We start from the raw sequence: 123,183 nt of genomic DNA, 5'->3' as shown, positions 1-123,183 counted from the left end.
GGTTCACTACAAAGGTATTAATGTATTACATTCCTTTTACTTTATTATTGTTTTATTTTCAACACAAGGATACTGCTGGAAGTGTGAATTTCCCTACGGGGATGAATAAAGTATCTATCTACAACCCCTTTTTATCCTCCAAAAACGTGCAATTAGAACCATACACTGGGTAGGATATCGAGATCATACTAATATTTTATTCCTGCAGTCCAAATTATTAAAATTGGATGATTAAGTACATTTTCTCTTCACAACTGCTATTTAAGGTCAACAAAAACATAATGCCAGAAAACATCCAAAAATTATTCATTTGGAAAGAGAGGGAAATTATAACTTAAGGGGCTGTCGTAAATTCAAAATCCCAAAGGCGAGAACCACCAGGAAAAGTATGTGTGCGTCTGTGTGTGGAGTCAAACTTTGGAACAATTTACAAGACGAGATCAAACAATGTCCAACTATTCACTTGTTCAAATTTAAATACAAAAAACATTGCTGGCAGAATACAGAGATGAAGAAAATGGCGTATGATTGATACTAGAGATTGGAAATACTGCGTTTGCAACTATAGTTAACCTTGTTGTTATTGTTACTGTTATTATATCGTAACTGTTAGTATTGCTATTGTTGTTATCATCATTGGTGTCATGATATTTAGTGACTAGTAGCATTATAATGTTACTACGATGATTAGTGTATTGAATATGTGACTATTGTTATTGTTATAATTGTTGATATCCAACCTATATAATATGTATATCCGTGAGACTGTTAAATTAGACACAAGAGGAGCTATCTGTAAAATGTATTTAATAGGGAAGATGAAGGGGTAGGGAAAATAAGCGTCTGCTACTTACTACCCCTTTTCGAACATGATATGTTAACATTATTTTTGTTCTTAAGTCATTGTTATTGTCCTGTTTTTATTATATAATGTTCGAAATAAAGTTTTCATTCATTTATGAATTCAGGTATAGAAAAAGCGAAGAGACTGTTTAGACCAGGGGTGTAAAACTCATTTTAACTCGGGGGCCACACGATAGAAAAAACATTCTGTCGGGGGCCGGACTAGTAGATTAAAGAGAGATAGATATAAATAAAGAAATAAGAGAAAGAAAGAGGGAAAAGGAGAGAGGGCGGGACAAAGAAAAAGTGAGAGAGCGAGAGAAACAAAAGAGATAAAAAGAGAAGTCGTGAGAGAGGGGGGGAAGAAAGGGGGAGGAAGAAAGAAATCCAAAGAGAAATAGAAAGACAGAAGGAGAGAAAAGAGAAAATAAAGCGCGAAGGGCAGGAAGAGAGAAAGAGAAAGAAGGAAAATGAAAAAATGAAGTTAGAGAAAAATACATTAAAAAGACACAGAGAGAGAAAGAGACAAAGAGTAACAAAGGAAGAGAAAAAGAGAGACACAGAGAGTGAAAGAGACAGACAGAGAGGGAGAAAAGGTGTGGAAGAGAGAGAGAGAGAGAGTTAAAGAGATAGAGAGTGAGAGAAAAGGGAGGAAAAGAGAAAGAGAGGGAGAAAGTAAGAGAGAAAGTAGGAGAGAGAGAGAGGGAGAAACTAAGAGAGAAAGTAATAGAGAGAAAGAGAGAGCGTGTTAAAGAGATACAGAGAGAAAAGGGAGGAAAAGAGAGAGAGGGAGAAAGTAAGAGAGAGAGAGAGAAAGAGATAGAGTGAGAGAACCAGGAGGAAAAGAGAGAAAGAGGGAGAAAGTAAGAGAGAAAGTAGGAGAGAGAGAGAGAAATAAATACAAGTACAGTGTCTTTGTTCAAGGCACCTGGCTTTGGCAACATCAAGTTGACCTGCAGCTTGTTTTTCTCTTGCGCTTCTCTGAGTGTTGTCTCACGGGCCGGATTCAAACCCTTAGCTGGCCTGATCTGGCCCGCGGGCCGCCTGTTTGACACCTGTGGTTAAGACGGTCAGATTCCAGAACACATGGGCGATGCAAATCGCTGAAGTAGCAAGACAGTGAATTCTCGTGCCGGCGTGATGAGGGGGCCCTATCGTGGCTACGGAGGCGGAGCTAAGGTGAAGGCTAAGCGGCGAGCGGCGTTATAAGCCTTCGGTACCGTCCGTAATCATGGGAAATGTGAACTCTCTACCAAATAAGACCGTCGAACTGGCTGTGCTGGTGAAAAACATCAAAGCGTACAGGGAGTGCAGTTTGTTGTGTTTTACAGAAACCTGGCTCACGTCTAGCATCCCGGAAGCTAACGTGGAGCTACCCGGCTTCAGCGCTGTTAGGGCAGACAGAGACACAAAAGCCTGCGGGAAGCGGAGAGGAGGTGGACTCGCTATCTACATGAACATGAGGTGGTGTATCCCTGGGCACAAAGATTTCCATCTGCTGCAGGGACGTCGAACTTTTGGACTAGCGTGTGTGACATCATCCACTCCGCTGTTGCTAAACTACAACACAGCACCCCAAGGCCATCCTGTTAATAAACAACAAAAGGATACTGCTGGAAGTGTGAATTTCCCTACGGGGATGAATAAAGTATCCATCTAGATTCTGATAAATACAAATGTGTTGGTGTTACACTTGCAAAAAGTTTGTGTTTGTTTATACAGACAAAAATAATTTGGCGATGTAAAGGCGCATGGTGGACTCATGGATTAAATGACTGAGTTAATGACAGTCTTCAGGATGATCCCGGTGGTTGGCAGTCGTTCACCGACTTCTTGTTAAATGAGAAAAAACACATAAAGATGCAGAATTCAAATTAGGATTACCAGGGCCATCGCAGAAATGCACCGGAAACGCCCAAGCTCAAATTTAAAAGCAGAAAAATCAATACACAAAGAATTAGAGGTAATTTTATTTTTTTTTCAATTTGTGGTTGAGGTCAGTCTACGGCAGATGTTTGGCTCAGCTGTTGTCACAAGGCCTGGGGATTCAATTAATCTGTTTACGTTTTTCGGATTTCGTCAAGTCTTCGTCAACATCAAGTACAGGCCGTTTTGAAGCGAATGGGTGCCATTGATAAATGAGTTCCAAAAACTTCTAAGCTGGCAATGGTATGTTTCTGGCACATATATCTTGGATGCTTCTAATGAAAACCACATGATCATGATGAGATGCGAGGGCTTTCATCTAAACAGGACGCAGAAAGAAGGAGTAGAGGGAGAGCGAGCAAAACAGCCAATGTCCGATGCAATCCCAGCCCAAAACAAATATGCAATGCTTTCCCACGTTTTTGCATCCATGCAAATGCACCACAAAAACCAGATGGCTGTGCTCTACAGTTTCTTTTCCACTAAACCTGACTGTCCGAGGAGTAAAAGTCACAGGTCAGGGGGTTTCAAACTCAGTTAAACTCAAGGGGTGCGTGGAAGGGAAAAGAGACTCACGATGGCTGGACTAATAGTTGAGAATGAAAGAGAGAGAGATGTAGAGAAATATATAGAATGAAAGAGAGAGGAAAGGGAAAGAGTAAAAATAGGAAAGAAAACAAAATGTGAGGGAGAAAGAAAGAGATAAAGAATGAAAGAGAAAAAGATAAAGAGAGATAGAAATAAATGAGAGAGAGCAAGAAAAAGGAAAAAAGAAAGAGAAAGGGAGAAAGAAATACAGCTACAGTTGCTTTGCGAGTGGTGCCTGCCTTTGGCGCCATCCAATGCAGATATCTAAAACTGCATCCCACTTTTGTCTTGCGCTTCTCTCTACATCTTCTTGAGGGCCTGATCCAGCCCGTTGGACGTTTGTTTGACACCCCTGAGCAAGAGGCACTGTGACCATGGGAGGGGGAAAGCATAAACCAAATAACTCAAAGAGAGGGAGGGGAGTAAGCAGTGAGGAAACAAGTGAGGGACGGAGAGGAAGAGAGGGAGTGGACAGCTGAGAGAGGCGAAAGGCAGAGAAGAAAAGACACCATTTGGGACTTGACAAAAGAGGGCAGGTACCAAGGGCAGGTAAGAAACTTTTTCTTTTTTTAAGTCAATGTCAGTTAGACAGACACCTGTACAGCCAATGCCAAAGTTTGTTTCCGTGGCGACCAACAAAATGAACTGCCCATTCGCTCCAAAACAGTCTACACATGATGTAATACAAAATCACTGCTATTCGAATAATTTGGATCGGCTATGGATCCAATTGTATAATTGATTGTGCATGATGAGTTCAGTCCGGCCACACCCAGGTGAGAACAGTTACATGCCTAAACTAATGTGGTTGGGTGAGGTGGGGTTCAAAATTGGGGGTGCAACTTCCCATTTTATCACAAAATGTTAAAATTTTCAACATCAACACCGTCAAATGTCAATTACTGTTCGTGGTTTTGATTCATGTTTGTAGTTATGTCATTATTTCAGTAAGTTAGGTTCTTTACTCTTGCTGTAACTTGTTGGTGTTCATCATAAATCTATTTAGTTTTAGGATCAAAATTAGTTTTGAATTTTTATTGTTCTAGAAAGCCCAAAAATGTATTACAGTAATCCCTCGGTTATCGCGGTTAATGGGGACCAAAACCACCCGCAAAAAATGAAAATGCGCGAAGTAGCGACGCCCCTTAAAAAAATGATTTAAAAAAATATATATTTTAAAAAATTATTTTATTTTATTATTATTGTTCTTTAGACCTGCGAAGCTCTGAACCTACGAACGTGGAACCACAAAGTAGCGACGCCCCTTCAAAAATGCTTAAAAAATAAATAAATATTTACCGTATTTTCCGCACTATAAGGCGCCCCTAAAAGCCTTTATTTTTTTTCAAAAGCTGACCATGCGCCTTATAATACAGTGTGCCTTATATATGGATCAATATTAAGTCGCAAAGTCTTGCAACTAAAGCAAGTAGCCGCCGACTAGATTTTCCCCCGAAGGCGAATTCGTCCGCGGTGTATGCGGGGATTTATATACCGGCGTTTCATTTCCTAACCAATGTGTCAATCATCATTTGAATCAGTCACTATTGGCTAAAGTTATTCGGAGGTAAAGGGGGCGGATCCTTTTTATCATTTACAGGCTCACGTAGGCTAAAGGGGCGAAACAAAGCCTGCAATTGGCCGAAAAAGATGAATGTGAATCACAGGTTGGGTTGCACTACGGCATAGAGAAAACATGTTTTACTATTCTGTATTTGTAAATATTTTACTCTGCTGGATTTACGTCATTCACGGTTGTAAGAAGACCATTTTCCCCCGAAGGCGAAGTAGTCCGCGGTGTATGCTGGGATTTATATACCGGCGTTTCATTTCCTAAACCAATTGGCCGAAAAAGATGAACGTGAATCACAGTTGGGTTGCACTACGGCATAGAGAAAACAATTTTTACATTTAAACTAAATTCAATTCAAAGTGTTTATTGTCATATGCACAGTAAAGAACCCCATTTCCCTGCACAATAAAATTCTTACTTTGCTGTCCACACAGTTGCCAGCAAAAAATAAAATGGAAACTAAGAAATGTTTGTTTGGTGACAACGTATGGACACCGCATCCGCACGTGTCTACGACACGTATTTGCTTCTTTGCAAGCTTTCGGAATGTTAAGGGGGTAATAAGTTTGACTGAACTATCTGACTGTTTTGTCGACGTTCCCATTGTAGCGCCTTATAATCCGGTGCGCCTTATGTATGGAAAATATAGGACCAAAAACGATTTTTTGGGGGGTGCGCCCTATAACTCGGTGCGCCTTATAGGCGGTACCGTATATAAGCCGCATGCGCCCACATGTAACACAATCACAAAATTAACCCAAACCCGACTTTGAGTCCTGCGATTGTAACTGAATATAAAGTACACAGTCCAAAAACCACATCCGGCAAAATGAACGGAAAATGATACCATAGTTAACGTTTGATGCAGACCTGCAGAGTCCGGGCACCCGTTGAAACTAATCCAAGGAAAAAAAGTCTATATTTCCAAAGGTAAGGGTGGGAAAAACATATATCCACTATTGTCCGCCGCGACAACAGGTCTCACTCACCTTCACCCCACTTCCCGTCAGCCCGCGTTTGCTCCGCCCCTCTTTTTTAATTCGCAAAACATATCAGAATAAGTGTCTCAAATAAATACATTACAAAAATAAACAGGTGCAAATACATATTATACATGGTTACACATATTTACAAAGAAAGACGGTACACCGAGAGTTTTCAAAGCTTTAATAATAATATTATAACTTTCATCCCAAACCGTGCCTGTGAAGGGTAGCAAAACGCTACTAGCAACACACTCGCAACACAGTAAGCGGTTTTGTTAAAAAAAACATACCGTGCTTGTTGAAATCGCGTCCTCATCTTCCTCCTTATAACTGACGTCATCAAAGTCGTCTTCCCCAGTATGGGAACTAGACTTTGTCATATAGATGTTGTCCCACGCTCCCTTATTCAAAAACACGCTAACAACATGCTCGTAAAGTAAAGTTTACATGCAATAGCTGTTTCCTTCTTTATCGGACTGCTCGATTGTTTTTAGCTTGAAAGCTGCGTCATGTGCCTTTCTTGAGGATATGTCTACGCTAATTTAATCCGTGCACAAGCTAAGAAATTGCAGTCTTCCTCTGAGCATATATTCCACTGGTCTAAATCTTACCTTTTGTACTCGAGCGACGCTGGCGGCTGTTAGAAAAATTACATAAATTGGCCACATCACTGGATAAGCCGCAGGGTTGAACGTTTGGGAAAAAAGTAGCGGCTTATAGCCCGGAATTTACGGTATTTTATTTTATTATTATTATTTTTTAGACCCGCGAAGCTCTGAACCCGCGAACGTGGAACCGCAAAATAGCGAGGTCCCACTATATCTAAGTTGTAGGAAGTTCTTCCCAATTAAATTCACCACTGGGAAACACTACCTTAATTTCTTTACACAGCCCATAAATTCTACATAAACCTTGCACTAATATGCATTTTTAGTAACTTGTTTAAGTGTACGGTAGCATGCACCTGTCCTCTGAGGAGTGACTTGCAAGGGAGATGAGACGTCAAAGAACAAATGCCATCAAAATTCATGCCCGCTGTCATTAATCAAGAGGGAAGACATGCAATGGCAAAGGGAAGCCACCAGACAGCGGTGTCAGAGTCATTTTTAAGCAGATTGGTTGTGAAACATGGCAACAATTTCAAACATTCACAAGCACTTCACCAAAAATTGAAGCAGATTTTAAACTATTCCTTCGGGATCAAAAATACCTACCGAGGTCAGAAAAAAAATGTACAAGAGGATTTCACAGAAAAGTGAATATGCAATAGGTAAAATTAAATTTAAACAATTAGGAGTTGGACAATATCTCCGTCTGTGAGTACAAAATTGGCATGAAATTCTGTTCCAATATTGTTATGCCTCCATTGGCCACTTTTTTAGGTTTACTGCCATTGAAGGGGTCACAGCTGCAGTTCTCATGATGTATAATATACACTTTTTGACCACCAGATGTCACTGTATGGTTTGGTGCCACCAAAAACCAGTCCTACAAAGCACAAGGAAGAATACAAACTACAGAGAGTAAAAGTGACCAAATCGCAGTATTTTTACCTTTTGGTTTTTGAGACGGTGGACAATCATGTCAGCTCTCTCAAGGCGAACCTTATGTAATGCAAAATAAACATACATTTTTCAACCTTCAACAGTTTTTTTTTATTATTTAAATACCACTCGGAGGCACTTAACAATACACAGTGTCTCTTTTAAGTTCAAAATGAACTTCAATTGTACTTAAAATATATGACCATCAATGCTTAGGCAGACTCGTTTAGAATTTTCCTTTGCAAATAAGAGTGAATGCGTATCTACAATACTAACACTATAACGATAATTGTAGCATGATATTCATTTAGGAGGGCTATCTCAAAGTTAGAAGGTCTGTTTCCCACACGCCGGCATAGGATTTTGCCGGGCACGCCCTCAATCTTCAAAACATGCAATTTCAATTAAGCAAAGACTCTAAATCAGGACCGTCCATATGTTCTCATCCAAGAGCTGTATCGAAAAGAAAATGGAAGGGCTGGGATATATAAATGGATGTGTCTGTTCCCAAATGAAGGTCTGGATGACTGAGAGGGAAAAGGAGAGCGAGTGTCAGGAAAGGTTCATATTTAGTTTTCCTGGCAAAATAAAATCTGATGCCAAGTTTCTTTCAAAATTCTTGCAAAATGATTCATGTGATATACATATTTTTCATGACTGTCCAAAAAATGAAATGAAAATAGCCTACTGTTTTGGTTGACAGGTGCCTGGCTGATATTTTTCCCCAATTTGCAAAGTGCATGTCTTTCACTAGGTTATGTAAGCATGCACATATTACCACTTTCTGCAAGCTTATTGGTGAAAGTCTTAGTACAAACCACAGACCCTCCTCAAGTTTTCCCAGGAGAGGCCCTGACAATAGGGTCTTTATCCTTTCTCTGGATTTTCAAACACATCGTCCTTTTTCCCTAAACTATTCCTTTCCTGCCTTACTAGCATGAAAACAAGCACGAGAAAAGATAATTGTGATGTGCCTCATTGAAAGCAAACCTTTTGATAATTCCTGGATAAAAAATACCCAAACTTTATTTATAGGCCTCGAATTGGGTACCCATTCACAATTTATAGAGAGTTGCAATAGAGTTTTGATTTCTGTACAGTTGCTGTAACACAGTTTACATACTAGTTTGTGGATATTTGACTACTGGCACCAGACATAGTGATGCATTTTTCGGTATTATTATCTTGGCTGAGAGTCACTCATGCGCACAAGCTCTGTCGTGAGTGGTAACATAAAGAAATGATGGTGTTAATATCAAGTAGGCTTACCAAAACTTCTTAAGTTTAAGGAGTATTTTAGCCTGGATACAGAGAATGAATAGATAACATCCAAACTGTGCAAGCAGACCTTGCATTTCATGGCAGTACGTTAGTGACGCACGAACATTTAAATAGAAAGCACGACGGACAGAGTCTGACTCTTAAGATTCAAGTAACATTTAAGGAAATACAATTTTAATGACATGTATTGTACAGTTTATAAACGTATATTTCGATCTAGAAGCGAGCCTGAATGTTATGCATTCGGATTGGCTGCACTCACCCCTCTTCTGCCTGTGCGACAATGATGTTGCGGTCTGAATTGTACATGTACGTAATACAGACTGACCGATGTGGGTTTTTTAGGGCCGATACCGATTATTAGTATCAAGATGAGGCCAATAAGTGATAATTGGAACAGATATTCATTTGCTGTAAAAGCAAGAACCTTTGTTATAAATTCAAATAAAACTTTATTAGCTGTCTGAAACCTTTAAAAGTAAATCAATTCGAATTTCAACATAACTAACATGACTAATCTTTCACTTCGAGAGAAAAACAAACAGAACAGGAAATAAAATTAACCTTAGCAGGAACTCATATAAAAAGGGGGGGGGGGGGTTTGGGTTTTTTTAAGGGTTATTGATCTATCTTCGTTATTCATTATCCATTATCCGTTATCGGTCAGTTCATAATACGCTACAAAGCCTAGGAGCCGGGACACTTACTCTCAGCCAAAAGGCCAAGCTAAGGTCCTAGCCTAAAGCTTTGCTGCGATCATTGCGAATGCACCGTTCCCGGAGGTACTGCAATACCAGGCCGATGCGTGGAGTGGACAGAACAAGCTCTTATTCCATCTCCGGAATGCAAAAATCAAAGGCCAAGCTAAGGACCTAGCATCAAAGCAAAAGGCCAAGGCTCAATTATGATGAACTATACGGCCAAGCTAAGGACCTAGCATCAAAGCTGAAAAATAGCTCCCTGAAACTTTTTACAGTAAATTAGAATTTCAACACAACTGTCATGACTAATCTTTCACTAGCACCATACAGTCACGGTGAAGGAAATAAAATTAGGAGTAGCAGCAACTCATATAAAAGGTACATGAAAATATTAAATAGCTCCCTGAAACATTTTACAATTAATACATAAATATGTCAGAACAACCAACATAACTTAAATTAAAACAAAAAGTGCATCGAAATATCAACAAAGCTGGCGAATTGAAACGTTTAGGCAATCCTATTTTAGAACTAGATTGGCGAACGAATGTTGACAGCTAATCACTCAGCCTTCCACTATAGCGTGCTTTTGTATGCTCACTCTAAATCAAAAACACAAAAGCTTCATTGACCAACTAATGTTAATATAATCATTTCCACCGGAACGTGCTTCCAGTCTGCAGCGTGTGGTGTCCGGAAAGCTTTTCTTTCAGTGGCTCCGCCCCCCGGTCGCTCCTCCAATGAGAATGCCCGGGGTTTTTTAATATATTCAATCGACCGATAGAATTAATAAAAAAGCTGATACAGATATACGTCAAATCCCCATATATCGGTGCCGCTAATCTGCCCTGCCGATAATCGGTTGACCTTTACTACGTAAAACAGCTTGAAGAACCTACATTACGTATGCGCGAGTCTTTTTTATTTTGAGTTTCTCTGAAAGCCATCATGTCAACAAAACGCTCTGGACCAACAAAAGCACCATCAGCACTGGCCAAAACGCAAAGAAAGATGCTTTATATTGCCAACAAAGTTGGACTTCTTAAACTACTAAACTTAGTTAACTTCAAGCAGCCGCTTTGTTTTTCATAACAACCACATGATGGTAACAAAATATGATCCGAAGTAAAAATGTAGTGTTCATTTTTAAAATAGTAATTTTACAGTACAAAAGTTCTTTGTAAAAACAAAATATGATGTACACAGGACTTGTATTTGTTTAACAAATGCTCGAGCATGTAAATTGGGTTTGTTGTTTAGTTTCAATGTTTAGAGGAGAATTACATAAATAAATAAATGAATAAATAGGTGTTTGTACTTCGTGAGTTTTGAATTTTGCAGGACCTTTTTGGAAGGCAATCCCTGCGAATAATGAGGGATTACTGTATTTTAAATACAAAAGTTGCCCTTTTTCATATCAATACTGCTCCTTACACATCCCAACAGGATGTCCATTTAATTTAAAAAATTGAGGAAACATCTACAAATTTGAAGTTTGATGAAAATTGAGACAGACAACAATTAATGAACAAAGAATTGTATTTAAACAACATTTCTATGAAGAGTGGTATTGGAGTGTGTTCAGCTATTGGAATTTGGAAGAACACCAACAAGCCCACAAACCCAAAACACATGTAAAGAAAAAAAACATGATGTGAAAATCCCCAACATTAAACAATTGTTGATGTTTCTGCACTTCAGGAGCATGAAGGCCCCGACTGGACTCTGCTCTGCCTTGGCGCTGCTTCTTCTGATAGGAGTGGCGCTGGGCCAAAGGCCTCGGCCCAGGAAGCCCACTAAACGCCCTAACACGCCCAGACAGCCATCCGTCCTCCAACCCGAACCAAAAGAGCCCACGGACTTCCCCCCAGTTATCCTGGGCCCGCCGTCCCCCTACCCCGACTGCCCCAAGGAGTGCTTGTGCTCTCCGAGCTATCCCAACTCTCTCAACTGCGAGAACCGGAACATCCGGGTGATTCCTGTCATACCAGCCAGAACCCACTACCTTTACCTTCAAAACAACTACATCTCAGAGGTGACGACGGAAGCTTTCGTCAATGCCACGGATGTCCGTTGGATCAACCTGGCAAACAATCGAATCCATCGGATAGACAAACAGGTAGGACGGCTTCCTTTGGCTGGTTGCGAAACACCCTTAGGGTTGCTGCTGTTCGATTTATGTCTCTTGTGTAGGTGTTCCAGAAGCTCCCTGCGCTGCTGTACCTCTACGTTCAACGCAACCAGCTGAAGGAAATCCCCTTGGGGCTCCCGACAAGTCTGGAACAGCTACGCCTCAGTAAGAATCGTATTTCCAAAGTACCTGCAGGTTCCTTGAGTAATATGGGAAACCTGACCTTACTTGACCTCCACCACAACCAGGTACAATCCTCTTTTCTAGTGCAGCAGTGTTTGTGTCTTCTGTGCACCTCGTGTTAAGATGTATTGGTCTTCCTTGTCAGTTGAGCGACAGTGATTTCAGCAAAAACACCTTCAAGGATTTATCCAACCTGATGCAGCTGAATTTAGCCCACAACGTGCTCCAAAAGATGCCGGCTGGAGTACCTAGCAGCGTCATACAACTGTTCCTTGACAAAAACCGCATTGAAGACATCCCAAAGCAAGTATTAAGTCTGAGAGGTTAAACAGAGGTTATCATTAGGGCTTCAACGATTCGTCGTCAAACACAATTTTGACGACATGCATTGTACAGTTTATAAATGAAGTTTTCGCCATAAAAGAGCTTGAACGTTATGCCAGGCAGACAAACGTATTTCAAATAAAATACATGTAAGCCAAAGAACAAATTTCAGTTGATTTCAAACCGTTAAGAATGGTTAAATACCTTTGTTACAGGCTTTGCAGCTGACCACTGTACGTACTTCGCATAACGTAAATAATATTATATACTGTTCCATTTCTGTTAATGAGACAGTTCTTGGTTTACAGGGATGATAAATGTTTACAGAATTTTAATTTATCATTTATTTGCCTGTCACTAAAAAATGGACGGAGGTTTATGTAGTCATGGATTTATGTCTCAACTGACACAGCACTGTACCTAACCGGTCTTAGATAGGGCATTTTTATTTATTTTTTGTATGATTCCGCAGTAGGACATTGTCAGCTCTCGCTACGTCAGCAGAGCTGACAAAATCCTGAAAGACTTATTACACTCTGACGACCAACTTTTTGAACTGTTCGACGGTTGAGAATCAGATCCCACAAGGTCCGAACAAACAGACTGAGGGATAGCTTCTTCCCCAAAGCTATAAATACACTTAACCGAAGTCGTGAAACACAGTTTTAAAGTGCAATGTCCCTGTTCTAAGTGCAATACCCCAGTATTTGAATGATAAATCCTGGTTAAATGCAACATTCCAGGAATGTGCAGTTTTTTAGATGCTTTGGACTTGTTTCAAAAACAGTTGTGCAGAAGAAGTATTTTATTTGCAGGAAAAGTACGTTGTTTTATTTTTGTATTGTTAAATGTTTTTACATTGCACTGTTTACTTTGTTTACACATAACTTGTGCAATGGAAAATTTCTCAGGTGTCGCGTTGACTTGTTACAGTTTTGAGTGCAAAATCCCCGTTGGGTATAGGTTTTATTTCAGATGTTAAACACTTCATATTAGAGGTGAACACTTTATATTTTTCTATTTTTTCTATTTGTGTCTTTAGATTAGATACTGTAATCTTGTTGTAGCAATACAATAATAATGGTCAGAATATGTCAAATATAACGACATAAACCATGTTTTAATATATAATGAAGCTTACAATGTTGTATATGAAAGTGTGTCAACATTGTTCTCCTATTCAGAGACTACTTTCAAGGGTTCTCCCACCTGGCTTTTGTGAGGCTTAATTACAACCAGCTGAGTGACAAAGGCATCCCCAAGAACGTCTTTAACATCTCCAGCCTGCTGGACTTGCAGCTTGCCCACAACCAGTTGGCCTCCATTCCGCTTTTTAGCTCCCGCCTAGAACATCTGCACCTCAATCACAACACCATCGACCGTGAGTCCCTTTTTTTTCTCACTGGAGGTCACAAAATGAAAACATTAAATCTCAAATTGTACAAGTTGAGTGAAAGTAGACACATAAAATATATACTTTGGAATGAACAAAACTAAACATCTTGACTTATCAACTCAAGCGGGATACGGTTATAAAAAGGAATGCTACCAAAACTGAAAAAACATTTCAAAATGCCTGATAACATGAACACTAATTGGCTTAAAATAACAACTTGAAGAAAGTTAAATATATCAGCTCATTATATTCTAAATTAAAAAGTGAACGTTTTGAAAATTAAATATTTTGTCACTGTCATGTGATAAACACTTATCTCCAAAGTTCGTTTTTTTTTTTTCAGAAGCATTGGTAAATGGTGTGCATTTATATAGCGCTTTTCAAGTCAATGAAGACGTCCCAAAGCGCTTTCCAATGTGCTTCACACTTACCCATTATCACACACACACCAATAGGGAGTCAGCCATGCAACCCTACCTGCTTATTGGGGGCATTAGGGATTCAGTGTCTTGCCCAAGGACACTTCGACATATAATGCGGAGGAGCCGGGAATCGAACCTGCGGATTAAAAAAACAAAACCTTATTATTATTCAATTTTTGGGAGTTTTTTTACAATAAAGAAACAATAAGTTGGACATCAACAGATTTAGATAACAACTACTCTTTAAAAGACTACAATAACATATTGAGGGACGATTCCAAAAGCGATCCGAGTCACCTCGTGCTCGTCCCCGCATTTTTCTTTCAGGTTATTTGTTAGTGTAAAAAGAAAATGGTGAAAGTAAGAAAAGTGTACTATAACTGTAGACAGTCGTTATTGACGCCGACCAGAAACGCAAAACAATGTACTCCACGGAAATAGAACCTAGGTTGCGGCGGTAAGAGCGTCGAAACCTGACCAGTAGTGATAGTGATGACGTGGAAAAAGGCATTGGATTTGAACCCATTATCACACTTCCGTGTTATACGTCGAAGTGTCCTTGGGCAAGACACTGAATCCCTAATGCCCCCAATAAGCAGGTAGGCACCTTGGATGGCTGACTCCCTATTAGTGTGTGTAAATGGGTAAGTGTGAAGCACATTGTAAAGCGCTTTGGGAGGTCTTCGTTAAGTTGAAAAGCGCTATATAAAGAGCATTTACCATTTACATACTTACAAACGTAACATAAGGAGCTTGATGAAAGCTGCAACGATGACACAAGCCAGGAGATGGCGGTTGGGAATATATAAATTTCCAAATTCTGTACAGCTACTTTAATATGTGTGAAGAAGAAATCAAACTTCCTCCGTCTAGAAATAAAAATGTTCGTGTTTGGCTTGTTTTCGATGTACAAAAGCACTTTGCTAGCGTCTTTGAAAATTTGCTATGCGCAACTCTAATCGAAACACCAGTTGAACCTCCAGTAATCACACAGTATGGTTGTGTAAAATGAAAACATGTTATTAAGGTTGCTAGACCAAATAGTTTAGACTTCATCTGTGTAAACTAAAACCGCTGGGGTTGGCTACATTAAACAGCCTTTAGCTATGACCAGACATGGGGACTTGAGACTTAGTGACTTGGACTCGAGTCGACTCGAGTCGCTGTTTTTATGACTTGTGACTTGACTTGGACTTGGCAATCTAAGACTCGGGACTTGACTTGTGACTTGACTTGCCCAAGAAAAAAATACTTGGGACTTACTTGGGACTTGAAGGTGAAGACTTGAGACTTACTTGAGACTTGCACATGTGTGACTTGGTCCCATGTCTGGCTATGACGCTAATGTAACAAACATTTCGCCATGTCAACATTGGGCCACACCTTTTTTCCCTTATGCATGTTTATATCTTCCACGCAAGTACAATTGGAAATTACTTTAGAATCAACTTGTAGTGTGAAGAAACCCTTGATGGGTATCAAAAGCTTGTACTTCTCACCCACAGAAATCAACGGCACGCTGATTTGCCCTAGCAGCTTGCAGGCCGATTATAGCGATCCAAACAAGGAACCGCGGCTCAGGTGAGTTGAAAACACAAAGTGGAGAAAACTTCCGGACAGAACGCGGCATGCCGAATCACGCCGAGCGTCTGTTTGCTGCAGGTACCTGCGCTTGGATGGAAATAAGCTCAGTCCCCCCATCCCCCTGGATGTGATCATGTGCTTCAGACACCTCCACTCCATCGTTGTCTGAGAAAAGTCTTCCCCAGGGCAGGAGTTTCTAACGCTCCCACGCCTTCGCTTCACTCGATCACTGTCGCCCAGAGCGATCGGCGGTCTCGTGCCGAAACCGCCGTCAATCTAGGGAGGTTTCGCTCGTTTCACAGGTAGCGCAATGAAAAGAATTAGGTTATACCTTATTGCTTGTCCAAATGTATCAGTGCGTAATGGATTTTGTGCATATTCCTTTTGTTGTTGTATAAAGCTTTGTACAAATAAGTGAATAAACAGTGTCTTACATAAATCTTCCTTATATTTTTCACAACATAGAAGCTACCATATTTTCTGGACTATAAGGCGCACCAAAAAGACAAATCTGTCAGAACCAGAACAGATACAGGACCCAATCGCGTGACGTTCTCACACAAGCCTTTATTTTACGGGAAATGGGGAGTCGTGCACGTTGGGCAGCCGGGCTGGCGTGGAAAGACGGGAAGCCAGAGACCGATGAGATCGATAACAAATCAGGATAACGAAAATAAACAGGAGAAACTAGACGGGATACAAAAACTGAAGTAACTAACAAACAGGACAAAAACAGACGGAAAAAAAAATGAAACCCGAAATTAAACAGTACAAACATAAACGGGAACAATACTGGACAGGAGATATCACAGGAAAACAGGACTGAGTCAGAACCCACGTCTTGTGGGGCAGAAGTTCATTTGACGGGCTGACAAAAAAGCAAGAGAGCGCTGAGCTTAATATAAAAAGAAAGCCAATCTCGCGACGAGCCGCAGCTGGCACCACATGGGCGGGGCCAATTGGGCACCATGGCAACCGTGACACACTCGGGCGGGGCCAATTGGGCACCATGGCAACCGTGACACACACGGGCTGGGCCAATCGGGCACCATGGCCACCGTAACACACATGGGCGCGGCCAATTGGCCACCATGGCAACCATGACAAAATCAGCCCAAAAGTTGCTGCACCAAATAGAAAAAAAAATATGTATGACCATACTACCCTGAGAATGCCCAATCACTTTGGAAAAAAAAAACTGATTTTTCTGACCAGTATTTTAAAAGAAAAGTGAATTTTCTGTGCTAGTTTTGTATTTAGGGAGAACTTAAACACAGTGACATGCAAACTTACCTCGAGATGATGCTATTGAGTCATACCTAAGACTTATAACATGGGTAAAAATGGCGGCGCCCTCTGTTGGCTGCGGCTGCATTGGCTCGCTACAACGGGTCAGGTGTATCGACATTTCGTTCTGTGTACAATGTTACAAAGAATGACAATACAAAGGAAATTATTATTATTATTACTGACAGAGTATACAACTCTAACAAAATAACAAGTATATAAAAACAGAATTGCATTCGAATGAATGGTCATTATACAAAGGTACGGCGAAAATAGAGGGCTTCTCCTTTCAGGGTAAGAAAGCGATTTAAAGAGCGGGTCGCTAGCTGCAAGCTAGCATCTAGTATCCTGAAGTTAAGCCAGGTCTTTGGGACGATTAAAATACAACCGTCCCGAATGTAGCGGTTCTCACGAGTGGTAGCTTCAGGTCATCCGTTTCATGGGTAATGGATCTTGCGTTGGTGAGTAGCCAGGCTCAGCAGCGGTGGCTTGTGAGGGTTGCTACCATAGCCGTAGCAGTGAGCCGGACCTGCAGCCTTGCTATTGCCTTCTCTCCTGATGCCACTTCACCTGATTCACGGATGCGATAACGTTCCATAGATGGGGAACACCATTTCTTTACGCTCTTATGACTTTCCTCAGAGACCGATTTAATTGATGAATTTTTTTTCAATTGCGTTAAGGCTACCAATTGTCACATTGAGTGTCGTGTGTTTTGGTGGTCAGTTGTTTTCCCGCCCACACACAGTTCAGTTCAGTATCACAGTTGCGCAAACGCCTCGTGCAAACTTTGCCTTGCCTTTATTGCCAAGTGCCGTTAAAACCAGGGCCAAGAAAACCCGAACGGTGACAATTGTGGTTGGCCAAAGACTCTATCACTCAAATGACAGAGGGAACAAAACATGGAACTATAAATCTGTAAAAAACAAAAACAAAAAAAAAACGCAGTGTCTCGCGATTAAACAATTTCACAACATCACATAGATTTCTGTTAATCGTGCAGCCCTAATATATACCAGGGCTGCAACCACTAATCGATAAATCGTTTATTAAAAGTGTTTGCAACTGATTAGATCAGTGATTTATGTGCCATAAGTCAATGGAAATAAGAGTGCACACAATTCCGTTGTGACAGAGTTGTAGTACCACTTTGGCCTGGCAGAGGGCGCCAACCCGTCTATATATAAAAAGTTACCTTACATTTTAAAAAAAATATATTTTTTAATTGAACATTGCATCATTACAAACAAAATTGCCATAAAAATGTCAACTTTGTAGAGTTCAACTGTTTCACAATGAAACAAAGTTAACATTTTCAAGGGAACAGAAAGTAATGCATGAATAAAAAGAAAAAATCTGATGAGTAAATAATAAAGTAAAAAGAAAAATAATAAACAAATGTTAATTTCTACATAAGGGTTGTATTATTAAACATCTATATATATATGGCATATGTTAAATGAGCTCCATTTGTATAGCGCTTTTCAAGTCACTGAAGACCTCCTAAAGGGGCTTTACAACGTGCTTCACACTTACCCATTCACACATGCACTAACACAACGAAAGCAGCAACAGCCATGAACCTGGACCCTTCGACATTTTACTACGAGTAGCCGGGAATCGAACTTGTGACCTCTCAGTCCCAAAATATAATAATAATAATAATAATAATTTCCTTGTATTGTCATTCTGTGTAACAATGTACACAGAACGAAATGTCGATTGCACCTGACCCGTTGTAGCGAGCCGATGCAGCCGCAGCCAACAGAGGGCGCCGCCGACCACTTTTTAAGTCTTAGGAATGACTCGGCCGGGGCGCGAACCACCGACCTCCCAGTCTCAAAGCGGGCGCCTTACCATCGCGTTTTGTGATTTTTAAGAGATTGGGTTATATATTTTTTTAATTTGCACAATCATAAACTGTGTAACTACTACAAAAATAAGCCAAATGAAAGTTAACATGTTTATTTTCAAGGAGAAGTCACGAACAATGCAGTTTTGCCAATGCCCTCCTTTCACTGCCATTGACGTCCATAGAAGTCAGTGACAATGAATGCATCAATAATCATCCATAATGTCCTGAACCGTCAATGGCAGTGTGGTAAATGTTACAAAAACAGGGATGTGTTGTTTTTCAACACCATAACTTTAAAATTTGCATTGAGCCTATAATTTTCATATTGGGAGTGTTAATCATGACAATGAAATGTATTGTGCTTTCTTTTTTCCGTTTAAGTCCAAATATAATATGATCTGTGCAAAGGTGGTAGGAAGAGTAGCTTACATATTTTTCAGGTGTATAGCATACATTTGTATGTATTTTTGTTTATTGTCAAGTTGATTGACAAGCAGGGCAGCATGGCGGCGCAGTGGTTAGCGCGTGTGCGGCACAGTTCTGAGGTCATGGGTTCAAATCCAGCTACGGGACTTCCTGTGGGGAGTTTGTATGTTCTCCTCGTGCTTTCGTGGGTTTTCTCCGGGCACTCTGGTTTCCTCCCACATTCCAAAAACATGCATTTCAGGTGAATTGACCGGTCCAAATTGTCCCTAGGTGTGAATAAACGAGCGAGTTGTCTGTCCCTGTGTGCCCTGCGATTGGCTGGCAACCAGTCCAGGGTGTCCCCTGCCCACTGCCCGAGGATAGCTGGGATGGGCTCCAGCACCCCCGCGACCCTACCGAGGATAAGCGGTGCAGATAATGGATGGATGGATGGATAATTGACAAGCACTTGGATTTTTTATTGTTTTTATAATACAAATTATTTTGTTTTTTTGCCCAATATTTTTCTATATGTCCAACAGTTCAAGACTGGAATAAAGAGAAGGAAATTAAAAAAATTATTGATTGATTAAAAAAATAAAATGATAGAAATTAACCGATTATCGATTATGAAAACATTGTTAACAACGGGAATCAAACCTGGGTGCCAGCTGTGACAGTGTCGGCTCTTAACCACTAGACCACCAGTTATAGTGATGATGTCATGAACCAGAACAGGATCAGGACCCAAACGCATGACGTATCTCACACAAGCCTTTTATTTTACGGAAAATGGGGAGTCATGCACGTTAGAAAGCGGTTTGGCAAGAAATGATCGGAAGCCAGAGGCCAACGAGATCGATTCCAATTGCCCAAGTTGATATCGGACAGATGGGGTCGATACCACACTGGACGGGACAGACAGGATAGATAAAAATAAACAGGACAAACTAGAAGTGAACAAAAACTGGAGAGAATAATAAACGAGAAAAAAATTGACGAGAACGAAAAGTCTAACCCTAACCCTCGTCTTGCGGGGCAGAGGTTCGTTGACGGACTGACAAGGGAAGCATGACAGCGCTGAGCTTAAAGTAGACAGAAAGCCAGTCTGTTAACGAGCAGCAGCTGGCGCCACACGGGCGGGGCTAATTTGGCGCCATGGCAACCGTGACAGAAGACATATAAAAAAAAAAATCATAGATTGTATCGCACTATTTTTACTCACAGTGCCAGAAACAAATGTTCAAAAAACAGAAGGTCGTCCTTAAAGATACATGTTTACCCAGTCATGCTTTTTTGGCTCGTATTCATATTTTTCAGGATTTGTGTTTTTCTCAATTCATTTTTGACACTGTAAAAATAGTGTGATAATGAGTTCAAATCCAACGCCTTTTCCCACGTCATCTGTATCACTAGTGGTCAGGTTTCGACACTCTCACCGCCGCAACCCAGGTTCAATTTCCGTTGAGTACAGTGTTTCTGGTCAGCGTCAATAACGACTGTCTACGGAAGTCTCCGGTTACAGCTCTTAGTTTTTTTTCCATGCGCCTTAAAGTCTAGTGTGCCTTATATATTGAAAATATACGACAAAAGACTGTTTTTGGGAGGTGCACCTTATAATCCGGTGCGCCTTATAGCGCGAATCATACACTATTGTTTTTAAGGCGGTAAAGACTCAAAGGTGCTGAAACAATTAACACGAGGACAACCTTCCTTTTTTTTGTGCGCCAGCGAAAGTGAGGCTTTGCAAAACAGGTATGTGCAGCGTTGGGAATTGACGACGCTACGCCCGGCACAGCAAAAGCACAATTACGGCTAGCAGCTAACAACAATAGCAATAAGTGTGAGAAAAAAATGAAATGATTGTTAAGTGACAGGTGTTAATAGAGACTCAGTGTTGGACTGAAATTCCACTTAAATCCGAAAAGATTAAAGATGTTATTGTTGAAAACCATTTTTTCTTGTCTTACTTTGTTTATGGGACACTGACACTGTTGATAGTATAAAGAATAAAAAATAAATCATGAATCGACATTATATTTATTGCTGATTTATGTGTGAAGCACATTGTAAAGCGCTTTGGGAGTTCTTCAGTGACTTGAAAAGCGCTAAAGAAATGCAGACCATTTACGTTTAATAAAGACCGTGTCTACAGTCAATTTAAAAAAGTAATAATTGGAGTTATTAATAGGTATAAATATATGTTTTTCTGGTACTAAAAGTATCTCAAAGGTTTTTCTCGACTATATTTTTGAGCATGTTTTATTTTCGGCTTTCAGATATTAATGTTTATGAATACTGAATAGATACGATAAAATGCAGCACACCAGTAACTCATTCACAGCCAGCCTAAAGAAAATCGATTTTAGACATATACTTAATAGGTCTGAGGCAGCCTTGCTATAATGCATTTCAAATTCTATAACCGTACATCAGGGGTCGGCAACCTATGACACGCGTGGCAGCAGTGGGACGCGAAGGGTTAACCAGTGGGACGCAAGCGCACGGCAAAATAATGATTGTTTTTTAAAAAATGCACATTTTTACCTGAAATATAGCAATTTTCAGTTGCTTGCCGTGTTGTTTAGAGGCTTTACGGTAGCGCCCCTCCTCTTCTGCTTTGTGTGCGAGTGTGTCGGTACAGCGACTCGCAGAAGAGGAGAAATCTGTGTTTTGACCCATCCACAAAAACACCAGTTCACGATAAATGACTGAATAATGACAGCTCTTTCAGCGAAAATATCTCGTTCTTTGACTGAAGACTGGGGGCTTGTGCAAAAAATGACTGTGCTGTTTGCGCATTATCGAGAGCGTTGTACCTCGCACATCAAGTGTTTAACATCATGATGAGACGAAACATGAATTCAAGGCGTAGACATTAAAACACGCCGTGTCCAGGGACAGCAAACAAACACAGACCCTAAAACCTTTGTCACTGCTAAAAACACCACCACTGAAGAAAGTTATCACACTGCTCACTGCAAAGCAAAGCACGGAAAACCATTTATTCATGTGACAAAATCAGCTGTTATTTCTGATGCACTTATATTCAAGTAGCCTTCTGCCTTGTTGCTGTTATTTCAAGTTTTGAAATTTTCTGCAATAAGATTTCATTAATGAATGGTATGGTAGCTGTCCATATCACTTGTTTTTGATTGTAGTTCATTGTTGATGAAGAATGGTTGATTCTTGTGGTAAAAAGTTGAAGTCATGGATGTCTACAGGCCTCACCACATGTTGCTCACATTCATTTTTTAATTTATTGATGAACAAGAATAGTAAAAGATAAATTGGTCAGTTATACTATTTTAATGTATATAAATGTTGTATATTCGGACTGGTGTAAAATTATAGCTCTTTTGGATGTAAAATGTTGTGCGAGTCATTGATCTTGGTGTGGCACACTGATTTTACAGGGAAATTTGAAAGTGGCACTCCACACCGAAAAGGTGGCTTACCCCTGCCGTATATGGTAGCCTCGCTGAAATGGATCTTTGGTGTCTAAAGCCATCAATGACAAAGAATGAGTTTAAAATAATAACTTTACCTTTACAAACTTTTCAAAAAGGGCCACAATGTATACAGTACATAACAAACTACAGTTATTTGGTTAAAGTGAATGTAATGAGCAGTTGAAGCAGACTCTGAAATGCTGGCACAATTAACTGACAAACGTTTAATTATGCCATCTTTTGTTGTATATTTATAGTAAGGGTAAAACTTTTCCTTTTTACTTTTCGTAACCAGTGCATGCTACGTCACTGTGGGTAAGCTTTCCATCAAGTCAAAGAGAATACATAAACATCAAGTTATTATAAGTAACATGAAAACGATAACAATAAACTCATAATAACCGAAGGGTGGTGATACTTAATTACCCTCTGAATTTGTTGAACACGTGCCATTTTCTTTTCTTAGGTGGAAGTAATTGCACTTGGCAGTGAGAAGAAACTATTAACCAATTGATATAGTTATGTAACAACCCAAATGTAATTTGTTGCACGAGCACTCAGACAAGAATGCTCTCTTATTGCCTCAGTCTGTTGCTCAAGAATTTGCCGTGAAACTCGCACACCTTGTCAAGGGAAGACCTTTTTTTACCGAAACAACTCCTACACGCTTTTGCAAAATCTGAACGTGACCAGTACTTTTCCCGGTGATGATAAAGGATGCGGAAAAACGGGTCCAATCTTACATCCACAACTACTTAGAGTAAGTCTCCGGCCCGTCCGCAATGCTGCTGCACGTGTTCTGACAGGAATAGGGTGTTGATATTTACGACAAGGAAGAAAAGAGAATTTGAGGAGGACCTACGGTAGAATGGGATGGCATGTCTCCCAATTTGAGAGTTTTGGAATCAGCTCCGCCAATGGTGGTTAGTATCCTTGGGCAAGACACTGAACCCCAATTTTCACAGGCAGTCTTACCTGCCAAGTAGCGATTGCTTTATTTTTGGACAACGATTTAGTTTTCCCTTCCTGTCTAGTGCACTGGTGGCATTGTAGGAGATAGGAATTTGGTTCGAAGCTAATTTTAAGAGTAAGATCGAGACGAGCTAAACAAAATTGCATCGTAAAATGGTGACACAATTCTACGTCAGAATGAGAGCACCCTAGCCTAATTTAGCTCAGCCGTCCCCAGTAGCCTCCTTCCTGTACGAGTGATTTTTAGAAAAATTCAGCCCCTGCATTTAGCAGTTCGGCAGGTCGACTGGGTGTTTCCAATACTAACTTGTCTGACTGCAGTAAAGTCCCACGACAAATAAAACCATTTTATCGACAACATATATCAAAAGTTTGAGACAATGTTATTGGGGCTACTAATTTGAGATATACCTGATCCAAAAAGGATTGCGTCCAAAAACAAAAAATGTTGGCCTTTGGTCAAAACCAAGACAGTTATCTAATATACTGGATGTGCAATGTGGCCGAACCAGAACTCGAGCTATTAGCGCCGACAAATGATGTCACTTTATGACTGAGTCATTAAATAATTGTGTATACCGTGATATTACCCTGAGGGAGGAGGAAAACTTTCATTCATTTCAATTACCTGTTTCAACACTTCCTCCTACCGATTTTTGGAATGCGTGGAAACTACTATTGTTTATAAAATCCCCTGGAGAGCACTATAAGAGGAGACAGCATGGAGGAGGACAGACACAACCAACTTTGGATTCTCTTCAAGAATACAGCTGAACGCACAGGTGAGTGCTGCTGGCGCCTGCTGAGCAATACTCACATTACGATGACAAATTACAAGACTATTATGTTGACAAGGCTTCGACTTATCAACTGATAAGTCATCGAATTTCTTTATAAATACACTAGTTTACTAATTACTACTTGATAACAACTGATCGTAATTTTGGAGATATTTAAAATCATCCTATGTCTTCTTTCCAGACCAGCCAAAGGATGGCAAGCTTACTCTTCTCCATCATTTTCCTGGTGGTCCAAACCTCGCTCTCCATGCCGCTGCTCAACAAATGCAATTTCAACCTTCACTTGCAGGAGCTTCGTATTAAAAACTCCGAACTTCGGCCAAACGCGGTAGGTTTATCGCCAACGGTGGCTTTGGAATTGGATTACTCAATCTCATCTGGTCTGCGTGTTTAGATGATCGAAGACACTGAAATTGGAGTGAGGATTCTGAGCAATGAGGCAATAAGCCATGTACAGGTGAGATGGATTCTAGGTCTGACCATTGATCAAGAGAGTAGAACGCAACGTCGTAAACAAGTTTGTTTTTTTTCTAGGATGGTGAGGCGTGCTACTTCCTGTGTGTAATGGTACGATTTTATGGCGAAACGGTGTTCCCCAACGTTGCCTCCAAAACACTGCAAGACCAAAGCAGTTTCAGCAGCTTGGCCAATGCTTTTTTCCAGGAGAACAACAATCTGAAGGATGTAAGTATGCACTTGAACAAAAATGGAGAATATGTTCACCTGTGTGTTGAATTGACCTAAGATTATCTTTTAAGAGTGAGGCAAAACTGGACACTAATGATACAACTAGATATAAGCTCATAGCATAAAAGTCACTAAGGGTACAAGTACAAATCATTTTTTAATTGATGCAATCGTAACTTTGAGTTGTCCATTTCACATCCATGTGAAAATATTAATATCTGTCACTTTTCCTGGTACTTCCAAGACGGATACAACACTGTGACATATTTAATATTAACTTCACGTTCAAACAAATATCGTTTTGTTTGTATAATCAATGAGTTACGCACAGAATCAGCAGAAGGCTAGATTGTGCTTTTTGTTATCGGCACAAACAGTCATAGACTCGATGTTTCTTTTCTAAGAGCTACTTGGCCCTGACGCTAGTAGTCACATGAACCCACAAACATTCAGATTATACATCTGAGATCATGTAAAAGCAAAGAGGATGAAATCATACATATTATTTTCAGGTCAAAATGTAAACAACATAGCATGGAATTCCTTGATTCTCATACGAACACAAGTTTAAAAAAGAAGCAGGTTCTTAAACCAAAACACAATATTGACCACAAACTGAAAAAAACCTTACAATTTCAATGTATTTGTTGCAGAACTGCTTACATCAAGTTATATTGAACTTCTTTTACATGGTAATCCATGTCATAATCATTGTCTTAGAAGCCAATTGACAAATAAAATTTAAAAACGATATTGCGTAGTGGGATTAAAGACTGTTTAGCACGTAATCTGAATGTAGATGAATTGAAGTGCCATAAAAATAAAATAACCCTTGATTTTTTCCCTTCAGCTCTGTCCTGCCAGTGACAACACAAACAAAGCACTTCAGATGATAGGAACGGAATTTGAAAAGGTACGTGTCTTTTCCTTTGTTTTCAGAGAGATGATTGTTGATTTTCATGGTGGAGTCTGAAAATGGTCTTAAATTAATTCCCAACTGTTGTTTTGTTTCCAGCTATCCATTGATAAAGCGGCGACGAAGGCTGTGGCCGAGTTGGACACATTACTGGACTGGCTGTCCCTATGATAAACAACTCCTGAGACGGAAGCGACTTATTTAAATGTGACATTTGACATTTCCGCACTTGATACTTGAATTAACTTATGATTTTTATTTTTATACACTATTTAATACGTGAATGGTTTACATTTACTGCATGCATATTTAACTCCATCGGGAGGACATTTTGTTTTGTTTGTCTGTTTGTTTACCTGCTTAAATTATGCAATGCAACTAGTTATCCACTACTCAATAGTTGCATTTGTTTTCATCACCTTAAAATGTATCAATTTAAAAACATGTTTTTCAACATTTTCATCACGGTGGTTATATCTTTACAATAATGATGACAAACATTCTTATTTATGCACCTTAGAATATAAGGGGGCTGGAATAATATTGAATGTAGCCATAAATTATTGTATTTTTTGTGTTCTCATCAAGTTTCAACGACATTGAATAAACTATTTTCATAGCTATGGGTGTCTTTTTCATCACAAGATGCATCAAAGTCACAACTCGTGACAAAATGTACACACTAGAGGGTGCTAAAGTGCAAAATCCCATGTGTATGAACCGTTTGTTAGCGTGGTTTAAAACTAACTGAGTCTACCCCCCCCCACCCCCCCACCCCCCAAAAAAATATAACTCATTGACCACAAAAACGAGAAAAAATAATTTTGTGGATGAATCTTAAGAATTACAACCAATATTGGCACAAAATAAGCCTATAAATGAGCTTATCTAATGCAGAAAACAACCAACCAATCATAGCTAAGCACAAGAAATGAGCCAAAGCTGAGCAAGAGAGATGTCATGTCAGTCGACAACCGGTGGCAAAATGTCAGCCCCCTCGGAGACAGTTATACAGAGCAATAATGAAGATAAACTGATATGATATCAACACAATATTTATCGCAAAGATATATTGAAAACGATACAATATTGCATCATATAAAAGTTATGATTGAATATTTAATTTGTCGTAAAGCAACTTAGAAGTCTTTCATAATTGCAACCACTTCTCCTGCCACATTAGCATAGCAAACACGAGTGCTAATTGTTGTATTGTGAAGCAAACTATTTAAAGGTGACGTTTTCTAAAACCATTCCAAGTCATTGCCCTTGCACGTGCTGCCACACAGGTCTGATCTGCAACTACAGGAACTGTTTAATTGAGTTTACTGTTGCCAGACAAACCAGTTTAAGAATCCCTAAGTTCCTATTCGTACTTTTTCCTTCCTGCACTCTCATTTTCAGTAAGGTAAAATAAATATATAGATTTGTGACTGATTAGCATGTCACACAATTTTGCCTTGCAGGTTTTTTTTAAATACACAATTTCGGAAAATGGATCTACCATACTTTGTGGCCTATTTGGCACTCTTGAAAATCCAAAATTTGCAAGAGCGCCATACAATCTAATGCACCTCATAGACCAGGAAATGAAAATGGAAATACATACTTACAATGAAATACAGTAACCATTTATGAATGAATTGACTTATTTTAGTGGGCAAACCAGATTTCAGAATTCTTATTTAGTTTGCAATACCTTTGTTTTATTCTGACATTGTTCTTTGTTAAACACTAGCTGTTCTGGTAGTTTTAATTACATGCGCCTCATAGTCCGGTGCGCCTTATATATGAAAATATTCCATGAGTGGCTATTTTTGAAAGTGCGCCTTATAATCTCATGCATTTTTTACTCTGGAAAATACAGTACTAAACAGGGTGTAATTTAAAAATTATGATTTTGATTTTCCTGCAAAATGTGCAAAATGAATTATTAGGGCATCAATGCAAAGACATTAGCGGATAGTGGGTACAATGTTAGCACGAGTAGTTAAGTCTGTGACAATAGCATTTGCTGTTAATCAGTTAAGTCATGTTAATTTGTCTAGCCCTAAGTCACAAGACGAAGGGCTGTGCAGACTATAGACTATTATTACACCATCCCCAATCTAAAACCTACATGAGGGCAAGAAAAAAATTCAAAACCTCAGCATGAGAAAATTAAGAAACTTTGAGAAGGGGCCGCACATGAGGCAATCCCCCTTGCTGCAAGGGCATCAACAAGCAATACACAGACATCATCAAAAGGGACATAAGCCACTTATAAGTTATAGACAATAGGTGTTTTTTAAGCCTAGATTTAAACAGTTGCACTGAGGTTGCAGAGGTTATCTCAGAGGGCTAAGCATTCCACAGCAAGGGGGCCCGAATGGAGAACGCTCTCGAACCTGCATATTTCTTCTTGGTTCTTGGGATCACTAGTAGAGCAGCAATTTCCGAGCGATGGTTCCGACAAGAAACATAGATATGAGGGGGCAAGTTTGTGCATACTTGTGAATAAGGTGCCTAATTCTATTTGTCATTGAATGCTATTCTTGTTTAGTCCATGGGGTGGCGCACATTAACTTGAATAAAGGTAGAAATGGTTGTGAGGTCAGACAGGTATCTGACCCTGGAAAGTCTAATGGTTTTGACCGCTACGTTACCCTATGCTAAGCTTTGACGCTACGCTAGGCTGGTTTGTTAATGTCTGATGGATTGTGGGAACAGGATTTAGACAATCTAAGAATCGTTCAATTTTTAAAGATTACATTCTTATTTGTGTCTGTCACCACAGCTTGTTTGTTTCTTGCCATAATATTTTATTTTATGATAATTCAACTAGAAAAATGAGATTAGTGATTATGTGAATAACTTTTAATGGGGAAAAAGCACCTCACTATTCATTCACAGTAGTTTGCGCCCTTTCTCTTGGCCTTTTTTCCTATTATTCATTGAAAGTAAAACCACTAACACAATCGTATGGGCGTGATTTACTTTCCATGGTCATGCAGGTGTAACCCTCGCTACGCCTGTTTAAGAATTTGGCACTCCATTTTGTGCTTTTCCGAGTTGAACGAAGGCGTATCCTTTGACATCCTCAAAAAAAAAAAAAAAAAAAAAAAAAAATCTGTCGGCAGTTGAATAAAGATTGCTCAGAAAATCTCATGGTTCCTCAGATAACGTCTAGACCGGGGGTGTCAGACCGGCAGCCTGTGCGCCGGGTCAGGCTCGCGAGACATCACTGAGAGAAGCGCAAGAGAAATGAAATGAAATGAAATGATCTGCATTTATATAGCGCTTTTCAAGTCAATGACTTCCCAAAGCGCTTTACATTGTGCTTCACATTTCCCAATAGCGGCCGTGATGTGTGCAGCCATGTAAGGCGCTAACCTGCTTATTGGGGGTAATTGAGGGTTCAATGTCTTACCCAAGGACACTTCGACATGTAACACGGACAAGCCGGGATTCGAACTGGGATCCCTTAATCCTAAAACGATCGCTCTACCTCCTGAGCTACTGCCGCCCCAAGAGAAAAATGAGCTGCAGTTTGTAATAAATCTACTTGATGTCGCCCGAGCTAGGCACCACAGGCAAAGCAATGAACTCTCTTTCACCCTGTTGACCTCTCTCTCTCTTGCTCTCTTTCTTTTTCTCTCTTTTGCCGTCCCTCTCGCACTCTTCCTTTTCTAACACTCCCTCTTTTGCTCATTCCTTTTTTCCTCACTTTTAATCTCTTTCGCACTCCCTCTTGTTCTTTTTTTTCTTTCTCTCCCGTTCTATCTCTATTGTGCTTTCTCTTCTCTTTCTCTCCCTTTCTCTCGCTGTTGTCTTCTCGCTCTTTCTATTGTGCTCTCTGCATATCTCTCACTCATTCTCTTTTATCTCTATTTTTTTTACTCCCTCTCTCTTTTTCTCCCTCTCTTTTTCATTTTCTCCTTCTCTTAAACCTAATTGTCTGGCCATGTGAGGTATTTTTTCTTGCAAGTGGCCTCCAGCTAAAAAGAGTTTGACACCCCTGCTCTAGACTATTTGAACGTATCGTTTCGCATGACCCCGGAAATGTAAAAATACAAGCAAAACAGACTTTCGAGGAGGGTTTTCGGTAGTTTCCTGACTTGCATGTACTCGCATGACTTGTACTCCAAGATACATATGCCGAGTATTCTATGAAATCGCATTACTGACAATGATAGATAGCGTGGTCATCCTTTGAAGTCGAAAGTACTATTTCCGTCACGTCCCTGAAACCTCTCTGCGACCGCACACAGTAAACGGTCACGTTTCCGAAAGCTGCAGTTTTTGCAACACTGATGGATTAACACGTCAGATGAATAGAATACCCAAGAGAGGTAGACATCGTTACTGATGCTGACTCATTTCCTTTCTTTTTTGCACAGAAATTCAAAGAAGGATTGATAACTTGGGTGGTCACATAACAATACTTTTATCATAAGGCCATATTTCAGAGGTGCCTTAGAGATGTGATTTACTTTCTGTAAAGTAAAAGTAATAAGGGTAAAATAGGTGCAGACTAAACCTGTGTCCTTCAGATAAAAATCGGGAGAGAAAAAAAACTGCCTCCCAGCAAAATACTCGCTCACTCGCAAATCATAACTGCAATTTGCTTGCTCAATTCTGAAAAAGAAAAAAAAATTAAATTAAAAAAAGGACAAAAAAGAAAAATGAAAAAAAAATATCAATAATTTCATACAAAGACCTTTCAATGCTTTGTTGTGTACATTAACATGCAGGCTATAACGCGATTGTGAATTGTATATTGCCAGTATTCCGATGAGGTCTCCAACCTTTTTGAGCCCGAGAGGCACGGAGAAACACAAAGGACACCTTGATAACGCACTTCTACAAGAAAAATTTTAACCTAATGAATGAATTACATTTGCTAACATTTCACGTGAGAACCGATTTGGAATGAATAATAAATATTCAGAATGATTCATCAAGGGGGCACCACGGCAGCGCAGTGGTTAGCGCGTATGCTGCACAGAGTTGAGGACGTGAGATCGAACCTTCCTGTGTGGAGTTTGCATGTTCTCCCCGTGCTTGCGTGGGTTTCCTCCAGGCACTCCGGTTTCCTCCCACATTCTGAAAACATGCATGTCAGGTTAATTGGCCAGTCCTGTCCCTAGGTGTTAATGAGAGAGTAGATGATACGTTTCTGTGAGCCCTGCTACTGGCTGGCAGTTCGTTACCTGATACTGCGAGTATCAGATCTCTAAGACCACGCCTGTAGAGGCATGATTTGGTCAAGCGAGTATCAAATATCTAAGACCAAGCCCATAAAGGCATGATGTGGTCAAGCGTCCCTCGTCCCTATATACAAAGAGGAACTGATTGATAGTTCGCTCTATTTTTCTACCGACTACTACTACCCCGTATGGCAGGTGCTGGATGTGGCCGTGCAGGCCTGCACTGCGGCCTTGAGGTCAGCATGTGGGCCATACGTTGCGACCAACTGGAGCACAAGACCTAATCTCTACGCAACAAGTAAGAGGACGATTTCAAACTTAACACCTTGTTTGCTGGTTCTTGGGAATTAGCATTTTTTTCTGTACAAGATAATCTCCCCAAATCGACGAGCATTATAGCGGGAAACTTTCTTTTTGTGCTAGTAACCTTTTGCAGCCGAAAACTCCCATAATTCTCTGCCCCCCCCCCTTTTTTTTTGCTATCGTTAATTCTTTGTGTTAATAAATTGTGTGTGTTATTTCCATCGGCCTGATTTATTGATTCAATTTTCTTGGAATTTGAATTCATATCAGAACTCAAAAGAACTCAAGTAATAACAATTTAATTTTTATCAGTGTAGGAAATTCTAGTATCTTTCGAAGAAAATAAAATTCATGGTGGAGCACAAGCAACACAGAGGCAAATTCGTTTACTGATTACAGCAAAGAATAATTAGTTTCAATCCTAACAATTTTGAAAATTACAGCTAAAAAAAAACTACAATTATTATTTTATAGATTTGATCACATTACCTAACGTCACACAGTGAAATAAAATTCACTGAAGAACTAGCTTTTGACTGTAGAGCGGTTTGACTTTTTTATTGTATTTTGTCTTAAAATGTATGGTGTGGCTGTCTTAATTTTTTTTGTATTATTTTGTCAGGCTGTCCTGTCAGTTTGCCTTTTCTCAAAATCCCTAGGTCCATTTGCAGATTTAGCAATGATTGATTTGTGAACTCAAACAGAACAATAAAAGGTACCATTGAGAAGTCTTTCGAATGTCGTTGAACTAATTTATTCTGCGTGTGACTCGGGTGTCAGCAGGTTATTTCATGAGCCCCATGATTTGAACAAGTGTGACATGACTTCTACAACATTTTCAAAATTCCAAAATTACACAAGAAGGAAAGGGACATGGGACAAAAGTACAGGACATCCCGAGAGAATGAAAATGATAGAAAAACAAATGCCATTCAGCAATTTACACTGTTCAAGTGACAAACTGATGTCAATTTAATCTTCCTTTGTAGTTTTGACCTTTACAGACCAGTTTACCGTTTATTTTTGGTGTACTTTAAGTGTGGGATATATCTGTTGATAGTGAGGATTAATAAATATGACAAGGTTCTATAACTCAACTACCTGTACATGTTGACTATTTATTGATATTTACTATGTTTGTTTATAGTTACCCAACGCTAAATCTACTCCACCCTGGTCATCCTGGAAGGGGGATTACCACTTGCAAGGCCCTTTCTCAAGGTTTCTTATCCTCCTTATGTTGAAGTTTTGAGTTCTTCCTTGCCCACATGTTGGTTTAAGATCAGGGGATGGTGTCATGGTAACCCTGTGCAGTCCTTTGAGACATTTTTGTGATTAAGGGCTATACAAATAAATGTGACTTGACTTAGACTACCTGTCTGTTCTTCTCTGTCCAACTGACTCAAATACCGCTCAGAAAATTTCAAATTCTTGAACATATAACTTATTTTTAGTGTAACGGAACTAGTTACTTTACCTGGTAACTAGTTGATTTTGCTATATAGTTATTCAGTTACTAACTCAGTTACATTATGTAAGAAGTAGTGAGTAACTAGGAGTACAGACGCTCCCCTACTTACAACCATTTGACTTATGATAAACGGTAGATACGAACATTTTTTTCGGGATATTGCTACAAGTTAGATTTTGTCTTGTGTGCACCTTTTTCCGAGTACTGGACATTACTGTAGTGCTTCTTTCCGCCGCTACCGGTGTGCGGCGCTGTGAAAGGTCACCCACCATCCACCCGGAAGAAAAAAAATTGGCTTCCTCTTCCTAGTTCGTGTGTAAACATTCAATACTGTCAATAATATGTCCATACTATCTTTTAACTTTGAAATATTTACTATTTAATATGTCCTGCATCCATTCAATATGGTTGGTGTTAAGTGTAGAGAAGAGGTGAGCCGTTTATTTTGAAACAAAAGTGGAATAAGGAAGCTTTATGCGGTTGAGAAAATGGTTGGAACGCTTTTTTTCAGCCTCTGGAAGCTCATCTTCTAAAAGTCTGTTTCATTTAATTTTATAGAGCATAACAGTTTATGAAATGATTATTTTTTGGTATAAACAATACAGGTTACTTATACAATCCTTAAACATACTTATACAAACCATAAACATACAAAATATAACACCGAAGCAACATACGAACAATTTCGATCTACGAACGGTCGTCGGGGACCTATCTTGTTCGTAGGCGGGGCATCGTCTGTAATTACGTTACAACAGTTACCACGTGCCTTGACCAATGACGTAACATGGAACCACCCTTGTTTAAAATTTGTCACAATTTTGATAAACAAACCACCAAAGCGATATTATATATCTCAACCAAGTGTGCACACAACACAACAGTGCAATTTAATTGACAGCGATGTAAGTGTTGGTGACAACGCGGCTAATGCTAGCGGCTAATTCTCGGAGCTAGCGTTAGCATTTGACCGCAGTTTTTTTACTTACTTTATTATAACTCGTCTTCTCTTCTCACATACTTCTTTAAACGTTCCTTAGTCGAAACTGCTCCTTTCTTTGAGTATAGTGATAAAAAAAATCTTTAGAAAAAAGCAAAACAAGCGCTCCTTTAATAAGTTGCAGGATTAATGTGAAGTTGGACGCGTAGCTAAATCGTAATGGCGAACTGGGGACCACTTTAATGGCATTATGTAAATTTGTGGGTTTTTTTGGGGGGGGGGTCATCTTTTTTGTGTGTATTATATATGGTTTGCATTTATATAGCGCTTTTCAAGTCAATGAAGGCCTCCCAAAGCGCTTTACAATATATTTATACCCTTGTACGGCGCAGTGGTTAGCGCTTGTGCGGCACAGTTCATGTCATGGGAACCTGTCGTGGGTTCAAATCCAGCTCCAGACATCCTGTGCGGAGTTTGTATGTTCTCCCCGTGCTTGCGTGGGTTTCCTCCGGGCACTCCAGTTTCCTCCCACGTTCCAAAAACATGCATTTCAGGTGAATTGGCCGGTCCAAATTGTCCCTAGGTGTGAATGAGCGAATGAGTTGTCTGTCCCTGTGTGCCCTGCGATTGGCTGGCAACCAGTTCAGGGTGTCCCCTGCCCACTGCCCGGAGATGGCTGGGATGGGCTCCAGCCCCCCCGCGACCCTAATGAGGATAAGCGGTACGGCTGATGAGATGAGATGAGATAAATTAATAAATGTTGCCATCTGATTTATCATATATCTCATCTCATTAGCTGCACCGCTTATCCTCAGTAGGGTCGCGGGGGTATGAATCTTAAATCGTGTATACATTTCCTGTAAATCAATCCCACGTGAAGGACCTTATGTCAGGTACGTATATTGAACATTTTCAAACTATGATGTTACACCCTACGGAAGGCGAAAAGTGCCAAAAATAGTTAAATACACTTTTAAATATTTATACAGATATTTCATGGATTGTTTCATCTATTATATATGGAATTAACACCTCCAGTAAACAAATTAATAATTAATTTATTAGATGTTTCATTTGATTATATGTAACTGCGGTATACCCGTCCCACCAAAGCTCCACATTCAGGCTACATTTCGTTACATATATATGGAATAAACATTTCAGACAATAAATGTGTATTGTATGTATAGTACTGTAGTATTAAATTATTTTATTTTTAAAAATCTACATTTAATTATTTGTGTTATTAATTTTCTATGAAATTAAAATTTGCTTAATTAAAAAAAGGAAAACATATATCATGAACAAAAAAAACTGCATTCACTATCCTTTAACCACTAGTGTCATAGGGGCATCTCTTCCTGCGGTGTGTCTTGGGCAAGTCCAGCCTGATGGCTCTCCAGGCCAACAAATGTTTCCCCCTGGTATCGAACCGGGACCTTTCCCGTGTTAGGCGACTGTACTGAATGATTAAACGAACGCACAACACTGAAAGAGTAAATGCATAAGCATGTTCTATTTAATACTAGACCATAATACAATTTATAGGATGAAGAATCCACAATTCTTGCGTTTAGCACTTTTAAGACATTACATCGAAACTCAAAGTGCTGAATAAAACTGTTAACATCCAAAAATAAAATAAAATCCCCCAAATACACAGGCACACACTCACACACAATAGTTTAAACAAATAATAACAAATACTGCGTGGCCCGGGGCTAAAATGAGTTTGTCTTCCCTGATTTAGTAGATAAACGGGGCCATCATTCAAACTGAGTCTAGGATTTAGTGTACGGTCTTTAAGAAGATTGTCTTTTCTCTCTTCCTTTCGTCTTGTCTTTTTTCTTTCTTCCTTCAGTTGTCTTTCTTTAATCCTCTTTTGCTCTTTTTCTCTCTTTCTTCCTTGCGTCCCGAAGCCCTTTGAGACACCTTGTGATTAAGGGCTATACAAATAAACACGACATGACTTTTAAAATGATTGTCATCGAATTATCTAACGAACAATACACAGGACGTTAAAATAAATGACAATACAGAGAATTACATTCACGTTTATTTAATAAATGAAAAGTATAATTCTTATATGGCTCGTTTGTTGAATCCCATTTTTATTGAACGCATTCAACATTGAATACAATGTCTTTTCTTTAATGGTTGATTTAGTTTGTTATTTTGAAATCTAGGGCCACCCCAGATTTTCCCCTAATGTGTTTTTTTTAACGAAAATAAAATCGATGTCATGGGAGGAGTACCCCAATGTGTAATGTGTGAGTCTGGGGGGGGATTTTTCCCACATGCAAAGAACATGTTTAAGCAAATTTTCACACTTCCTACTCAGCCCAATTGTGCATATATAAAAAGGCAAAGATTTCCTCCAGAAATGAGGAGCGAGTCAAGCGCCGAAATGAAGCCGGGAAAGAATTCAGTATCATCGGTCATTTTATTGTCCCTGAGTGCGCACATTTTCTGCAGTCTTGCTTGCAACAACCAATGCTGTCGCTTCGTGGAGAATTTTCCGAGCAGGCTCCGTAAATTACGGGAGGACTTCGTGAAAATTAGAGATTTTTACGTAAGTATTATTCTTCAACAAAACGCACACACGCAAACATATAAATATTCCGCTGCAATGTTGCGATTTCGTTATAAACAAACTGAACAATCCAAATCGCAATAAACATGCCAGGGACTAAACATAGAAGTTACATAAAGATACCCAATAAAGTTGTGTTTATTTAAAGGGCTGTACAGGTTACCATGACACCATCCCCTGATCTGAAACCAACATGAGGGCAAGGAAAAATGCTAAACCTCAGCATGAGGAAAATGAAGAAATTACGAAAGGCAATGGCAAACGTGAAGCCACCCAAGAGAAATGTCTCCGTAATTTTTAAGCAGACTTGTGAAACATGGCAACAATTTCAAGCATTTGAAGCACTTCTGCGAGCACTTATCAATCCTTGAGAATATGTTAAAATTCAAGCATTTTCAAAGATTTCAAGCACCCGTATGAACCCTGACAGTACTAAGATGCTAAACGTTTGGTTGAAAAAAGTCAACATAGTTGCCAACGTTACCAATACCAAAATGTCTAAAAATATTATTAATTGTATTAGCTTTATAGCATATGAATGACCTTTATTTTATGTTGACAATATCTGTGTATTATTTGCCCTCATGTATTTTTTTAGATCAGGGGATGGTGTCAGTCTAGTCCCCCTGGCCATTAGATTGTTCAATGGTCAATCTAACATATAGTTAACCTAAATCTAAACGGCTGCTAATCTGACCTTTTGCACAACTGGCAGTTCTTTATAGCTTGCCACTCCTTGCACATTTGCTCGCTGCACTATTGTACTTACAGCGTTATTGTTACAGTGTTAATGTTACTGTTTACCTGACTTGTTAACCTGACTGCCCATTTTGCACATCTGGTTAGCTACTCCTCTTGCACTATCGGCATTATGGTAAAATACTATACGTAGCCATAATACAATACAACTTTTACTTATATCTGTACATTCGAGGAAACTGTGCGGGTCAGATGTATCGACATTTCGTTCTGTATACACGTGTACTAGAATGACAATAAAGTAGATCTGAATCTGAATCTGAATCTGAATAATAGTCTGTAGTTTGCAATATTCTGTGGTCTGTGCAGCCCTTTGAGACTCTTTGTGATTAAGGGCGTCACAAATAAACATGACTTGACTTGAGGTTTTTGAGTTTTTCCTTGCCCTCATGTAGGTTTTAGATCAGGGGATGGTGTCATAATAGTCTGTGGTTTACAATAATCTGCGGTCCGCACAGCCTTTGTGATTAATAGTGTCACAAATAAACATGACTTGAGGTTTTTGAGTTTTTTCTTGCCCTCATGTAGGTTTTAGATCAGGGGATGGGGTCATAATAGTCTGTAGTTTGCAATAATTTGTGGTCTGGGCAGCCCTTAGAGACTCTGTGATTAAGGGCGTCACAAATAAACATGACTTGAGGTTTTTGAGTTTTTCCTTGCCCTCATGTAGGTTTTAGATCAGGGGATGGCGTCATAATAGCATGTAGTTTGCAATAATCTGTGGTCTGTGCAGCCCTTTGAGACTCTTTGTGATTAAGGGCGTCACAAATAAACATGACTTGACTTGAGGCTTTTGAGTTTTTCCTTGCCCTCATGTAGGTTTTAGATCAGGGGATGGTGTCATAATAGTTTGTAGTTTGCAAAAATCTGTGGTCTGTGCAGCCCTTAGAGACTCTGTGATTAAGGGTGTCACAAATAAACATGACTTGAGGTTTTTGAGTTTTTTCTTGCCCTCATGTAGGTTTTAGATAAGGGGATGGAGTCATAATAGTATGTAGTTTGCAAAAATCTGTGGTCTGTGCAGCCCTTAGAGACTCTGTGATTAAGGGCGTCACAAATAAACATGACTTGACTTAAGGTTTTTGAGTTTTTCCTTGCCCTCGTGTAGGTTTTATATCAGGGGATGGCGTCATAATAGTATGTAGTTTGCAATAATCTGTGGTCTGTGCAGCCCTTTCAGACTCTTTGTGATTAAGGGCGTCACAAATAAAAATGACTTGAATTGAGGTTTTTGAGTTTTTCCTTGCCCTCATGTGGGTTATAGATCAGGGGATGGTGTCATAATAGTCTGTGGTTTACAATAATCTGCGGTCCGCACAGCCTTTGTGATTAATAGTGTCACAAATAAACATGACTTGAGGTTTTTGAGTTTTTCCTTGCCCTCGTGTAGGTTTTAGATCAGGGGATGGTGTCATAATAGTCAAGAAAAGACTAGAATGGCCTGCTGTTTGCATTTCTACAATTGGGCTATTTCCTGCACTACACTCTTTATAATATACTGGGATAGAGGGCGCTCACCCCCGCACTCTTTTGACTTTATTTTCTGCACAGGAAGCAAACGATGACCTGGACACAGTGCTGCTTGACCAGACAATCGAAGATTCCTTCAAAGTAAGCCGCAGCTAGCATGCGTTCTAAAGATGAAAGATTCACTATTGTTTTTTTTTGGAGCAGACGCCGTTTGCCTGCCACGCCATGAACAGCATCCTGGACTTTTACCTGGCCACGGTTTTACCTGCAGCCATCGCCGGAGTGTCGGGGGACAGCAATGAGCTCGTACCACACGTCGAGTCCATCCAGCTGATTTTTGACGGGCTTAAGAGGGATGTGACCAAATGTGTATGTACACTCATGCACACTTGACAGGTCTTAGTACAGATATGGTGGAAGTATTGACACTTGTCCAATCCTTATAACACCCTGAAAGATCCATCCATCCATTATCTGCACCTCTTATCCTCAGTAGGGTCCCGGGGGTGCTGGAGCCCATCCCAGCTATCTTCGGGCAGTGGGCAGGGGACACCCTGAACTGGTTGCCAGCCAGTCGCACAACACAGTGGGACAGACAATTCGCTCGCTCATTCACACCCTAGGGACAATTTAGACAAGCTAATTAACCTGACATGCATGTTTTTGGAATGTGGGAGGAAACGGAAGTGCCCGCAAGAAACCCACACAAGCACGGGGAGAACATGCAAACTCCGCACAGGAGGTTTGATCTCATGACCTCAGAACTGTGCCGCACATGCGCCAACCGCTGCACTGACGTGCTGCGCCCTGTAAGACCCAGCGTTGTAAAATTACAATTTTGTTTTTTGTCAAAAGTGATAGAAATGTTTTTGCTGTTGACTTTCTTCACATTAACAGTCATTAGGCGCTGTAGAGCATTTTCCCTGTTTATAAATAAAATCAATTTGCAAAGCACTTCCCAGGCAATCAATAGCCACTCAATGTGCTGTATAAAAACATTCAGCACACAGTAAGACAATGTAATCTGTCAGGACCAGAACGGAAACAGTACCCACTTGCGTAACGTTTCCCACAAGTTCTATTGAAGGAACAAGGAAGGGCTGCGCCCACGATCCGGTGTTCGTACTCGTATACGGCTTGTGATCCAAACACGGAAGTGGATCTTCTGTGGCGAGCGATGGCGGTATCGGGGACGGAAAAAAAACGGTTCGGTAGCCGGGACAGGAGAGCAAAAACGTGATTGGAAGCGAGTCGTAACCCAGAATGGGATTGCAGATGTAGTTGGGATCAAAAACGGGTCGTAAGTCGGGACGGGAGAGCAGATGTGGTCAGGATCAAAAACGGGTCGAAGCCAGGGGACATGCGGGAGCAAAAAACAGGTGGGAGTCAGGGTCAAAAAAGGCTTGCCTTGTATCACAGAGATTCGCAGACGGACTGACATGAGGGGACAGATAGGAGTGGGTTTAAATAGGGACAAGGAGCCAATCAGAGTCCGAGGCAGTTGCCGCCAAAGGAGCGGGCACAGGTAATTTATCTTGGTAGACATGACTGTAATCTCCTCCTTTATCCCCACCCAATAAACAGACACAAACAATGGTTAAAAAACACAAGAAAAAGTAATAGAAATAAAATGAGATCATGGCAAGGCTATCAGACTAACCATGTGAGGAAAGGGACCTGACTGAGGCTTATGCACACATATAGGGATGGCAGCAGATGGCCTCAGGATTTCAACCACTGCACCACACCCTACCAGTGTGGGGTCCCCAGGTGAGGAAACACTGATATATGAACAGATACATTTCCAGTAAGCTATGACCTAAATAAAAATGATCAATAAAAAGCAATATCATCATTTAGCTAAGCTACCCGGCTTATACAAACAATCGTAGATAGTAACATCTCAAATAGGCAGCAAGATAGCGACTTTATTTTCATAAACCTTTTGAACAGCGCTACACAATGATTGTGCAAGCTACCTCTATTGTTATCATAATTATTACCATGATGAAAGTTTTATTAGCTAGCAACAGTCGTACCCAACTTACAATCTATAGTAGGAAACACCCACAAATCACCAACTTATTCTACTTACAGTAACTAAGGCATTCGGCATTCAACTAAATCTAATCACCAAGATAACAGATATAAAACGGACACCGCAAACGCAGATATTACTTATGTCCTTGGTCCAATCAGTTATTTTAATGGTTTGCAGCAAGATACAGTGCTTTTGAAAAGACCCGTTTCCTTCTGGGAAAAATGGGGTTCCTTAAAACTGCAGTTTGTGCACCCGTACACTCATAAGCTCGAAATATTGTTTTGGTAAATTGCGACGAAAAATCTTCTCTCGCTCTATTCAAACTCGTACTGCTATTCCTGCTGTACGAGGGCGACAATGCGCACGCGTTGATCTGGTGATGATGTAGACTGGAAGGTTCAACTGAATGAGATGAAATAAAAGTAGGTTTTAAGCACCAAAACCTTCCATCATTTCAGCAGTGTCTGAAATAAGGTCTGCCCGGATGCCCGGGGCGTGCATCTTTTAGGTCGGGCGTACAACTTATAAAACGTCTCTGCCCGGGTGGCCGAAAACTTTTTCAAGGAAAAAATAAAATAAATACAAATAAAATAAAATGTTTGCTTTTTTCTGATTTCGATATCTTCTTTCGGTTTGGAAATTACGGAATTTCGGTTCGTTTGGCAATTTGCATACTCTGCAGCCAATCGAATAATAAAATAAAATAAAATCTCCCAAATACACAGGCCATCGAATAACTTCGTGCTTCCGGACTTTCCCGAGCATTATAAGGTCGTGCATTTGCATATCGTTTTCCAAAGTAGACGCACAAAGAACACAAGAAAAACTGATAAGTGGTTAGGAATCAGGCCCAGAAGATTCAAAAGAAGCCAACAAAATTTATGACGCTACAAAACGTAAATGTACATTAAAAGCATGGTGGGAAGAGGAGTTCACGTGGCTTGGAGCAGACGAGGCAATGCAAACATTGCATGAATGAAAATGAGTCAGTACAGGTACATACTGATTGCAGAATGAAAACAGCGAAGTCGTATACATGCAATGAATGTTATAAAGAAATTAATAATAAACTTAATTTTAAAGTGTTGTTCTGTTATATATTCTGATTATCAATCCTTAATACTGCGATTAGTTGTCTTATTGTGTTTCAAGTTGAGAAAAATGAGGCAGGCAACTTTATGGCTTGGCAGGCAACTTTTAGGAGTTGTCTGCCCCTGTGTCCGCTAACTTTTTTTGCACGAGTTTCACACACTGCTTTTAGCCTGCGCTCAAGTATTGAGCAATTTTCAGTCTTCAATGGCGAACATTAGAAAACACGATTTCAGATAACTATACTAAGCAAGAAAACTCCCGTCCTAATTGTGAGACGACATTCCGTTAGATGAGTCATGACCCCCCCAAAAAGGAAGAGGTCACTCTTGCATCTCTCTGGAAGGACCGTGACGCATTCACAAAATCGCATCATACCGACCTTACAAAAAGGGGAAGTCGATTCTTAAATGAGTCTGCAGACTCGAATAACCGACTATCCGTTCTTCATGCAGAGGAAGTATTTCGCTTGCCAGAAGCAGTTTGACATCGTCGAGCTGAATTCGACGTACAGCCAGGTGAGTTTACACGCCGTGCTCACGTCAATTTCCGTTTTCCAAAACTCGTCTTTGCCTGCAGATGGAAAACAAAGGCGTGTACAAGGCCATGGGCGAGCTGGACGTGCTCTTCAACTACATCGAAACGTACCTGGCTTCCAAACGTCAAAGAAACTCGCCCTTGTAAAAGACGGAAAAAAATACACCACCATGAACCTCATGAATGAGAACATGACATTTTTATGTGAATTGGACAACAATTTAGTCATATTGACTTCAACTTGTTTGTTTGAAACGCACTATATTTATTTTCGTACTGTATCGAATAAACAGCATTTCCAGCTTCTCTTCATATTCTGTGTAAGGCGGAGGAGTCAACGTGTCAACCCTTTGTAAACCCAAAATGCTGATGCACGAAACTCAAATGTGACCTATATCTTTCGTTTACCAGCAATGGAACCAAAGTGAAACTAAAAAACTGCAAATGCAAAGACAGTCACACTAGGTGGTGCGGGTGGGGTGGGGGGGGGGGGGTGGTTGGGGTTAATTTGACCTCTGAAACTACGCCTCCTTGCAGTTATTTTTAGTTTTCTAGTCAGTGCACACCAAGCGATATTTTTGAAGGAACCTCTAATAAAAACTAATATATAAACAGCTGATAGTGTGATCCTTAATCCCACTTTGCCGCATTGCGAGAAAAAAAAAATATTATACCAGTGTCTGAAAGTTAGGACAAAAATTTACCGGACACCAGGACAGACAACTGTGAAAAGTTTCCTGCCCAGCCATAGAGTTGCCTGCCCCATTTTTCATAACTTGAAACTGTCAAGAACCAGATAAGGATCAGGACCCAAACGTGTGACGTTCTCACACAAGCTTTTTATGTTACGGGAAATAGGGAGTCATGCACGTTGGCGTCTGGCGTGAAATGATAGGAAGCCAGAGGCCGAGGAGATCGATACCAATTGCCCGAGTTGATATCGGACATATAGGGTCGATAAGACAAGACGGGACAGACAGGAAGATAATGAATCAGGATATCAAAAATCAACAGGACAAACTAGACAAGAACGAAAACTGGAGAAAATAATAAACAGGACAAAATAAACGGGAACAATACCGGACAGGAAATACCAACAGGGACAGGGCCGAGTCGAAAACCTAGTCTTGCGGGGCAGAAGTTTGTTGACGGGCAGACAAAGGAAGTGTGAGAGCGCTGTGCTTAAATTAGACATATGCTGAGAAATGGGTATTTAGTTTCAATAACATCAGGCTCACCTAGAGGAAGCTGATATGGGTTTCCGCCATAAAAAAAAAACCTAATGGAAGGCTGGGCAAAAAGAAAGGAAAAATGTTAAAATTTTTTGTGGCAACAATTTTATAAAATGTTTGTCACATCTTGTGTCTGAGTGTAGCATGTCACAGATAAAATTGAAAATCCCAAGAGAGAAAATTGCTGACAGTGTTTACTGAGTCACATTTTGAAAGGTTCCATATATACAAAATTTGGACTCAAGAATTTCCTTTAAAATAAAAAATGTTCTTTACACTTAATCATGTAACTACAGATGACTCAATGTTTGGTTGGCAATTGACAGAATTGGGTTTTTATTTGTGACAATTGACACCATCATAACTTTTAGTCATGAGGGGAGGATACACATTATATATACACAGTATTTAAACATTATCAAACCTGTCATGTGAAAAATAACGTATCTAAAATGTGTTTTTGTGTTCATGATCTACAGTATGTCACAAAAGTGAGTACACCCCTCATATTTCTGAAGAAATTTCGTTTTACCGTTTAATGGAACATCACTTTGAAACATCACTTTGAAACAATGAAAATGGGTATGTCAACAAAGGTCATCGATTACTGGAAAGATATCCTGTGGTCTGATGAGACCAAGATACATTTATTTGGCTCAGATGGTGAGAAGAATGGGTGGCGGCAACCAAGTGAGGAGTACGAACATGTTGGGAATGTCATGGTCTGGGGCTGCATGAATGCAACTGGAGTTGTATTTTATCAAAGTAAACACAAACTCAAGGATGCACTGTAGAAAAATGGAGCAGAGAATAATCCCTTCCCGCCAGAAACAGTCGCAAGTCTATGTTCCAGCCTGTCAATGACCCCAAATACACCTCTAAGATGACCAAAGCTTTTCTAAAGGGGCTAAGGTTAAAGGGGATGGACTGGCCAAGCATGTCTCCCGATCCAAACCCAATAGAGCATCCTTAAGCGGAAGGTGGAGAAGCACAAGATCTAGAATATCCCCCAGCTCAGTCATGTTGTCTTAGAGGAGTGGGAGAGCATTCCAGTGGCAATCTGTACGAGTATGAAGGTGGATCTGCATCATTATGGTGGCCACACAAAATATTGAACTTCAGGAACTTTTACTTAAGGTTGTACTCACTTTTGTTACCAGGCTTATCACTGTTAATGGCTATCTTTTGAGTTTTTGAGGAGAAAAATTAATTAACACTGCCATATAAGCTTTACACGGGCTACCTTTTATTGTGTCCAAGCAATGTTTCTTCATTGTTCTTTAAATAAACATTAAGATGAAACCTCTGCAGAAATGTGAGGGGTGGTCTCACTTTTGTGACCTACTGCATATTGTCCCTCAATTGTTTGTAAATGTTATTTAAAGAGTAATCGCATAATTCATCTCCAAAATGTAGGGAGGGATATTATTATTTTAGAATATAATAACCAGATTTTGTTGAAAATGTAAGACACTCCAAAATACACGAGTGCTCAAGTTGATAGGATTAAAATCTGGTGGCTACTTAGAAAATGCAATATAATAAAGAAACATTACACAACGGCATCCCACAAACCTAGATGTCTGTCTTCACAATTTGCATGCTGACATATTGCATTGGCGAGCTTTTTTACCTGGTTTGTGGGTAACTTACCGACTTTGTAGACAAAACTGGAACGCTGCCAAAAAACAAGCGCTATCCAGGCCAATAGTCATGTTTAATCACAATTACAGCAGTGGTAGGTAGGGGAAAGGGTAGCTTTGTAACATGCCTGCTACATCCCAAAAGTACTGGTAGGTGCTGTTTCTAAAGCCAGAAAAACAACTTTTCAATGTTTCCCACACAATAGGAGTTTCTTGCTCCTTGATCAACAATGGCAGTGTGCATTGTTTAACCTTGTCAGGCACGGGATTCCTGGATGGACACATTTGAACGGCACAAAACCCGGAGCACTTCTCCAATTCCAATCAAAGGGCTGTAGAAAATGAGTATTCCAGTAACATATTTCTGAGACAAAGGGAACACATTTTGTCAGCAGAGGTCACCAGGTTTTGCAAAAAACAAGAGACTAAATTGATTCTGAAAAAATAAAATGGGTCAAATTTACTTTTGAGTAGTTGATCATTTTCAAATCCTTCATCAAGTATCAAGAGTTGGGACAAGAATCCGTAAGAAGGTAAGCAGCATATGCTCCCTTGCAAGGTCATCTGAGATGACCCTTGGAGTTGGCAACATTTGAGTCCCGTTTTTATCCATACGTGAAACAACCGCAAAGAAGGCATCTGTTGGGTACTTGTGAAGACTTGGTTAGGAAAAAAGCCCAATATTAATTTCATGAAATTATTGCAATTAGGAAGCATTACCTAATTAAATTCTTGAGAAGTCCTTATTTAGCAAATTCACCAGCCTGTATTCTATGTTTTTTTTTTAATTTTGGAGACAGCTGCATCTTCCTTATCGTCCAGGTTGTCACCGGGGCTTAACCCTAGTAAAACATGCCCGGAACACTTCACCGGGAGGAGTCGGTGACCCATAGTGATCAGTCACTTACAGTAACACATCGCCTATAACAGCTTCTCACCTGATATTTAATGCCTTTTTTTCCACAATACTGGTTTCAATGACAAAAACCAGATTAGTGGGAAAAAGGCTTCAGAGAGCAAGACATCATGGGATGGAAACTCTTTTTGGAGGCTTAGCGACATTATAGTAAGTTCATTTTTTTTCATAATGCGGACTGATTCATTGTGCAGAAGTGCAAACGCTGAAAAAAAAAAACAGTCCCTTTCAATCTAAATTATTTCCTTCTAACCAAAGAGTAGCTTGTGTAGGAACACGTCTTTGCATTAGAACAAAATACTCGGCCTAGTTCAGCCTGGGAATCTATAAATACAACAGAACACACCGAAAGTTACGTGCATAAAACAAAACATACCTAAAGTTATGTGCATATTGTTGATATAGCTTGTTATTTTATTCACATTATGAAATATTCAAATTTACCTTAAATGCTTTGAGAGGTTAGTACATGTTTAGTTAACTAGAAAAATATTGACAATTCCGCTTATGAAATGCAAATGATGGAACATTGGAAAATCTTTTTACCAATATTTTCAATAACTTCAGACGGAGTTCAGATTTGTGAGTAAGTTTTTTTTAATTGAAAAGAAACACAAAAGTATGGCAGTTGCAGCTCAGTGAAAAGAAACAAAGGTGCAGACAGAAAAAAAAAAAACATACAATTTTTTACAGTGCGATATAGTTCGGTGCCATAGAATGTTGGTAAAAGAAAAGAACCGTCCCAGGAGTTTCCATAATCCGAAACTGACGGAGAGATCACTGAAGATGACACCCTGTGATTGTGACCAAATCTTGCTGGTGGTCAGTGACATGGTAAGAAATACACTCCAGTACTTTTGTGCAGGAAGTCTAGAGGTTATGAAAACACGAGTAAAAGACAACAGTAGCTCAGAATTGCTAATGTCCGACTGTTTTTCTCACCAACAGCTTCCCATCTCTCAAATACATTGAGAATAATAAAAACAACAAACAACCAACACCATTGACAGAAGGTCCAAGCAGTGCTTTCAGCGGACACCATCTGCATAGGATTAACCTGAAATCGGACCGCCAAAACATGATGTTGGTAAATGCCACAAACAAAGTAAGGCATGTGTCACAATGTCTGTAAAATCCGTGAAAAAATACAATTGATTTCTCTCTCTTTTTTTAAGATATATGCAGGTGAAGCTACTTTCTCTGCCCGGAGACAGGACCTGTGACGAGGGCCTCTTAAGGCTGGCGAGAGGAGACTGTAAAAGGAGGCTACAGGATGGCCCCGGTAAAAACATTCATTGGAATAAACTGAATCCCAGACAAAATGAGCAAATATTTCATGCTTGTTCCAGCCAGGAGAGCCCTTTACAATCCACTTTGTTAAAAAATACATTTGCTCGTAGCGTGGGTATGTAAAGAATATCCGGCGTCTGGTATGGTTTTAGCCAAAGAAATTCACATAAACGACTTTGGGCCAGACAGAGCTAAAAGTGAAGGTTTTCACCTATTCTTGACACAAAAGTTGATGTTTGAGAAAAGAGGAGAGAAATAACAGTGCTTCTCCTCCCATTTTAATTGGTAAATCTCTTTCCTCCTCTAAAACCACAGATAAAGAACCTCTGTGAAAAAAGCCATTCATGTCTTCTGAAAACAAACCCCTCTCCAACACAGACTTGATCATGAAACTAAAACACTGAGAAAAATAAAATCCATGCAGTGCGACTCACGTGTCGACCACTTATTGCTTTCCTTTTGTCAATCTGCATGTGAATCTTTCAGTGAGCGGTAGGCTGAGCGTCCGTCCTAGCGTGGCTGGCTTTCTTCCTCCTCTTTGTTAGCAAAGGATTTGTCGAGTCCTCTATGGTCTTGATCTTGATTTGCTCATAGTCCACCCTCATGGTTGCCAAGGCACTGGTCATTTCCTCCTAAAATACGAAAGCAAAAGGTTACATATGGAATCTTAAAAAGAATTTCATAAAAAATAAAAAAGGAACAATGGCGTGACAAACCTTGACATCCTCCCATGCGTCTTTCTCTTCTTTTAACACCCGGCTTGTGTGCAGCGGTGTTTGAGGCACCTCCATCGATTGCTACACGGAGACAAATTAGCTTCAGTTGATAATTTCGACCTTGAGAATCAAGTTGACAGCTCTGAAAAAAGTGACTGACATTTATCCAGGGGTGGTTCATGAACTCTGTGATGGTCATCCTTTGGGTGGGCTCAGTCTTCAAGAGGGTCCTAATCAGTTGTTTAGCTGCAATTAAAATATTCTAAGTTGTGTGAATGATTATTTGGAATGCAAGAGAGGGACGTGAAATTCGCATATTTGCAGCACTGCTGGGAGTACAACAAACAGCATCATTTAGAATTGCAATTGAAAATTTCTAGAATTGAGCTCAATAGGAATGAATGCCACAACAAATGGGTCATTTTTGTGTCAATGAAAACGTGTAAAGAGACTTTAAAAAAACTGAAAATCAAAGCTTAATTGGCGAACACAGATGAGAACTGTCAAATTTTGGAGGTTTCATTACAACTAACTGGAACCTTACTCTACCCATGTTTTATTTTAGAGTAAATAATGCAATGCAATTCCATCCATCCATTATCGGCACCGCTTATCCTTTGTAGGGTGGCGGGGTTGCTGGAGCCCATCCCAGCTATCTTCAGGCAGTGGGCAGGGAACACCCTGAATTGGTTGCCAGCCAGTCGCAGGGCACACAGGGAACACTCACTCGCTCATTCATACCTAGGGACGATTTGGACCAGGCAATTAACCTGACGTGCATGTTTTTGGAATGTGAGAGGAAACCGGAGCGCCCGGAGTAAACCCGCGCAAGCACGGGGAGAACATGCAAACTCCACACAGAAGGTGCGATCTCTTGACCTCAGATCTGCCGCACACGCGCTAACCACTGCGCCCCAGTGCTGCCCTGCGATGAAATTAAACGGGGAAAATCATTGCCATTCGCATCTTAATTGCCAAAGGATTTGAATTGTCTTCATTTATTTCAGGGAGTTACATTCTTGGTGACGAATATAATTTAACTTAAATCATGACAAAATGCCTGAAAGCGAGTGGGACGAAGAAAACATATTTTGATGAACTAATTTATTGAATGACTTTGTTAACAGGACTTTCAGTTGCATTTTTTGCAACGACAGTCAAACTGAAAATGAACAAGTTTCGATGACGGTCACCTTCTTCAGATACGTCGGACCACTCCGGATTGGGGAACTCGTACTGGCCCATCCGAATCCTCTTCTTCATCCCTGGAGAAATGGCTAGACCGTGGTTTGAATAAAAAGGTGGGTACCCGCACAACCTTGGAGAGAAACACACACTTGAAAAACTGCATTCCAGGTAATGAGAGGTTAAGAAAAGCCCTAACTTACAGGATATACATGATGACACCTAAGGACCACATGTCACAAGATTTATCGTATTTTTCTGGGCCCAGAACCTCTGGAGCTACAGAAAATGAAAATAACAAATACATAGTCAAAACACATACTAAGACACGGCTTAAAGAAATAACCACAAGGAACACACACTATTCTTACCAACATAATAAGGCGTGTAGCAGGGAGTAGCGAGGGAGTTGTGTGAGGTGGTTTCTTTGGCAAAGCCAAAGTCTGTGAGTTTGAGCAAAGCGTTGGGCCTCTTGGTGGAGTAGAGTAAATTCTCTGGCTGAGAGACGTTGGACATTAATCACTTGTGACGTCTCTGTCAGAACGTTTCGAACAGAAATCGATCGTACTAACCTTCACATCTCTGTGTGCAATGTTGACAGCGTGGAGATACTGAATGGCTTCGCCTATGCTCTTCATGATATCAGATGCCTCTGGTGTAAAAATATAAACGGGGTTTCATGTGTAAAGCATGAACTGGGTATTATATTGCAGTCCGTTGGTGTAATTTTCTTTATTTATACCCCTTTCTGTGAAAGCCTGATCTCCTCGGTCCTGGATTCGACTGAAGAGTTCACCCCCGTCCATGCTGCAACCAATTTGAAATCAAGTATCAATCGTAGTGACAAAGCAATTCTTTTATAAGCATGCTTCTTAAGTGACAAGCACAATGTCACCCGCGACACACACAAACTTGCCATGTCACTGAGACCCAAAAAGTTCAACCGCAGGTCGTACCTTACTATCTGTGAACACTGGTTAGCAGAACAACTCGACAAATTTATGCACGAGTACGCAAGACACTTGGGACTTATGTTTTATCAAAATATGCCTCCTTTTAGGTGTGAATTTTAATTGCATGTATGTTTGTATTGTGATCAGTCCAATAGCAAGGGAGGGATTCAGACAACAACAAACTAAAAACGGACAATTTTCCCATATTTGCACACTGAAAAATGCAAGTTCAGCCGAGTGCTTCAACATTACAATGATGTTCGGATGAAAGCTTGGATACATTATGCGATGTCTGTTTTATTATGGGCTGGTGCAATATTGTCAGAGATGAGGCGTCACTGAACGCATGTATCTGACTCTCACAGACTTGCAGAACATACCAATGTGTTCAATTCCAAATTCTTATCAAAAGAAAAAAAGACTTCTCAACAGAAGTCTGCCAAAATGTGCCTGCAGTCAAATTTAAGAGGGTTGTGTTAGGTTTCAATGTTTTGAGGGATATTTTAAACTTTGCAAAAACAAAAACACATTTCTCAAAACTATGATTTTCAACATAGATAGATAGATAGATAGATAGATAGATAGATACTTTATTCATCCCCGAAGGGAAATTCACTTTTCCAGCAGCATCCCTAAGCTGAGAACAATCGAAAATAACACGGGAGCTGCAAAGTATAATAGTTTTAGTAATTTAATGAATAAGTTCTGATATTTATTTTCTTTAAGTGCTACACATATAACTTTTTAAATTGCAGTTAAAAATAGTGGACATTACTTTTTATTTGTGATATTAAACAGCTTTACTCCATAATCAAAGAGTTGAGATATTTTTTTTGTACGTAGCTTTTAATTGGTTGGCCACCAGTACAAGGTATTTTGTGCCTCAGGCTTGCATGTGTTTCTTAAATTCTAAACTCACCACTCCATGACAATTAGCAGGCACTTCCTGCTTTGATACAGATTCTCATAGACATCAATAATCCGTACAATGTTGGAACAGGGTGATGCTCTCCAGTGAAGCTCCACTTCTCGACGTGCTTTTGCGCAGTCTTGAAGCATCTAGACAGCAAAATACAAATTACAAGAAATTAACAGGAACGCCAGGTTAAAATGTCATCAATCATTCAGTAGAAGGGAATTGCAAACGACACGTGCCAAATGATGCCATCATCTGGCAAAATAAAGACGAATCACTGCAGAATTGGTCATGTGCAGCAACGGCGCCCTCTTGCGATAGATTTTGGTCAATACAAACTTCACACAGTTAAAAACTTTAATCAAACTCATTTGGTTAAAATTAAAGGTTGGAGAAGAGTCCTGGGGCAGCTGATTAGACAGGCGGCCTGTCTGTCAATCAGGTCATAGACAGATGGGGTGTATTACATGACGCTTGCTCTTAAAAATAGTACTTGACTTGTTATTACAAATGATCTGAATTATTCTGCAGTGGTAACAAACTTTCCGACTTTTTCCCCATTCTGAAATGCAGTTGAAATGTCAGAGAGGAACTGGCCAGCGCTGTAAGAGGAGAAGACAAGGTCACGCACGCGAATAGTAAAAGCTAAATATAACAAACGCTCCGCCCTGTCACCCACCTCCTTCATTAACAAAATATACATGGGGTTTAATGGCACCACTCATCTGTTTTTTTTTTCTTCCAATAAGAGTTTGGGCGGCCAACGGCAAAAACCCTCTGTTGTGGGCCCTCTGAAACTAAATCCTAAAGCCTGTTGAGAAGCAGGGTGCAGATGGGCACACCATTGCATTTCTTAGGGCAAACACAAAGGCTCCACAACAGGAGGTGGGGTGAACAAAGACGCATGAGTGTCCACCCACTATTTAAGCCGTTGCGGAGATGGATCTGGGAACATCATCAATCAGGGGCTGATAAGGCAGTAAAATTGGTAGCAAAGACGGATTAGAGAGAGAGCTGTTAAGATTGAAGGGGTCATAAAAGCCTCTTACGGGTTGTTCAACAATAAACGTATCTGCATAGTAAAGAGGCAAACATGTTTATGTGTCAAAATAGGATAATCTGATTACTGATCTCTGTTGAACCATATGCAAAATGTATGACGCGAGTGTAAAATATTGTGTGAGCAGGCCTTTGGCGTAGAATTAATATGGCAAAGGACACAAGCAAAAAATTGGGAGAAAAATAACTACGGGTGATTTTCCGTTTGTGTAAATAAAATAAATTAGAATTCCATCCTGTCCGTAAAACCTTAACTTCCTTTGAATGATAAAATTGGAGCGAGGATGTATTAATCAACCATAATAGACACAATATATTCAGAAAAAGGAATGGCTGAATGAGAGTGAAATTGCAACAACAGATGTTCCTCATATGTATTAGTACAATGGCACCCGGCAGAATTTGTCCATTCCTTCCTGCAGATATTCAATATTTTTAAGTGCTTCAATGAAAAAATATATGTATATTATGATAATAGGGGTTCTTTCTGGGGTGACCCCTGAAAGGAACCCAGTAGAAAGTCATACAACATATAACCGATTAGAAGTCACATGCACACCTGTCAAAAAATATTTTAAACGGTGCCAGGAAAAAAACGAATTGCTTTTCCCCTACCTAAATGCGAGATGCATAATAAATTTTAGTACGATTTTTTTTAAATCAGGAACACAATCTACTGTCTTGCAATCTACTCCATAATTCATACTCCTAGATATTTACCATAAATATTTTTGGCAAGTGAAGCAATAACCAAGTTTAAGACTGGAACAGTGGAAGAGAAAGTCAAGTCCAGAGACAAAGAACCTCCTTCTTCCTTTAGGCTGCCCTCCTATTCCTTCCTTTCTCTTATATTTCGTTAAAGAAAATAGCCACGTACGTCCTCTCTGTTTCTGTTAATTAAACAACACTGTGCAACAATAATGATCTTTTTTATAGGAATACGGCCTCCTCCTGGAATGCTTATAACTGGTAATGGTCTTTTTTTTTTCTCCAAAGGAAAAGACTACAAAAAGTGAAAATGGAATTGAGATTGTTGTTTGCAAGTGGTACAAGTGTAACCAACAACAAGGACTGTGCAATAAATCAACATTATATGGCCATTTTAAAAATGGACACTGATAAAATTTGCTGGATTGTGAAATTGAGGGAAGGAATGCTAGTTTAAATTTGACTCATAGTGGCTGTTGATTAAAAAAAGTATTAGCAAGAGATAGTGAAGAAGTGTTTACAATACTGTAGTTATGAACCACTAGATTTGGGCTAGTTATTTTTTCATCATTCTCATGGAAGGCGCTTTGAAATAAAATGTTTTTATCCTTTTATGTACAAGGTATGGAAGCTAAGTTTAGTGTCAAACTGGTGAAAATGTAGTATTGTTGCCTGAACATTAAGCGAAGGCTGCATTTTGAATGTTTTTCGGGTTTGTTTAATTAATATTGTATTTGTTCACATTTGCTGGGATCGGAAAATATGTAATGTTTTGGGGGGTTAATATGACTCGAGAGTGAAATGCATGGGCAGCATCAATTGACAGGAGTATTAAGAGCAGAGACCATTTTTGGAATCCATACACTACAGATGCTCCTCTACTTACGAACATCCAACTTATGCAACACGGTAGATACGAACATTTTTTGTGGTTGGCGAAAAATATCCGGATATTGCTGTAAGTTAGATTTTGTATCGTGAGCACCTTTTTCCGAGTAGAGGACAGTACTGTGGTGCTTCTTTCCGCCGCGACCGGCGTGTGGTGCTGTGAGAGGTTACCCGGCATCCACCCCGAAGAAATCCGCTTCCTCTTCCTAGTTAGTGTGTAAACATTCTATACTGTATCTCCAGCATGCTAAGAACCTCGACGTTTTTTTGTTTAATATCTCGTGCATTCATTCAATATGGTTGGTGTAAAGTGTAAAAAGGAGGAGAGCCATTTCTTTTGAAACTAAAGTGGAATAAGAAAGTTTGATGCGTTTGAGAAAATGGTCGGAACGCTTTTTTTCAGCCGCTTTTTACCACGGAAGCGGACCTCTTGACGCGCAAGTCCCAAAAGTAAGTAAAACCTCACTTTATTTTTAGAGAGCATATTATTTTATAAAATGTTTAATTTTTGAGTACAAAAGAATACAGGTTACTTATACACGCCTTAAACATACTTATATAAACCATAATTTTACAAAATATAGCACTGAAGCAACTTACGGACAAATTCAACTTACGAACGATCGTCCAGAACATAACTCTTTCGTAGGTCAGGCAGCGTCTGTATACAGTCTGACTAACAACCCAACAGGATGTTTTCATGCGATGATTCATTTAATGATTACTTTGCGCAATCAGTTTGTGTACCACCTCTGAGTTAAACAATACTGTGACTGGACCATCTGTATTTATCAATCATTGACTAAACTAAGGTTCCCTAAAAAGAGGTGTCACAAACATGCCTGTAGATTTTAGGAAACTTGGTTATTTGAACGAGTCATATTTCATCATCATAAAAAAAACAACAACAACACACTTAACATTGTTTCAAGACAAGTCATTGCAATGAAGACTATAAACAAAGTAGTGGCTTATGTCAAGATCCGTCATAGAGCTCGGAAGCCAGGTGTGCCTCTTTTGATGACTACATTGGCTCAGAGATAAAAACGAAGATTTCCCTTTTGAACCCATCTATGCCTAAAGTGAAGTAAAGGTGCAGTAGAGGCGCTGTACTACTTTTCAGCAAGCATGTACATGATTTCAATTTATTCACCATGTTTTTCTGTCTTTTAGCCAAACAAAAACATAGGAGTACACACGTGAGTATGCCATACGCCCTCTAGCATTTCCTGGATACTTTTGAGAGTTTTTTTCTTAACCCAATTTTGCCATGTTGTGTAAAAAAATGCCAAGTGATCAATGCCACATTTAAGTTTTTAAAGATGAGAGTATGTAGATAACAGATGTTAAACAGTCACGGCTGTAAAATCAAATTGATGACAATTAATGGCCACTTGATTCCCAGGGCTAGCACTGTAACCACATCTCAGAGCTGAAAGTAAATACACCCGTAACTTACGCAGTACTTTAAACTTCCAATGCAATTTTAGCTGTTATGGCTGAAATTTGTACGAAATATGTGATATTAACAAAGGTAAAAAGGTAGCATTCTGTGCTAATCACTGACAAAAAAAGTAGCTCTTTGGTTAAAAAGGGTTGGCAGACCTTGGTCTAAAATATGTGACATAAAACAATTGTCAAAATATTTTTGCTGTGGTAGCTCTCAAAGTAAAAAAAGTTCCTGACCCCTGATAAATACCTTAAGACGGATAAATATTTGTACCCAAATAGTATACACGTGGTCATTTTTTAAATGAACAATACAATAAAACAAAAAAGGTCATATTTTATACTGCTAAAATAGTTCAATATGATCATGTTCAGAATACAATTAGCATACAACTTCCAGTTTATCTGTACCTTAGATGAAAATTATTACACAGGCTAGTAAATGTGATTACACAAAATTGTCATATTTCGTATGACTTCAGGCTAAAATATTTCAACACAATCATATTTAGAAATGAATACAATTTTCATTTAACATACTGTTTCCTAAGTGAAAAGGAATTCATTTAATACTATTTTCTGTGGCCGTAATTACAAAATCACGCCGGATATTGCAAGCAAACTAGTTAGTTTCCGTGTTGATCGGCGTTAAATTTTGATATTTCAAAACAAATGAAAACATGGCAGAGAGAGAGAACTAGTACATTAACATAATGCAAAATTGGAAAAGAGCTTGAGGGATGGAGCAATAAAATGACATCGAAACGACAACAAATGTGACAAGCGCTTTGCTGTTTTGGTAAGAATCTCATCTCATTAGCTACACTGCTTATCCTCAGTAGGGTCGCCGGGGTGCTGGAGCACATCCCAGCAATCATCGGGCAGTGGGCAGGGGACACCCTGAACTGGTTGCCAGCCAATCGCAGGGCACACGGGGACAGACAACTCACTCGCTCATTCACACCTAGGGACAATTTGGACCGGCCAATTCACCTGAAATGCATGTTTTTGGAATGTGGGAGGAAACCGGAGTGCCCGGAGGAAACCCACGCAAGCACGGGGAGAACATACAAACTCCGCACAGGAATTTGTCATAAACATTAGAAGATAAACAAGGATCCACGACAGGACATGACAGAGAAAGGGGTCTCCAATGGGGTGCACGAGGACACCATGTAGCCCCCTAAGAGACCTGAGAAGCCTGTGGACTGGCTCTTAAAACAGCTCACTAGTGATTGATCATAGCGATTTTCTAGGAAATTCTGTTTCTAACTGGGATGAGAAATCATTGACATGATCAATATCTTTAAAAAATAATGTTCTAGTGATTGACTGTGCTTATTTTAGTCCTACTTCTAACAGTTACAACCTGCTAAAAACATTTTAGAAATAGATTTCAAACTGGTAGCCCTTTACGCTTATCAGTAACAAAAACAGAATTTGGGTTAAAAACAGGTTGGCGAACCCTGTGATAGAGCTTTCAAAACCCTCATATTTGTCAATTTATAACTCTGCCTTGTATTTTAAAATTATTTGATCATTTCAAATTGTGTATGCCGAACAAATATTTTTGGACGGGGGGAAATGGAAATCGCCTGCATTTATATAGCGCTTTTCAAGTCAATGAAGACCTCCCAAAGCGCTTTACAATGTACTTCACACTTATGCCACTCAAATGTGGGGAAAAATATAAAAGAATAGAGCCAAAAGTAGCTCATTCTCTTCTAGAAAAATATATGAAAAACACATTCGAGAGCACCCTTTTTAAATCAATTAAGAATAATCAAAATAAAACACAGGTCGTATTTTTCAGAATTAATATCCCCTAATTTGGCTGTTTTTCTTAAAAATACTAAAAAAAATGTGGATATTATTGATTAACCCCCCAAAAAATGGATATCTCCTACAGGAGAATGTGTTTAAAAAAGGCCAAAAATTAGGTCATTTTACCAAGAAAAAAAAACTAAAAAAAAATTAGATTAAAAATAAATACCCAGATAAAATCTAAATACCCAGGTGAAAAATAAATACCCGTTTTAGTTAGACCGATCTCATCTTACCCATTTTGTTGCAATTCCAGAATCGTCTAGGTCATTGGTAGCAGACAACATTCATTTTTATTCTACCTTATCTGTCTTGCTGGGAGTATGTGTAGCGTTGTGTTAGTAAGGTTTATTATCGCTTAAAAAGGGGGTAAGCAATCATTTATAGGGGGAGCGAGTATGTGTAGCGTTGTGTTAGTACGGTTTATTATCGCTTAATAAGGGGGTAAGCAATCATTTAAAGGGGGGGCAATTGCATGAGGTTGACAGGTATGTGTTCTACAGCAACTATTTAAAAAATGTGTAGCAGACTTTTTGTAATAAAGGGCTGTACACATAAACAGGTTTTGGCGTGACTAATTTCCTAAAATCTAAAAGAAAAAATATATATTTTACCAGGGGTATTCAGATTTTGTTGTTGTTGGTGTTTTCTTAAGATTGACCTGTACACATTTTGGTGACTCTGCTGGGTTCCCAGGTACAACCCACCTTCAGTGCAAACTTGTCCCCAGTCTTCCTCTGGAATATCTCGAGCACTTTGCCGTTGATTCCGAGCCCCAACACCTGACTGGTTACTTTGTAATCGTCGGTAATGGCGTTCTTCTTGATCTGTAAGGTGGGTCTGCTCATAAAAGGGGGAAAGGGTCCGCCAGGATTGGGCTGACCCGGTGGGTTCTGTTGCCCGGTCGGGTTGGGGAAAAGCGGCTGGTTTTGAGCGTTGGATAGCATTTCTGTCGGTTCTCGTTTCGCCCGGCCTGTTTTGAAGTCCCTTTTCAAGGCGGGGGGGCTTCTTCCTGGATTAGCTTCCCTTTTGACAAAACGGTGTCGCAACCGGGGACGAGGAAGCCGAATACGGACGGCTGTCGTCCGGAGGCTAACAAAGCAAACACTACTTACTTAGCCGAGAGCTGCCTAGCCTAGCTAGCCGTTAGCATGTCCATTCGTTTTGACCTTTGACTTTTGGGCTAGCAAGTTAAGCTAGCTCTCGGTTAGCTTGTCCATCTTGGCTACGGGACGCCACACAGCGGTTCCTCAACTTTACCTTCCGTCTAATGCATCCCCCAAACGCCCGAAAGAGGCACGTAGTGAAGCGGCGTCGAACAAATATAAACTATAAAATAAAGGTAGAGGGGCACGGACTGGGGAGGAAAGTTTGTTTAGCGGCGAGGAGCACTTGACTTTTTTGCTCACTTTTTCGAGGGCGGAGTCAGACACCCGGCAAGAGCAGGTTTTACCACTGACGTCATACCTTCCCTTTTCTGCCCTTAAAGGGGAAGCGAAGCTCTATCCATTATCACAGCTTAGCATTGGAAATTGATACATGTATTGCACACCTGTCGACCTGTACGTTTTTGCCGTACATTACAAAGTACCGTACGTTTATTATGCATTTTAAGACTTGTAAGACGTACAAGAAAATCTGTACGGAAAAACGCAAATTTGTCAATTATGGGTACCATCCGGTATACACCGACTATCACGAAACGGCAAATCAATCATGTCAAACGAGTTTGCCGCGGTAGCCTCTATCTCAGTATCGTTTTTTCGTTGCAAACAAAGCAAGTGGTTTGATGTTACTGTGCACATGCGTCTGTCGCCTAGGGATTTCCCATCATGCATCATTCCGTAGTAGTTGTGTAGTGAAAGGAAGTTCGTCTCTTTGGAGAACCGGATTTTTCGGCTCAACTCATTCAAGAGAGCCGGCTCTCAAACGGCTCAATTACTTTGATGCAATATATTACGAATGATTATGTTTTGTAAAGAAGTTAAGAAAAAAAGAAAGTATAAAGGGAAAAAATGAAAAAAGACAGATTTGTGGTCATCCCTTTAATCAGCATATTACCAACAATAATTTAATGCAGAAAATGAATTAATAATTTGAATAAGAAAATTCTACTTAATTATATTTGCATGTATTTTTTCCTTCTACAGTGAATGTCCAAGCTACTTAATATTTGAACTTTTTTCATGATAAACCTCATTCATGTCAAGCAACTCCGTATCTCACAACAAAATGTTAATTAACAATTTATATGATGTAACGAAACACATGTACAATATAACATCTTAAACTACATAAATAAACACGTTTGGAAAAAAAAATGGTGTAAGATTATTTTGTAAGGGAAAATACGACAGTTTGTAAGGGCATGGAGCCCTGGAGCTTGACAAGTATGCACCTATCTATCTACCCTGGTCATATCCCTCGAGAGAGGTAACCGACAATAAAGAGAGATGGCAAGATGATAAATCATTTTAAAGACAATTCAAAAGTAACAATACAGAGTTAGACCTCCAAACCATATTACGTATTGACCCGTTGCACACACGTGACCCAAATAGTCAAGTCAAGTTTATTTGTATCGCGCTTAATCACAAAGAGTCTCAAAGGGCTGCAAAGATCAAAGACTATTGCAAACTATTATTACAGACTATTATGAAACCATCCCCTGATCTAAAACCTACACGAGGGCAATTAATACATATATTATCAACATAAATATAGATTATTTATGTGCTAAAGAGTGGAAGTGTGTTTTAAGCTTAGATTTAAGCATTTCCACTGAGGTTGCAGATCGAATCTCAGGGGGAAGAGCATTCCACAGCACCGGGGCCCGAACGCGGATCTCTTCTTGGCTCTTGGGATCACGAGTAGACCAGCGTTTTCAGAGCAAAGGCTCCGGACCGGAACATAAGGGGAAATTAAATCTGAAAGATAGGAGGGAGCAAGTCCATGCATGATTTTGTATAATACCAACAGAACCTTAAAATCACATCTTAAGCTAACAGGGAGACAATGCAAGTTAGCTAAAATCGAGGTAATGTGATCAAACTTCCTTGTCTTAGTTAAAAGCCTCGCTGCAGCATTTTGTACCAGCTGAAGGCTCTTGATTTTGGACTTCGGGAGACCGCAGAGTAGTGTATTACAGTCATCGAGATGGGAAGTAACAAACGCGTGAATTATAATCTCCGCATCTGACTGAGACAGCATAGGACGAGTTTTAGCAATGTTGCGAATATGGAAGAAAGCTGTTCTAGTAATATTCTTCACGTGTGTTTGAAAGGACGGATCGGGGTCAAATATGACACCTACATTTTTAACTGAATCACTCTGGGTGACTGCAATTGGCTGGCAACCTGTTCAGGGTGTCCCCTGCCCACTGCCCGATGATTGCTGGGATGGGCTCCAGCACCCCCGCGACCCTACTGAGGATAAGTGGTGTGGCTAATGAGATTAGATGAGATGAGACTCTGGGTGATATTACTTTTGTCAATGTTCAGAGCAGTTTTTGAGAACAAGTCATGGCTTTTAGATGGACCAATAACTAACATTTTGGTCCATAGTAAACCCTAGTGGGTTAGGCCAGTAAATAGTAGACAACAACAAAAAGCTATAGCCTACTATTTAACACCATTGGCTATGACAAGTCAAACGAATATTGTGCAGCTGTCGGATGAAATGGCTCACCTTGTCGGATAGCACAGAGAGTGCTATTTAGAAAAATTAAAGATCGACGCATAACTTATTCCTCCTGATATATTTACACGGCTAACTAAATCTTCCTGACTTCAGTCCACACAGTCTGTACCACTGTATTGTAAATTGAGTATCCCTATACACTCTATATACTCATCTAAAAGCTTTTAAAAGTCTAAATGTCAAACCTGTTCTTCGTAGCTGGTATATGCGTTGCTGTGCTGGGTTTTGTGGAAAAATGCAACCCCGGCATGAAATGTGCCCCCTCGCGCAAATGTTACTAAAATGACTTCGTATCTACATTTTGGGGGAATGCAATAGACCAGTAAAGCATGGGGCATTTACACCTTGTATAAAAATTACTTTTGCGGATATTAAAAATACTGACTTTGGCAAAATAACGCTTTATCTTGTGAACATTCGTGTCCTCATTTATTCATTGATAATTTGACAGTTCATTTTGGCGTCTCAAGCGTTATTATAGAGCACATAACAGTTTTCAACACATGTTTTGAATTGCTGGTCAATCGGAACAAAAGCAGCTCGTTGAGCTCAAATGCTCATTCAAGTACTTCCTCCTGCCGTCCGTCATGGCTCTCATTCCGCCAGGGAAGGAAACGTGACATCACGCGTAAAGGGTCAATAGACCCCGTTCCATCCTAAGGCACCACTGGATCGCCATGGGTTGCGTACGTAGTGTTGACCCAAAACAGCTTGAGTAAGAGTACGAGTTTGAATAGAGTAAGGGAATAATTGTATGTTGAGTTGTGTTTTTAAGAGTCGCAATTTACAAGAACAACATGCCCAGCTGTTGTTGTGTACAGGTGCTCAAATCACAATTTTAAGGAACACTTTTGTTGCAATTCCCAGAGGAAACAGGCCTTCTCAAAATCACCATAGGAACGTTTGGCTGCGAGCCATTAAAAGATCCGACTGGACCGAGGACATCAGTGGGAATGTTCACGTTTGCGGTGATCTCTAAAATACAGTCAATATTTCTCCGCTTGCACATACTTTTTGCTTATTTGAGATGTTTCTGTCAATCGGCTGGTACAAACTCGCATAAATGCCACCGTTCTTCCTCAATGTGCGCACAGCTTTGCTATATCATATTTGTTTACAAACATGCAAACATGCAAAGGTCTCTATACATCCCATTTTTTAATCTTTCTATTACATATGCCACGTCTAATCTCGTTCCAAAGAATGTACACCATGTTGTAATCAATGACAAGAGAGACAATTCTACTGAATTATATTATTTTTTATTTTTTTTAATCTCGAACTGAGAGTATAGCACACATTGGAACTGTGTATTGAAACATGAAGATGAAAAAAAGATCTGGTCACAAACCCATTGCTCTATTTTGACTACCAAAACCACATCTTGCATGCTTTTAACCTTCCCCAATGCTTACTAATCCAAATCAAAATCACCTTTATTATTGTATTTTTACAACGGGATCAATCGATTCTATCTACCTTGGTCGTATCCCTCAAGAGGGGTGACCGACAGCAAGAAAAATACATACAATAACAAAGAAAATAAAAGGGGAAAAAAATAGCAAAAACACACAAAAAATGTTTTGGACCATGGCCAACCCAATTGCCCAAACACCAAAACAAGTTAGGCACCTCAGCACTCAAGTTGGTCATGCTTTCGTCCCTCCAGATGAGATGGGACACCAGAAAGCGGCCATGTCACTCAGGTCAGGGTGACACAACACACCCTTTTGTTCAACAGCAGGGCCCGACAGCTTTCACTGGTTTACCCCTGCCGCATCATACAGGTGCCCTGCTCATCCCTTACAACGCGTCCAAACATCCCACTATCCTTCTACAACACCTCTCCATTCATTCCTATAGCCAACAAGAGCAGTAGCTTCCACTACATTTAGACCTCTTTCCTGCAGTGCGCTCATAACACCCATCCTCTCACATTTAGTGACCCTATAACTAGAGTTTGCGAGACCTTTCGGTCTCCCGCCCCCCTTTCTTTGCCTTGCCGTCTCTAAGGGAGTAGAGATAGAGAGGAGAGGATCCCCAGTCCCCTCGCTCCCTCCACTTTAGTCGACAGGCAGCAGACCACAGTGGGAGAATTCTTTAACCTCTCAAGAGGAGAGGGCCCCTCACCACAGGGAAACAACGGGATCACAAATAAAAAAAAATATAATGTGGTTACCTCTAATATAGTTATTTCCGAAATAAGAACTACTGTATACAGAACCAGGAAATTGCATTTGAATGGGGATATTGCGCTTAAAACTGTAACAGTCAACGTGACAACTGAAAAAATCTTCTATTGCAAGTTATGGAAATGAAGTCGAAAGTAAATCAGTAAACAGTACGATTTAAAACCTTTAACGGTCCAAAAATAAATGAAGTCAAGAACTTTTCTGCAATTAAATACTTCTTCTGCATAACAGTTTTGGAATTAAGTTAAGAGCATCTAAAACAAAAACTGCACATAACTGAGATATCGAACTTGAAGGCTAAGACTGTCACTGTTGCCCATTGCCCTCACTTGGCCCCGCCCGTTTGGCGACAGCTGCGGCTTGTTGCCTGATTTGCTTCCCTCCTATTTAAGCTCAGTTCCCCATTACCCCTGGTCAGTCTGTCAACGAACCTCTGCACCCGCAAGACGTGTGTTTGACTCCTACCTGTGCATCCTGTCTGGTATCGATCCTGTCGGTCTCGTCCTGTCTGATATCTTGCTAAAGTCTCCGGTATCCCGTATCGATTCCACCTGTCTCATCCTGTCCAATACCTTGGGCCAGTCTCCAGTACCCGGTATCGATCCTATCTGATATCTGACTCCAGTCTCCAGTATCTGGTATCGATCCTGTCTGTACCGTCCTGTCCAGTATTGACCCTGTCTGTCCGGTATCTGCTGGTGTATCTGGTATCGATCCTGTCTGTCCCGTCCTGTCCGGTATCGACCCTGCCTGTCTGATATTCAGTATTGATCCTGCCTGTCCCGTCCTGTCCGGTATTGACCCCGTCTGTCCGGTATCTGGTATCGATCTCGTCGGCCTCTGGCTTCCTGTTTTTCCACGCCAGACTTCTGTCTTACATCTTCCACCCAACAATCGCCGAATCACTGGCGTTTGTGTTTACGAGCATGACTGCCCCATTCCCGTAAAATAAAGCTTGTGTGAAAACGTTACACATCTGGGTCCTCCTCCTGTTCTGGTTTTGACAAAGACACGTTTAAATAAATCGAAACAAGGGTTGACACTTACTAAACATACATTTGTGAATAAATGGTTACCAATTTTACATGCGATGCAATAATTGCCAGTACAATATTCACAATGGTCTAACATATTGACAATGTTAGACCATGTAAACGCGCACAATAATCCGAGTAAGATCTTAGTCCAACTGCAGGTTGTCCGATTACATTTTTTGAGTGAGACCTTGTATTTTCTGTTTGCTTAAGCATTAGCAGTATACACTTTAGAGTTTTCTTAATTTATTGTCCAGTTTCCAACATTCATTGGAATACAGAGAGAATTGATACACGCAAACCTTACTTGATAAAAATAACCGAAGGACGGAATTGAGAGCGTATCGATAGTTTTCTCATGGACATTTCAATTTAATTTACTGCACCCATGGTGAAAATGCCACGGTTGTATCCATCCATGTATAGTGTAAATCTATGTTTGTGACCAGCTGCGAACAAGCACATCTGTTAAACAAGCAGAGCAGCAAATGAGCTCACTTTGGGAGCGCAGAGGAAACGAGCATGGTACTTCGTTGAATTTGATGAGTGATGTGAATTAAATCATTCTTATTTTAATACATCTATTTGGGTAATGACAGAGTACTCTGGTCTTTGTATTTGGATTACTGGCAAAAGCCATGTATACTGGGTTATTTGTTTGTCTTTAAGCACGTAAACAATTCAGAAATGCAATATCCGATTTCCGATTGAATTATTACCTGCATGTAAACATAGTCAATGTATTGATCTTTTTATTCTTTTTTTCCGCATCGACCCAATCGTTACGTCTCTAAATTCCATCGTAGTTGAATCGATCTCCTTCATGTGAACAGAAAGGACTTTGAGTTGGTGATAGGAAAAACAGAAAAGATAAAAATAGAGCCGCTAATCCCCATAAACAGACAGCCCCACGGCCAGCCCAAGGTTGCAAAGTTTTTACGGTGATTGGCAGGGACATGGCATGTTTTCAACATTTAACAAAAAAAAGAGATTCAGTGGGGGTTTATTTTAGGTTCAGGGGTTAGAGCACCCGGAGTGTCTGGTTGATTCTTTTCCATTTCACTTCGTGATTTAGGATTATTCAACACTGTTCAGGAGTTTGTGAACATCACTTTACCATATGTGGTTAGCAGAAACACTATTACTACGCCATGCAGTTTTGACTCATTTATTTCTAATAGAATACACACACACATACACGGGGCTGCACGGTTAGGAATCAAGTGGACTGAACCATTTCAAGGCAGTGGAATATTTCCGACAATGCGTTGTTCCCAGTTTTGTTTTACTTTTTAAAAGTTTTTATCCAGCGTTTTTCATCATACTTATAAGCATATCCTGTATTTTATTAAGGAAAAGAGAGTTTTCAAATGCTATAACATGGTTCAGTGTAAGACACGATTGAATTTGTTCCAGCTGCAATCGCAACTGCAATTCTACTCCTAGCCACAAGATGTCACCGCCGTAACACAATTGGATTGAAACAACACGTGAAGCTCGGACTTGTTTTAGATTGTTATGAACATTTCTCCGTTTGCTGCTGTGCTGCATATATGCAAATTCGAAAACAGTTTCGGTTACTGTTCTCGACGTTCACTTTAGTAATTTTTGCCCTACAGTTTCACCATTAGGTGGTATAAGAAAAAAGAAGTTGAAAGCATTTTCACTGCATTATTGGTTAGTTTAGTGTAAGTGACGCATTTCTTGATGTCATCGGTTGGATTGAATCAGAGATTGATGCAAATTGTCTGTTTTTCTCTCAATGAGTGATGGAGCTCTGAAATTGGAGTGCCGTGACCTGAGCTTTCAGAGCCTGAAGTCGAGGCAACTATTTAGCCGTGTTGACGTTCAGAAAAGTGCAAGTGGAAGTCAAAGGCCATGGCACCTCACTCATCAATCCAGCCCGACTCGAAGAAAATCGTATGTGTATATGAGTAAATATATGAGTGTGAAGTGTACAGTTGTGTGTCGCGTTCTGGACTGTTTGTATCCTGAAGAAGCAGGAATGTGGCCTGCACACAGAGCTGCAGGATTTTGGAATGCTGACATTTTCGTTTTCCTTTTCTGTAGTCGTCCCTGGACATTTTCTCTGTCTCTCCCTCACTCAAACTCACATTCGCTCTCTCTTTCTCCTTCCTCATTCTCTCTTGTTAATTCTTTCTTATTTCACGTTCTGTCTCATTTTTTACACTTATTGCATCTCTGTTTATCTCTCTCATTCAATATGTCTTTATTGCCCTCCCTCCCTCTGTCTCTTATTTTCTCTCTCATTCTTTCTCAATGTCTCTCGATTGGTTACTGTGTCTCTCGTTCACTCATTTCTCAATTTTTTTTTCCCCAATGCCAACTCTCTCAACTTTTCCAGGTGTTTATTTTTCTCAATTTCTCTCACTGTTACTGTGCATCAAAATCACTCTCCTTCTGTTTCTCTCATTACATCTCTCAATATTTTTCTATCTCATCCTTTATGTATTTTGTTTTTCTCTTATTTTCTATCTCTCCATTCTTTCTCCATTGAGCAGTGGTTAGCGCGTGTGCGGCACAGTTCTGAGGTCATGGGATCGAACGTTCCTGTGTGGAGTTTGCATGTTCTCCCCGTGCTTGCGTGGGTTTCCTCCCACATTCCAAAAACATTCATGTCGAGTTAATGTGCCGGTTCGAATTGTCTGTCTCTCTGTGCCCTGGCAACCAGTTGAGGATGTCCCCTGCACACTGCCCAAAGATTGCTAAAATGGGCTCTAGCACCCCCGAGACCCGACTGAGGATAAGCGGTGCAGATAATGGATGGATGGATTTTTCGGTGTGTCTCATTTATTGTCCTTCTGTTTCTCTAATTCCATCACTCGTTTTTTTTTATCTCATTCAGTCTTGTTCCCCCTCTCTGTCTCTTTTTTTAATCTCTCTTTCTCCCATCTCTTTTTTTCTGTTTCTTTTTCATTCGTTCTGAAATTCTCTTTTTCTGTCTCAAATTCACTTTCTTTCTTTTTTCATTTCTTTCTTATAACATCTTTATTTTTTCCTACATTTCTCTCATTTTGTATCTCTTTCTCCATTTCCATTTCACACATTCTTTCTCATTCTCTTTCTCATTTTCTACCCCCAATCTTTCTTACTCAATTTCTTTCCATCTCTCTTTCACCTTATCATTATGTTTCTCTAATGTTTTCGCTCATTATTTTTCCTTCTTATTCCGTGTCTTTACTTTTCCCCCTCTCTCTCTCTCTCTCTCTCTCTGATTCAGTTTCTGTTCACCAAGTCATTTTCCTGTTTCAGTTACTTTTCTTTCGTTTCATTATTTCTCTGTCATTCTCACTACTTTTATCTTTCATTCACTCTAACTTTCATTTTTTTCTCTTGCTCTGTTCTTTTCTCTTATTTTTTCTCATTTTTCTCTTTCTCTTCATCTCTCTCACACTCACTGTTGTCTCGGATTGTCTCGCTTCATCATTCATTTGTCACTCAATTGCCTTTTCCCCTTCTCATTTTCTCTGTCCCTTTCTTTTAATTTTCCCTTCCTGCCTCATTTTCTCTCTTTCGATCTCTTTTATTCCTCCAAACACCATGCTGAAAGGCATCAGAGGCGTATTCACATGTCCCCTGATACATTTTTGCTCTTGATTTGCCATAGCCAATTTGTAGCAGTTATTCCCGTCGATTTCTCGGAATAATCCCCACATCAGCACATAGGCTTGACACCAGAGCCAGTTCTTAATATAGCCCTACGGTCAGCGTTGGCCTAGCTAGAGGATTCTAGCACCTGAACACTTGCGAGTTCCCCCCCAGGGCCAACATGGAACCTTCTGAACTGGCTCACCCCTGTAATGCACGTCTGCGCATAGATCCCTTCATGATCCCCAGCCCACGAGCTCCATCGAACTTTTTGTCCTGCCGTCGCTTTGTAATTGCTACGTAGAACCAAAAAGCTATATTTACATGTGAGCTCATTGAAAGGACACTGTCGTCTTCACCCTTCAACCACCCAAATGGATTTGGTTTGAAAAGTTTGACCGATGCAGAAGAAAATACCAGTGGGCGTACATGTATTTTATTGGCGTCCTTTTTGGCTATCCCTGATTACTATAGGTTCTTTAAGACAGCGGGTACTGACTCTAAGCTTCCTTTTTTCCGTTTCTCAAATCGTACATTTTTACACACCCGCTTGAGGTCAGAGTACTTTGACTGGGATGTTTTCACAAGTGTTTGGTAGGAAATTCTACAAAAAAAGAGAACCACAACATTCCGTCGACAGTCTTGCAGGGATTTCCGCATACAAATGACGCTTCCACAAATGCACACCCAAGAAAATGGGCAGTCGGGAGCAGGGATACAGAAATTCCAAAGTTAGGCCGTGTTGAAAATGCTATAATTTGTCACCCTATCAAAAGACACGATATTATTTTTAGAATATGCTAAAGCTTCGATTAGGAAGCAAACCCAATTAACATCCAATAAAAACTAAGCAAGGTAGCACACAACATTTTTGATCAGGACATTGCACTTCTAATTTAGTTTTCTTTGCTCTGATGTCACTTTCAGTCTTTTTAGAATAGCGACAACAATATACATTTATGAATAAGCATGCAGGCTTCTACATGTATTATGATACCTCTAAGAGATTCATTTGTTCCTGGATTGTGCTTGTATTTCGGCTAAATTTTCCCGATCCGAGGTAATTGAAAATCAATTCATCTGTTCCTCACAAAAACGCCTAAGTTAATCCTAAATAGCTATGTAAGACATTATATTTTTTTGTCATGAACAGGTACAGGATCAGGACCCAAACGCGTGACGTTTCTCACACAAGCCTTTTATTTTACGGGAAAATAAAGGCAGCAGTCTGGCGTGAAATGATAGGAAGCCAGAAGCCGATGAGATCGATACTAATTGCCCGAGTAGATATCGGACAGATGGTGTCGATACCAGACAGGACGGGACAGACCGGATTGATAATGAAACAGGATATCAAAAATAAACAGGACAAACTAGACAGGAACGAAAACTGGAGAGAATAATAAACTGGACAAAAATAAACGGGAACACTACTGGACAGAGAATACCAACAGGAAACAGGACCATGTCAAAACCCACGTCTTGCGGGGCAGAGGTTCGTTGACGGACTGACAAAGGAGGAATGAGAGCACTAAGCTTAAATAGACGGAAAGCCAATCTGTCAATGAGCCGCAGCTGGCGCCACACGGGCGGGGTCAATTGGGCACTATGGCAACCTTGACAATTTTTAACTTTTTTTTTTTTTTGACAAACTGGAATAAAACAAGGGACAGGAATTATGTGGCCCGCCGACTGTAGCTTGCCCATTCCTGTTATAAAGCCATGTGTAATATTTGTTTGTTTTACTCGTCAATCGTGAGCACCGGCACAAGGCAAACACTAAAGACGGTTAAAAAAAAGTGTACAATATAACACAAAAGAAGCATGACAGGTTTGTCATCCAAATGTGGCAATCCCTCGCTCATTTCAATGGCAAAAAGATCACAATTTTGTGAAATCGAACCTTTATTTCCCTGCTTTTGGTTTTCAGGTCAGTGGGTCAGCACTTTGTTAGCATCCGTGTGAGCCGAGTCGTCACGTTTTAGTCACACGGACATTCCTGTGGCCCTCATGGCCCTGGACTACACAAGAGGCCCTTTGATAACGACAGACAATCATTTCGCCTACTTCTTTGGCTAGCCGTCTTCCGTTCTACTCATTTGTGAGCATGCCCTCATCTGGCGCCGTTAGCAAAGATCGCCAACACCCCGGTCGACTCGTAGCCCACTTTTGAATTCTGCTGACCGCGCTCCCTTTGTCCTGCAAAGAGTGACTCTTTGCAATTGTGGGGAATGCTGCTCACATTAACGAGATTAAAGAAATATATTCAAATCCTGTATGATTGTTAGGTTTGTAGTGAATGTAAACTTTAGTAGACAGCCAAAATAAGGAGAGAAGACATCAAAGTCCAGAAGGAGACCAGGAAGAGAGGCCTTCAGATAAGAAGGGGATATCCCTATGCCCTTCGGTACCGCATTGGTGACCTAAGAGATAAAGAATAAAATCAAAAACAGTTTTAGTCATCTTTACCATTCAGATTAAATAAAATAATGAAGTTGAATCAAGAAGAGCTTCTGAATGTTTAAAAAAAACATCCAGCAAATTGTTCTGTAAAAAAAAAAAAAAGATTTTAAATCTCCTAGCTCGTGAAAACAAATATTAAGAAGCGGTGTTGAACTTGCTTAAAAGTCTAAACTATTCAATAATAAGTAGGATGGTTAACAATTCAAATGAAACATTATTTTTCTTGATTTCACAATTTAGAACATTTCAAATTTATTAAATGACAAATTGAATGCATTACATTTATTACCCTGTTCTATGCTGAATTTGAATATTCTGATTAAAAATGACAGTGAATTTTTGTTTTGTCAAGTCACAAGAAAAGAAAACACATTTATTTATCTGTTTTAGCCCATTTAACCTTTTCAAAATGCTCATCCCTTCAATAAAACTTTTGCCGAGCATATAAATCATCATAAAATAGTGTCTCCACTTCAAGTTTGATTTCTCTTCCTTTCACGTCTTGCCTTCTCTTTCTTTCTCCCACTGGGAGTTCCTCATAATCCTATAATCCTTTTTAACCCAAGCAGAGATTATGTGAGGTGAAAGAGCCACTTCATGCACAAGATTATGGTCCGCCATTCCAGTTACTCACTTTTATGACTATGTTTACATTTTATATTTTGCATCAAGTATCTTGTGTTTCTTCATTTAAGGCCTTGGACTTTTTTGACTGAGCAGCTGTTTGCGTTATGAGCGTTCATCTCTTCCCCAAATTGGAGGTCAGCCCAGCGCTCTTTAATCCTTCCCGTCTGATCCCGTCACGTTTCGGTTTCCACAACTCAACCTACTGCCCTACTGCTCCGTTTACAGGAGACCCTCGAGGACTTCTTACAAAATCTGTGGATCTTGAAGCCACTGGGCTTCATGGTCCTTTTCAGGGTTGGAGTTACAACAATACTCGGGACCGGCGCCTATGTGTTCTTCGATCCCTGTGAATTGCAATCCCGTAGCGGCTATTTTTAAGGTGCCCAGCTGGCACTGCCTTGCCACAGTCGCACACACCCTTGCAGACTTTGGTATGAAGGCCGTACGCCTTGACGATGTCCTTGTAGGGACATCTGACCCTCACACCAGCGGGCCCCGCAGGCTTGTCCTTAAACATGTCGCATATTGCCCTCGACCTGCTGCACACGATGACCGCGGCGCGCTCTCGTTGTATATAACCATAAACGATCCATGTATAGGATCTATAAACAGCTTGTGCGTACGGCTGGCTCTAGTTAAATATGAATGGGTGCACGCATACGATCTATAAACAGCTCGTACGTATGGTTTGCACGTGCCGATGGGTAAGGCATGACCCTAGACAGCTTTAGCTTTTTCCTTAAATAGATAGCATTAAATTGCCTGCGTATAGGCTGCCCGTAGGGTATGGAACCAAAACTATAATCCATGGCATGCACGATGTTTTGAGTGTGGTAAATCAATGGTAGGCAACAACTAGGCAGCGGACCGATACCAAGTCGTAGGTAGTTTTGTACCGGTCCGCATATGAAAAAAATAGTTCAATGAGGGGCCCTCTCCTCGTGAGAGGTAAGAGAATTCTCCCACCGTGGTCCGCTGCGTGTCGTGTCCTATCTATCTCTACTCCCTAAGAGACAACAAGGCAAAGAATGGGGGGCCGGGAGACCGAAAGGTCTCGCAAACCCTAGTTATTGGGTCACTTAGTAGAGAGGATGTGGAAATAAAGCGGCTGAGTGGAAGAAGGAGGAGATCGGATGGATGGGTCACCCCTCTTGAGGTATATGACCAAGGTATCTTTGTTTCATCCGGAGCTCGAGCCGAGGCTTTGAAGTGGTACGTTTAAATTAAAATCAGTGTGGTTCGCAAGGGCGGGTGCAGGTATCTGTCGGGTGGTGCAACCGTCACGATTCCCGACTGCCAAAGATACAGTGAAAGATGAATCAAACCAAACTTTTGAGCTTATGACCAATTGGTGAGGAGAATGGTCAACTGCAGCCCACTTTATAATTCTCGAAAGATCGTCACCAAACTTGCAGCTATGGAAAAACTTTTGGCAGCCCAAAAAACACCAACAAGCTTTTCCGGATTTTATGGACATGCAATTGCTGTTTTCATTCCTCCGAATCCAAAGATTTAAACCTAAAATTAGTACAGTGGAACCTCGGTTTTCGAACGCCTCTCAGTTCGAACAAATCTGAGTCCAACCAAAAATTTCGAGAAATTCTTGCTTCGCTGTTCGGTCAAAAAAATCGGAGTTTGAACGCCGGTAATGCGTGAGTGGGTACGCTAGGGTGCGATGCTGAGCGGCGTACGGGTGTAGATTGCTCTTTTCTTGATCAACTGTTACCGCGTGCGGACGTGCTTCGTTTTGCTTTCGCTTTTAATATAGGTGTACGAAGTGTTTTAGCCCTTAATTATGCATCCGAAAAAAGTCAGTGCAAGCAGCAAAGTTGCTACAGGTGAAAAAAGAAAAGTAGTGCGTACAACTATTGCATTTAAGAAAGAAATAATAGCAAAATATAAAAGAGGTGGAGTGTCTGATCTTGCTAGGGAATACTTTACCGTCCACCTGCGCCTTCTGCTGACCACCACAAAGGTAAGAAATCCTATTCATAATTATTTTCTTTATCCTTTTTTTATTTTTACATGTTCATGGTAGCGTAATCTTTCGTACGGAAGATTACGAAAACGCGAACATACGATTAGCCTGGGTTAGCATTATGTTCACGTTGAACATTCAGGTAAACATTCAGGGTGTTGGAACGGAGCCCAACTTTCAGGGTGTTGTAACGGAGCCCCCTTTCCAATGAACCGCTCACCACTTGTTGTGGAGACCCGGGTGCTAAATGACTTGTGAACGACCTGATTTTTTTATTTTTACACGTTCATGTTAGCGTAATCTTTCGTACGGAAGATTACGATAACGCGAACGTAAGATTAGCCTGAGTTAGCATTATGTTTACGTTGAACATTCAGGTTAACATTCAGGGTGTTGTAACGGAGCCCAACATTGAGGGTGTTGGAACGGAGCCCCCTTTCCAATGAACCGCTCACCACTTGTTGTGGAGACCCGGGTGCTAAATGACTTGTAAACGACCTGATTTTTTAATATTTTTACATGATCATGTTAGCGTAATCTTTCGTACGGAAGATTACGCTAACGCGAACATACGATTAGCCTGGGTTAGCTTTATGTTTACATTAAACATTCAAGGTAAACATTCAGGGTGTTGGAACGGATTAAAAAATTTACATTATTTTTAATGGGAAAAAATGATTTCGGCGATCGAACAAATCGGTTTTCGAACAGGGTTCTGGAACGGATTATGGTCGAGAACCGAGGTTCCACTGTATTACAATTTCACTCTATGGGGTCTTTATATCACATTATGATCACATGGGCAACAAACACAAGGATTATTTGAGTAAAGCCTAATAAGGAATTAAATGGATTGCATCAGAGGTATGACAAATTGAAAAGAAGGCCATTCCTGTGTGCTAATTTGCAGCCTTGGGCAAAACATGTCCCCAGCAATCATCATAGCATCAAAATGACCCTGTAAAAATCAATTTCACAACAGCGCATTTAATATTATTTCTGGAAAGTTATTGTGTTCAACACTCCAGGCTTTTTTTTTGGGTGGGTCTATTCCTAATAGAGCATGGCTCTGATATTCTCTATTAAGCCTGCAGTTCAACATAAACACAAATACAGAGTAGAAATGACTGAAATATTGATGTTGTAGTGGTGGACTGCGCTCAAACATGGGAGCCGGTTGCAATGTTAAATGTTCTCAGACTGGCTCTCTTCTCGGTAGGTCAGCGGGTTTCCTGTCATGGGCAGACTGAAAGTGGCCCTCCAAAATCTGACACGGAAAAAGCACTCGACGCAACAATTCGCCTGACAGCTGCTTCATGGGGGGACCAAAACGGAACGCTTGCGAGAATTGGGCCAATGAGACTTGCAAATAGAACATCGCATTGTAAATCCAACGCTTGGCCGGGCAGATATGCTGTGTCAAAGTTTGATTTCTGTGACAACCCTTTCACGGAGACAGTTGAGGACAGTGGCAGTAAATGTTGGAGGCTTTAAGGCTGCCACATCAATAGAGATTAAACAAAAATTGCAAAAGAAAGTTCTGGGAGGTTCTATGTCCGGAATAACTCTGAATAGAGGTTTCTGAATTATTGAGAATAACCAGTGTCTGAAAGTTACCGGACACCCGGGCAGACAACTCTGAAAAGTTGCCTGCCCAGCCATAAAGTTGCATGCCCCGTTTTTCACAACTTTAAACACAATAAGACGACTCATAGCAAAAAAAAAAAACATTGTTGCAAAGTATTAAGGATTGCTGATGGCCGTTTTCCATCTGCCATCAGTATGTACCAGTATTTACTCATCTTCATTCATGCAATGTTTTACGTTGCGTTGTCTGCTACAAGCCACGTGAACTCCTCTTTCTAGGATGCTTTTAATGTACGTTTACGTTTTGGAGCGTCATCAATTTTGTTAGCTTCTTTTGAATCTTTCTTCTGGGGCTGAGGTTTTGGCTTGATTCCTAACCACTTATCAATTTTTCTTGTGTTTTCTACACGTCTACTTTGGAAAATGATATTGAAATGCACAACCTTATAATGCTCGGGAAAGTCCGGAAGCTCGAAGTTATTCGATGCAGGCTTCTACAAAAGTCAATTCCATTGAAGTTGGGAAAAAGTTTAAAATGTCAGTAAAATTAGAATAGAATGACTTGCAAACCTTTTCTAACCCATATTTAAATGAATACACCACAAAGACAAGATTATCCATGTTCAAACTCATAAACTTTATTTCCATAAGCAAATAATGATAAACTTAGAATTTTATAATTGCAACAAGTGCCAAAGTAGTTGGGAAAGGGGCTTCTTCACCATTGTGTTACATCACCTTTCCTTTTAATAACACTCAATAAACGTTTAGGAAGTGAGGAGACTAGTTGTTGAATCGTTGATAGTGGAATCCTTTCCCATTCTTGCTTTATGTACAGCTTCAGCTGTTCAACAGTCCGGGGTCTCCTTTGTCTTATTCTGCGCTTTATAATGCGCCACACATTTTCAATGGGAGACAGGTCAGGACTGCAGGCAGGCCAGTCAAGCACCCGCACCCTCTTACTACGAAGCCACGCTGTCGTGAGACGTGCAGTGTGTGGCTTGGCATTATCCTGCTGGAAGAAGCAAGGGCGCCCATGGTAAAGATTCTGTTTGGATGGCATCATACTTTGTTCCAAAACCTGAATGTACTTTTCTGCATTAATGGTGCCTTCACAGATGTGCAGGTTACCCATTCCTTGGCCACTCATGCACCCCCATACCATCACAGATGCTGGCTTTTGCACTTTGCGTGCATAACAGTCTGGGTGGTTCTGTTCTTCTTTGGACCGGAGGACACGACGTCCACAATTCCCAAACACAATTTGGAAAACTGACTCATCAGACCACAGAACACTTTTCCACTTTGTATCAGTCCATTTTAGATGGGCTCGGGCCCAGAGAACCCTGCGGCGTTTCTGGATGTTGTTGATGAATGGCTTACGCTTTGCAACATAAAGTTTTAACCCACACTTACGGATATAGCGTCGAACTGTATTGACTGACAGTGGTTTTCCAAAGTGTTCCTGAGCCCATGTGGTGATGTCCTTTACACATTGATGTCGGTTCTTAATGCAGTACCGCTTGAGGGCTCGGAGGTCACGGGCATTCAATAATGGTTTACGGCCATGCCGTTTACGCACAGTGATTTCTCCAGATTCCCTGAACCTTTTCACAATATTATGGACTGTAGATGATGATATCCCTAAATTCCTTGCAATTGTACTTTGAGGAATGTTGTTTTTAAACTGTTCAACAATTTGCTCACGCAGTTGTTCACAAAGAGGTGAACCTCGCCCCATCCTTGCATGTGAATGACTTAGCTTGTTCGGGTCTCCCTTTTTTATACCCAGTAACAACTCTCACCTGTTGCTAATTCATCTGTTCACCTGCAAATAGTTGGTTGATTTCCATTCATCCACTTTCTGAGTAGTTATTGACACCTGTCCCAACTATTTTGGCACGTGTTGCTGTCATCAAATTACAGAGTTGATGATTTTCTCCCAAAACAATAAAGTTTATGAGTGAAGACAATAAATATGTTGTCTTTGCTGTGCATTCATTTAAATATGGGTTGAAAAGAATTTGCAATTTACTTGGATCAATTTTTATTTGCAATTAACACACTTTCCCAACTTCATTGGAATTGAGTTTTGTAATTGGCTGCAGAGTATGCAAATTGTCAAATGAATCGACATTCCAAAATTTCCAAACCGGACGAAGATTTCTAAATCGGAATAAAGCAAACGTTTGACTTGAAAATTTTTTTAAAAAAAATAAAAATAAAAACAAAAGATTTTTTTTTTCTTTCTTGATAAAATTGTCGGGCACCCGGGCAGAGACGTTGCATAAGTTGTACGCCCGACATAAAAGATGCACGCCCAGGGCGTCCGGGCAGACGTTCTTTCAAACACTGGAATGACCAATAAAAACGTGTTAAAAAGCCAGACACACAAAGCTATCACACAAGTAAACTTATCATGTTTAAGTTTCTATTGTCCCCCAAAATTGTTATTATTAGCTTTATAAGTGTGGTGAGTAAAACAAAGGACCCCTCCCTACTTCAAAATTGTACTTCTGCTCCGTCTCCCCGTGTGTTTACCTCGCTACAAATAAATTTAATGTCAAAGTTCTGGTTATAATTGAATTTGTTTAAATGAGGATATTTTAGCAAATGCGATGGTGTTGGCGTACATACAACACTCCCACTTCTAAGATTTCTCACTTGTTAATAGGTCAAAAAGTACACAAAAAAACACAAATAAGTAATTGCACATGTACAATTCAATGCTTCGGTTCAATGGAGGCAATTTAAATGTGTTTACTAGATAAAAAAAATAAATGTATAAAAAGGCTCACATAATCGGGATAATTGTGTTACTGATACAAAAAGGCATTCTTTTGTTGCGGGACTTGTGGGCATAAAACCGGGCTAGTGTTGGGGGACGTGTGCCCGCCACCAGCGGCTGAAGGCCTGGGTTAGAAATCCCGGTCGGGGAAACTCTTGCAGGCTAGTGTTTGTAAACTTGTGCCTGCCACTAGTGGATGGAAACCGGGCTTGTGTTGGGGGACTTGTGTTCTGTTTGTGTTAAAACTTAAAACGTTATTGAATTATTTTGCTGAGGTTTGTACATACAGTCTTGGTCCTATTTTGTTCTCAACTAGAAAAAGTTTTGTTCTCAGGTCTCATGCTTTGGGCCATACCTGGATCAATACGGTTTTGACTCCTTAGACATTATTGACTTTGTTTCCTGTGTTTTTCCGCGATTGAGAACCGACATTTTCATCATCATAATAAAGAAGAATTTAATGGAAGTGGCAAGCAAGAAGAAAATATCAAAGAAGGTGGAAGACAGCACTAAAACATACAAGTACGTTACCGCACTGATCAGAGCCAACATTTATTACATTTTCACATAATATTTGCTTTCATCAGCTTAACATGCTAGATCCAGTCCATTAAAGTGCAACTGTTGGCAAATCAGAAACTGGAGCAGAAAACAGAATACACTGCTGCTCTTATTGACTCTTAAGAGTGGCACAAATTCAATTATCCGGAATTTTTGGCTTTAAATGTCATAACTCTCAAAAACTGAAGCGATTACAAGCTCATGTGATAAGACGAAATCCCAATCCATTGCAGGAAAACAAATACAAGCTTTTTATTTTTATTTTTTTTCTAAACAGAATTAGATACAGTGGTTCTTCGAAATAGTGACTAACAAAAGCGGTCCTGTTTCCAAAATATAGTGTGATGCAACGAGATACACAGGTCTTTCGAGGACAAAAAGGCATGGAATAATGAAAAAGTTAACTTTAAAAAATGGGGATATTGTTTTGAGCAGGCTTGAAACTTGGGACATGCTTTAAAAACTGGACTCAACGGGAGACTTACATGTGTCTCCAACTTTCAGCTTGCTACCAGGTGGCTGGCATACTTTTGACCAAGATGTCTAGCCATTGGTTTTCTTAGGTACATATAATGTTCGGTATTGGCCCACCGACATGTCTAACTAGGCCTGATGTTTCTGTAATTCCGTACCCGTGATGCACCACCTCCAAAGACATTGCACTACCACAAAACATGTGGGTAAAACTGCACGGCATCAATAATCAAACCCCAAAACATATGTAAGAATCGGTTATGTTTGTGAGATGTCCACCGGGCTTTCTTCCAAGTGTTGCCGTGTGGGCCTTGTTTCTATAAGAAGAGCTAGACAAACTAAAGCCCGAAAATCATGTATACTGTTCACAGAGTTATTTATAGCAAACAGACAGACGGTCAGATTCATCTGGGAAGATGGAGGATGAGCCAACTTCTATTCCGGTCCCAACTCCTCTGACCCAGCCGGGTCACCTAAATAAATAAGGCGAGGGAAGGGAGGTGGGAAAACGAATGCAAGACTGTGTACGGTATTTTGTTACAGTCTTCAATCTGCAGGGAATGCTGAACTGTGTCAGGTTGAGCACGCAAACTGTCCCACAACAGCCAAAAGCGTGCAATGCTACAAACTTGTCGAGACGTGTTCGGCTAGGTCTTATTGTGACGCGCAATGACGGAATAGGTTGCATTCTGCTGCGGAGCGTGCGGGGACTTGTGTGTGCGTGGGGGGAAAAAGGGGTGTAATATATGCTAGGACGCTAGTACGTTAGGCTTCCAACGTGGACTTCAAGTGTCAGCTGTTACAGTGGTTCACAGCCAGAACAGCGACACAAATGTGTGTGTTGGAATACACTCGCTGACCCCAGACTGAGTTTTTCATTCGATTTATCGTTTATTCGTGTGTATTACGTGCACCCCTTAATTTCTGATTAAAAATCGATATAAAATATTATACCAAACTAAGCATTGTAGATAACAAACATTTTTGGATCTGTGCAGCCACACTTAACAACCATTAATTGACATCAGAATCAATGATCACAGAACATTAAATTTACCATTTACCGTAATTATCTCATGTCCTTCAAAGTCCAATTAATCAGATCCACCAAAGAGTTGTTTTCTTCGTTGTGCCTTTTTAGCTTTTATATCTTTCAGTACTCCTTTCTCCATTCTTGTTCGTCTCTTGTACCATTAATAAAAAAAATAGTGTTATAACGAATTAAAATCAAATGTCATTTCGTGTTTTATCTATTCTGCGCAATCACCGCCGCAACCTAGGTTTTGTTCCCATTGCAACCAACGTTTGACGATTGTGCGCAAACTGATCAATCATTGATACGGTAATAGGCTAGCGCAAAAACTCTTGTATAAAGCCCACCCAAACTTTGAGTAAGAAATTTGTTATTTTAAAATGGATGATTTGCTGGAATGTGAATTTGAAGGTAAAATCATTGACATACCAAGAGATGGTGCTGATTAAGAGTCATCAGTTACGAACGAATTGTTGACCTATTTTTGTATAAGCAATGAGTGTTACCTTTGTGTTAAAACAGATTTAAAATGATCATTCTTGTCTGAAAGTTTTACAAAGGATACATCTTTTTAATCAATAAAACTTTCCTTGAAGAAATTAGAATTAGAATCGTCTTCATTGTCTTGGATACATCGTACTGAACATTGAGATTAGATGTGGAACTCCAAGATAGACAATATATCGAGGTGAATAATTACAATGTGTGTTAGGCAATGTTTACTGCTTAAAATCAATTGAAATTGTTGTTTTAGTGACTTAAAATATTGGGATAAGATTTTTAGGCTATGTCACGCAGTTTCAGTATAAATAATAGCACGACCTGTCAGGACCAGAACGGAGACAGGACCCACTCGCATAACGTTTTTCACAAGTTTTATTGGGAATAAGGGAAAGGATTGCACACAGGATCTGGTGACCGCTGGTCGCAGGGAGGAGGTCGCTCTGAACGCGGAAGTGGCACTTCCTTGGCGAGCCTGGTGGTGTCGGGAGCAGAAAAAACAGGTCAGTCGCACAAGAGAGCAAAATACGTGGTCGGGATCGGAAACAAGTCGAAAGCCAGGAGCGCAAAGTAGACGTGGCAGAAATAAAAAACGGATGGTTATTCGGGACGGGAGAGCAGACGTAGTCAAGATCAAAACAGATCGTCGCAGGAAACAAACAGGAGCAAAAAAACGGGATGGGCGAAAAAGGGATTGCCGTGTAAAAACAGATTCGCCGACGAACCGACAAAAGGGGACTGACAGGACAGAGTTTAAATACTGACAGGGAGCCAATCTGTGAACAAGCTGCCGCTGGTGCCACACCGGCAGGGCCAATTGGGAGCAATGGCAACGGTCACACTCGGGCGGGGCCAATTGGGTGCCATGGCAACCGTGACACGACCGGGCATTAATTGAGCATTGCAACAGTGTAAATTACAACTGACTCAACTTTATTTATTTAAATTTGCTTATTTGTGAAATCAACGGTAAAAATTGAGTAAATACATTAAAATAAAGCTGATGCAGCTCATTAATTACTGAAATTACTAATAAATACAAATCTTAATTGATGGGAATGACTGATAAAATTTAGTTGTGCCCTATCTTCCTGCTTGGAGCCTCCACTTGTAAAATGCTTGTCTACTCATGATTCCAAGAACCAAGAATAAATCTGCAGAATGAACCATGGCTGCACGTGTAACAAATGATTTTATTATTTAAAAGATTTTTTAAAAGTACCTAACTCCAAAAATATATGTTAACCAAGCAAATACATTTTTTCTTGCAAAAATAATTTACTTTATTATTTTTTAACTGGACCTTTTACAAGATACAAGGAAAAATACTTTAACTGAAGTAGCACATCTTAAAAATGTGATTTTTTAAAAAATAATAATAATTGTATTCGTTTCTAAATGTAAATTTTGAGTGAACCTTTAGTCACTCTAATAATGAAAATGATGAGTTTCATTCTTTATATGCCACAGAAAAAAATTAAGTGTCTTAATTGGCCGGTCGCAGGTTCGATTCCCGGCTCCTCTGTGTTATATGTCGAAGTGTCCTTGGGCAAGACCCTGAGTCCCTAATGCCCCCAATAAGCAGGTGGTGGCCTTGCATGGCTGACGCTGCTATCGGTATGTGAGTGTGTGAATGGGTAAGTGTGAAGCACATTGTAAAGCGCTTTGGGAGGTCTTCAGTGACTTGAAAAGCGCTATATAAATGCAGACCATTTACATTTACATTTTTTAGGCCATATTGCCAAACCAAAGAATTAACAATAGCAGAGTAACTGTATTCGAATCTATATTGACTACTCATATTGTATTTTGTTGCCATAGTTTGAAAGAATAAACCTTGATTTTTTTGTTCAGTTCTTTTTTTTTCGTTTTTACTCTTTTGACTTTATGGAATGTTTATGACCTAATTTGAGGCTTTTTTTTACACAATGTATTTTTTGTGTTGTCTAAAATAAAATAAAACAACTTTTGTAGCTAGTGTTGTACAACAAATATATGTGTTTATGCATTTCCTGCATACGGCTTGAACGACGTTTTAACCACCTGGAATTAAAATCTGAGTCACCTGCAAAATGAATGGCATCATCACGCTGCTCAAACTCGGGTCTGTTTGTTTTTTTCGCACCTGCAACAGTTGTGGGATTAGAGTTTAAGTCAGTATGCCAAATGGCAGCAGGTGAACTGTTGAGCATATGGTCAAAAGCGGGACGAAGGGTTTGCTACCTAATGGGATTGATCTAATCTTCTTCCACGAGGAGAGAAGCGTACATAACTAGGAACGACGATGACATTGTTTATGGTTCCTCTCCATTGAGGTTTTAAGCAGGCAGCTTGTTTACTGCACTTAACTGTGTTGCCAGATGTTTTTGCCGTCACTGTGTATTTCAAGATAGTAGTTGACTTTGTCCTACAGTCTTGGAGGGATGGTTCTGGGCTACATTTCACCGTGTTATATATAACCAGTCAGTGGTATGAGGAATGCAAATAGAAAATGGGTCATTAATGTTGAAAGACTTGAAACGCTAAAGCTGATGTCTACTCTTAAATCCAGTTTTAATTCAAATGAAATGTTATGGTGGGTTTATTTTCCTATTTCACAAACAATCAAGGTCCTTTTTTAAGTCATGCGAAATAAGAACTAGGTCGATGGTTATACTTTAGAATACATTAGTATATAATTGTCTTGAGCCTCATTGATTAAAACTTGGTGTGCTTTGTTTACAATGTGATTTGACCCTCCAAGTTAAATATTTACTAAAGATGTTGAAGATACAAATAAGTTAAAAAGAATATTAGGTAAGGTAGATAAAATTGTATCCAATACTTGGAGTTGTTTATTTAATTTCCAGTCATGACTTGACCCACTAGTATTTTTTTTAGGTTTTATTGTTAAAAAAAAAACCCAACAACATTTAATTGTTTTTGTACAAAACATACCAGCATCTTCAAACCCATCCATATATTCTATCCATCTAGCGTCCAAACATCCCACTATCCTTTGACAACACCTCTCCACTCATTCCTAGCTTCCATTATATTTAAAACTCTTTCCTGCAGTGCACTCAAAACACTATCCATCCACGTCAATCGCGGCCTTCCTCTTGGTCTCCTTTTTTCATTTTTATATTTATTTTATTTTATGATTTCTTTCTATTATTCATCTCATTTACTGTATTTCTCTAACCCAACTTTGATGGTGAAAGGTGGTGTCCGGAATTCGAAAAAGTTCTACTTTCTGACGCATTCGTCTGGCTTAAATCATCGTTGCAGCCTCGGTCAAGTTGCTAGGACGTGGATTTCTCAGGTGCGCTCAAATAAACACTTACTTTTTCATTTTTTGGGGGGTTTAGGTTAACATTACGACTGTATTTCTAACTTTCAGCATTTTCATGCTACACTAACAGAAAACAGTGAGCAGGAGCATGAAATGACTCTCCACTGTGTTCCACTTTCCTGTTCCCTAATGAGTTGCGAGTCCCTAACACTTTTGATAAAAGTAAGAATTTTTTTATAAAGGCTCTTTTAACTCAATTGGTCATTGTTCACACAAACTATTCTACTTTCTACTTTTTAAATCAAGTCGAGTCATGTTTATTTGTATAACCCTTTATCACAAGGAGCCTCAAAGGGCTGCGCAGAACACAGATTATTGCAAACTACAGACCATTATTACACCAACCCCTGATCTAAAACCTACATGAGGGTAAGGAAAAAACTCAAAACCTCAACATGCGGTAAATACAGAGACCTTGAGAAGGGACCGCACATGAGGTAATCACACCCCAAACAATGTACCCCAACTTTAAGTAAATTACATGAAAATTAAATAAACCAACTCAGTTTAATAAAAATGTTAAAAAATAATACAAACTCGGGCTCGGTTCCCATTTTACCGTAAAGATTGTTTGTAAGGATGCTTTTAATATGCTTTTTATCCAAAGATCAAGTGTAGTGTTTACCCTTCTGCTGGTGGATGTCAATCAACCATGAATTGAATGAGCGCAGACACAACAGAAAACCAATTACTCGGTCCACGTTTGTATTTTATAGCGAAGTAACATCAAAGTGGAAAATTCCACCCTTCTTTTCTTGGCACGCCAATACGAATGAAAAGCTCACGCGAATTTGCCGGAAAACACAGATGCAGAACGTCTCGTGATCATGACGCAAAGATGATAAAGCAGCCTCTTTCAACGCTTGTCTCGCCCACTAACGTTACTCAACTGGTTGACAATCGCATAAATTACCTCCCCCAGGGCAACCTCAGCCCGCATGAAAAAACTGAGGACTCGACAGTTATGGGACACGCTGTGTAACCTGAGCTCGCTTGTAGGTAGATTCCATAAAAACTACATTGCCCGTAAAACCTGCTCTACAAGTCGCGACTCAGCCGTCGCGTGTATGTATCGAGGCTGGTAATCTTTGTCGAGAAAAAAACAACGAAAAACAGGAAACAAAAAGACTGAGTGTTATAAAGGTCAATATTTGTTATCTTTTGGAACAGTTTTAGCTGGTGTGCATTTTGGTAGGAGGAAGAAAAAGTGTTAGCCATGACAGATGAAATATAAACAAGCAACATATTCTCCACACTTGACCTGGTTTTGGAAAATTGTTTGAAGTGTTTTCATGACAAAGGCATTTCATCATGTGTCAATCTTTAAGATCAGAGTTTCTGTCGCCTAAAAAGAGCCTTGTAATCTCCTAACATTCCTGTAAAATTTGCCCAAAATTCAAATCAAAGATGTGCCCAAAGTAAATTGAATGCTGTTCCTAAACTGTTTAGAGTATATGAATGGTTGTTGGGTCTTTTTAAAGGTAACACGCTGGAGTTTTGTCCCAAACTGAAATCATCACGGCAAGTGCTACTAACAATGAGTCATCTAACACTCAGAAATAGAGGGTTTTATTCTTCCCTGAAGTTTTTTTGCAATCACATGCCTACAGAAGAGTGTAGCATGGGCATCTAAGCTGAAAAAAAGCTGGAACAATAGCATTAAGCCTTACCTGGTCCAAACCTTGTATTTTATACATTTTTCTAAAGGTATTTCAAGCGTTTTCAAAAGTGGCCATTTGAGAGGACCACTTTACAGCTCTAAAACCTCTGCAACAGTGTATTTTACTTTAGTCAAATTTTAGATGTTGTGAAAGAGTTGTCAGTGTTTAACTTCAATCACTGATGATCGCCAAACCCTCTCTCCAGAGAAAAGCTGATTCTTCAGTGCATCTATTTTTGCTGTGTGATGTTAGATGATTTGATCAGATCAATAAAATAATAATTATGCCCAGGGTTGGGTAGGGTTACTTTAACTTGATTACTTTCAATTACTTTTGGATTACTCCAATACCAAATATGCTAATAAAAGACAAAATAAACTAAATATGAATAAAATTATGACTCACAACACGTGGTAAGCTTTCTCTTCTGGCTTTGATGTCTTTGATCTCCGGCAAAACTAACATAAAATGCGACAGAAACAAAATAAAAATAAATTCAAACAGCTTGCCAACATCATTTTTGTCATTCCATGTCTTCCGTTACTCCCCAAGCCTGCACAAAATTTAGTAATTTTATTCATGTTTAGTTTATTTTGTCTTTTATTAGCATATTTGGTATTGGAGTAATCCAAAAGTAATTGAAAGTAATCAAGTTAAAGTAACCCTACGAAACCCTGATTATGCCAGAGCCTGTATGCCACTTAAAATTGGGTCTGTGCATTTCCTCAAAACACACAAAATGAATGACACTGAGTCATCACTGGTGACATGATTGCTGGCTGGAGCGGTAGGTGAAAAGGTTTTATGTAAAGAGTTTAGCAACTCATTTTGCCCCGTTTTTGTTAATGCTATAAAATAAGTATTTTTTGTTTACATAGACCATCGCTTTAAGAATAATGGATGGATGGATATTGATATTTCCATTCAATCTTTTACAGAACAAAATGTTCAAAAAATGTGACATCATTATGAAGTTTCCATGCCGACAAGTATCCGATCTGAAATAGAATTATGGATTCCTGGAGCAATTCGAATGAATCGTTTACATGACTTGGAGACAAAACAATAACCACCGTAAACATGACGTTTGTGAATATCTAAACTGCGAGAGCCAAGTTGGAGCATCGAGGTAATGCAAAAAGATGTTGGGTTATCATATAAGATGTTATCCTGTCGCTCACCCAATTCAACAAAGAACCGTGCTTGCTTGCTCCAAAAGTGAGCTCCACTGCGGAGTTTCATTTGTAAATGTCCTCATAAAGTGGCTTGTCAAAAGCATAAACTTACACTACATATGGATGGATACAACTGTTGCATCCACCGTACATCGTCTACAGCAGGGGTCTCCAACGTGGTGCCCCCGAAGGACAGCTGAGGTTCCCCGCAGACCTGTTGGGAAAATAGCTCACCAGTGCTGGATCATTGTGATATTCTAGTACAATAATTGTCTTAGTGGTTGACTGAGTCTATTTAACCCTACTTTAAACAATTAACCTGGTAACAACAGTGTAAAAACACGATAGGCTATTTTAGAAATCCATACCAAATTAGGTGTCCATTGCGCTAATAACTAAGACAAAGTAGTTCTCAGCTTGAAAAAGGTTAGAGACCCCTGGTCTACAGCTACATTATTTTCGCTAAAAGGACAGGAAAGAAAACTAATATGTCCCGGAAATCAACCAATACATTATTTTTCAACGAGTAAGGCAGAATTTGCTTGTATCACTTGTCTTTGTACTAAAAGTCCCACTGATCTTAGGAACACAAAAATATCCCAGATGAAGGAAACCGCGCACACGCATTAGCAATTGAGTAACACGATTGCAGGTAAATCAGTGTTCTCGTTTGCCCGCATCCCCGTGTCCTAGACGCATCATTTTTGCTGGGGACGCATCGTCTCAAATCAACGTGCGTCCCCCGGGACGCAACCTTTTTGCCACAAAATTGTCATTATTACCTGATTACTTTTTTTTAACAAAGATATACTGCACTCCAAACCTTTCTTCAGGCAGATCCGCCATTGTCGTTTTGGTCTCGCGGTTCGAGTTTTCATCTGCACGCCGATCTCGGCCAACGAGATCTCGTTGTGTAGTGAAAGGAAGTCTGTCTTTTCTTAGAGAACCGGCTTTTTTGGCTCAACTTGTCAAAAAGAGCCGTCTCTCAAACGGCTCACTTGCTTTGATGATTGATATTACGAATTATGTTGTATAAAGAAGTTAAGAAAAAAAGGAAGTATAAAAGGAGAAAATGAAAAAAGACAGGTTTGGGGTTATCCCTTTAATTGGTATATTACCAACAATAATTTGATGCAGAAAATTGATTAATAATTTAATGATTAAAACTGAATGAATATATAGATTTATATTATATATTTGTCGCCGATTTACGATTTCAACCTCGATAACACTAAATTTTGGGGACCCATAGATCTCTGTTGGGACCCATAGATTTTTGAGCATGCGAGTCCCCGGGACCCATCACTTTTTAGAGGTAAAATGAAAACTGGTAAATGCTCGAGCCATCGTAAAATGAAAGGACCTACCCAACCATTGCAATTGGAAAACTCTCAGACGTAAGTCTTAATTGGATTATTTTGCGCGTTTACCTGTCTTTAAATAATTGTAATACTGGCAATATTCCGTTTCCAACCAGATTATTGGCTGCATGTGAACGTACCCAGTGATGTAACAGTTGCTTGAATTTCAGTGCTAACAGTACACTCCCTTAAAAGCCCTTTCTAGCTATCGGAAGGAGAAATTAAAGGTCAAGGGCACAGATTCTGAAATCTTATCCATCCCTAGGAGCTTATTCACAATAGTCTGCGAACACCACTGGAAACATTGTTTCATAATCAAGGTGTCAAATAACCGCAACTTTAACCTTATTAATCGGAGGGGAAACTGGGGCTCATTGAATCGGCATGTCGTCTAACAATGGCTCTTGAATCTCTTTGCCGAAGAGCATTTAGGGTTTTGGCAGCTCTCCAGTTTATTTTTTCCAAATAGTCCTTGAGTGAGGAGGCCAGTGAAGCCCTCAAGATGGATTTTGCATCCTCTCACGTCTGTTGCATGTGCTTAGTGTTAAATCTCAGTCAGCACTGGCCCCACTTGTGGACGTCGGGCACTCGCAAAGGCTGTTTCTGACAGTTTTTGAAGAAACTCCATGAGACACCTGTGCAAACCCAAACATAGTTGTTTTTCCCCTGATTATGCAGCAGCACATACCTGCCTTGAAGTGGATCATACAGCATCCTGACTAAGCAAACCCCAAATGTGCCATCCTTGAAGAATTGCATGAGCCAACCATATGGAGGAAGGAACATAATGTAAGAAGTAGGACCGGCTATAGAAGATTTAAGTAACATGGGAGATTTGCGTATAGAATAGAAGAAAACACTTTTATTATCATTGTTACAAAATGGGTTGAACATATTGTGACAACGAAATTGGACGTGGCACTCCAGTTACACATTTAACTGTAAAGACAAAAAATCAAATATAAAAAGATAATTTACACAATATTTACACAAGAAAGTGTGGGCATGTGGAGGCAGAAGATATTTACATTGGGTGTTTGTTTACAGGGGATCGTATTAGGCATACCGTATTTTCCGCACTATAAGGCGCACCTAAAAGTCTTAATTTTCTTCAAAAGCTGACCATGCGCCTTATAATACAGTGCGCCTTATTTATGGATCAATATTAAATCGCAAAGTACTCCAACTAACTTGCAGCTGCCGACTAGATTTTCCCCCAAATGCCAAGTAGTCCACGGTGTATGCTGGGATTTATTTACCGGCATTTCATTGGCTAACCAATGTGTCAATCATCATTTGAATCGATCACTATTGGCTAAAGTTATTCGGAGGTCTAGGGGCGGATCCTTTTTATTATTTACAGGCTGGCATAGGCTTAAGCTGTAACACAAAGCCTGCAATTGGCCGAAAAAGATGTGTCAATCATCATTTGAATCGATCACTATTGGCTAAAGTTATTCGGAGGTCAAGGGGCGGATCCTTTTTATCATTTACAGGCTGGCATTGGCTGAAGCGGCAAAAAAAAAGCCTGCAATTGGCCGAAAAAGATGAATGCGTATAGCACATGGTTGACGGCATACAGAAAGCATTTTTTTACTACTCTGTATTTGTAAATATTTTATTCTCCTGGATTTACTAAACTCACGGATATAAGAGGACCATGGCTGCACATTATTATTGAACACAACGACTTCGGTGAGCTACTTCGGCTGTATATTTTCCCTGTATCTTGTTTCAGACTGAACTCGATGTTTCTGTGATAAGCGGTGCAGATAATGGATGGAATGGAGTGTCTATTTTTAAATTAAACTCAATTCCAAGTGTTTATTGTCATATGCACAGTAAAGTTGCGAGCGAAAATAGAAACTGAGGAATTGTTGGCATTTCTTGAATCCCAAGACTTTAACCTTGCGAATGATGGAACCATGCATTTCAGTGACATCGTACGGACACCGCATCCGCACGTGTTCTCGACACGTATTTGCAAGCTTTGGGAATGTTAAGGGGGTAATAAGTTTGACTGAACTATCTGACTGTTTTGTCGACGTTCCCATTGTAGCGCCTTATAATCCGGTGCGTTTTATGTATATAGGACCAAAAACTATTTTTTCAGGGTGCGCCCTATAACCCGGTGCGCCTTATAGTGCGGAAAATACGGTACTTTACTGTACAACAACTGAACTTTATAGTCACTGTTGACTGAGATTAAGGTATTGTCAAACATTAAGCTATAGCAAAAACATGTTTTTAACAACTTAGATGAAGTTATAGAAGACCTTTGGAGATAAGGATGAAATGTTAACATATAAATATATATTTTTGTAAATTCTTTAGAACTTTATTATACTTACTTTAACATTGGTATGATAGTTCTGTGTCTTGCTTATTATTTAAATTAATGTTTTTTTTCCTGAAGGAAGGTGTTTTGTACCATGAGGCACTATTACACTCCAACAGTAGCCAAATGCTAACGATACTAGCAAATGCTAGGTGACTTCATCTCGTTTTACCACGTTTGTTAACTCTGTGTATTCTATTTATAGGTGGACGATAGTATAGACTGATGACCAACTTTGTGTTATAAAACCGAATTAAAATAGAATTAATGTCGTAACAGCTCTGAATGCTACCTTTTAGCATTAGCTGCTAAAGGAGCGCCGAACAAACTACACTAAAAATGCCTCAAAATGCCTTTTATCCATTCTTTAAAATGCTTAGGTGGTGTATGTTTTTACAATTATAACACGTTTCCTTCTCCAATAAACAAACTCGCCAGATAAACGGCCATCGCAACATGACGTTTTCCATTCTGTCCCGATCGGTGCGAAAAATGCTAGTTTGATTCAATGCACGGGTTATTATTGGCGGGCGGGATTTTTGCTTCGTGCGATGTCCACACGGCTCACGGAATCGTCGGGGCATCACTTCCTTTCGTGTTTCCTTGGGAAAGTACAGCCTGGTGGCGCCCATCCCTCTCCAGGCCGTATTTCTTTAGGTAGGGGTATTTTGCACCGCCCCCAATCTTACGCGTGCCAGCCTAAGGCCTCCTTCTGAGTGCGGCGTGTTTATATTACATAGTTACCACAGAACAGGTGACCCCTCCGGAGCGGCCATCTTCGATGGCAAAGAGATATATTTACAACACTTACTTGGCGAATTAAATCCATTGTCTAATACTTTTAAAGGCATAATGAGAAGACAAGGTGACCCATATTATAAAGATACTCACACAGAAACATAAACATGACGCGAAAATTTCAGTTTTTAATGCGGTGACCCCTTATGAATTAGGGAGAGAAACAGTCAGCAGAGATGATGCAGATTTGTAACCGATGCAGTACGATCATGTGTCTGTACTGGCCAATTTTTTTCACACATGGTAAGTAGTTTTGAGCCTGGAAATCGCTGGAGGCCCAGTCAGTTTGCCGAAGGCTGCGTTGGTGATGTTTGTTCAACTAGTTAACTTTTTGGAAAAGCCTTCATTTTAAAAATCTTTTAAACTCTTGATGCCTTCTTGTGGTGTCATATTAATGGTCAATTGACAGGTTTTTATGCAGTTTCGGCTACCCAATTTGCCTTTCAGTTTATGTAACTTTGTAATAGTTGACATCATTATTTGAGTACAGACGTGATTATGTTTCACAAAAACAGGCATTACCAGTTTATTGTACACATTATCGTGTGCTTCTCGTTTAGCTTATGCTACTTCAGTGTAAAGGGAGCACAAAAGCATTTGTAACTTGCACGTGGCAACTAGAAAGCACTTTATTAACCGCCGCATATGACGGCAGATCCACTACACACAACACTAAATATATGACATCAAGTTTTAAGATTCTTACCTGACACGAAGTGCTGAGCATATATGAGCATATTTTAAAAGAGCTTCTTTCCTGTTTAGCCTTGCTAGCCATAACTTCTTCCGTTGTTTGTACAAAAGCTTTTTACTCTCACACACACGGATTCTTAAGACTGATATTTGGTCAAATCTGAACTTTACTGAAGTGATGCCATCAGTAAATAACCAAATGTTGTGACATCATTCGGAATTATGCACACAAGACACCATTTAGCTGGCTAGATTGATTTGTTTGGCTCAAGAATAAACTATCTAAGGATTAATTGTATGCATTTTTCATGTTTAAATGTAGAACTGGAACAAAAAACAACGCTGTATATTGAAAAAAACAACAACAATAAATTGCAACTGAGCTCGTAAGAATATTTTTATTTTTTTTTCATAAAAAAATCTATTACAACTTCATTTGGTTACTTTACATTTCTCTTCTGCTTGTCATTTTCAAGATTAGGATCTCATGCTGGACCAGCAAACATCCTGCAACTACATCGCACACCACGAGTACAACATGACAGCAACATCTTTTCTTCTTAATCCAGGTTTGGATTCCAATTCTTGACGTTTTCGAGAGGGACTCGCCAAAGAAAACACTTCTATTTTAAAAACGAAACAGTCAATATCCCTGACAGGGATGAGATAGTCTTTGAGCAGTGTGGTCCATACAACATGCCCCTGACAATTGTGTGTGTGTGGCTGACTCGAAAGCACCATAGTTGAATGTATGTTATTTTAATGGGTTGACGAGATTCCCAGGTCCACATGACACAGTTTGAGGACATTACGGGGAGAGGGAGCGAATCTAGGTCAGATTGTGAAGCATGCAGGCTGAGCTCCATTTGTGGCTTTTCTACAGCGCAGCAAAATGCCTTGATGCGCCGTGGCCGACTTTTTTTGCCCATCATAGTACTGGTTTCAAGTATTTTTTGCCCTGTGTAACAGGATTAACAAAAACTTCTTAACAGTTTTAATTAGTTAGCGCTGTTTTAAATTAGGCTTTGTTTTTGCCTGAACCCCCCCTTTTTTTTTAGAATGCAACATTTTTTCAAAAGGACAACTTCATTTTGATAGCAAAACTTGACCTACGATCTTGTTCTGATTCTCTGGCTTTTGGCCGAGTGGTGGCGGGTTGGAGAATCAATAATCAAGTATGGCTCCCTGAGAAACATGCCTTCAAATCCGTACCTAAGACGACCATACCGCCTTCATGCCCATATCAAGATTAAGAAAATGGCTCAATTTTTGCACATTGAGTAACATATCTTTCAGATTTCCAGACTTCCTTGTATAAACCCTCAATAATGGTCCATAAACGCGATTGGATACAGAAACGAGGCCAAGTAGAGATGAAACGGAAAAAAAGTGAGGCCATGACAACTTGGTGACAAGTGGAGCTTCTGCCCTCATCGCCCTTCTGGATAAGTAACCTTTAAATATGCCTCAGCAGCAGCACCACCACTGGGTGTATCTGTTACATATTAAGTGGACATGCTAGCACCAGGGGGGGAGATTAAAAGATCAATTAGAAGGAATAAAAAAAATATTGCGGGCCATACGTTTGATGTTGTCAAAGCGAACAGAGTCAATGTGCTCATTTCTACGGTGATTGAGTAAAGCTTCAGCCACTGGTGAGCTACGTGGGGAATTTGTAGCCCTTTTAACTCTTCAGAGTGTTCAATAATAAGAGTGAGCCTTTCAAGTGCGGCCAACTAAAAACACCCGTGTGAGAAGGTTAAAAACACTCAAAACAGTTGTACAAAGCATGGTTTCAATTGCAAAGTGTATGGAAACTGTGCCAACGCAGAAGTAAATTCTCTGTATAAAAACAGTTAAAATTAGTTTTTTTTCTTGCAGTGTCTCTCCTTTGCTCAGCTACTAACAAAAAGCTGTGTTGACAACACACTCTGTAAAAACACATAGAAACAAAGGATAGGAGATCATTTCAAAACCCAACTTTAACTTCCTCCTGTGCTGACTCCTCCTGAGAAGTGCAAAGGAGGGAGAGAGGAGACAAGCAGGACTCTCTATGCAAAAAGTTTGGGTAGGACTGTACGAATTGGGATTGCCTCTACCGAATCCCCCAACACGTTGCTCCTCAGTTTGTTGCTTGTAGACGTGGTGACCAGACTGGATCCTCCTTTTGCTATAATGGAAGGGAAGGAGGTGCTATGGTGGTCTGGGAGCCTCTTGGCGGGAGTTCCTTGGCTCCTCTCGGCTCCGGGGAGCGGCTTGGGCAGCCGGCGATAAAGCCAAGGGTGCTTGAGGGCCAAGCTCGGCGTCAGACGAGACGAAGGGTCCCAGTCCAAACACTTCTTGATGAAGTCAATGAAGGTGGCGTCCTCGCAACCTTTAAAGGCAATGTGAAAATGTTAAACATGCAAAATGTGAGAAAATAGTACATTATTTTTGCATAAAATCCATTTAGATATTAACCATATATTCCAATTATTTTCCAAAGTAATGCAATTTGAAGACAGCATGTCTTGTCTTTGTCATCTTGAGCTGTGACGTCATCAAAATAGAAAGCCAGTCGCCATATTGTTTCCCAAGTTAATTAGCCAAATAAGTTAAGAATGTTTTGCGTGAAGCGTTGGTAGCTTTTGTGGAAAATGCCTAGGTGTTGTGTTGCAGGAGGATGCAGTAAATGGTACAGCAAAAGAGTAAGCAGCCAAGAAGGGTCAAACTGGTAAAAATAAAAAACACATAGCGGAATCTATGCCTAGTAGTTGCTGACATGTTAGTCTGGCATCTTGCTGCTATGCTGTGCTCATTTGGCACTGGTTTTCGCTTTGTGCCATCTAGTGGTCCAATATCTCACTATGTACCTTTAATGGGATTCGCCATTTTCAAAGTCCAAAATCTAGAGCCTTCAGCTAGTGCAAAATGCTGCAGCGAGGCTTTTAACTAAGACAAGAAAGTTTGATCACATTACCCCGATTTTAGCTAACCTGCATTGGCTGCGTGGTTGGTCTAAGATGTGATTTTAAGGTTCTGTTGATATTATACAAAATCATGCAAGGACTTGCTCCCTCATATCTTCAGATTTAATTTCCCCCTATGTTCCGGTCCGGAGCCTTCGCTCTGAAAACGCTGGTCTACTAGTGATCCCAAGAGCCAAGAAGAGATCCGCGGGTTCGAGAGCGTTCTCCATTCGGGCCTCGGTGATGTGGAATGCTCTTTCCCCTGATTTCGATCTGCGACCTCAGTGAAAATGTTTAAATCTAAGCTTAAAACACACTTGTATCCATAGCATATGAATAACCTATATTTTATGTTGATAATATGTGTATTATTTGCCCTCATGTAGGTTTTAGATGAGGGGAGGGCGTCATAATAGTCTGTAGTTTGCAATAGTCTTTGATCTGTGCAGCCCTTTCAGACTCTGAGATTAAGGTTGTCACAAATAAACATGACTTGACTTGACTAAAGTTCATGTATGTCGGTGATGGACCAGATCCACCTCCCATCCAAATTGGTAGCGACATCGTAGAGCCTGTCAAGAGCTTTGTATATCTGGGGTCCATGGTGACAGACAATGGGGACCTAAAACCAGAGATTCTCCGCAGAAGAGCCCTGGCAGCATCTGCTCTGCAGTCTCTCTGGAAACCACTCTGGCGGCACCAGACCATCGCACGCAAGACGAAGCTCCGCATTTACAACCTCGCCGTACTCCCTATCCTGCTTTATGGCTCAGAAACATGGCCCCTGAACGACACCCTGGCCACAAGAATCGATGGTTTTGATAGCAGGGCTCTCAGAACCATCGAGAACATCAGGTGGCCCCAGCGAGTCTCCAATAAAGAGCTCAGAGCCCGCACGTGCCAGCCCCAAGCATCTTCCTTGGTCGCACAACGCCGCACCCGCTGGTTTGGCCATGTCCTTCGTCTACCACCAGACCATCCGACACGAGCCATTCTCCGGTTTGACCCAAAGGCCGCAGGCTGGAGACGACCACGAGGGAAACCCCGCACTCGATGGCTCGACGTCGTTGCGGGCGACCTCCAACAACACGGAGTTGCCGTAGAGGATGCAGAACAGCTGGCACAAGACCGCCAGCATTGGAAAAACCTGGTTCATCTGGTCGGCTCAACGCACAGGGACGGGACCCCCCGACCTTCGCTGGAGCAATAAGTAAGTAAGTAAGTAAGTGACTTGACTAAAATGTGTTTTAGATAGATAGATACTTTATTCATCCCCGTAGAGAAATTCACACAATGAGGTCACAGCTCTACCGCAAACAAGCTATATGGGTTAACTTTGAGACTACATTTCTCAAATCCCAAAGCCTGTGGAACCTTGAGAAATACATTTGCATAATCGTGGAGAGGAACACTACACATTCTATGCCTAATTGATAAAAAATGAAATTCTCGGAATACCTTTAAGCGCGGCACTCCACTCCTTGCTAGCCGGAGGGCCTCTCAGTTTTCCACGCCGGGAGCGGGATGCCGTCAGCACCGTGGCGCCCGTGGGTAGGGTGTTAGCGCCGCAGTATCGTGGGTGGCCTTTGGAGTTGATAAAGGTCTTTACTCTCTTGGCCTGTTCCAGGACCTTCTGAGGCGGCATGCCTAATAGCTCCATAACACAGGCCAATTGGTCGCCCTCGTCCTCGCCGGGAAACAGCGGGTAGCCTGTGAGCAACTCGGCCAGGATGCAACCAAAACTCCACATGTCGATGGGCATGCCGTAGCGGGCTCCGAAGATCACCTCGGGAGCCCGGTAGAAGCGGGATTGGATGTACGTGTACACGCGCTGGTGCTCGAAGCAGCTGGAGCCAAAGTCGATCACCTGGCGGGATCGGAGATGAGTGGGTTAAGGATGAACGGTAAGGGAATACTTGGGCTGCAACGATGAGTCAACGTTGTCGACAACGATTTTCCTTTTTGACTATTTTCGCCAGACACGTTTTTTCCATCATAGTGAGGCATCTGTACATGAATATAGTCTTCCGAAAGTCGCTCAAGCGCAATAGCATCGCTGTCTCGAGCAGTAACATACAGAAATGACAGCCTCAACATCAAGTATGCTTACCAAAAATTCTCAATTTTGGGGGGCTTTTAACCTAGATACAGTGAATAGAACGACTTCTTGCAAAGTGTCCCCTGCCCACTCCCCAAAGATAGCTGGGATGGGCTCCAGCACCTTTGCGACCCTACTGAGGATAAGCGGTGCAGATATTGGATGGATGGGTGCATGTTTGATCTCATTACACCGATTTTAGCTAACCTGCATGGGCTACCTGTCAGTTTAAGATGTGATTTTAGGGTTATGTTGGTATTATATAAAATTAAGCATGGACATGCCCCCTCATATCTTTCAGATTGAATTCCCCCGTACGTTCCTGCTTTTGCTTGGAAAATGAAGATTTGATCTGCAACCTCAGTGGAACTGTTTAAATCTCTGCTTAAAACACTCATATCCCATAGCTTATGTATGACCTATATTTCATGTTGACGATGTCTGTGTATGGTTTGTTGATGCCCTTGCAACATCCATTTTCGCCTGGATCAGGGGATGGTGAGGTAATAATCTGTAGTAGTCTGTACAACCCTTTGAGACTTCTTGAGATAAGGGGCTATACAAATAAACATCACTCGACTGTTCTACTGCTGCTAATGAGCTTGTTCTTGGTTTACAGGGATACATTTTATAATCTTGAAATTTGCCCGTCCCTAAGAAAATTATAAAGGATTCATTATGGATTTATGTCTCTGGTGACGAGCACTATGCCTAATTGGTTCTAAATATCGATTTTTTTTTCTACGAATCTGCAGTATGTTTGATAAAAGATGTATTTTTAATTGTACCCATTTGTCTTGTTTTTCTGCCATAATCAAATCAATTTCATAATAAATTTAAGGAGAAAAAAAATAATGATCACATTTCTCGACTAAATCTTTTTAATAGTCTGGGACTAAACAACAATTTAAATAGTCGTAAGCCGACACCCTAGAGTATACTGAAACATACCTTAATGCCACTCCGTCCTTGCTGCTTTAGCAGAATGTTTTCCGGCTTGAGGTCGCAATGGATGATCCGGAGCCGGCTCAGGGCTTCCAGACACTGCAAGATGGAGTGTGCAAACTTCCTGACCAGGGGCAAGCTGAAGCCCTGGAACTTGTTGCGCTTGATCAGCTCATAGAGGTTCATGCTGAGCAGCTCAAAAGTCATGCAAATGTGGTTGCGAAAGGTGAAATGTTCCAGCATGTGCACCACGTTCATAGTGCCGTTGCGGTCCTGCTTTCGCAGATGCTCCAAGATGCGAATCTCCTCCTGCGCTTGCCGGTGAAAGCGCTTTTCATTGCGGACCATCTTCAGAGCCAGGTGCTGCTGAAGCTTGTGGTCGTACACTTTGGCCACCTGACCGAAGCTCCCCTTGCCGATGATCTGACCACGGAAGAGGGAGGGCTGGTTAACGAAGCTGGACTACAGCTTAACAAAACGATCACGCTTACCTTGAGGAACTCATAGCGGTATGCCAGGTGGTCGTGGGGGACGTTTATATAACCGCCTTGCTCGTCGTCGTACCCGCAATTATTGCTTCCGCCGGTGACAGCCGGTCTCTTCTTGGCATTAGGTCCCACAAAATAGACATCGGAGTACGAGAGGACCTCGGTTTGTTCCAGGCTGGTCAACTGAGTCCGGTATAATCTCACAGCCTGCTCAGGCGTTAGGGGTCCGCACAGCTTGGTGGTGGCCCCTCCATTGGTAACCCCGTGAGTGCCGGAGTTCTCATTAGAACCTTTGCTGGCTTCGGAACTGTGATAGATCAAAACAGGACTGGTGGTGAGCAAAACCCTTTCGACTTTGTTTGAATGTTACCATATCTCCCGGACTTTAAAACCATTTGGCCAGAAAACTGGGAGGTGGGTCTCGATGGATAAGATTGGCAATGCATATACTAACCATACGAACGCGATCAAGCTATTACATTGTTTTGCAATTTAGGCCGGGGTGTTATACAATGGGAATTGACACTTTATTATCACACTATTCTTACTAATGTGCCCAAAACACAGATTTACATACTGCATTCTGATGATTAAAATTCTTATCACTTCTTCACCAACAAATGTTAGACAATAGAGAAAACTGTCTTTCAACAAAATACTATTCAACCTAGCTTACATATATATATATATATACATATTAAATCGCAACATTATTGGTGCACAAGCGAGGTAATGGAGAGACGGTTTAACCTATCAGAATGCACTATGCAAATCAGTGTTTCCGTGAATATGAGAAAACCTCTTATGCTTTTTCTTTATGTCATCTGTATGACTAGTGGTAAAGTGCCTGCGCCCTCACCACCACTACTCTGGTTCAATTCCAGTTGCATATGGTATTTTGCAATTTTATATTGGTATGTATCGTAAAAGCATGAAGAGCCCAATGTTTATACACAAATCCACCTGGCAGCTCTTACTGTAGTCTCATTTTCATGCACCTTATGTATGAAAAGTATGACAAAAACTTTTTGGGGGTGCACCAGATAATGGTGTGTGCCTTATAGGGTGGAAAATACAATACTTTCTGTTGCTGATTCATTACCTGTCAGCACTGTGATCCTTGGACAAGGTGGTGGCCGGTACCGGTTTACTTTGCGTCTGCCCGCTGGTCCCGACGTTCTGAGGTGCCGTTGTAGTGATGGAACTGATCTTAGAAGAATCCTCGTACAGATACTTGACCTTCAGCTGGCCACCTCGTACGCTGATCTGATCCCTCATTACACTTTTGTTACTGACCGCCTGAAGAGGAAGAAGAGACATCATCTTTGGCGGTGTAATATGGAGGTGTAAACCAAAACCTTCAACGGTTTGTACCAAACTGGTCAATAGTGACCAATCAGGTTTGTTGAGCACAGGATACGTATATGTTGTTAGGTGTAAAAGATTCAACATAACCCGTGATACTTAGACAAGGCTAGAACGACGCTTGCAAAACCACAAATGGAACAGTTTCTATTATGATTCAAAATTCAAAACCCAGCTTTTTAAACGAAGCACATTTTTCAGATATCAACAAAGACTATGAAAGTTTTGGTCATGCATTAGTTTGTACCAAATTATCTAAATATGCATGCTACATTTGACACCAATCAAAATATTCTGTGACGCACGGCTGACGAACAGCCATCTGGAGTGTGATATTGTGGGTGAACTCCAGCTCACCAGTTGCTCCATTTACAAGACTTGTTTCAATGGACTGCATATAGAATTACTTCTAGGAACTGATGAGGTGCTCATGGGCAAGGCACCATTAATCCAGAGGAGCGCCACACATAATACAGGCTGGCCTTGATTTAGATGCAGGGGATCGTTTTTTGGCATAAGCAATCAAAAACTTCTATTGACATTTACTGATCACTAAATTTAGATAATCAAAATCGGCAGCCCATCAATCTTTGCAGCACTGGTCTCCTCCAATCAAATTGAGTGTCACATGGCACATCTCCCCCAAAGTAGGCCAAACCGGTAAAACTGGATAGAGATCCAGTCTGGTAAGAAGATTCACGACCCATTACATTATATACTTATATTCATAAACTGTCAAATGTCTGATTTGTTGTGACATAAGAAAAACTCAGTGACTCAACCAAACATGTTTGACTGGATTCGATAATTAACATTTTATGACTTAAGCTTATTTTAGTGCCAACCATTTTTAAAACGCCTAGATTGAACTTTAAATAAATTCCAGTTCTTCCTGTCGGCAGTTTCGTTTGAGCAACCTCCTGGAATTCAGACCTTTAAACGCTCTTACTCGTGGCAAGACAATCTTTCCGCAATCATCCAAGTAAAACGTAGATGTAGTGTGGTGTTAAACACGACTATAGTGTAAAAAACCCATAGAAAATATATCATTTTCGAAGCAAAGTCAAGAATAATCCAAGGATTGTGAAGCTGATGACCTCATTTGTAGTATTTGGGTGTTTCAGTTCTTGAGTCTTCCGCACTTATATTTTTTTATTTTGATCATGTTCAAAATAAAGTTTCATTCATTCATATTAAGAATGGCCCAGGTATTTCTTTTACACCCTGACATGGTTTGAAATCATCAAGGGTTAGGTAACTAAAAGCGCAGGTTAGGTTATATTTGGTCGGTGTACAAGTGAGCAGAACTGCCATGCAAATTACAAAGCAAACAGAATTTCTTTCGATCACACAATTGTCCAGAGGGACACGTGTTTTATTGTCGTACACTCTTCTGGTAGACATGAAGATATGAGTCTAAGCCTGCATGCCAGCAAAGGCACAAAAGGCACGTCTAACTATACGATCTCCATTTATGATGGGTGGCCAAATGGCCGACCCTTTGAACTTAGGCAGCTGCCCCGCAAACTGTAAAAAACGATGTCATTGATCGAGCCCCTTGACCCATACACACAAATAGTATACCAGCATAAAAACAATGACAAGTCCTTCCGAGTTTATGGCTTAGTTGGACTGAGCGGTCCTGTGCACTCCAACAAACTTATCTGGGGCACGCTGCTGTCAGCTACATTCAATCGAGGACGTTACCTCGGCGAGCGTGACAGCAAATACAAAAGAAGAAGAGTGGACTCGGTTCAGAAAACGTGTACAAACCCCTGTGCGGGCCCACCGATGGAGGATTATGCACAGCAGTACAATGAGGGTGGGGGAGGCCGTGTTGATTAATTATTTACTTTGTGGGTCACATTTTCAAGTCCAATAAATCTTTAGACACTCTATACCAAACCATTTTGCCTCTTTTGGTGTTCATACATTCATGGTGTGCACATTTTCTGCTAATAGAGCCATTCATATGGCACCCAAAGCTGAACATCAGCCCACTTTTAATAACAGGAAAAAAAGTTATCAAATGTTGAGAAAAGCATAAAAATGGACAATCTCTCAAATCATAAATGACAATAATAATAGCAATCAAGCACAACCTCCTTTATTTAACCGACAACTGGCCTTGACAACTAAATCTACTGACAATAAAAAAAGAAACATTTTTTAAGATATTAGTTGCTAGACCTACTAGCTGCTTACAATAAAACAGTCTTGAGCACAGTAGATTAAATAAAATCACAACTACAATTATTTCAGGCAAAAGATGAACATATTTTATGACAAATCTTCAGAGATCAACAAATATTTGCACTCTTAAGAAAACCTGCAAGATATAACCTCCCGTCGGCAGAAGATGTCAAAAGTAATGTTTTGTTTTTACAATAATTAACATCTCTTCACACTTATGTAACCGTTGGAGAATGTTAATTTCTCGTGGTTATGAACCGGCATTTCCAGATTTGCAACGTAAAAGTTCAGCCTTATGAAGTAGTCTTTTCAGTTAAAAAAATATGGGGGAGAAAAGGGTACAATAAAATTAGGGAAAACAAATATTAGATGAATGGCGAAAGACAAGATATCAATAGCTTATGTTTTCTGTAAATTTGAATCATACTTTTCACAAATTCACATCAGAATGCGCAACCAGGGCATTCCATTAGCTTTATTTTTTAATATGTCCAATGTAAATATTATATATTTGATTTATTCATGCAAAAGCATATTCTTTTTATCTAAAAAATCTTTGGTAACACGCTTTGAAAAAAGTATCACTGACCAAAATTGCGAAACATTGAATGCAACGGGAATCGAACCCGATGAAATACGAAAAGGCATTTAATTTTATCTCGTTAACACTATTTTTATTTACGGTACCCGAGACGAATGTTAAGAGAATGGAGGAAATACAAAGGAAGATAAACTCAAAAAAGCATGACAAGGCAAACAACTCTTTGTTGTATCTGATGATGAATCGAGCTTTGAAGGACATGAAATAAATACATTGTAAATTTTATGTTGGTATTGTGTTCATGCTTTACACTCTCAAGAAGTGATATTAATCATTGCTGCCGCCGAGTCAGCCAAGCACTTCATCACTCAAATAATGAAGGGGAAAACAACAAACATAAAACTACAAATCCATGGAAAAAAAACGCAATATCTTCTGATGACACAATCGCACTATGTCAGAACCCAATATTGATTAAATTTCAGTTAATTATGGAGCCCTAGTTTGGCCTGAGTGGTTTCACAGAAACATCTAAAAATAATTCATGTTTACAAACATCAGGTTAATCCTTATTGAAGCTTTAAGGCTGCATGGAAGTACAGACAGGTGGAAGTAAAGATATACTCTAACCTCACTCTCATGCAAAGGTAGAGATAAGAAGAGCCAAGTTAATGAGATGACATGAAACAAACAAGATGGGGGAGTCGGCTCGAAACTCTCCCGAGGAACAGGATGTCTAGAGACGGCCCGCTAAGACACAGGAAATTGGGCTTTGTTGGCTTTGTGTGTTTGTATGTTTGCTTACTGCGAGCTTGGGTACGGGAGGCAGGGCAGAGGGACTGATTGTGTCAGCGTCCTCTTTGAGGATGTGATCCGTCCTCATGTACGAGTCGTATAGTCCATCACTGTGACGCGCTACGGAGAAACAAACAAAAAGGGAACTGATTCAATCCATAAAACCACCGAGGAGTCATGGTAAAGGGGCATCTAATCTAGTTGGAAAAAGTCCAGCGCTAAATCAAAATTGATTATCATGTCAAAGTTGTGAAAACAAACCGGAGAGCGCACATTTCCCGTGACGGTCTGCCAAGTGAACGTACATTGTACCCAAGAGCGTGGCAAGCGACCTGACCAGCTTAGGTAGGGCTTAGGGTCCCAGATTGCTAGCGCTGCAAGTGGTATTATTGGCCTAACAGGGGTAACAGATGCCCATGTGACGACAGCATCTTTCCGTCTGCCCATCTGTCCTACGTGCACCAGGTGCTCCCAAAAAGAACTCGCGTGGTCATTCAATAGCGAGGTGTCACATCATCGCAGATGATAGCGGCTGAATGTATGAATGAGTCCAGCTCGTAGCTGCTTTCTCAGATGACAAAGTCTGTCGGCAGGCTGTCATCTCAGTCGTTGTTAAGCTACTTCTGTGAGATTGCCCAACATTTTGTTTTTTTAAAAAGGATTTTTCCACTTCCTGATTTCTGTGTTTTTTTTTTTTTTTTTTGCATTTTTATCACTCTCAAAAGGTTTTAGATCATCATACCATTTTTTAAAAATATCCTATAGACAACCCTTCCTTCAAGGATCTTACCTAAACACCAGAAACATTGTTCCGTCAAACACAGCATATTCTACTGGTCCTGAGGCACCAGATCATCACAGCCACCACCATACTTTACTTTTGGCCTCGTGTTCTTTTTGTCAAATGCCAGATGTAATGGGCAGCACACTTTCCAAAAAGTTACATTTTTGACCCATTACTCCACAGAAAGTTTCTCCAAAAGTCTTGAGAATAATCCAGATGTTTTTGGCAAACGTGAAACGAATGTGTTCTTTTGTGACAGCACTGTTTTTTGCCCGGGAACAATTTCATGGGTGCCATTTTTGGCCAGTGTCTTTCATATAGTAGTCATGAACCTTGACCCGTAACTGAGGTCAACGAGGCTAGCAGTTCCCTGAAAGTATTCTTTGTAACTTCCTCGATGAGCAGTGGTCGCACTCTTGGAGTCATCGTAGTTGGTTCACCACTCTGGGAAGGTTTGCCACTTTTCAGTTTTGGGGATTTGTGGATAATGGCTTTGACAGTGGTCTGCTGGAGCCCCACAACCTTGGAAATACTTTGTGACTTTTTCCTGACTGATAGATTTCACTCACTTTTCTGGAATTTCTTTGGATGGTGGCATGTCAACTGATTTTTGAGATTGTGTAGCCTACTTCACTTATTCAGGTTAATTAATTCAACACAGGTGGGAGCATTTGATTTTGGGTGTGGTCTGTGGAATGGTTTCTAGAAACCATGGTTAGTCACGGTTAATTTGTAACTTTAATTTTTCACACACGGACAGATTGTTTTTTTTTTTGCAATAAATAAATTGAATCAGCATTACAAAAATGCAATTTGTATTTCTTTGGTTTGTCTCTATGAGACATTAAAATTAATTTGATGATCTAAAACCTTTGCGAGTGATAAATATGCAAAAAACACAGAATTCGGGAAAGAGGCTAATACTTTTTCAAGGCACTGTAGACTGGGGACATGTTTGGTTGGCTCCGAGAAAAACAACTGGTGTTCCCCGCAATCAGCCCTTGAGAGTGTTCTGAACACGGGCAGGTGCGTCACACTTTGGCTTTCTAGTCAACAGACCTGCAGCAGAACAGATTAGAGCGGCTGCCTGGATACCCGCGCATTAGCAGACCTGCGCAGGACAGCACAGCAAACACAGGCTTTAGGTCTCCATGCAAAATATTAGCTAAGCGCAGACCCCTCCACGCCATTAGCTTACTACAGAGCCCTAATCGCGTGTCTTGGGTTTCAACACTTTCAAACACAACCTGACTTTTTGGGGACCGACTCAAACTTGTGAAAATTTGCAAAGTAGTAGTTCCCTCAAATTTCTGAAATCCAGAACATACTTTGATTACAGGCAAGTACCGGAGAAACCCAAAAAATATTATTAAATCAGATGCAATCAATTTAAACACCAAGTTTGGAAAGTATACAAATGGGTTACTTGGAAATGACGCAAAACATAACAGTTTATGTAATTTACAATGGTCACATGTTATTCATTTCAACATTGATATAGGTTGTTTTCCCACGACTGGCCCTTGCTAGCATTATTTCGCTATGAACCGATATTTGTGAATTTCTGGAGCAAAAAAATATAATTTTCTGGTTTGTTTAACGGTGAAACCTCAGCCTACCAGCCTTTTGATCAGCCTTAAACATAACTGGTCGAAAGTACACACCACAGAGACGAAATATTTAAAGTTTAGATGTTTTTTCTAGATTCAAGTTTTGTTTTTGATTAAGAAACATAATAATTTATATCTATTTCATTCAAATTAAAAATATTAAAAAATATAATTGATAACTATATATATTATCAGCACATGGAAGACTGTTCTACTTGTTTGAAATTATTTCCTAAAGTGAGCAAAATAATAAACCATCATCTTATTTCAAGGATATTTTTGATATTATAATGTTTTAGAGAAGATAAAATATCTTAAAAAGAGAAAATATATACTCAAAATTCTGCCGGTTGGGTATTCTATTTTTGTAGTGTTCACTTGACCTGCAAGGGTATGCAAAAATACAGTTGGGTGCTGCAGACCCTTTGCAGAACAAAAGCGACGAAACCTTGCAGAACTGCACACCTGCTATATAAAGTACTCACAGACTGAAAGTGTATTTGAGGCAATGTGGCTTTGCAAGTTCAGATAATCCCTTTTGCACGCAAGTAGGGCCCGGACGCTTTAGTTCAAACGGCAGCCAAAACGTGACCAGGTTAAAAGCTGACTCCTGCGCCTGCTTATCTTATCAACATATGACCTCATGCAGGGAGCGAAATGAAATCATGCAAGTCAACAAAAAAATACGTGAGGATTTCTTAGTATGTGCGCCAAAACACAACGATTGTAGTCTCGTGGTGCACTTCGTAGAAAAAAACAACAAGGAAGGGGGTGCATGTTTAGCATAGTCACGAGGACATCTGTATCCAAAACTAATGTTTAAGACTGTGGGCTGCAACCTTTTCTGTACCACTGACTGGTTCAATATCTGACAATATTCTTGGACCGGCGCAATAACATTAATGATAATAATAATAAACCTGAATAAATTTGTAATACTAGACCACAAGGGAGTTGCAGTATATGCCATAGTGAAAGGCATATTGTATACACTATTTTTATCCGTTGTACAATGCTGTATCGCCTGGATTCTTTCCCATAATGATCCATGACATTGTTGTGCCACATGGCGTCATGAGTAAAAAAATAGTCGGATAATGACATAAAATGAACTGTCTTTTCTTAATCCTCTACATCTACATTCCTAATGGTCTAGGGCTTGAGATGTGTCCCTCTCACTGTGCCGCAATCATCTCCCATTGCATCCGATGCTGAGCAACTGTGGTCAGCAGTATTTACCGACTGTTTCTATTTTAACCAATGAGTGTGTTTGTGTAATAAGTGTTGTTGGGTGTGAAAGGATTGGCATATTGTTGTCTTATTGTACAATTCATGTTTTATGCAACACCGAGTTTCAATTCATTAGCTGAAAAGTGCTTTACAAATAAGTGGATTTGATGAGTAAAAATTCTATACCTTATATATTTATATGTGCTTACTTTTTAACTAGGTGTTAGTTGTATGTGGGGCAGCACGACGGGGCAGTGGTAGCGCGCATGTGGCACAGTTCTGAGGTCATGGGATCAAACCTCCTATGTGGAGTTTGCATGTTCTCCCCGTGTTTGCGTGAGTTTCCTCCGGGCACTCCAGTTTCCTCCCAAATTCCAAAAACATGCATGTCAGGTTAATCGGCCGGTCCAAATTGTCCCTAGGTGTGAATGAGCTAGTGAATTGTCTGTCCCTCTGCGCCCTGCGACTGGCTGGCAAGCAGTTCAGGGTGTCCCCTGCCCACTGCTGGGATGGGCTCCAGCACCCCCGCGACCCTACTGAGGATAAGCGGTGCAGATAATTTCGGGATGGATAGTTGTAAGTGCGTCTTATTTAGTGCATGTTTGCATGCGGTGTGAGGAGTATTTCATCTGAGGGCTATGTTGTGCACGAAACATATTTCACAGTAAAGTTGACAATGAATGCAGATTAGGGTGATAGACTACTCTAAAAATTCTTGTAAAACACACTTAAAACTTGTGTGTATACACGAGTACATGCAGTATGAGCAAATAACAAAGCGACATTTTTTCGTTCTGTCCGACCTGGTAACAAACTGTGGTTGCTGACCACTGTTTGAGAAGGACAAGCTGAAAACAAAAGTAATACAAAGAAATACTTAAAACTGAAACTACCTGTTGCGATCGGGCCCTCGGGCTTTCTGCTTATGATCATCATGGTTGAAATCTTGTGATGCCAGCATTCGAAACAAGTTGAGAAAAAACAGGAGATCGAAACTTAAATGGCAACTTCACTGGGTGGAAAACTTAAACGAAGCAGATTTTTTGTCCAAGTTCTTATTAGATTAAAAAAAAGAGGATAGCGTTCCGTTGGTCTCACGCGTTTGTATTGTTTATGATGCTAACACTAGTTAGCCCAAGTAGCAACAGGGAGACCCTTGAAGATGGGGGGAGGGGTGGTGAGGGTCGTCTCTCCCCTCGGCTAAGCTAGCCAGCTAGCCAGCAAACGAACATTGTCCGTCGGGGAGATTCTTCCAAAAAATAAACTCCAGACCTCCGAAGAATACAGCTCGGCGTCGTGTTCCGTGCGACCCTCGCCACCCTCCAAACCATTCCCGTCTTCCTTCCCGTTTCGCTGAGTCGGCGGACGCTCCCAAACTCCGTCGCCGCTTTCCGAGTGTGTCCGTCGGGATTCGCTTGATGGAGGCTATCCGAAACGAACGAGCGACCGCTGCTAAGGCCCCATGCTGTGGGAAGCGAGGCCTACGCCCGCGAGATTCTCTTATCAGCGCGGAGGAGAAGCGGCGTTTAATCTGCCCCGTCGACTGCCACCGAGTAGTGTTGTTGCTACGGGCGTCTTCAAAGTCCAGGGCGGGGCGAGAGCGGGGCCGGGCGGAGCGAAGACTGAAAACGGGGCCAAAGGAGGAGCTTGGAAGGGACTGGGGAAGGTGCGCCCTCTAGAGGCGACTAAAATATTTTAAAACGACCATTGGGAATAAACATTTAAATGGCACTCTATCATGAGAAAGATTTTAAGAAAAATAAATTAATGGATAGGCAATATTTTGAAGGTAGTACTTGTAGAGTACGTGATAGGCGTAAGTTATGTGTGAATGTAGGGAAGAGTAAGGTGATGAAGTGTTCACGTGATGGAGTGGGCATGGCGTTAGAAATAAGGTTGCATGGACAGGTGCTGGAAGAAGTTGAAAGCTTTAGGTACTTGGGCTGTGATGTGGCTGCAGTTGGTGGAACTGAGTGCGAGGTATTGCGCAGAGTCAATCAAGGAAGCAAGGTTTTGGGTGCTCTGAGGAGAGTGATGAGCAACAAGAGTATGAGTATGGATGTTAAGAGGGGACTGTATGAGAGTGTGATTGTGCCAACTGTGTTGCATGGTACAGAGACCTGGAGCCTGAACGCAAATTTAAGAAGAAAATTAAATGTTTTTGAAATGAAGTGTTTGAGGAGTATGTTAGGAGTAATGAGAAATGAAATTGTGTGAGACAGAACTGGAGTAGTCGTGGAACTGAGCATGTGTGTGGATAAGCGAGTACTCGGTTGGTCTGGACACATGGAGAGGATGGATGAGAAGCGACTGTTGAAGAGGATCTACAGAGCAGACAGAAGCCAATAGGAAGGCCGCGATTGACGTGGATGGAAGGTGTTATGAGTGCACTGCAGGAAAGAGGTCTGAATCTAGTGGAAGCTAGAGCTCTTGTTGGTGATAGGAATGAGTGGAGAGGTGTTGTGAAAGGATAGTCGGATGTTTGGACGTGTTCTAAGGGATGGGCAGGGCACCTGTATGATGCGGCAGGGGTAAACCAGTGAAAGCTGTCGGGCCCTGCTGTTGAACAAAAGTGTGTTGTGTCACCCTGCCCCGAGTGACATGGCCACTTTCTTGTGTCCTGATTCATTTGGAGGGACGAAAGCATGACCAACTTAGGTGCCGAGGTGCCTAACTTGTTTGGGTGTTTGTGCATTTGGGATTGGCCATGGTCCAAAAATGTTTGTGTGTGTGTTTTGGGCTATTTTTTCCCTTTTATTTTCTTTGTTATTGTATGTGTTTATCTTGCTGTTGGTCACCCCTCTTGAGGGATATGACCAAGGTAGATAGATAGATAGATAGATAGATAGATAGATAGATAGATAGATAGATAGATAGATAGATAGATAGATAGATAGATAGATAGATAGATAGATAGATAGATAGACTTGTAGATTAGCCTAAAATGTAAGTTATCTTCTATAATAAAAATATTTCTATTACACAGTGGAATTGTAACTTAGGTCCCCACCATGTTTGTCCAGCAAGATGCCGCTATGCTGTGATTTGAGGCACTGGCCCTCGCTCGCACCAGACAACACTGGGCCATGTAATGGGGAAATATTACACATGGAACTACGGAAGAGAGAATGATTTCAAATGGTATATCTATATTGACATGGGACACTGGCTGTGGCATTATTATTATTTCAAATACCATACATTATCAAATCATCAAACGTCACACAATGAAATAAAATGCACCGAAAAATTAGTTTCTTTCTAGCGACCAGGTTTGGCAGTTTTGTCCTACAACATATGATGTGGCTCTCTCTCTCTCTCGCTCTCAAAAAAAAATAATAAAAATTTTTGCTTTAATGGCTCTTTGGGTTACCTCTGCCCTAACCCCTTGTATTGACTGATCTGACATAGACACATCGGGTTTCTATTTTGTTTCTTAGTTCTGGTTAGGACATGGCTTGTTTTTGTTTTTCTGTTACAGGGTTTTGTTATGAAATAAAATCCTTACTTTATACTGCCTGACTCTCTTCCTGTTTCCCAGCGTTTGGGTCAGCCCGCAAATCGTGACAGTAACGAAATTTAATTGTAAAATCCATATCTAAGTTTGTAAGTTTTTTTTTCAAAATATTTTAGAAAACTAACTGCTGTCAAGAATTAAACTGGTGTCAATAGTCTGTGGTTTGCAATAATCGGTGGTAAGTGCAGCTCTTAGAGACTCTTTGTGAGTAAGGGCCAAATAAATTAACATGAATTGACTTAAATGTATCAGAACATTAGTGCTATGAAAAATAAGTGCAATAACACTAGCTGCAACGTTGAACAAAAATGAAAAAATAAAAGATATGAAAACCGTTTTATTTTAAATAGTTTAGTGTGCTTGTGAAGGGCAGATGAGTTTGCTTAACTTATTACATAATAGTGTATACTTTTCCCTCTCTTCTTTTAAAAATTTTAACCTGTTTTTCAAGTTATCTGTTTTTCGGTTTTACATAAGAACACTTACATACATTTTCAAAAGAAACTGATGACATAGAATTTGATCATTTTTGGTGTTAATTTCTTATCGGTTCAAACAAGTTGTTTATTATTTAATTAAAAAAATTGTTTCCTTTAGTAGAAGCAGCATTTAAAAATTTAAAAAACTATCCTTTCAATTGAAGAGAATTTTGCTCATATTTCATATTATTTTCCAAATGAATCCAACAAATATATAGCGCTTACTAGTGGTAAAAAAAAAAAACATAAAAAAAAAAAACAATGTTCATTTAAAATGTAAGCAAAAATATCCAAACTATTACACAATCTTGTGTTTTAAAAAATACTTATAGGGCAAAAGATTTTCAGTTATTTTACATAACATGAACCTTACTTAGAGAGAGCTGATGTTTGTGGAATATTTTCTCGATTAAGTATGTGTTAACATTGTTTCACTGAGTTCAAAAATCCAACGCGCTATCTGTTTTTTCTTACTTTGATCAGAACGGTTTAGGACTCGAAACACATTAGCAACAGGGAAAGGGGGGATTGGGGACTGGAGAGTGAATTCATGATCGTGCTCACGGTTTACTGTTAGTGTAGCATGAAAATGGTGAAAGTTAGAAAAGGACATTTTCAAATAGTCTCAACGCCGACCCAAACCCCCAAAAAGATGAAAAAAGAGAAGAGTTTATTTGAGGGCGTACTTGCATGCGCCGCACAAGCAGTTTGACAGAGGCTGCAATTTTGACTCAAACCAGAAGATGGCGTCAGCGAGTGACATTTCCCAAATTCCGGACAGCACCTTTAAGTAAAAATGTAATTTTAATAATTGAAAGAAAAACCAGCGTATCACTTTTGCAATGTTTTCAATTACAGGAGGTGAAGTAGCTCTCTAATATGACCTAATATGAATAAAATAACTCAGACATGGTGCAAGATATTTTAAAGTATTTTGTTTAGGCTTAAATTTTCCACGATTAAGGTATCCAACCAATCAACAAACCACCCATTGATAAAACAGAGATCTCCTCCTTTACCTCCAAATATGTTTAGCCAGTAGTAACCGATCTTAATTATGATTGACACATTGGTTAGCCAATGAAACTCTCAAAAGAACAATACGCTGATAATAATAATAATAATAATTTCCTTGTATTGTCATTCTGTGTAACAATGTACACAGAACGAAATGTCGATTGCACCTGACCCGTTGTAGCGAGCCGATGCAGCCGCAGCCAACAGAGGGCGCCGCCGACCACTTTTTAAGTCTTAGGAATGACTCGGCCGGGGCGCGAACCACCGACCTCCCAGTCTCAAAGCGGGCTCCTTACCAGATGTTCGGAGGTGTTCAAAATAGACCCCAAAATCAACGTGTGTACTATCACTCGTGATTCATTTTCAAGCACCATTATTATACGCAATTGTTGATTGACTTCCGGCAAGAGAAGTCAAACGTTTACAACTCTTTCAAAATGTCGAAAAATGGCTACAGAGAAGCACACAGTTGCATAAATTGTATACTTGTAAACTGGTCATCTCCAAATGGAAGCGGCTGGACCTACCGTTGAAAAAATGTGTAAAATACAATGTTTAGTGTTTTAGATTGTGATGAAATTTGACAAGGTACCAGGAAAGGCATCAAGCTATTGTCTCACCTGTTTTCCAGCTAAGATGCCCATGCTAATCTCATCTCTGTGTCATCTATATCGTGTGTTCCAACTCAGACTACTCAAAGAGAGAAAACTTGACTTCTTGTCTTCACCTGGCGTCTGTATGTTCTCCCCTTGCTTTCTCGCTGCTCATTTCAATGGCATATCCGCTCCAACGCAACAATTCCTAAAGCCATCCGCACTGACTCTGGATTGGCTGGCGTAAGTATCACAGGCCGCATCGTCGCATAATGGCTTTCTTACACGATTGGTGACATCATATCCGAGGCTCAATACAAAGAAACGATGAACTGATGAATGGTGGGCCAGTTAAAAAGCCACCGAGCAGTACGGACCATCAACTGGAGCCTAATTTAAGACCTGCTGAACGGGCGCTCAAGCTAAATTGAGCGCTTTTTCGAAGGTAAGCAGAGAGGCCTCTATATATTCACTGTCATAAATAAAGCTTACTCTTTTGAATTATTCAATATATATTTACATCAAGGGCAATTTTAGATTCAGAGCTTTGGGGCTGCTAAACACCGAGAGCAGGGGTGGGCAAAATAAAAATGGGGACAATGCAGCGTTGGAAACACTCCACTGCCTTGGAATGGTTCAGTCCAGTTAATTCCTAGCCCCGCAGCATAGTATTTCTGCAGTAGTATTTTTGTATTATTTCTATAGTAGAATTTTTGTAATGTAACTGTAGTTGACTGTAGTTGTATCTTTGTAGTATTTCTGTCATCAAAATGTTGTAGAATTGTGAGGTGATACTGTAGTTCTATATTTGTTGTAGTTTTGCACTTGTAAATTTGTGGTATTTCTATAGTTCAATTTTTGTAATGTATCTATAGTTTTACTGTGCTTGTATTTTGGTTGTATTTCTGTCATCAAAATTTTGTAGTATTGTTAGGTGATACTGTAAGGTGATACTGTAATTCTATATTTTTAGTAGTTTTGCACTAGTAAATTTGTGGTATTTCTATTGTAGAATTTTTGTAATGTATCTGTAGTTTTACTGTACTGGTATTTTTGTAGTATTTCTGCAGTCAATTTTTTTTAGTATTGCCGTGGAAATAATGTAGATCTATCTTTGTAGTCGTTTTGAACTTGTATGTTTGTCTTTGTCTTTTTAGTATACCTGTAGTATTTTTGGCGTATTACCTTGGATGTATTTGGTAGTTTTGTAGTATTTATGCAGTCAGATTTCAGTAGTTTGTAGTATTTCTACAGTAGTATTTTTTTATAGTATTTCCATAGTACAAGCTTTGTAGTGTATGTAGTATTTTTGTCGTATTTCTGAAGAAGTACTTTGAAGTATTCAATGCTAGTATCTTTGTAGTATTTTTTAAATAGTTTAAATATAATTGTAGTTGTATTTTCGTAGTATTTCTGCAGCCCTGCCTCTCTTCTCTCCTTTAATAAAACTTGTGAGAAACGCAACGCAATTGGGTCCCGTTTCCGTTCTGGTCCTGACATGTATATTATTTCAGTACACAATTTTCTTCTTTTTTTGCGCTGTTTTTTAACCTGGCTCAAAATATGTCATGGGGCATGTGCCACCAAAAAAGGTTAAAAAATTAATGAAAAAAAAAAAACAACAAAAATCAGGAACGAAAACACAGGGTGATTTCCATAAAAGGATAACGTTTCATTATTATTATTTTAATCTGATAGTCTGTACATCTTTAATAACAGTTCTCACACATTTCTTAAGTCAAACCCATTGCAAAAAATAAAAATGAAACATAACCTCTTGCGCATATATCACATAAATAACACACGCACACGCTTTTTGCACGCTGCCGTCAGTCCACGAAAAAATAAAAGGCACTACCAACGTGTTCACTGACAAATTCCTTGTTAGCATCATAATAAACATTTGCAATAGTCGTGTTCGCACTTAAAATACTTGAAAAATAAATGAAGTGTAGATTTTCTGTCGTGATCGGTTAATAACAATAATGATGCGTTTTTATTTTGAAAAACCAAAGAAAGTAGAACTCTGACAACGCAACATTGTTTGGATATTGATTATCCCTTAAAACGAAACAAGGCTCATTTTTTAGTTATTTTAAAATGATGATACAAAATATCAACCGTATTAAATTTTAATTTGTGAAAATATTAAAGAAAATTTGTTTTAAACGTAAACAATAAAAACGACAAATCTGAGGTGAGTACCTGGCAACAGCAAATGCTAACCAATCACAGCGAAGCATCCGAAAACAGTCGAGTCCTGATTGGTTGTCGGCTTGGAAAATTGAAATCTCGTCCACGTTTAATAAACGAGCATGTGAGAGAATAATTAAAAGAAAACAATTTCAAATACAAGCTCATGCTTAAAGGGCCATGATATTTATCGTCATGACAACAAAGCATTTTCCAGTGTCTCATAGCTTCACGATTCATCATAAACCCATCATTAGAATGCCAATGTTTGGATACTTTTTCAAGTTTATTTTTGTTTTTTTTTTACCCCTGACCTTTAGCAATTTCCATGCGATTGACAATAATATTTTCCTCTGTTGTCAGCTGACCAAACTGGGGAACCGAGCGATGATCCTTTTTTTCCCTAACACATTCGATGCCATCAACGGCTTCGGACGTCAAAATAATATATTTTACACGGCTGGTTAGGAGGATGGCCACCCATGATACAAACTTGCTTCATCGGAACTTTTATATCACCTATCTGTGAAAAACACATCTCCATTTTTGTCATTTATTTCTCCTTTGTAGAATGTTTAAACACCAGAAGCATAAACTGACACTAAATATGGACGGATACACCTTTGAAATCCAATATTTTTAGATTGATACACATGCGGCATTTTCGCAATGAGAATTAAAACAGAAATATCCAGGGGAAATGAACCGATACTTTTTCAGCAAGTAAACCGGAGTCCGTATCGGTTTGTCTTGGAGAACAAGTCCCATGGTGCTTTGGGGCATCCAAAATCCCTGCCGAGGAAATCAGATTGCACAAAAGCGTAAAAAGAATCGGAAAATGAAAGGACTAACCCGACCACAGAAATCGGAAAACTTGTAGACGAATTTAAACCTTAATCGGATGATTGTGTGTGTTAGGGATGAGTAGTTTGTGAATGTAACGGCTCTATGAGTAGGCTCTTTGAAGTGAACAACGGGAGCCGGGTCCCCAATAATCAAGAGCAAACTCCTGTTGTAATCAAGGATTGTATGTTTCGCTTCAAGTTTTTTCATCCCATAATTTGGTGTCGCACTAAATAGTAGATATTTTTTTTATAATAATTTCGTTGTATGTACTTCAGGGAATCTATTGGTTTTAAAGGGACAGTGTGTAGTACTTAGTGCCTCGTAGCGGTACAAAAACATTCATTCAGTAAATTAAAACATTGATGTCAAAATCAGGCAAAAATACATGAACTATTATACCAACAATCATTTTCATAAACATTAATAGGTTAAAGAAATGTGTATTTCTTTTACATAACAGAATCCATTCTTACAAGTCACCGCCATGTTTGTCTGGCATCTTGCTGCTACGCAATGCTCATTTGGCACTGGTTTTTGTGTCCCATTAGACAATACAGTGCCATCTAGGAGGTCAAATATGACACAATGTATCTTTAAAGTTCCTGACTGTTGAAAGTTTAAATGAGTAGAGTTAAAAAGATAAAGGATTTTATGATATAGTAGTAGAATATATATATATATATACATATATATAAATAATTTAATTCATGCATAATGTTGTATTTATGTTAATAAATAGATACACCCGTAGAGCCGTTTGGGAACTGACTCTTTTTAATGTGCTGAGCCGAAAGAGCCCCTTCTCTAAAAATAACCAGAATTCCCATCATTAGTGCGCGTTTTTTATTGTAATCCTGGCAAAATTTCTTTTCAAAATCGGATAATTTCCTGCACGTGAAAAATTGGGTCACATTGTTCAAATCAACCTCCCAAAATTGGTTTATTTGAGTGACGACAACCTAAAAATATGTCCGTAAACACTCCAAAATAGTAACAAATGACAAAAAAATGGAGATGCAATTTCGTTAAAGAGGAAAAAAACTGGATAAATATGTTTTTATGTGTCTTGTTTTCAAACGGTCATGCTTGATGGATTCCTCTGAGCTGGGTGCAAATATCCATATGCACGCGAGATTCATTTTAAAAGGGGGATTGGGGGACATGGCTTCATTTTTGCAGACAGGCCTTCACTTGCTGAAGAAATGTACAACGCTAGCTTGATGCTAACGCTCAATATGATTGTCTTTGGATTCTGCCATCATGCTTATCATTCAAAATGGCGGGTTGGGTAAGATTTTTAAAAGGAGGTTGGGGTCAGGTCATGCTTAAGTAACACTTTGCAGTAGCAGCAGCAGATGTTCTTTCAAAACCAAGACGTTACAAAAGTCCAAACACCCCAACAGTTTTCTAGGAGAGGGAGTGGAAGGTCATTTTTGTGAAAGGGTTAAATCTCTCCCCGCTTTGAGGTCAAAGAGGACCAGGACGAAGGGGTCAGGGGTCAAGGGTTGTGTCGCCGAAGAGCTTGCTGTAGTTTGCATCTGTACGTTGCGTATTTGGACTCGACGGCGCGAGTGCGCTCCGCTTCTTCTTTGTCCAGAATGACCAGGAAGTTTTGCAGTTCCGGCACCGAGAAGGCATGCCACTGTTGAGCAAACACAGTTATCAATGTCTTATGTTTTTAATCATGTCTAAAAAAAGGGCCACGAGGTGGCGCCACAGTAAAGCGGTGGTTCCCACCATCCTAGTCTAATTGCAAGCAGCCACACAAATCAAGAGAAAAAAACCCACCGTATAGATTCAGTTAGAAAAATTATGTTTAAACCAGATTTTATCGAATACATTCATGTTTTTCATATCATGTTTTTCTTCGGACACATTTTTCATGGCTGAATTCAAGCTATTCTTAAGTATTTCAAAGCCAATTTCGCTTTTCTCCAGTACCAAATGTCTCTCCATGTAGCAGCTGGATAAAAATGACTATTTATCTCATCTCATCAGCTGCACCACTTATCCTCAGTAGGGTCGCGGGGATGCTGGAGCCCATCCCAGCAATCTACTGATATATGTATGTTTAGCTCAAATTTTCAGTTGTAGGAAGTTCTTCCATTACAATTTACCCCTGGGAAACACAACCTTATTTTTTTACATGGCTAATAATAAATGTCTACAATTCACACGTAAATTTTGCAATAATACATATCTCATAGTGCCCAGAATAGGGTTAGTATGGGGCGATTCATAGGACAATGCCGTACAAACTAATGCGAGCTGCCTTTAATAATGAAGGAAAAAGAAATGCAAGAGCAAAGGGAAGCCACCAGAGAGCAGTGTCAGTGACATATCTAAGCAGACTTGTTGAGAATAATGGAGACAATTTCAAGCATTTACAAGCACCTCACCCAAAATTCAAGCAATTTTCAACCCTTAGAAAAACATTACATTTCAAGCTTTTTCAAGGATTTCAAGCATCCGCACAAACCCTGGATTTAAAAAATAAAATGACTGGAAAAACCAAAACGGCATAGGTAAAAATATTCCCTCGTTGCTCACGTCGCTGCATTTGTAATGGAATACAAACCGCTTCACTTCAGCCATTTTTGACGAACTGATCATGCGCAACATTAAATGAAGAAGTGCAACATTTTTTGGAGCCTTGTGGCTTTTTTTGCCTTTAATGTATTTCGGGTTAAAATGAATTGCACTTGTGTAACCACGATCCATTATCCCCAATCCTATATTGCTGCAAGAGGGACCAGCACAAGACACTTTTGTTAAGAGTCGTTTCAGTCTGCCTTAAATCTAATGCACGGTTGTGATCCGTTATCCCTAATCCAGTATTGCTGTGAGCGGGTGGGCTAAGTGAGCATATTCATGCCATGCATGCGTGGCCGCTCTGTTTTCTTTTCTTTCTACCGAAAATGAACAGCACCCGTGCGGCCGCGATCCATTATCTCCAGTCTATTGCTGCTAGTGGGGGCCGGCAAAGCATATGTTTAAAATGGGAGGGTCTACTTGGTAATTTTATTTGCATTTTGTGGGAGGTAACTCCACTCGCATTTGCTGGACATTATCGCCATCTACCGTCAACGACTGTCATCAAACCCTGTTTTTTATGTTCTTAACAATTTTTTGCCAAGGCAAAAGACTCCAACCCACAAAAAAGGGTTTGCGACCCACTTTTGGGTCACCGACCCACCAGTTGAGAAACTGGTGGATTAGAGCAGTAAACGAAAAAACCCCAGTATGCCAAAACGGTATTGCGCCTCTCCATAACAATGACAAAGAACGTTTGGTGTGCTTTGTTACCTCCACTTCTCCGGTTTCGTTCTCCTTGAGGACAAAACTGAGATGCTCCGGTTCCGGGCCTGCGATCAATCTCAGAAGAAGAGGACGCTCGCACAAAGGAAGTTTTTGGAACAAATCTGAGAAAAAAAAATAGAAAAAAAATCAGGACTGTGTTCCTTTGCACCAATGGCCCTTGCTACCAATTCATGGTCAAATGAATGAACTGTGAATGAACTAATACTGTACATTTGGATCTTTTTCAAAATGATTATGAGACTGATCGCTATCTTTAGTCAGGGGTCCCCCAACTTGTTTTCTGCAGGTATCATGGCGCCCCCTAGGGACAGTTGAGGTGCCGCGGACCTGTTCTGAAAATAGCTCACCAGTGCTTGACACAACCTATCTAAGCCTATTTTTTTAATAAATAACTTGGTAAAAAAATAGTAACAACATGATCAGTTGTTATTCTAGAAATTCAAATACACGAATTCCAGTTTTACAGGCTTCATGGACAAACAAAAGTGTTGATAATTACTTTTGAGCAATTCATTAAGAAAGTAGAATGAGAATAAATTTGTGTATTAAACAAATGTATTCATTCATCTTTTTATTGATTTGTTTTACAGGCAAAGCGACAAACTAATTTCCAATTTATGTGCAACAAACCCCCCAGTTCTTTTAGCTAGCTAAATTCTAAACCTTGTTTACAGTAAACAATATAAAGTGAGTTTAAAAAATTAAACTTAACTATCACAACGTGAGACGACAGGTCAAGTAGACATATGCTACTGTACTTGAGTATTTTGTTCGCAACAAAAGATCTTTAAAACAGTATAACGTGAGTTTCACTCCATGAAATAAATCACAATCTCGAGCCAGACAATGACTCAAGTAGACATATGCCACTGTACTTCAAGTACTTTTACAACAATATAAAGTGTGGGTAACTCTGCAGTGTAAAATAAATAAACTCTCACAACCTGAAACACTAGTCAAGAAGAAATATAATACAATGTGCCTTTGGTTCGCTCCTCCGTGTTATCCGTCGAAGTGTCATTGGGAAAGACTGAATCCCTAATACCCTCGATAGCAGGTTGTTGCCTTGCATGGCTGACTCCCTATTGGTGTGTGTGTGTTTATGGGTAAGTGTGAAGCACATTGTAAAAGCTCTTTGCGAGGTCTTCATTGATTTGAAAAGTGCTATATAAATGCAGACCATTTACCATTGCCTTTCTAGCTAATTATCAAGCTTATTTTTAGCTATTAATAAACGATCTAGCTCAGTTACTATTTCAGAATTCGTATCAAAGTGGGTGTTCTTTGCGCTAATAAGTGACAAAAAGTAGCTCTGACGCTTGAAAAGGTTGGAGACCCCTGTTTTGAATAGTGGACCTTTGACGCCCCCTTCTGGGTAATCTGAGAAAACAGCAGCCATCCCTCATTTGGATTCTCGATTAAAAGGCTCCACTTTCCCCTCACCTTGCCCGTCCCGATGCGTCTGCCGGTACAAAGCGAACTTTCGGGGATCGTCCAGAACCATAAACTTGTTAAGCAGTCCTCGGATGACCTCCCGCGTGCTGGTGGTGGAACTGATGTGCAGCTGCTTGACGCAGTCGCACGGGAGGTAGAAGGAGGTCCGGTTCTGGTCCTGGTCCTGGTTGGGGTCCCCGTTGTGGCCCGCGGGCACCGTGACGGGGCGGTTCAGTCGAAGGTAGACTTGGATAAAACCCGTGTACGAGCCGTCGGAAGCCTGGTTTCCGATCCGTAATGAAATGAAAATAAGTCAAATAATAATAATAGAATAACAGTATATTGATTTTATTTATTTTATTTCTTAACTAAACGACTTTATCCATTTGTGTGTATTTGTATGGGACTTAAAGGTTCCAAAACAGCTGAACTGATTTTTGTGAACATTTACACACTTGGACTTTAAGGCCCCAGCAAGTGTCTTTAGCTAGGTTTCGTTTGGGAAGAAAGAGAGAGAGGTCACAGAGCAAGAGTGGAGAGAGAAAGAGACAAGCAGACAGAGAAAGAGAAGGACAGAGACAGAGGACCGAGAAAAAGAAAGGGAGAGAGGATGGAAACAGAGAGCGAGAAAGAGAGGACTGAGAAAGAGAAATAAAGAAGACTCAGAAAGAGAGAAAGAGAGGAGGGGGAGATAGAGCAAGAGATGACTCAGAGAGAAAGAGAAATAGAGACAAAGAGAGTGAGTGTTAGAGAGGAGAGAGGCAGAGAGGTGACAGAGAGATCACACAGAAAGGGGTAGAGAAAAAAGAGAGAGGACTGAGAAAGAGAGAGCAAGAGGGAGGTCACAGAGAGAGAGAGAGAGAGAGGTCCATAGAGAGACCGGGAAAGAGGGGGAGCGAGAGAGCGAGAAAGTGAGAGGTCACACAGAGAGAGGACAGATAAAGAGACAGAGGGAGCTAAAGAGAGAGTAACAGCCAGAGAGACAGGACTGAGCAAAAGAGAAAGAGAAAGAGAGAGAGAGAGAGAGAAAGAGAGAAGAGAGAAAAGAGAGAGAAACAGAGAGAGGACAGATCAGTCAGAGAGAGAAAGAGGACAGAGAGAAATTTGATAATGAAAAAAGTGACTGATTGGCACAGTAAGTTTTCTTTCACAAACATACCGAACTTGACTAAATCGAGTTCTGATCGGTGGCTTAGAGTAACTGTTTTGTAATTTGTCTTTTTTTTTTAAATCAAGAAAAAAAGCTTGAACGCCCACATCTAACTTAACACGACCAAAATAATATACTAATGGCAAATCATCTTTTTTTAAAAACAAATCATTTGGTACTCAATACTTGAACAAAAAGTGAGTATTGCTGATCCCTACTGATACAGCACAATTTTGTATTGGCCCTTTTGCAAAGAATTCAATATCAGCCATTTTTGTAGTTTTTTTTTAACTCAAGTCACTGAAAATGAAGACTCACCAGTTTCATGCCGTTCTCCGACACTTGCGAGTTATATTGTTGGATCCTGGTGCGCACCTCTTCTTCCGGAAGGTCTTTCACGCCATTTTCTTCGTCCTCTTTTGGTTCATTCTTCTGTTTCAAACCCAAAAAGAAGAAAATACAGAAGTTGTAGCATTTCAGCGTTGTCCACAAGGTGGTGCTAAAGAATGCCATCAAAAAGAAAAATAGGAGAGTGGATGCATTTGATTGCGTGGGAACAATCCACAGTTGGCTGCCAAATCAATTTCCTGCCCTACATCTTGGGCAGAATTTGAGGATTACAATGCTTTTATTTTGGAATTTGATGAGGCTCGGAAGAGGAACCGGAAATGCATTATTATTTCAAAGCTTCATTTAAAACCGCTGGTCCAATGAAAAGGAGTACAGGTACAATGTATATTATTTCTCTAAAACGAATAAATCATCCTTTAAATAGAAAGTCTCTGCTTGTGCACAAGAATTTTAATTTTCTTTTGCACTTGCAAAAATGCTTGAAATATATCAGGCTAACGCATTTAGAATACACACAGGATTCATGAGAATGAATATATCTACTCTTTTATCTCCGTACTTCAAATCTAACAAAATACTGTTCATACATTTCTTTTTTTCCATTTCTCTTTGTGAGCTTGGTTCATCACTTAGTTGCATATATATCATCAATTTATTTAAATAATTTTATTTATTAACAGCGGGTATTTTATCAAGGCTTATTAAACCAAATCAATTGATAGTATATTTTGATTTCTTTTTGGGATTTTTTATATGTATTTTCTTTTCACATTGTTCATTTTTGTGTGTGTTTTTTGGTTTTATTCTATTTTGAAATTTATTATAAGACCAAGAGAATAACGAAGAAAAAGAGGACAACTTGTATTTCCTATCCAGAAGCATATTCAGACAACACTGCCAAAAATAAGACACACACAAAAGAATATTCTACATTTTTAATAAATGGTAAATGGTCTGCATTTACATAGCGCTTTTCAAGTCAATGAAGACTTCCCAAAGCGCTTTACAATGTGCTTTACTCCAACCCATTCACACACACTCACACACCAATAGCGGCCGTGCAGCTATGCAAGGCGCCAACCTGCTTAATAATAATTATTAATTAAGAGACAGGACACGAAGAGACATGATTCTTACTAGATTTCAAATATATGTCTTTTTGTCTTGTTTTCTTTGTGTAACAGAGTTGAAGTTTGAGTTTTTTTGAATTCTCACAAAATCTGTGTTTTTGTTGCATTACTGTTAAAACTCTGGTACCGCATTAATTTGTTAAACCATGGGTGTGCGCGATTGTCCTTTTTGTTTGGCACGTTATGGGCTTCTGCGCTTGCTGTACCTTCAGCTATATGAACGAATGAATGAAAACTTTATTGGAACATCAAAATAAAAACAGAACAAAAACAATAACTCAACAACAAAATAATGTTACATAATATGTTCTAAAAGGAGTAGTAAGAACCAAAATGCCTCGCGCTGAAGGGAAGCTGTGCCCAATATCAGTTTGGGTAATTATAGGAGCTGCTTTCACGAACTATATTTGTATATAAATGTAACGGGTGTAATAATAACTTTTATTTTGTTGAAATTCCTGCTGAAATATGTTTGTATGGTTTGTGTACAAGTGACCTGCAATGACAATTCCAACAGCGCCACCTGCTGGTATGGGGCAAGGTTTAGGTAGCCTCTGATTTTATGACCGGAAGGCGGATATTGTTAGCAGTCTGCAGCGCGCTGCTAACGGTAAGCCACGATGTTTTGGTGCTCCGCAAAAAGTTTATCAACAACATTAAAACCACAACTGACAAATCTTGCAACATACACAGTAATGTAATTGACGTTGTCAAGCTAATTGGATTTATTTTCGTTTTGTTTCTGTCGCCATTTATGTTAGTTTTGCCGTAATATGCACTGTACTCAAAGGTTAATTTTCCTCATAGATGTTGAGAACCAGCGGAGGTGCTAACCACATGGTGTGTGTATGTTGTGTCGCTTATTGCAGTCTCCAGCGCGCTGCTAACGTAACTGAAATAAAAGCCTCATCATGCAGTCCAGCCTGAATGTGGATCCTTGGTGGGACGGGTACACCGCAGTTACATAAATGTATATAAGTTGTGCTAAATGATGCATAAAAAAGCACTAATTAAAAGTAAAGTAATGCAGCTTGAAACGATGACTGTGATGCAACCACGCCACGATGTGCGGCATGTTGAGTAATGTCCCGTTTTTGTATTTTTGTGCATGTTTTAGATCAGGGATGTCAAACTCAATTGCACAAGGGGCCAAAATTCAAAACACACTTAAGGATAAACATTTATTGAACACACTTAATGTTTTTGGAACATAAATATGAAT

The 123,183-nt window shown here is 40.0% G+C and overlaps 6 protein-coding genes, 2 long non-coding RNA genes and 1 pseudogene across 16 annotated transcripts in view; 4 read left to right on the top strand and 5 right to left on the bottom strand.

Moving 5' to 3' along the window:
- Window positions 1-3,776: 3,776 nt before the first annotated feature.
- On the top strand, window positions 3,777-15,921 carry prelp (proline/arginine-rich end leucine-rich repeat protein). Its single transcript, XM_088337812.1, has 7 exons — window positions 3,777-3,906; window positions 11,144-11,561; window positions 11,636-11,821; window positions 11,902-12,059; window positions 13,265-13,461; window positions 15,404-15,479; window positions 15,561-15,921. The coding sequence occupies exons 2-7, from the start codon at window positions 11,148-11,150 to the stop codon at window positions 15,649-15,651; spliced, it is 1,122 nt and encodes a 373-aa protein (XP_088193938.1). The 5' UTR covers window positions 3,777-3,906; window positions 11,144-11,147; the 3' UTR covers window positions 15,652-15,921.
- Window positions 9,502-9,644, bottom strand: LOC148363777 (U2 spliceosomal RNA; annotated as a pseudogene).
- On the bottom strand, window positions 12,478-33,961 carry LOC148363774 (uncharacterized). The gene is made up of 4 exons (XR_015850689.1): window positions 33,809-33,961; window positions 16,776-16,896; window positions 13,954-14,034; window positions 12,478-13,482 (listed from the first exon to the last, which is right to left on the bottom strand). It is a non-coding gene; the product is annotated as an uncharacterized LOC148363774 (long non-coding RNA).
- Window positions 17,216-26,088, top strand: il20 (interleukin 20). The gene is made up of 6 exons (XM_088337303.1): window positions 17,216-17,230; window positions 24,435-24,581; window positions 24,648-24,710; window positions 24,788-24,937; window positions 25,791-25,853; window positions 25,956-26,088. Exons 1-6 carry the CDS (start codon window positions 17,216-17,218, stop codon window positions 26,025-26,027), a joined length of 510 nt encoding a protein of 169 aa, XP_088193429.1. The 3' UTR covers window positions 26,028-26,088.
- A 2,205-nt stretch (window positions 33,962-36,166) lies between the features above and the next one.
- Window positions 36,167-42,425, top strand: il10 (interleukin 10). Its single transcript, XM_088337813.1, has 5 exons — window positions 36,167-36,331; window positions 38,663-38,722; window positions 38,786-38,950; window positions 42,167-42,229; window positions 42,291-42,425. The coding sequence occupies exons 1-5, from the start codon at window positions 36,167-36,169 to the stop codon at window positions 42,393-42,395; spliced, it is 558 nt and encodes a 185-aa protein (XP_088193939.1). The 3' UTR covers window positions 42,396-42,425.
- Window positions 42,426-46,612: 4,187 nt separating this feature from the next.
- On the bottom strand, window positions 46,613-58,467 carry mapkapk2a (MAPK activated protein kinase 2a). Its single transcript, XM_088337811.1, has 10 exons — window positions 57,735-58,467; window positions 51,103-51,242; window positions 49,973-50,037; window positions 49,803-49,882; window positions 49,602-49,728; window positions 49,434-49,509; window positions 49,239-49,363; window positions 48,206-48,291; window positions 48,046-48,126; window positions 46,613-47,961 (listed from the first exon to the last, which is right to left on the bottom strand). The coding sequence occupies exons 1-10, from the start codon at window positions 57,972-57,974 to the stop codon at window positions 47,812-47,814; spliced, it is 1,170 nt and encodes a 389-aa protein (XP_088193937.1). The 5' UTR covers window positions 57,975-58,467; the 3' UTR covers window positions 46,613-47,811.
- A 7,021-nt stretch (window positions 58,468-65,488) lies between these two features.
- LOC148363771 (uncharacterized) lies at window positions 65,489-74,090 on the top strand. The gene is made up of 5 exons (XR_015850619.1): window positions 65,489-65,629; window positions 65,720-65,872; window positions 70,720-70,785; window positions 70,877-71,030; window positions 73,849-74,090. It is a non-coding gene; the product is annotated as an uncharacterized LOC148363771 (long non-coding RNA).
- An 18,621-nt stretch (window positions 74,091-92,711) lies between these two features.
- On the bottom strand, window positions 92,712-111,749 carry dyrk3 (dual specificity tyrosine phosphorylation regulated kinase 3). 7 transcript variants are annotated; one of them, XM_088337799.1, is made up of 8 exons: window positions 111,564-111,749; window positions 111,430-111,466; window positions 102,317-102,426; window positions 98,515-98,711; window positions 97,416-97,719; window positions 96,931-97,347; window positions 95,340-95,748; window positions 92,712-93,307 (listed from the first exon to the last, which is right to left on the bottom strand). In XM_088337799.1, the coding sequence occupies exons 1-8, from the start codon at window positions 111,585-111,587 to the stop codon at window positions 92,985-92,987; spliced, it is 1,821 nt and encodes a 606-aa protein (XP_088193925.1). In that variant the 5' UTR covers window positions 111,588-111,749; the 3' UTR covers window positions 92,712-92,984. The 7 variants fall into 7 exon arrangements, with proteins under 7 accessions (XP_088193925.1, XP_088193930.1, XP_088193929.1 ...); XM_088337804.1 differs by lacking the exon at window positions 111,430-111,466 and adding an exon at window positions 110,613-110,710 and having other exon boundaries at window positions 111,564-111,730; XM_088337803.1 differs by lacking the exon at window positions 111,430-111,466 and having other exon boundaries at window positions 111,564-111,733.
- Window positions 111,750-113,187: 1,438 nt separating this feature from the next.
- rassf5 (Ras association domain family member 5) overlaps window positions 113,188-123,183 on the bottom strand; it is a 52,118-nt gene continuing 42,122 nt past the window's right edge. For all 3 annotated transcript variants that reach the window (XM_088337808.1, XM_088337809.1, XM_088337810.1), the window contains 4 exons: window positions 120,799-120,912; window positions 119,340-119,610; window positions 117,882-117,997; window positions 113,188-116,217 (listed from right to left, as the gene is read on the bottom strand). In XM_088337808.1, the coding sequence (XP_088193934.1) occupies window positions 116,074-116,217; window positions 117,882-117,997; window positions 119,340-119,610; window positions 120,799-120,912 (645 nt within the window). In that variant the 3' untranslated portion in view covers window positions 113,188-116,073. The remainder of the gene's footprint in view (window positions 116,218-117,881; window positions 117,998-119,339; window positions 119,611-120,798; window positions 120,913-123,183) is intronic.

The sequence above is a fragment of the Urocampus carinirostris genome, chromosome 6 (assembly GCF_059441175.1).
Source record: "Urocampus carinirostris isolate Australia breed hairy pipefish chromosome 6, RoL_Ucar_1.0, whole genome shotgun sequence".
Lineage (NCBI taxonomy): Eukaryota > Metazoa > Chordata > Actinopteri > Syngnathiformes > Syngnathidae > Urocampus > Urocampus carinirostris.
The sequence above is the reverse complement of the archived record's forward strand: the minus strand, read 5'-3'. Positions and strand labels throughout refer to the sequence as shown.

Excerpts from the sequence above, each read along its gene's own strand:
- prelp (XM_088337812.1), top strand. The coding sequence starts at position 11,148 with ATGAAGGCCCCGACTGGACTCTGCTCTGCCTTGGCGCTGCTTCTTCTG. Across the intron at positions 12,060-13,264 it reads CGCATTGAAGACATCCCAAA|AGACTACTTTCAAGGGTTCT; the intron begins GCAAGTATTAAG and ends TCTCCTATTCAG. Across the intron at positions 13,462-15,403 it reads CAATCACAACACCATCGACC|AAATCAACGGCACGCTGATT; the intron begins GTGAGTCCCTTT and ends TCTCACCCACAG.
- il20 (XM_088337303.1), top strand. Across the intron at positions 24,711-24,787 it reads AGGCAATAAGCCATGTACAG|GATGGTGAGGCGTGCTACTT; the intron begins GTGAGATGGATT and ends TTTTTTTTCTAG. Across the intron at positions 25,854-25,955 it reads TAGGAACGGAATTTGAAAAG|CTATCCATTGATAAAGCGGC; the intron begins GTACGTGTCTTT and ends TTTTGTTTCCAG.
- il10 (XM_088337813.1), top strand. The coding sequence starts at position 36,167 with ATGAAGCCGGGAAAGAATTCAGTATCATCGGTCATTTTATTGTCCCTG. Across the intron at positions 36,332-38,662 it reads TGAAAATTAGAGATTTTTAC|GAAGCAAACGATGACCTGGA; the intron begins GTAAGTATTATT and ends TTTTCTGCACAG. Across the intron at positions 38,723-38,785 it reads CAATCGAAGATTCCTTCAAA|ACGCCGTTTGCCTGCCACGC; the intron begins GTAAGCCGCAGC and ends TTTTTGGAGCAG.
- mapkapk2a (XM_088337811.1), bottom strand. The coding sequence starts at position 57,974 with ATGCTATCCAACGCTCAAAACCAGCCGCTTTTCCCCAACCCGACCGGG. Across the intron at positions 51,243-57,734 it reads GGGACAAGTTTGCACTGAAG|ATGCTTCAAGACTGCGCAAA; the intron begins GTGGGTTGTACC and ends TTTGCTGTCTAG. Across the intron at positions 49,510-49,601 it reads CTACACGCCTTATTATGTTG|CTCCAGAGGTTCTGGGCCCA; the intron begins GTAAGAATAGTG and ends CATTTTCTGTAG.
- dyrk3 (XM_088337799.1), bottom strand. The coding sequence starts at position 111,587 with ATGGGCATCTTAGCTGGAAAACAG. Across the intron at positions 102,427-111,429 it reads TGGAGATGACCAGTTTACAA|CGCGTCACAGTGATGGACTA; the intron begins GTATACAATTTA and ends GTTTCTCCGTAG. Across the intron at positions 98,712-102,316 it reads CTCCCGTACCCAAGCTCGCA|GCGGTCAGTAACAAAAGTGT; the intron begins GTAAGCAAACAT and ends CTTCCTCTTCAG.